The 127829-nt window shown below is 44.0% G+C and overlaps 1 protein-coding gene across 1 annotated transcript; it reads right to left on the bottom strand.

The window, feature by feature from the left end:
* Positions 1 to 10219: 10219 nt before the first annotated feature.
* On the bottom strand, positions 10220 to 110030 carry pex6 (peroxisomal biogenesis factor 6; the record flags this gene model as incomplete). The annotated part of the gene is made up of 17 exons (XM_084460246.1): positions 10220 to 10778; positions 46929 to 47068; positions 49215 to 49292; positions 49519 to 49635; positions 63749 to 63857; positions 67415 to 67476; positions 68698 to 68903; positions 71791 to 71923; positions 87333 to 87409; positions 89019 to 89205; positions 90327 to 90529; positions 101138 to 101249; positions 102237 to 102373; positions 102970 to 103078; positions 107644 to 107727; positions 107816 to 107985; positions 108813 to 110030. The coding sequence occupies 17 exons, from the start codon at positions 110028 to 110030 to the stop codon at positions 10642 to 10644; spliced, it is 3279 nt and encodes a 1092-aa protein (XP_084316372.1). The 3' UTR covers positions 10220 to 10641.
* Positions 110031 to 127829: the final 17799 nt, after the last annotated feature.

Consider the following 127829-nt stretch of genomic DNA (forward strand, 5'->3'; position numbering starts at 1 on the left):
ATCAGGAGCTCGTTGAAACCATCTGTCCCTGAAGACAGGTCTACCTCTGCCCATCCTTACATAAGAATTCAAAGTCTGTGCGATTTGTGCTTGTTGTTTAAGAAGCATGTTCCTCAACTCTTCCAGCTCAGATTTGTCTACCTCAACTGCCTCACTAGTTGCAGTGGCCTGAGCTTCACATGTCTGTGGGAGGGTCCGTACATACTTTTCCTTGGACTGGCCCTCCTCAACCCATCAAATCGCCTCTTTGCGAACGTCTAGCATGGATAGCTCCCCATTCTGCCTCACCATCCTCTTTAACTCTCAGCGCAGCATGTGGTCTTTGACATTTTCGCAGAACTGGTCTCGCAGCAAGATCTGTGGATTGGACATAGCTTGGGGGTTACACAACCTAACTTGCTCCATCAATGTCATAAGAGCATGGAAATAATCCTGCAAGGATTCTCCCCCTTTCTGTTTTCTGTCAAAGAATTTCTGTTGTAAAGACACATAGCTCTCTAAATTTAACGTGCAGCCCTTTTTAGATAATCATACACAAACAAAGCTTTGTCCAGCTCAGACATGTGTCGGGTCCTCAAACAACTCTCCACCTCCTCCACCCACTCGTCTACAGTTGAGGCCCCAGCAACGGGAGACCCATAAAATTTGGGGCACTTCCTCTCTCTAGGGAGGTAAACAGTCTGTTCTTGTTGTTGTGGAGGTGCAGCTACATCACCCGAAGGTGCAGGTGCTGGGTTTTGACAGTCCCCCATTTTCAGGTCAGGCTGACAGTCTTTCATTTTCAGTCCAGAGCTGAGCCAGCTCCTCCCGCAACTTTTGCAATTCCTCCTCCATCTGTCGATTGGGACACTGTCCTAACACAGTCCAAAAGCAGGGCCACCTAGTGGTAAGGCGGTGCAAGGCTCGAGTACTGTCAGTCCACTGGGGGTGCTTTCTTCACTGCCAACCGCTGTTCTTTATACCCACTAAAAATAAATCTGTGCTGCTAGTACAATTACAGGGTGGGAGACCCGAGGTAGTTACAGGTACGTGTTCAATTTAAATGAACAAACATGGTTTCTCAATATTACAAAATGTATCAGCGCATCGGTTGAAGAACATACAATAGCAGTTACACCTTCCCTAGTACAAGATTAAAAAGACAGTACAGGTCATCCACAATAGACAACGCTAAAACTAGGTCTCAGTTCGGAACATAAAGGAAGCTCGGATAAAGTCTACACTTACGATACTTGTCCATGAAACATTGAAACATAATCACGGCAGAAAAGCCAACTCAGGGCGTAGAGCCACTCTCACACGGCATTAGAGTAACATAAAGAAAATGTAAAAAAAAACAAAAAAAAACCCCGGGTTAATAAATAAGATGCACGCAAGCACTTCAAAACGGGCACGACAATCTAGTGAGTACAGAGCTTCAATACGAGTGAGGAGTCCCCAGTCAAGGGCCTGTGTTATGCAAAACAGTGGATGGCCTAGTACAAGCCTAGCCTACCTATAGAATTAAAATAATAAAAATGACAAAAGCATCGGCTTAAAACTACAGTGAGCAGCAATACTAGGGAGCCTAGACAAAACGTAAAAGAACAGCGGCTGGCAGCACCAATCAAGCCTGTTGTCAATCGGGAGGTAGAAGCACTGAATTGTTTGTGTACTCGTGTTGTGGCCTGCATAAAACGATCCCAGGACACAGTTCTCAATATATAGCGACCAACAACCACACCAAACATTTCCCCACAAGCTACTCTGCTAGGCAATTGTTGGAGGACCTGATTGTCCTGGCGCTATGCCTGACTTAAGGATTAAATTAAAGGGGCGGTGTCAATATGATTAACCCTATAGGTCTCACTGCCCACATATGTATTTATCCTTATCCTTTTATGTAAAGCACTTTGCTACATTAATTTGTATGAATGGTGCTAGATAAATAGTCTAAAGTCTAAAACTTGACCATAAATGCTCAGTGGCAAACTTTCAATTGGCTAGTTTCAAGTCTAGTTTCAATGAAGGACCATTAGTTAGCTTTTAAACCTCTTTTTATAACTGCAATTTTAAGAGATTTCTCATTAAGATCAAAATTATATTTCGTTATATACGAAATATATAACTGGCTCTTTGGCACTATTGGCTCTTGCCATTCTCTCAGCTCTCCAATGTGGGCTGCTTCCTCTAACCCCAGTGCAAGTAGTTACATATATAATGAACAATGCCAACTCCTATCATTTAAAGGTAAAAAGGTGAAAACACTTCACCAGATCTGCAAAATATCCATTGTCAAATACATTAAGTGGATTGCAGTCCAGATCAGGACCGAACAAAAAAATCAATACACACCGAAATGCACTGAATTTAATAATACAAACATCATGGACCAGACATTCTTTAGTGTAGCGCAGCCAGCTATAATCTGTCCCAGAACTTAGGGAGCTATAGTTCTGTCTGATCCTTATCTAAACCCCAGCCTTCATGCAGATTGTGTGTCTGACATGCTCAGCACCTAAAGTGATATGGGACTAGGACTGAATGATTCTGGCTAAAATGAGAACCTCAATTTTTCGACACCAGAATTGAGATCACGATTCTCTCACATGATTCTCATTTCTCGAAAATATTTATTGCGCTCTTATATGCGAGTAAACAGCTAGTTGGCTTTTAACAGACATTTTCTTAAAGTGCTTCACTTAAAACTCAAGTCTCTTGTAAAAAATTTAAATAAAGTTTAAAAAATAGAATGTTAACTTACAGCTTTAGAATAAATAAAATCAAACTTTGTACATGGACAGCCTACTGTGGCTTTAAACAGAGTAACAGACATCAAAGTGCTTGACTTAAAGGGGACAGAAAATGCAAAACTCCCTTTCAGTGTTTTTGCATATACATTTGAGTCTCTGATAGCCCTACCACCACACAAACGATCAGGTAAGACAACCCATTCATTTTGTTGTGGGTGGCGAAATGCAGAAAACCCAGCTCCCAGCGGGTGACTCAATTCGATCTATGTTTCTGACGTCTGAAGCAGAGACTCATAATAATCCCGCCCTCGTTTGAATATCCCCGTCTACCTGCCTCACCTGGCTATAAAGTTTTGGAGTGTTGCTGGCCTCACAAGCTAGCATAATGTCTGCGTACCTTAAATGCTCTGTTCTTGGGTGTAATAACCAGCATAAACACTACATCGTCTCCCAACCTCAGTGGACAGAAGACCTGAGTGGATAAGTCTATTTTTGATGGCAACGTAGCCGCTCAAGTTCCTAAGAGGCTGTTGGTCTGTGCTCACCATTCTTTGCCAGATTGCTTATCAATCTGGATCAGTACAACGCAGGATTTTCAAGTCATCTCAACCTGGATGATAAAGCTATACCTACTGTCCGCAGAAATCATGCAGGAAGTGTAAGTAATTGTGCTGTTTTTCTTTGTCTAGCTATAGACTAGTACCAAAGCTAGTTAGCTTCATCCCAGATGCATGCAACGTTAGTGAAGGACATTGGTAGGCTTATCGTTGATCTAGCAGTTAGTAAAATTGATCAAATGTTTAGATGTGGACATCATCGGATTCCCCCTCAGCCAACAGAATCTAGCTGATGGCTATCTGCAGTCGTTGGACTGCTGTTAGACAGCAAATGTGAAAGTAAATGTAATGATTCGATGTTGTATGATATTGTGTTTGTGCAACCCTAGTGTAACATTCGCCATGCTCTGGCAAACTATGATTGCACCGCAAAACTGTTTCAGTAACGTAGCTACACTCTCTCACGCTTTCATTCTCAATGGATTGACATCACGGAGTGGGCGTGGAGGAGGGGCAGCTCTTTTGCGTAGAAAAAAAAAAATCAATCCTGGCGGTTTAGAGCGCAGCTCAAAATAGGCATATATAACACTCAATCCGAGTGGTATTTTCTGGTAAAATACTCAAAGACATATTGGGGAACCCAAAGACTTATTTTAAATTGTTGAAAATTTGCATTTGCTGTCCCCTTTAAACTCAACTCTCTCTTGGAATAAACAGAATAACAAAAATAAATAAGTATCTTGCTGCTGAATGCTGAACAAAGGAGGAGGAGGAATGCAAGCAAGCTATAATGCCCCCTTTACTGAAAATATTTTACTTGACTTAAACAAAGTGCTTGACTCAAACTTTAAAGTATAACAAAAAATAACTCAATACTGCTGTGTTGGGTGTAAAATAAAAAACAGAATGTAAAGCTACAGCTTTAGAACGCCTAGCCAGCTGGCCCCCATTCCAAGTTCCAACTACTGTACTTAAAGGTTCTTGGCTAAGAACACCAACATGTTGACATTCTGAGACTTCAGGGAGGAACGATGGCAAGTTACAATGTTCCCCCCTGTACTGAAAGCCCTTTCTGAAGGGGTACTGGTGGCTGTAATACAAAGGTATTTCCTGGCCAGCACAGACAATCTTGGATAGTGTCCCTTGTTTTCCTTCCACCACTTTAAGGGGTCTTCCTCCTTGTCTATGTTTCTTGTGAGCAGATATGAGCTTAGCTCCAAGTCAACATCGAGCTCTACAGGTACAGCTGCAGCTGCCTCATTGCCATTTGCTGCTTTAAAAAAGCTGCCTAAGGTCTTCCTCTTGTTTCCACCAGGGGGGTCCATGGCACTGGAGGAAGTTGTGGAGGCACTCTACTTGAAAAGAGAAAATATATATATTTTAAAAAGTTAGTCTCAATATTCTACACTTGATATCTTAAGTAATATCTCTCAGCATTTAAAAACACAGTTTGATTAACTAAAGTAAACTATTTAATATATACATAATAGATATAATATAAACAAATATTGGTGTCGTCGCTGACATAGTCCAGTTTAAATCTTGGATCCAGAGTTGTGGCTATGTCGAGCAGCTCCTGTGTGTTTGCATCACTGTACTTTTCGTACTGCAGGATCCTTGTCTTAATTTGTTGTGTGAGTTTAGTGTTATCTTCCTCCACTGCCAACAGTGTTTCAAAGAGGTGGAGGGCTGGCTTCACAGAGAAGAGGCTAACATATTGCTCTCCTGAGAGGGCATCAGTGAAGTCTGCCAGTGGGGTGAGCGTCTTGTTGATCACTTGAAGGACCTCAATATCACACCATGTTAGAACACTGCGTCTAGCGCTCTGGACCTTAACTTTGGGAAGAACACGTGCAATGCACTCTTTCTGTTCAAGGACCCGGTGGACCATAGCAAGTCAGGATCCCCATCTTGTTGGGCACTCAGTTTTTAGCTGGTGTTGAGGTAGGTTGAGCTCATTCTGCTCTTTAGCAAGCTCTTGCTTCCGCCTCCAACTGTGGCTGAAGGCGCTCACAGTCTTTTTACAAACACCCATAGCTTGGTCAATTTGGTCGTCTCATTGCATTCTCTGCAAAATAAAATAAAAATGTTATCATTTTTGCTATAAATTCACTTAATTCTGTACATTTTCTTACATGAAAAACTGTAAAACATTATTTAAAAATACAATTAGAAGCATTTTAGAAGCATAACTAAATTGTGTGTGGTAATGGTTTTCAGTTCAGTTTTAAGTAATTTAAAACAGTAGTTCATTTAGATTAAAATACATAATGATGCACAGTAAAATCCTCAGTATTATTTTAAGTCAGAGAATAAAACTGTACCCAAATGGATGTGGTCTTAGAGCCTATACAATTTAAAACGGTAATTAGCCAAATTAATAAATGAATGAATAATTCAAATAGATAAACATGTTGTTCAGTACAATATTCTGAGTTAATTTACCTCTACACTCAGTTTTAAATGAACAGGGGATTTTACTGTGGGATGAAATGCAATACACACAGCTCACCTATAGCCAGATGTAGCCTGTGGCCAAAACACTGAAGCCTTGTCCAGTTGTTTAGTTAAGCTGCTTTCACAATGTTTGATCCACTGTCCGTAGTGATGCACACCATTCTTCCCTCATCCAAACCCCAGGAGTTGAGACTCTCCCTTAGACCATCTGAAAGCTCCTCTCCCGTGTGGTCCTTCGGAAAGTATGCTGTCTGTAGGCACCTACTTTTCATGGAGAAATCACTGTTGATGAAATGTACTGTGAGGCTCATATATGGCTCCATAGTTCGGCTTGAACACAGATCTGTTGTTGCCGCGAAATGATGGATATCTTGCAGCTCTGCCTCGACTGTGGTTCGAGTCTTGGTGTACAGTTCAGGCAATGTAACACGTGAGAAGTAGTTTCGAGAGGGCAACGAGTACCGCTCATCCAGTGTCTTCACCATATTCTTGAACCCTTCGTTGTTAACTGTGTAAATTGGTGCCATGTCCTTAGCTAAGAAATAAGTGACTGCTTCGGTAATCTCCTTCTGCCGTCGATCATTTTGTGGAAATGGTGATGCACTGCATAGCGTTATTGATGTCTGTGTCGTCTGGCGACTGACTGGACTTTTGCAATGTGGTTTGTTGTTGTGCCTTCTTAACTTAATCATGTTCAATTTTGTGGTTACGTTTCAGGTGGTTCATGAGATCTGTAGTATTACCTTCCGTTGCAGCAACGACAGCAAAACAAAGCTTGCAAATGTCATCTTTTTTTAATTCGTTGTCAGATTTAAACCCAAAATAGTTCCATATGCCGCTGGAATGTGGTCCTTTTCTTGATGCACAACATCCCCCTCACTCTCGCCACCGGCATTTTCTTTGTTCTCGCTAATTTCTCTTTTTCCATCTGTTAGTGTTATTATGCTCTCCTCACTCTTGGCTAAACTAATGCTAATGTGCTGGGGCTTCCTATGTCCTGCCGCCCGGCTCCTGCTCCCACGTGGAGTGTCGGGTTACCATAGCGGCGCATGACAGTACATTTATTTTTACTATTTTTTATTTTTACTAAATGCAGTTGTATGTTCACATTAATATTCAACTAATAGCGTCTTTTTGCCTTACATTGTTCAAGTATGAATGACATTGAACATTTGAATTGTTGAGAGGCAAAATACACAAATTCAACATGACGTCACAGAATCTTATAAGACCCCAAAAATCATTTTCGTGACATGAGACTGCATGACACCCTGTGAATTTATTATTTTTGTGTACTGGCAAGTCTTGGGAGGAAATCTTGTGGTGGAAACTGAAGTGACATGTTTTGCTTGTCACAATATCAGGAAGACAACGAACACTTCGCCCCGTGAAACGAAATGTACATGCACATAAAAGACCGGTGTTGACTTTCGTTGTCTTTTATTATTATTGTCCTTATTCAGCTCTGCGTTTTGATTACAATAAAAGATGGCCCCCAATCTCACAAAATACCACAGTCCAGTGTCTCCTTGTTCTGATGTATCCCAAATGAATCTCTCCAACACAGGATTTGAGCGACAAGCAAAAGCTGTTTATTCCAGAAGGTTTCACATACAAAAGACGATGCCATAAAGTCTAATGTACAGTTGACCTCTCTGTATGCTGTCTGAACTCAAAATCAAAGCATCTGAGCTCGAGCACGGTTCTTATGGTTCGGGTGTCCCCCCCCTTGTCTCTTCTCCGATAAGACTGGTCTGGTCTCTCATGTGGCTCCTGGCATTGCAAGGTTAAGATAAGCTACGCCGCCTCGGCGCTAACCACAACAATTGTGTTTGGCACAGAGTGTACCAGCCATGGAATGTTATCTCTATCTCATAAGTCTATGGAAGAGAGACACCGTTTCTTACAGAAAACTCCAGCTGACAGCCAAACTCAAAGGTCAATCATTATAATTAGGAACAGCTAACAGGATCAGATTAAACCAACATTTCTCTGAAAATCAACCAAATTCAACACCGGTATTTACCTGCATTGAAGCCATCCTTCCAGAAAGTAGCTAAATCTTCAAGTCCAGTCTGCTCCACACGCGTTTGTTATCATTTTTCCCATCGTTACAGCGAGTGAGTGGAGGATTGTGGGAAGTGTGGTTCTTAAAACGCAGTGCTGATTTTATCACAACCAGACGGTCTGCCAAAGTGGCGAGTCTTATAATGTATCTGACAATACCAATCAATATAATTTATGTTATAAATATGAAAAAAAAGCATTTTCCTTTTCTTACAGAACCTGCAATCGGATGCCACATTTCACTTGAGGCCTTAGAAAGAAGGCTCTACCTGGCCCAGTCAGACATGGAAGACCAAGACGTGGAACAACTATGTTTTCAATCTCTGCCAAAGCCACGGACTAAAAGCCAAAGCAAACAGAAGAGGGGTTCCAGGTTTCTCATGAACACCAGGGATCGACCACAGAGATCTAGACCCCCGGATTAATCAGGAACTTTTCCTACACACCCATCTGTACATCTTTCTCTTGAAATACACATTTGTTATGGTTCATTACACTACAATGAGTGTGACTTGTACATTATTGATATCTAGTGGATTAATATCTAGTGGCATTCTTACAGTAGGGTACTTGGGGTGTTTTCCAAGTCAGAGCAAATGATTTGTTTCCAAGTGGATTTGTGCTAGAATGAGTGAAAATCACTGCTGCTCTGCAAGTGAATAAACAACAGACGCATAGAAGGTTCAGAAGATTAACCACAGACGCATAGAAGGTTCAGCAGATTAACCACAGACGCATATAAGGCTCAATAGATTAAACACAGATGCATAGAACCACAGACACATAGAAGGTTCAGTAGATTAGCCACACCATAGAAGGTTCCGTAGATTAACTCCACCATAGAAGGTTCAGTAGATTAACCACAGACGCATAAAGGCTCAGTAGTTTAACCACGGATATAGGTTCAGTAGATTAACCACACATAGAAGGCTCAATAGATTAACCATACATAGAAATCCTAGTAGATTAACCACACATAGAAGGTTCAGTAGATTAACCACAGATGCATAGAAGGCTCAGTCGATTAACCACACATAAAAGGTTCAGTAGTGATGTTCCTCTGGGCCTAACCCTTTGGCTCCACTGTAGCCACTGTGTCACGTTCGATGCCAGCATCAAATTTAGAGAATCGCAGAGGTTCATTGCTTGATTTTTGGCAGTAGAATGGACGTCTGACATCTGCAGCGGAGCCGTGCTGTTAGATTAACCATCGCCATAATTCCCCCTCATTGATAAACCATAGGTCACAGAGACCAGAAAGTAAGAAGAGGTTTACCTGTAGTGGTTAAACACTTTTTGTGACCGAGGGCTTTGCTAAAATGACTAGACTTTACTCAGTGCTCCCATCATCCAGATTAGCAGCCCGTTTAACAGGATGAGGAGCAAACCGGATATGGCAATTATGAATTTACTTAATGTCATCTGGTACTAATGTAATATTTATTATTGACACATTTTATAAGAAGACCAGCACCATATATCTGATAATATATACACTCAGTTATCTGGATGCTTTGTTTATGCCAAGTCCATCCATTATGGTAAAACATGCTCTAACCATCCAACTTATTTAAAGCAAAGATATTCCTTTTAACTACTGACCGACCGTCATTTACTTAATAAAGAAGCGTATTACATTTGCACATTATGAAAGTTAATGCATTTAATCACTAATCATTTCAAGTTTTGTTTGTCCTTATTCTGTTGTCTCTGCTACCATATGACACCAAGCACAAGGACTCGCCTCACAAAATTATCTTAGCCATTGATAGCATCATACAGTAGAATATATAATACAAGTAATATCAAATGTATCAATTCAATAGGGTAACACTTTATATTAAGCTGTTCTATTTGTACGAGATTTCCAGTCATTGCACAATTGTCAGACTTACAACTTAGTCCTCTAACTTACTACGATACTTGAAACACAACATACCCATCCAAATTTATCTCGTAATGTACCATTATGGGAACCTAATCCTTGTTACCCATACATACCTGCTGTGACAAAGTATTTCATTAAAGAATAAACTGCTATCTTACTATAAAGTGTGACCAAAGACACTCAAGATGACTCATGGATATGGTAGCCGTTGGTTTGAATATTCATGGATGAACATACGGTAGCTGTTGGTTTGAATGTGTTTGTCCATCCTGTGCTGACCTAGCAATATCATTCTGCTTTAAGTGGTGAATATATTTTGTATTTTTCATGAACCATCTGTTTACGTTTCTATTACTGGATGTATGTGATGTAAACAATCTACTGGATGGAGATGGACAGAACACTTGATTTCATTCAAACCAGTAGACTGAATTGTACACAGTAGACTGAGACATTCATTCCTGAAATGGTAACATCAAGAACATGGTACGTTATTTTGTTTTAGTACATTGGCTTTATTGATAGAAAAAGGTGGTTTCTACCTTCAGTTATATGCAAGATTAGAAAAAAACTGCATTGGCTACTGGAATCAGTTTCAACCAGTGATCTCAACTCAGTTATTGGTGATCAGATTACATTCTAAATTCCTAAATTAACCTACATACATACAACAAATATACTTGCATACTGGCACATACTATGAGCTGCACAAACTTTGCTTACACCGGCAATACTTCCCATTAATCATAATTTTCGTAGTAATTTCATACCCTTGCTTAAGTGCAAAGTGACCAAAAAATAGTCCAAAAAAACTCCTTGTAGGAGTTGAGAGCCAACAGTCTAAAGGAATAAACACTTTGGTAGAAGGTTTGGCGCAGCACAGCACAGAGGTGCACATCTTAGCTGACACGGGGGACAGCGAGTGTTGGGAGTGGCTTCGTTATTTTGCAGTGAGTTTCTGCTGAATGTGTTTATATTTGAGCAGCTCTTGGTCTGAGACGGAGGGTTTGAGGCTGAGCAGAGCGCAGTCAAAGTCCTCTGCAGACAGCAGCAGAGGAGACTCCTCGGTGTCCAGACCTGAGAGCTCAAGAGAGATCCAGATAACAGACAGAAAGAGGACAGAGAAATCAGGGAAGAGTGTGAGTGAGAGAGAGAGAGAGAGAGGATGAAGAGATGCCAAGACAAAATGAGTGCCTATTACATTTGTGGCTTGGTTTGAGGTCGCTACAGGATGTTAGGAGCAGAGCCCATTACCATACTTTAAGTGGGTCCTTAAAGGACACGATGAATTGAAATCAATGAACTGTTATTTTATATATCTTCAAGGACTTTTATTCAAACTGGTTGATTTTTGAGTGGAATTAAGAATGTGTTACATAAAGTAACTGCCACAACATTTGCACTGTAGTATTATGTTTTGAAAACTATAGTAAAGTTTTGATCAGTGAATGACCTAATCTCATGATTTGTGTCCCTGTTTTAATAAGATTAATTATGGTATATGTTTTAATTCAATTAGATGAACTATGTTTTAATTTGATTATTTGTGGTATATGTTTTAATTAGATTAATTATGGTACATGCTTTAATTAGATTCATTATGGTACAGTAGTGAGCCCTTGGGGGTAGTAATCTTACCCGCGGGATCTCAACGCACTGTCAAACCAACAAACTCAAACTCTCATTAGCAGGACAACAGCAAAACGTTGCGGCATGTCAGCGTAAAGTTTACGGTCAATAATTTGTCAACAAATTTGGTGGAAGTTGAGGCGACAGTAATTCGCCAACCTAGCTTAAATGTTCATGGACATGTTGTGATTTAATTTGATTTAGTCCCTCTGTCTTGATTAATGATGGTATTAAACATTTAGTAATAGAGTGTAGTTTAAACAAGAAACACTGATGTACACAGACAAGAATGTGTTAAGTATCGGAAAATCCCGATGGAGCACTTAGCACAGAATTTTATCTAAACACCAATCACTTAGCAAAAATCCTCTCTAAGCACCAGAAAGAATGTCTAAACAAGGGATGAACAAGTTGTATTAATCCCTCCATGTGTGATTACTCAAATTGACACAGCTTATGTTAAGTGCAAAATTTCCCCACTCAATCAAGTTTTATCTGCCAAAACAGGTTTGGTTGCCAAACAGGTGTACATGACGTACATGGGTGTTTTGCATGTTTTTTTTTTTTTTTAAATAGGCCAGTTCCAGGAAAAAGCTAATGGGGTCATAAATAGATGACCCAGCTCTCCTACCACTAGGGGGAAGCACATGCAGTGCATTTTTAAGACACCATTAGAATCACACTGGGACTCTTACCACTAGGGGGAAGCACTTACAATGCATATTTCAATACACCATTAGAATCACGCCAACTTAGGGGTGTGTTTTAAAAAATGGGTTGTGATCAAGCTAAAAGGGCGGGGATCGCCCTGAAAAGATATATAAGGAGCTGCACAAGTCAGTAGGAGTGTGTGTCTTCTCGAGAACCCACCGGTCTTGTTGCCTTGTACTGCTGAATAAGCAATAAAGCCTGTTGCATCGGACTCAGTGTTTCCAGTGCCTCATTGATTTGACTTTGACTGATGATGAAGAACTTTGAAGATTGTATTTACACAACAAGTTGTTTACACAACAGACATTGTAGCTAAATCTGTCGGTGGATTTTTTCTTTTTTTTAGCAGATGTCTTAGTTATATCAAGATTAAATTAACTTTATATCAAAATTAAATAACTATAGACAGCTTCGTGCTTATCTGTGTCATATTTATTCAGTTTGAGTAATTTAGTATCGAGCTACTGTACCATTAGCTAAATTGGCCCAGTTGCTGGTTAGCGATGAGAGGCGGAGTCCCAGCGCTGTTGATAACCCTCTGCCGCGGGATGGGAGGGGGTGCAAGTCAGCTGGGATCCTGTCTCTCATAGCAGCAACTAGTCATTGGACAGTACCAAGCAGCCTGTTATGGAAAAGATAATAAAAGTAGCTTTTTGCAACGGTCACAAAAAAGAGATTACTTTAAACCAGGGAATGCACACCAGCCATGGAACGCAAACGAAGATTGAAATGTATTTGTTGGTGTTGTTGGTTACGGGAGGCTACATGGACTGCTGCGCTCAGGACAAAGTTGGATTAATGGATGGACTTAATTGGGAATCCTGGAAAATGTTAATTGCGCTCTAAAAACATAAAAGCATGAAGGTAAAAATGCAGCAACACAAAGTAGCATACTGTAGATGAGATGGTGGTTAAAATGAATGAAAACACGTAGAGGAAAGTCCTCACGCAAAAGTGTAATCAAATAAATTGAGGCTGGGGATAAATGCTGATAATCTACCTATCTGAGTTAATGGTTACAAACATTAATCTCTTACAGATAGGCCTACATAATACTTGCATAATACTTTGCAGTGTTAAATCCATCCATCTATCAAACAAACTAGCGAATTCAGCCCAACAGTTGCGGCAGACTGGCAAAAAGCCTGCTACGCACCCCCCTCCCCCACAATCCAAGTGTTGCAATAGCATAGTCCAGGTTCGTTGCTGGCGAGTGGCGAGCTAGTGTAGCAAGTCAAGCCATGGATAAGTCTAGCTATTCGCCTTACCTGCCATATTGGTCAGTCTGACGTAATTAGGGGTGCGGATGCGGAAGTGCCCGTTGACTTCAATGTTAAAAGTTCGCTGTAAAAACACCACTTCAAGAACCAAAATTGTCAAAATAACAGGCTGAATACACTATCGGGGTTACAAACTCATCATTACCAGACTCTGTTTTTCACTGCCGTTGTTTTCGCGTTTGAAAATACATGGGAGTGAATGGCTCTTCACCTCCATGTATGGCTCATTCACCTCCATGTATTTCCAAACATGAAAACAACGGCAGTGAAAAACAATCAGTCTGGTAATGATTAGTTTGTAACCCTGATAGTGTATTCAGCCTGTTATTTTGACTATTTGGGTTCTTGAAGTGGTGTTTTTACAGTGAACTTTTAACATTGAAGTCAACGGGCACTTCCGCATCCACACCCCAGGCTGACCAATATGGCTGCCAGGTGAATAAGGCAAATAGGCTATTAACATGGATGTATTAATAGAACTAGGCTATCAATCAAACTCTCTCTGACAACCTAGCCAGCCAATCAGAAGCTAGAATCCTAACCTAGAGATCCAATCAATAATTTACTACCGTCAAAATAACCCTGCAATGTCGGAGACCAATGTAATTACAAAATAAGTAATTTATTTGTTTCCATGCATGTTTTGCTTATCGAAATCATTATATTTAAGTCAAAAATCAATCCTATCAGAAAAATATAGACCCTATCTTTTCAAAATGAAAGTCATTCTGCTAACAGACACAAGTCAAAGTCCAATCCAATACATGCAAACAAGTTTTGCATTTTATCTTTAACTTCCATTTAACCAGAACTTGACGCACAAATGCCTTTCACGTCACAGAACTGTGACAAATAAATACTGTGATTACAGCAAGATGACCAATATTTCAGCTCAGCAAAGTGCGCAGATCAAGACACTACGAGAGGCAGGTTACTCTACCAACGACATCAGAATATTACTGCGTGACATTGGAGTTGTTGTCAATCTCAGAACAACACTGCCGTAAGAGCTGTTTTGTGACGAAAACGACAACCGAAGGCCTGATTAGCACAGATTTCCATGGCAACCTTTTTGAACGGGGAAAACGATCCGCGATTACACGCAAAATTAAAGATCTGTTCAAATCTCTTATCACACTAATATGCCCATCACACCACCATTAAAGAGCATATCAAAAAGGTGATTTACGAGTTTGAGCTATAGCAATCAAGGGTAGGCTATATTTTTCTTGCGCACCGGACATGTAACACAAACAGGGATGGAAATGTATTTTTTGGTGACTGTTGGTGTTGCCTGGATGGCTGGACAGCTGCATTTTAAACTCACAACTATGTTAACATGTACACTTTCATTAATACACTTATTGTATTTTATGTGTAGTGACATCATTCTCACCAGGGCTTGTTGTTGATCACTGCGTGTTAGGCTATTTCCGTAGGCTATGCCTACAGATGTGGGAAGTTAGAAATGTCCCATGCTGCAGCATTTTACCTTCACGGTATTTGGCAGGGAAATCCCGATGGAAATCTTTTGGGATTTCAGACGGGTGTTATTTTGTTTTAGTAACGCACCACCGCCAGGTGGCGTCTTTGAGCAGATTTAGCAGGCTGGGCTCAGTGTTTTTCTCCTATAGTCTACGAATGAAGCATCATTAAATTTCACACTTTAATTTAAATGCTCTGTTGTAAAGCACTTTGAGCTGAATTTATCTGTATGAAGGTGCTATACAAATAATGTTTAATTGTTATTATGACTTTGTTCTCAAACACATTTTTCTCCATCTGTATGTAATTTAATTATTACGACATATCTACAGTAGCCTATCTATCTCAGTAACTGACGTTGGGTCAAGACGTGGTGTCTGTTAAGTCAAATGCGCAAAATAATAGTATTGTTAATATATTTGTTATAGTGAAGATGTGGTTAAAGTGAGGATTTTGTGTTTTGTAGTCTCGGAGCCAGACTCTCTACGGAGGAGAGTCTGGACTTCAGCCGCTTAGAATTTGTAAAAGGAACTTCTTTAAAAAACTCATCACTTCCGGTCCGGACTGTCTACTACTCTCTACGGAAATTTGACGGGATATCCGCCCGTTTTTCCCCCAACTTCCTTCATCAAAATTTCTGCGTCTGAATACCAGACGTAGGCCCAATCCCAAACCACCCCCTACCCACTCCCACTCCGCCAACGAGTGTCCCTCCAAATGAAGTGTCGCTCGCAGCTGTGGAGGGCACTCTCAATCGAGGGGGAGGGTATATAAATGGAAAGCCAAATATGGGACGGACTCCCCACTCCACCAGAACCGACCGGGACAGGGCCGTCACCATGGCATGTTTAGGGGATTTATGGGAAAAATGTTTTTTATGCTTTATAATACAAAATATAAATCACTAGGCCTATAATTAAATCCATGTATGATGAGAAATTGTCAAAAATCCTAACGCAAATATTTTTTTGCAAATGAACTCTAAATGAATACTATAACACTGTCCTGAGACAAATACATAAATCAATTAAAAACTTACTTCCATGCCTCTTTGGCAGCATTCCTTCTTTGTGAAGAGGCATTTGCATATCGCAGCCTCATGGCACGTTCCAGATGTTTTTCCGACCTTCTACACGTGAAAATGCACTGGAATGGCAGTCAAACCCGTAACTTCCCACCCGTGAACTCGTACCAGATCGATGTACTCCCAGTTGCGCTCTCTGATATCACACAGCCGTCTAAGCAAGATGGCAGCCCCCATGGGTATGGCGACAAAGATAACTTTAGGGCATCGTAAAGTACATTTGTATGATGTAATCAAAATAATACAAACGATTATGCACTACAATCTGCTATGTGTATGTAATGATGCCCAAATATGTTGACAAGAGATAGCTAGTGCTAGCTAGCTAACATTAAGGTAAACCTGAATGTGACCATGCAAACGGCGAAAAGTCGATGATGTCAATAAATAAAATGTAATGTAGCATAGCGAAATTAGGCATACAATGTTTAGCTTGCCAGCTCTGACAATGTGCCAAATCTCAAGCTTTAACCATATCGGCTTGTTTACATTTATCCAGAATGCCCCGCATTCAGACAGTTTGACTGGAACACTATGAAGTCGTGAGTCGTGACTTGAAGTTGCAACTTAAACCGGGCTCAGACTACAGGATTTTTGGGCCGATTTATCCCCGATTCACACCTCCCGACAATCGGAGGAGAAATCTGGTCCGGAATGTTGGTCGGGGCCAATGATCGGTCCAGATTATCTTGTAATGTGAGGGGTTTACAGATCCAATCTTATACCTCCCTATCGGCTCGCAGACCCATTGGGGCGGCCCGGATAATATCAAACATGTTTGATATTTAAGATTATTACGTCCCAACTTTACAAGTGAGACGGCGAGACCAGTGGTTCGTTGCTCCCTCGGGCACGATAAGATCCTGTAGTGTGTGATGAGCTGTTATTTTCAAATCTTGTTGTGTGTGCTTGTTTGAGATGCGCAAAAAGAATATCTGTTAAGATTCTCCTTATGTGCGTGATGTAACCCGATTTCGAAATTGGTTAGGATTTTAAATATCCTGTAGTGTGAGCCCGGCATTACGGGCTCAAAATCCTATCTGGAACGCGGCATAAGAACATGACTGACAGTGTCAAAAATATGAACTAGTAAATTCTACAACTAAAGCAAATACACATAATTAAAAATAATCTCTAGAAGAAATTAGGCTATTTGAGGTTAAATAATCCTACCGGGCCAAAAGTTCATTTGTCGGAATTTCAGAAATAGTCGGACTAGTCTATAAGCAAAGAAAACAGTCTAAATTGAGCACAATTTAATCTTTAAGGTTAAAACATTTTTTATTTTATTTTTTTACAGTAGATCCGACAGGTCTAGTTCAATAGTTAGTTTGAGTAGGCTATTTTGAATATCTATTTTTATTTCGATAGGCTGCATAGCCTACACTTGTCAATGCGTGCAGCCAATGGCCTGGCGACTTGCGAAGTTGTATAAACACATTTCAAACATCAAAAACATCTTGTGTGATCTGAATTACAGTTCAAATAATTAGTTTGAACTAAATAGTACAGTGGAATCCGCTTATAGTGATCACGGTTATTTTGATCATCCGCTTATAGTGATCAAAAAGCTTGGGACAGAATCATTCCTATACAAATGCAGTTTAAATAAATCACCTATAGTAATCATGTAATCCGCTTACAGTGTTCATTTTGGGTCTTTTCTTTTACCGTCTGCTTTCAGCAAGCTACCTGGCTTGTCCTAGCTGTGTACACTATGTCGGAAAAAAGAAAAGCGCTTTCTCTCAGTGAAAAACAGTCTCCTCAAACGATATGTGACAGCGGCTGGTGATTTGGTCCGCAACTCGGCAAACCCCGAAATGCGCTAGAGGGCAAAATACATAAAAAAACGTTTTTTTTCGTTTTTTGTTTTATTTTGTATTACCAAAGTTGAAGTTGTGAAGAACCCACTTACTATAACAGACAACAGTTTTAGGTTCACGAAATACGTTTAATTAGTCTGCCAACTAAGCTAGTTTTTAGCTGATTTCGAGCCGGGCTTGGGGGCGGGCAGATCGATTAGCATGATTTGGTTTCATTGGCTATTGCTTCCGGGTTCTCCGCCCCCACCCCCCCAACACGCCAGCTTTGTTTACATTCATTCCCAAGTTTAAGCATGGATGCTACAGCTTTTGCTAAAGAGAAGACGGGGATGGCATCCAGGACATGGAAAGAGTTTTAAGAGCAGCTAAAACTCCAGCAGAGCAGGACTCGTTCGTACACGGAGTTTATTCTTGATGACCTGTGATACAGAGATGACTGTATCAGCAAAGCAAGTTGCTACCAAGCAAACGCGAACGACGTAGCAGAATCACACCACCGCCAAGCATTCTGCTTTGCTTTGGGGTAAGATGATCTTTATACTATCTGTGCTGTTTACATTAACGTTAGTCGTTTAGCAGTAGCTCCTTTCTAAACAAGTGACTAAGTCTAGCTAGCATAACAAACTAACAAAGGCTAGCTAGCTAACGTTAGCTAACATGCTAGTTAGCTGAGCTAGCCCTTTGTTCCTAAACTAGCCAGCGTGGCAGCTAATATCGAGCTAGGTAGCTATATTATAGAGAGAAACAGAATGAGAGAGCATGAGAGCTATGGTAGTCTGACACCTTTGTTTTTTGTTTTGGTTACAGGATGAGCAAAAAGGTGAGGATTTGCAGCTCTCCCTGGGCCCCTCCATACCAGCCAGCAAGAAGATCACTATGCACTACAGCTTTGATTTTGCACAACAGGTGAGAATACGTTCATCCTATCATGCATTAGCTAGTCTATTTAATCAACACATTCTGGTACTATTTTATCTATATGGAGTGCCAGTACTGTGGGCAATAGTTTAATGTACTTTCTTCCTTCTATTCTATTGCAGTTTTGATACTGAGAGACCTGGCATGGTTGTGGCCAGAGAACACCGTGATGCACCGGCAGTCGAGTTTCAGCTGCTGCGCAAGCCTGATGTCCTGCCCCCCAGAGAAGGTCTTCTTGTGCAAGCCCCACCCGGACTGGACATGGCCAGACAGACGTATCTCTTTGACAAGATCAGAGAGTTCTGTTCTGATGAGGGACGAGACGTCACATGTCCCCCGCCAAACTCCACAGCAGCTCAGAACAAGACTGTCCGCTTGTAGATTCACTGCAGATCATCAGGACGGACAGCACTGCAGGAGAAAGGCCACAGCCTTTCCTGTTTTCCTGTTTGTATACTGAAGCGTTGCTTGTTCTCTTGCACAGACTTGCCCACACTTGCACAGACTGCATTGTTAGAATATTGAATACTGAGCTGAGTACTGTTGTTATTACCTTGAGTATTGAGCTGGGGACTGTTATTACTTTGTTGTACACTTGATCACAATGAACACTATGCACCTTGTCTATAAAACAGACAACTGACTGTACACTTTAACACTTAGACAGTTGCCTTTTTTTGTACACTTAACTACTTATGCTTGTACTTTATATCATGTATGTGACAATAAAGAACGTTAAATTTGAACTTCATCTTATATTGTTCTTAACTGCATTCACAACACAAGATTAATACTGACTCAGAGAGTGGGGTCATCAGTGAGAGAGCACCTCACTTGGCAGCCACTCTCAGTTAATACCCCAAGTTGACAGCCACTCTGACAGATAATGACAGATCGTCCAGTGGGGGAGTGGCTGGGGGAGGGGTTACCAGGCCATTGTTCATGCCCATTACCTGGCAGTCAGAGGTGTGAAAATGTTGGAGAACTTTGGAGGGAGATTTCTCAGCTAAGTTGATTTGGCAGTACTAGCATTCAAATAAGCATATCTTCTTCAAATATGTTCAGATTTCAATGTATGAGACCTCATTTGAAAGTTTACAATCTGCACTTTCATAACCTGTAAAAAACTGAAAAATGAAAATGCCTAGTTGAGGACCAAATTACCAGCGGCGGTCACATATGAGAAGCCGAAAACTAGTCAGCGAGATGCTGCAGAGAAGCTTGCTGTTCCCCAGGCTACCTTATGTAGTCTCCTCAAGCAGCGAGAATCTTTATGGAGTGGTTAAGGAGTGTGATCGCAAATTGAGCTAAGAGAGGAAGAAGATTCTGCTGCTTGTTGACAACCATGATATGAAGAACACCACACTAAGAAACATCCGAGTTGAGTTCCTGCTGAAGTAAGCTAAACTCCTTACTTTCGCAAGGAGATGGCGTGCACTGTATTGTATCGGATTGTATTTATTTTTGTGTCGACCGACCGACCGAACAGGATTCAGGTGAGGTACAGTCTTTTTCAACCAAAAACAATTCGGTGATCTAGCTGTCAGGGACATTGAACAAACGTCACGATAGGGGCATCAGTGGATTTGACTCGACCCACAGAATCCAACAAGCCCAAACATGACATGTTTTTGAGTTGAATTCGGTTATAATAATCATCCACTTACAGTGATCAATTTGACCCGGCAGGACGTGATCACTATAAGTGGATTCCACTGTAATAACAAAGCATGCCTTAATTAAAAGAAATCACACTGTTGTGAATATGGGTCTTTTATTTTATACATTTTTTTCTTCTTATAATTGCTCTTGAAACGGGCCCCCAGATGGTTAAGGCCGGCTCTGAGGGATAAAGGGATTCCTATTTTTGGGTATATCTTTTGATACAACATTCTGCGATTTTGTTTGAGGCAGTGAAATCAGTGTGAGAAAAACATGTTTGAGTGCTGTAAAATAATCTAAAATAATTGACAGTGTAGGAAGACGGAACTTTATTTATATGCGGTTTCCTGCGGCATCTCTTTGCCACGTGCACTTCCTGCTTCGGCTATCGGGAGCTTGCACTGATGCAGGCTTGCTATTTAAGGGGTTGACAGCCCACTCGCACTCCAAGTGCACTCCGTGCTAATTGGTTTGGGACGGACCTTAACATGGCGAAGCTCGACGTGAACACGCAAACGATGGGGGAGTGGATAGGGCGAGGGCTTAGGGGGTGGTTTGAGATTGGGCCGTAGTTGATAGTCCGGGCCAGAAGTCGACTCGTCTGGCTTGCGAGACTATGGGTGTGTTCGAAATGGCATACTAACATACTATTCATACTATGCATGACGTCAATTTGAGTATGTAGTGCGTTTCCACTACATAGTATGTGAAATTTTTGTACACGAGAAATGCCCGGATGTATACTACATTCGCCAGAATTCCTGAGTATGGTGCGTGAAGTCACTTCTCCTACTCAACTTCCCCAAAATGCATCGCGTCTCTTCAGACCGCGCAATGGCGGACAACAGAGCAGATGGCCCTGGCACTAGCCACTAGCCAACAAATCACAAATGTGAGTAACCAAACGACTTATGGTCAAATATTATGCGAATTATTCATAATGAACGTATCTTCATTGTTGTTGGTATTGCATCTACTGCTCGACTGGCCTAAAAGCCTGTTGGTCACTAACGTTAGGCCTATAGCTAACTTAGCTAGTGGTTAGCAAGTTGGCTAATAACCCCCTTATCTTAGATCCATGGTACAGACCCCTTTGTTCTAATCAAAGTAATACAATGATTAGGCTTCCATGTACTTATTTATGTTAGGATGTATATATGTTATAGACTGTACGGCAATGTAGCTGTCACTGCTGCTGAAATCCGTAACTACGATGTAATTAAATGACGTGACAATGCTGTTACATTACAGTCCCACCCTGACTTTATTGGAAATGTACATTTGTCACAGTGGTCAGAACATTTGTAAATTACTTAGGTTTTAAAATAAATTTTGAAGTCATACAGTTACAGAATTGTAATAATGAGGAGCAATCCTGCATGTCTGTTTTGTGTGTAATTTTGCAACCTAAATGTGAGCAATGAACGCTGAGCAGTGAGCGTAAAACAAAGAATGCAAGGCATTAGGCTACTTTCTTAGGTGACACAGAATTGAAGAACTAGACAAACAAGTTACACTCCGTGTATGTAGAAGAAATTTAAAATCCAGCGCGAGCCAGTATATCCATGTAATGGCGGTGGTCGGGGCACTTAGAATGCAGTTTCTAAAAATCTATTTTCTGCCGCGAAACGGTTGTTTTCATCAATCTGTCTTGATGAATCGCTAGTTGTGCTTACATAGAGCAAAGGCCTGTTGTGGTTTTCACATGCCATGATCTTTAGAAACGTCTTTCGAAACGAAATAGCTTCCTCACTTGCTCCAGCACGCATGCGCACAGCGCGCAATCGTTGCTCCAGCACGCTGTGCGCATGCGTGCTGGAGCAAGTGAGGAAGCTATTTTCGTATTACATGCCTCCGAACTACACCAATGTGTATCTCGGTGAGTCAAACGTCTTATAATATGTCGTAAATAAGGTCCAGGTTGTCAAAAACGAGCATTGTCCTTTAAACCCAGCGAAGAAGACGACGACGCCGGGGTATCCTTCCGTTTTGTTTGAAACAGAAACGGTTGAGAAAGACACGCCTGTCTTTATCCCCGCGACAACACAGATCCTGTAAGTATCTCAATTTCAATGTATACAGCTATGTATTTTGGTATCGCCCCAGATAAATGACACCAACGTTGTGTTAATGATTCTCTATCTGCAGATTCTCTCTTTCCAATGTTAGCTAACTAGCTAGCCAGCTAACGTGATTAGGCTTTTTCTGTACATGGCTAGCCTACGTAAGTAGCCTACGTAAAATTACTCTGTAGCAATGATTGTTATAACTTTCGCTTTTGTTGTAAATTGTATCTTAAATTGTAATGTTGGCTTGGCAACTTGAGAATATTTCAGTTGTGGACACTATAACGTTTGTGAAGTGTTGTCGTGGGCCATTGTTTCCTAATTACGGGCAATGGTGCACGTTCGTTTCATCGCTTGGAATAAAATCGGATAATTAGCTTACTCATTGATTTCGCATTAACCCACAACACCGTTAGTAGGCATTCGAAGTTAACATTAACAGAATACTAGAAGCCCCAACAACTGAGCTAGGCTAGCTAGCAAGATTTGTTATAGCAGCCATCTTGGCTTTTTGGTTACAGCAGTGGTGGTTTTGGGATGTGATTTCATGTTACTCTTAACTGTTGAAATGGTTGCTCATGCCGTCAAATGGATAAAGATATGTTTTCCCTCACATACAAATCCACATTTTGCATAATAGGTACTCATGATGTGGACTACTAATATAGTGTCTTGCAAAATCTATGGTGGTAGACATGTTGCCCTGTTCCTCTAAACGTGTCAGAAATCACAAGGTCCTGTGGAGTGTGCATGTCAGCCAACGAGAGGGTCACCCACTCTCGCTCTCTCTCTCTCTCCCCCCCTCCCATGCTCTCAGTTGCCAACCTCCCAGTTCTTGTTTGAACTGAGCAAGAAGCAGGTGAGCGGGACAGGAAGAGGCGCTAGGACGGGGACAGGCCTGGCCAGGGGCAGTCCTGGGACAGCCCCACAGGCTCTGTGAGTCTTGTTCAGTTAAATGCCCTCATGAGTATTAACAGAAGAGCACCATATACATATGCACATATACACTATATATACACTCTAACATGTCACTCTCTCCTCAGCTCAGCCCAATGGTCTCTGATGGTTCTGTCTGGCCAGCCCTGAGGTGGAGAAACACCTGATCATCAATATAGGCACACGTAAGTACAAATGCACATACGTTTCCATGGACGGGATAAACAAATGGGAATATTGATATTGAGTTAATGTTAGCGGTAGACATGTGAGATTCATAAGACACATCACTGACGCCAGTGACGCCACAATATCAGGGAAATTGAGCAATTGCTTCCCTGTAGTGCAAACTTTCAAGATTCGCTCAGTTATTAACCCTTCTTGCCTTTTTTGTTGTTGGTTTTCTCTCCTCCTCCTTCCTCTCTGTGCACAGTTCTGCTGTGTGCTGAGCCGCTATCCCATGTATCGCCACTGCTGACTGGCCCTCTTCAGAACAGCCAAACTGGTGGAGCTCTTCCACCTGCTCAACTTCGTCCCCCCCTAGAGATTCAAGTCTGTGTGTGTGTGTGTGTGATTGTAAAGTGAATTAGACATGAATTAAAAAGTGCTGTGTATGAAATTGTCTACTGGCAGAAAGTGGATTAGATGTGAATGGAAAAAGTGTTGTGTATGAGAATGTTGTTTCAAACACAAACATATCCAACTTCATGAATGTCAACATCTAATAATGTACAAACTGAATCATTCTACCCTCTTCTGTCCAGTAACCTGGAGGGCTTCCTGGAGGAGTTTGCGGACATCACCAAAGAGGACCAGATCAGGAAGCTCCACAACACGCTTGGTCCACACATGCTCAGAAGGCTGTTGTCTTACAACACAGGCCCTCCAAGACCGAGCTCATCGTCAGGGTAGAGATCAGCCCCATGCAGAAGTGAGTGATGAGGAGAGGGAAGAGGAAGATAATTTTCCTTTTTTTTTTCCTCCAGTTTTAGAAACCGTCTCAAGAATGTGTTCCCCACTTTTATGCTTTTAAATCAGGGTTGGAGTATTCCAGGTGTGTGGTATCAGCCAAGGCCATGAACACCAGTAGAGGAGGGAACCAAGTGTCTCATTCTCTCTCCACAGTTGTGTGGTTGTTACCCCCCACTAGCTACATATTCATTCAATCTTTATTTAACTTTGTGAATCAATTGAGAGTAAGCTCTCATTTACAATGATGTATAATCACTCTATATTTGAACTTGTACTACAGGTGAGAGAATCCTTTTTAATGGTCTCTCTCGTTCGCTCTCCTAGGTGTGATCAGAGTTGTCCAAGACTTGGGTGTTCTCCTGCTCTTAGTGCCCATTCTCCTACACCTCCCAGATCTACCTCCACAAGCACATCAAGAGGAGCCATGACAACCTGTCTCTGCTGAGGAACACACAGAGCATTATGAAGTAGCCAGTGCCTTGGCGACGGTGTTTGAGCAGCAGTCGTCAATGGATTAACTCCCAAGACACAAGGAAGAGACAGCGCAACGCGCTATGACTCCAGTGACGAAGGTAATATAATAAAGTGCATTCAACAGTCCCAAAAGAGTACTACTTGAGCTGACTAATCTGAGCTTATTTACCTCTACTATATGTTCCAGTGCCCAGGCAGCCGGTCGGCAGAACTCAGACCAGACCAGCTATGCCAGGTGCCAGAGCTGGAAGGCCTGCTCTGCCAGTTATCAATGCAGGTATGCATGCATGCTTGTGTGGTGAAATGTCTATGCATATTTTCACACTGACAGTTAACTCAGGACTTTTTGAAGACTAATTTACTCATCTCACTAATTTACTCATCTCACTTTACTCAGCAGTAGATGTTCATCACCCAGGCCCTTAGAGCTAAGGCGCTGTGAGCGATGGCCCTGTGAGCCAGGTCCTTCAGCCCGTCTGACCTCCAGGCACAAGCAGCATCCATCGGAGATTAGCACCCCAGCCAGACCAGATAAGGGTCTGACATGTCTACCTGTTTCATGGCTAGTTGATTCTTTCCCTTATGCCAGAAGCCCTACGCCACCCGCACCTAGTTTCTTGCTAATCCCTTTATCCTTTTTGGTTTTCAGTTAGTCTGTGATGCCATCGCCCGTGAGACCAACAGCTCCACCAGTATTGCCCTCCAGATGTCGACCTGTGTTTACAGCCATTCCATTATGTCTTTAGACATCTGCTCCAGCCCAGCTGACCTCCCCAGCCCCAGACCAGCTCCAGCCCTGACCGTAGCCCATCTGACTACAGCGCGTCTGACCACAGCGGAGTATTCTGGTGAGGATGACCTCTTCTGCCCAGACCCTTGATTCAGATGAGGGTGACCTCCAGCCCAGCCCATCTCCCTAGACCTCCCTTCCCTGCCCGTCAGGATGGATGCCTTTTTTGTAAATAGTTTTTGTAAATTTTAACCTTTATTTTTGTGGGATACAACGGTCTGTTCCCGGTCTGCCTGCCACAGAATGCGCACTTTGTTTCATTTTTGTTTTTAGAACTTTTGCAATTGTCAGATAATGGGTTGCTAGCCAGAGCTTGTACATACTTTTTTTTTCTTTTTCTGGCTATGCGTAATGTGACAGACCGTAAACCTCATCCTTGTAAATATGTATACTTTTAATGTGTTTTGCAATGTACTTTTGTTTGCCTAATAAAATGTTCTAAACTGTTAATGGTGTTCAGTCTCATCTTAGTTTGTATCATAATGCTTACTGCCATATACCCATATAGCATTAATTCGTTTTTGTACTGCAAATGCTAAATGTAGCCAGTGGTCAGGGTAAGTAAGTGACCATATCTGCACCGTGCAAAAAAGACATGCAGACCAAGTCATATATACCTGTAGATCTAGTCTCAGCCAAGTCAGTCTACGACGGTACTTGCTGCTCACGTGTAGATCAAGTCTCAGCCAAGTACGTCTATGCGGAAGTTCCTGGCCACGTCATCGTGTGCGTCGATAGCACGCGGCCGCGACTTATCAACGACATGACGTTTTTACGTAGCGGCTACTAATCCGCAGATCTCGCGTTTCCGTAAATGGCCGCGTAATTTCCACACGTGGAGCGGATGAATCGTCACCTATAGTGGCCGTATGTAGAACGTTTGCGCAACCTGCGTGTGTTAATAGGGGTAGCCTACCAGTTGAATGCGTTCCAGAAACAAAACGCAAAACCCTCACGTTCACCACATATTTACTAACAAATATATTTACAATACTGTTATTTTGCGCATTTGACTTAACAGCCACCACGTCTTGACCCAACGTCAGTTACTGAGATAGATAGGCTACTATAGGCCTAGATATAGGTGTTCGTAATAATTAAATTACATCCATGGAGAAAACGTGTTTGAGAACAAGGTAATACTAACAATTAAACGTTATTTGTATAGCACCTTTCATACAGATAAATTCAGCTCAAAGTGCTTTACAACAGAGCATTTAAATTAAAGAATGTGAAATTGAATGATGCTTCATTCGTAGACTATAGGAGAAAAACACTGAGCCCAGCCTGCTAAATCTGCTCAAAGACGCCACCTGGTGGTGGTGCATCACTAAAATGAAATAACACCCGTCTGAAATCCCACGAATATTTCCAACGGGATTTCCCTGCCAAATACCGTAAAGGTGAAATGCTGCAGCATGTGACATTTCTAACTTCCCACATCTGTATCAATAAAATCCCACTAAAAATGAACACGAAACGAGACACCCAAACGCGATTATAATACTAATTGTGAACTGAATCCACACATCTCCCATTCTCTGTTCTGCCTACCTATTCTATGTAGGATAATGTTACGTCCCATTAATTTGCAGTGTGTTTGTAATGTGCTAAACAAATTAAATAGCATTGCTATTTACAAATTACAAATTTACCCATTACATATGAACACCAGTGACAGACCTACTGTAGTTCCCCCACAAAAGTGCCATTACACACGCAGTAGAATGTCTGAAAACATCCACTGATGCAAATAATGTCTAATAACTTGGATACAAATCTGATAAATAAGTCAACATAAAATGAAATATAACATTACATGATGCCGTGACCCCAACAAACATAATGGGTAAAATATATATGCAAAAAGAGCAGGAGTTGAAGCCATGCACACCAAATATCAACAGCTCACCTATGCACGGGACAATGCGAGACCTTGTGACAGGTAGGCTAGAAATAATAGCCCACAAAGGACACATTCAAGATGGCACAACAAACTGCATGTAGCCTATAAGCAACAAAAAGTGGGGCGTGATTGGGAGGCATGGTCACCACGATCTGAACCCGAGTGGTGTTTTGTTATTGGACTTCTGTACACCATGTTCGAACACAAGGATGCCCACAAGTACACCTGGCATCAGAACACCTTAGGCCGATGATCGATTTCGTTATCTTATGATTATTCGTTATTATCAAAGAGGGGCAGAGCTGTCCACTGATCACCATTTGGTGGTGAGCTAGTTTCGATGGCAGGGGAAGCTTCTGGACAGACCTGGAAAACCCACCAATTGCCACCTCTGGCGGAGCTTCTCAGGCATCCCTGTGGAGGTTGGGGACATCGAGCATGAGTGGTCGGTGTTCAAAGCCTCCATTGCTGAAGCTGCGGCTGGGAGCTGTGGCCTGAGGGCCATAGGTACCTCAAGGGGTGGTAACCCTCAGACACCGTGGGGGACAGCGGTGGTCAGAGAAGCCGTCCGACTGAAGAAGGAGGCCTTCCGGGATATGTTAGCCCGGGAGACCCCAGAAGCAGTTGCAGGGTATCGACTGGCCCGGAGGGCTGCGGCTTCGGCCGTGACCAAGGCAAAGCAGCGGGTGTGGGAGGAGTTCAGAGAAACCATGGAGAAGGACTTTCGGTCGGCACCAAAGTCTTTCTGGAAGACCATCAGACACCTCAGGATGGGGAAGCGGGGGACCATCCAAGCTGTATACAGCAAGGAGGGGACACTGCTGACTTCAACTGAGGAGGTTGTTGAGCATTGGAAGGAGCACTTTGAGGAACTCCTGAACCCGACTAATCCACCCTCTACGATCGAGGCAGAGCCGGAAGATGATGGGGGGTCGTCAGTTTCCTTGGAGGAGGTCACTGAGGTAGTCAAACAACTCCACAGTGGCAAAGCCCCAGGGACCGATGAGATCCATCCAGAAATGCTGAAGTTGCTGGGTGTTGAGGGGCTGTCTTGGTTGACACGCCTCTTTAACATTGCATGGAAGTCTGGGTCAGTGCCAAAGGAGTAGCAGACTGGGGTGGTGGTCCCAAAATTCAAAAAAGGGGACCAGAGGTTGTGTGCCAATTATAGAGGCATCACATTACTCAGCCTCCCAGGGAAAGTGTACTCCAAGGTGCTGGAAAAGAGGGTCCGGCCGATAGTCGAACCTCAGATCGAAGAGGAACAATGCGGATTTCGTCCTGGTCGTGGAACCAACGACCAGCTCTTCACTCTTGCGAGGATCTTGGAGGGGGCTTGGGAGTTTGCCCAACCTGTCTACATGTGTTTTGTGGACTTGGAGAAGGCTTATGATTGGGTCCTTCGAGAGGTCTTGTGAAGGGTTATGCGGGAGTATGAGGTGAGGGGGTACTTAGGGCCATCCAATCCCTGTACACCCAGAGCGAGAGCTGTGTCCGTGTGCTCGGCAGTAAGTCATCTTCCTTTCCGGTGGGGGTTGGCCTCCGCCAGGGCTGTGCTTTGTCACCAATCCTGTTTGTGATTTTCATGGACAGGATATCGAGGCGTAGCTGTGGGGAGGTGGGTTTGCAGTTCGGTGAGCTGGGGATCGCGTCACTGCTATTTGCAGATGATGCAGTCCTGATGGCATCATCTGCCTGCGACCTCCAGCACTCTCTGGATAGGTTCGCAACTGAGTGTGAAGCGGCTGGGATGAGAATCAGCACTTCTAAATCTGAGGCCATGGTTCTCAGCAGGAAAGCGGTTGCCTGTCCGCTCCGAGTAGGAAATGAGTCCTTAGCCCAAGTGAAGGAGTTCAAGTATCTGGGGGTCTTGTTCACGAGTGAGGGAACCATGGAGAGGGAGTTTGGGCGGAGAATCGGAGCAGCTGGTGCGGTTCTGCAGTCTCTTTACCGCACTGTTGTGACGAAAAGAGAGCTGAGCCAAAAGGCAAAGCTCTCGATCTACCGGTCTATCTTCGTCCCCACCCTCACCTATGGTCATGAAGGATGGGTCATGACCGAAAGAACGAGATCATGGATACAAGCGGCCAAAATGAGTTTTCTCCGGAGGGTGGCTGGGGTCTCCCTGAGAGATCGGGTGAGAAGTTGGGAGAGACTCGGAATAGAGCCCCTGCTCCTTTGAGTCGAAAGGAACCAGTTGAGGTGGTTCGGGCATCAAGTGAGGATGCCTTCTGGGTGCCTCCCTAGGGAGGTGTTCCAGGCATGTCCGGCTGGGAGGAGGCCGTGGGGTAGACCCAGGACTAGGTGGCGGGACTACATCTCCGCACTGGCCTGTGAGCGGCTAAAGATTCCCCAGGCAGAGCTGGTTGATGCTGCTAGGGAAAGGGATGTCTGGGGCCCCCTGCTGGATCCGTGACCCGACCCCGGATAAGCGGATGAAGATGGATGGATGGATGGATGGACGGACATTTCATACACAGAGGCAACACAATGCGCTTTACAGAGGGCAATGGGAGGGTGGGCATACAGTAGGTCCCACCCCTACATATACCAGAGGGAAGCAAAAAAAACAAAAAAAAAAACAGTTTCACCCGGGGGACAGAAAAGTGAGCTGTAAAAATTCTTCCCTGACCTCTCTCAACGAGACGATCGAGCAAGCTCCTGGAAAATGTTTGTCTATTGCCTAAGAACATGTACAGTGCAGTAAACATGGGCTAGATACTTCATAAGAGAGACATGACTAACAGGAGAGTGCACAAATAGTTACAGATAAGTTGCCTACATGGTAGGCCATTATGTGTTAGCTATCCCTGTAGTCTCTAATATGATATTTAAGTGAATCATATAACAAAGCACAGAAAGCACTTAGCAGAACAGGCTCATAGTTAATGCCACAAAGCAGGTTGGAAAACAGAAAGCAAAGGTAAAAAAGGGGTAGGGTTGACTGGATAGGGACAGCTGACCACACAGAGTGGGAAGCTAGTCACGAGGAGGCAGGGGGCCTTTCCAGGAGCCATAAGGTGGACTTTTGGGCGAGGATGGGGGGGGGGGGGGTATAAGAGGGAGAGACACTAGGGAGGAGGACAGGGTTAGTGGCTGTACTGGACATCCACAGCAGAAACGGGGGTATCTATCAGACTCAGGGTGGTCTGCGGGTGACAGTGGGGCATCCAATGGACCTGGTTAGAAGGTAGGAGGGAGAGAGGCACTAGGGAGGGGGGAGGCAGAAAAGGGTTAGTAGCACGCAGAGCCATAAAAGAAACACAGATAATAAAACAGAACATGCGAGTTGCAGGGCAACCAGCATCTGTATTCACATTAGGCTTGTCACGGTACCAGAAATTCAGTAGTCGGTACCGGTACCAGTTAATTTCCACGGTACTCGGTACTAGGGATTTGCACGGTGAACCGAGTACTCGAGTACCCGAGTAGGCGATCTGCTCGTCATGAAATAAACACTACTCGGTTAATCTAAAGGCTATACAATATGGCATTTTTGGCCGTGAAAGCGCGCATTTCTGAGCGCCTGTGCCATTTTTCAATTGTTACCAAAGAGGATAGAGCGTTGGTGGCTGCCTGGAGAAAAGCGCTGTATAGGGAGTCTTTTTTCGTGCACTCCGGCTTTTTGAAAACATTGTCATCTCAACTTTTCAGAAAGGTGCTGCCAAAGACTCTGCGGCTCTTTCAGGCAACCAATGATCAGATATTAGATAGGGCATAATTCGTCAGCTGTCTGGGGATCCCGGGGGACCCCCCTGCCTGGGGAACGGAATATCTGAAAGTGCACCAATCGTAAAAATAATAAATGCAGCCAGCTGTCAGGGGTAGTGATGATTGATTACTAATTGACTACTGTCTAGCCAGCTAACTGGTTACGTTTTAAAAGCTATATTTATTTACATGGACACAGTTCTTGGGTGCAATGTTACGTGGTCACGAAAACTAGCATTAATTAGCCCATGGGCTTGCTAATGCTGGCTGCTCATTTTCGGATCAAACTACACCGTGGTTTTGCATAGTGTTAAAAGCATTTTATGGATCGAGCCTCGGACTTTCAAACCTGTTACAGCCAGTGAGTATAGCCTATATATATGCCACTTAATTTGTTTTGTTTTGACAATTAAACGCTGGTACCGGGTCTCTGATTTTGTTTTATCTGCATACTGTGCATAGTAGGCAGTGTGAGTGGACTTTGTACTCTGGCTTAGTTTAATACTTAATTTTGATTAGTAAATTAGAGGTCTGGTTGCATATTGTAGGCTTAGAGTGGAAAAAGGTTGATTAAAATAATTTACATTTTCGAGTTTTCCGAGTAGCCTAACTATGAGCTGGGCAGTGCATCCACATTAAAAGGCTGCGTTTTTCGATTCCTATAGCTTCATGAAAACGTGGTTGTGGGTTATTCAATCTGATGGTAAGTAATGCATCCAACCACACATCAGCTTTTAAAGATGTTTATTTGCAAGGACATGGAAGAGACATGAAAGCTCCACCACGGTAATCGATGGCGGGAAAAAAACGTTTTCCCCTCCGAGGGGGCCGGGGTTAAATGCGCTCTGTTTGGACGGTATATTTTTTTGAGTAATCTTTTTTTGAGTAATCGGTTACTCGAGTAGGATCAGGTTAGGTTACTCGGTTTTAAAATTAGTCGAAATTCCCATCCCTACTCGGTACCAATTTCGGTACCATGGCGTACACGCGTGCGTGTGAGTAATACATGCGCACGTGTAAAGTACAATGTGCATGAGTACCGCAAGCAGCAATTCAACTGAACTGTGTAGCGTTCTTGCTCGCTCATCACACAGCTTCGACCAAATGACGCCGCGTTTATTTAGACAAACCATGTGACAAGTGTCAACAGTGCTACACGCTAGTGCTATCGCTAACTTGCTAGCAAGAGGCTAGTGCAGGTCATAAAAAGGAACAGAGATCCCCATCACGGTTCTTCCCCAAATGGCATCTCCCCAAACTTGGGTCTACTAGCACCGAAACATAAACCATAACATGCTACGCGCTGTCACAATACACAGTGCCCTACACAATGTCAATCACTTATATTTTCACATTATCATCTACATGAATTATCCTTGCCAAAAGGCTAATAGATGGCTTCTCCTACTCGCGTGCTTACCTGTTTCTAGCCGAAGTCGTCATCATCGTAGTGTTTTGTAGCGACAGTCTTAAGTAATCAACGAAACCGAACGTAACGTTATTGGGTTGAACTAGCGGTCAGTTGCGTCGGGCTCGGGCAGGATCGACAAGGCGTGGGGGGTTGTAGCCTAGATGACTGAAAAAGTCCAGTCATAATTCCACTTAATCTTATAGCACCTAAACTAGTTAGCCCCTCACACGACTGCTAACCCTAACCCTTATCCCCCCATTAGCGAAATCAGGTTCAACGTTCTGGACTGGGTTGCACCAGCTGATCGTAAGTTCAAACTTAGCCTAGTTTGAACTTAAGTTCTAACTTAGGGTGGAGTTTACGTCCTACTTAGATTTTTGGGTTGCACCAGCTGAAATAAGTCCAACGTAGGCCTAAGTTATAACTTAAATGTTACACCTAGCCCTTAGTAGGTGTAAGTATTCCTTTGGCATAATTTTAACGGTAGCCATGGCGCTTCGTCAAGATATTTTGAGGAGGACCATGAAGAAAACGAAGGTTACGCATTGTAACCCCAGTTCTACGAGTGGAGCCGAGCCCCATAGGGGGGCGCTAGCGCTCCTATTGGTAACCCATGTTGGCATGCCAACAACCAATCTGAAGATAAAAATGCACTCCTTATCGCCTTAACCAATCACAAACCCCCCACCTTATAAAGGTGGCTACACCCCAGCAATCTGTCCTCCCAAACTAAGTCAGACGAGCTAGAAAGCCAGAGGCAGGGCCCGGAAAAAAACCCTATGGGTACACAAGCACCACACTGTAGTAAAGTGCAACTCCCTCCACCCGAACCCCAACGGAGGGACGGTCAGGCAATAAGACGGGCGGACAAGGCGAAGGACCGCAAACGGAACAAAAGGGTCCCCTGTTGTCCACCAGGTGCTAAAAACCAAAGGCCGCGCACCCTGCACAGGGGGTGGAACAATGGTCAAGCTGCATAAAACATGGATGTAAAATTGGCCGGGAAGTTACCATTAGCATAGTCCCGACCAACACAGTGTGTGCCCCCAGCAGCGACACTCAAGACAGAGTCTGCCAGGGAGTCAGATGGCACATCCAGTAGATAGTAGCGGATAAAAGGCGACGGCGACGCCCAGGATGCCGCAGCACAGATATCCTCCACACACACCCCCTGAAAGAGCACCACCGAAGCGGCAACTCCTCTAGTGGAGTGAGCGCGCACCCGGCCAGGCAAAGGGCGGCCTGCCGCGGTATACGCAGCAGAGATGCCCTGACAAAGCCAGCGAGAGAGGCGCTGCTTGGAAAGGGGGGAGCCCAGCTTGCCAGCGCCGTAGCATACGAGCAGCTGAGGCGTGGTCCTGAACGAGGCTGTGCGTCTAATGTAAAGAGAGAGCGCACGGACCGGGCACAGGAGATGCAACCGCGCGCCCTCCACCGAGCAGTGAGGAGGAGGAGAAAAGGCGCGCAGCTCCAGAGGCCTAGCACTATAAGAGTGCCTAACCACCTTGGGCAGGAAAACCGGGTTGGTCCTCAGAACGGCCTTACTGCCGTCCCCAGTGATGGTGAGGCAGCCCGGCTGCGTCGACAGCGCACACAGATCACTCACTCGCTTACCCAAGGATAATGCGAGGAGCAATGCTGTTTTGTTCAGAAGGCGCAGGTCGAGGATGAGACGCATACCCCCTGTTTGCTTCGGGACGATGCATCCACTGCGCTGCAGAACCCTGGCGAGCGGTGGAAGGAGCGTGGGAAGCCTGGGCAGATCGCTGGTTCGCGGGAGGGGGACCGGGGGCAGCCCTCGTAGGGGCGAACCTCGCCTTCCCCTTCCTCCTTTACACTGGGACACGGGCGACAGCAGACGGGGTCCTCCTGACCCCCGAGATGCCTGGCCACCAGCTTGGACTGCTCCTCGACTTTGCCGAGGCATTCCAGGGTTTCCCCGGTGGCAGAGCCGAACAGCCTGGACCGGTAGATGGGAGCGTTCAGCAGAGCCGTGTGAGCTGTGTCGTTCACAGAGGAGACGCCCAGCCACAGCAGGCGATGGTGCACCACACCGCATCGCGGCAGCCTGGCAGATCTGCATGGCCGCTCCAGCCACAGCTTGGAGGTCGGGAACCCGTTCGGGCGGTGGCGAGGCGCCACTGCTCAACTCCGATGCCAAGGTGGTGAGCAGGATGGAGATGGAGGAAACAGCGGCTGTGGCCTGGGCAGCGAGGACATACATACGGTCGGAGAGGGTAGCCGCTTGTCGTTCTCGCGCCCCTGGGGCTTCTTGGTATTGCTCCACGCAGCCGCGCCAGGAGCGAAGTGGGCGGCAAAGGAGGGCTCGAGCGCCGGGATGCCACCGGAGATGTCGTGCTCGTAGCCGGACACACGCGTGGCGTCAGTCCAGGTGCGAACCAGGGCCTTAGCCTGCTCGAGAGGCGCCACCCAGGTACTTTCGACAAACCTGTCGATATGTGCCATGACAGGGAGGGGCCGCTTGGTTCTCTGCGTCGAGAGCTCAAAGCATGAAATGCCCCAGAGATTGGTGCATTTCGCCTCAGGCTCCGACGGGAGGGGGATGCCTATGGAGACCGCCACGTGCTCCAGTATACCGGGGAACACCCTCCAGAATACGAGCAGCCTGGCCCCACCGGCATCCCGGGGCTCATCGTCTGGGGGGCCGCCGGCAGGGGGCTCGGAACCAGACTCGGAAAAGCCCGTACGTGGGGAGGCGCCCTGGGAGGCGGGCAACTCCCCACTGTCCTCCGAGTCACTTCCATCCCCAGAGTCGTCATCGGCAGACTTGTCAGAGGGAAGAGGACAGGGGACGGTGCTCCGTGCGTGCCAGAAGTCGAGGCGGGCACGCCTGAATTCAGAGGGCAACAGCGTGCACTGGGAACACAGCGGGTTGGGAGAGACTCCCTCTTCAGCGTGGCTCTTCCCCAGGCACGCCACACACCGGTCGTGGCGGTCGTCCACAGCCGCAGTCTTCGACCCACGGAGGATCTTCCAGGAGAGGAGGGGCGGGAACGTCCATCGGGGATCCAGCGGCGCCGGAGTCCCTCCGAGGTAGGTCACCGCCGCCGTTCTTCTCGCTCTTATTCATTCTCTTCATCTTCAAGAAAGGTCTTCAAGTGCTTGATAGCTCGTCTGAAAACGGGAGAGGAGATTGCTGTGGTGTAGCCACCTTTATAGTAAGGTGAAGGGTTTGTGATTGGTTAAGGCAAAGGAGTACATTTTTATCTTCAGATTGGTTGTTGGCATGCCAACATGGGTTACCAATAGGAGCGCTAGCACCCCCATATGGGACGTAGCTCCACAATGTAGAACGCTATTTTGCCACGGCAGCGCGTTTTGCGTGATAGGCTACACCCCTTAGACAATTTTGATGATATTGATTTGTACTCGCGTTTTCGGTTCCCAGGAATCCTTATATTAAGGATCACTGACCTGCAATTGACATCCAGCATCCAACGGACAATACGGGGCACTCAGTCCAGCTGCAACAAATTTCAAAGGTAGGCTACTCACAGAAGCAGGGGGGTTACGTCTTCAAAAACGCATGGTTTTGAAAGTAATGTGCTGCTTATAAACATGTTCAATCTTACGCTCAAAACCAGCTCATATTTTCACAAAATGAATCACCGACAAACGCTTGTCTTCTACGCTGTTGTCATGGGTGGTGCGCTGTGGACGGCAGCACGCAGCAGCGTAGAAGAAGACAAGTGGAAAATTAAATAGAACACACGGTAACTTCGGCACCATGGTAAAACGGGTACCGTCAGTACCGCAGCAATGTAAGTACCGAACTAGTACTGAAGTACCGAGTACCGTGACAAGCCTAATTCACATCTAAATATACACATAGTGCATAACAGGATATGCACCAATGTATACAGAGGATTCACAAGCAGGCTAGGCCTACATGGCCAGCCTGTGGTGGCCTGCAACCCAATGCACCAATTTCCTGTTGCTCTTGTGTGTGATGACAAACAACAGGTGTATCCAAGTGGCAATTACATCCAATCACGCACAGCTATTGGTTAATGCAGACCATGGTGTATGATGATCTGATGATCCGGGGGTAGTTGCACACATTTGATGGGGATGAACTACTGTTTCTCATACTGTATGTATGTGCATGCAGATGTGGGATGGTTGCAGAATAATCATGGTCATGATGTTAAACTTAATTAAACTTTATTTATTTCAGACATGGACTGCAGCTCAAATTGCTTGATATATGAAGCCTGGTAAAGTAGGAGGCAGTAGGCCCTCATCAAATAGCGAGAAAAACTACAGAGCAGCATCAAAATTAAAAGTTAAGCGACCTTGGGTTCTGTAAAAGGTGCTAGGCCAGTATAATATTAATAATATAATTGTAATTTTTTATAATTTTTAATTATCCTTTTATAATAAGAATAATACATTCTTATTATAAAAGGAATCCATTCTGATTAGAGGGATACAGTAAAACACATGTAACCATATTAGGAGAGATTTTCAAGTTTTCACCAATTTTAAACACTAACGGGTGCATGAAAGAAAGGAAAAAAGGGAATACACAATAAGACGAACAGTGCGCGTTAGATAAATATCTCCTTTTGCCTGACACGGCTGGATCTGCAAGCGTTTGGTCACTAAGATGAATGTTAAGAACACCCCAGAGCCTGCTTTTAAAACCTTCTTACAAAAGAACGTCTTTGGCTAAGAAGGGTTTCGGGAAACGCGTTTGCTTCTTTCGGGAGCCGTAAGAAGACTCAAAAGAATCCCAAATCGCACACTTAGGCGAAAGTGCAGAACACTCGCGGCCTTACATGCGCGTTCCCGCTAAGTCCACAAGGGCTCAGGGTAGTCCCAAAACTGAATTGCTAGATCTACAAGTGTGCCACTGCCGCCATTTTGCGCACTTTAACAGCACTTACCGAAAGTCTGCAATTTCGCAGACTTAGGAGCAGAGAATACCCACAGTCCACCGCGTCTCATGTGACACAATGCTTGAGTGCATCCGAGTCATGATCTGAGTGCATCACCCATAAATGATGACATTTGCCAATAACACATTTATCTTGAAATCCACATGCTGCAAACATATCCCACCCAAGATAATTTTTTAGTTATTATTAAATTAAAACAGACGTCAATCGGTCAATTTGCAGAGCCGAGCGGAGAGCTGAGGAGTGCGTCAGAGCAGCCTCTGCATTGGAGGGACGCGGCAGCCAATGAAAACGAAGTGGGAGGGGCATTGAGCTAAACTGGCTTGGGAATCGTTGGCACGCCGCTGGAAGTGCTGTCCCATTTAATTCACCGCCCTGCACCCTCTGGCCCTTCCAGCTGAAGTCAATTAAGTGCTCAGGCCTCAGGCCGCAAGTGTGTGGGGCCGCAAGGGTGGTTTGCGCACTCAGATTGGGATTGAGCTTCTTAGCGCTAAGAAGGGTTTCGGGAAACGTGGCCAATATCCGTTGAAAATAATTCCCTCTAAGCACAATTTAAATTGTATTAAAATAGGCTAAAATTAAATTTCCACATATTCTGATTCCTTCTATATAAAAAACCATAATATTATTTTTTTGTGTGTAGGCTATAGGCTTCTGCGATTAATAAAACAGCCGCAATAGCCTGCTTATAGCGAGCGAGAAGGCAGTCTACCATGAAGTGTAGACTATAGCCTAACCATAATGTAATAAATCTAGACTACATGCATTGTGGTATTTATTATATAGCACAGCCTGCCTATCAAATGTTTCTCAATAAACAGTCCCGGACATCTATAGGGCATGCGAATCATGAAAGCCTAAGTTTATAGATGACAAAAAGGTATACCAAGGTAATATTGTGAGGTGCCGATCACTGGAAGAACTGGTCATAAAAAATAAGAAGAAAAGTGTTGCACACTCTGGCTCCATATGCAGTTATTTTATTTGGACGTTTCGGCCTGTTGGCTTGATTGCGATTCTGAAGAAGGCCCACATCAGGCCGAAACGTCAAAATAAAAAATATAATGACCAGAATTTCTCCCGTTTGTCCAGGACATTGAACTGTTCCCGGACACATGGACTGGCACCGATATTACGGAAATGCTGGTTGGCATGACACAGAACTGGATTGGATGCTCCATGGTGACCACAGTTAACTGTTATAGGTTTCCCTTCTGGCCTTTTCTCGCTGGTGACTTGCCTTTGATAGTTTTTTTCCCTGGCCCTACTGCCAATTATATCCGGACATTAACTATCTTGTGCATACAGATCACAAACAATGAAACAATGAAACAAATAGATTTCCTCCCTGTCTGTCTGTGGCATTCGCTACCAGCAAACACTGAAAATACAGGTCCTCAATTTATTTATATTAGGCTACCCAACTGGACCACTCCAATGAATGTTGAATGTAGCCTACTTTTATTCTTTAGGCTAGGTTTTACAGAATAGCCTACGATGCATGCGCCATCCGACTACAGCTCGCCACTTGCCAAACTGGACTACTAGACTATTACAACACCCTCCCCCTGCTACAAATTATTTTATATTCAAATAAACTGGATGGACCGGTTTCCTAGCCCTGGATCGTGGGGGGGGGGGGGTAGCCTACGTTAGCGGGTGCTTTGCCATGACCGGCCATTCCGCAGGTGTTGGGTTGAATTTGCTAGTTTGATTGATAGATGGATGGATTTAACGTCCAAAGTATTGTGCAAGTATTGTATAGGCCTATGTTAAGAGATGAATGGTTGTAACCATGAACTCAGCCAGAGGTAGGTATCCTACAGATAACGCCCTGTTACTGTCGATGCAATTAATCTATGAATGCGCTTCCTCGGCCCGCTCGTCCGAGTCTACAGCCAAAACCGTTTCGTTACTCACCAAAGTAAAAACATCGTTGGGAAGATGAAAGCCTTTTCTCCGAGGTCGCTACAGTTTGTAGTCCCCCACCTTTCAAATAAAAGGCAAATTTGTACACTTAAATGTCTAATATTATGTTGACCTGCCTGGGGACTGCAGATGAAAATTAGCTTAGGGCTAACTCTGGTACATTTACATTGATGTGGAAACTGATATGTTGATTAATGTGCATTGTCCCTTCTTTTAAATAAAATAAATAAATAAATAAACAAAATATCCACAGCGCATCGACTGTCTTCTTCTACCGGCGATTCGGCGCTCTCCGTTTTGCTTAGCCTACTCACTGCTGCCGCCCATGTTTGAGGATGATGCATTACATTATATTATTTACATGTTTTATTTAAAATTTGCCATAGTTAATAACTCAGCGTAAACATTCTCCCGCTAATCGGATTCCTCAACGCGAGTCTCTCAACACCATTTAAGATGTAATGTATGCGTAATGCGTCATGAATATCCTACGCAATGACATTCCATGTAGTGTCCCAAAACTATTAAATCATTCCCTATGTAGTTCACTATGAGTAACACTACATAGGGAATAGGGAGTAAGTGAACCATTTCAAACACATAGTCAGCTCCGTTAGCTAGCTTACTAGTCCTGATGCTATGTTCCATATGAGAACACTCAGTTAGCCTACTGTATTAAACCTCTACTTGTCCCGATACCTTGTTCCATATGAGTTAACAGATATAGACCCAACGACAGTTACAGAGATAGATACTATAGATAGATAGGCTTTGTTCGTAATAATTAAATTACAACCAGACAGAACAAGGAGTTTGAGAACAAGGTAGGCTCATCTAATGTGCGAGATGAGCTACAGCAATTGGTCAATGAGTAGCCTAGTATTACTGCGCCCTCTATGGGCATGCGAGCGGTGGTGCGAAATGCCGTAAAGCGTCTGTTAGAATAAGGCGGGTCAAGTGACCTTCTTATGTTCTCAAATCTGTATTTCTTGTCAGATGGCACATATATGTGTGGACACTGTATTCTGTAAAACTTAAAAGTACATTCAACTAGAGATCTACCGATATGCATTTTTTAAGGCCGATACTGATAGTAGCCAAGTTGAGGTGGCCGATATAGCCAATATTTAAAGCCGATATTCAATATCACCAATTCACCTTTTTTCTAACTTTTTTTTTTACAAAATGAGGAGAGATAGCTAATTTATTTTAATAGTTTTTGATATTATGTTTTTATTTTGGCCATCACCTGGGCACACCATGTTACAGCTCACACATTTATACAAATTCATTAACATAAATAGAATTCAATCAGTCCCATGTTCTTCTTTGAATCATTCAACAAAAGGACAGCTGAACAACATTATATGGCTCTTTGGCAGTGATGCAATATCGGCTTTATGAAGCAGATAGCCGATAACGCCAAAACGTGAATATCGGCCGTAATTATCGTGAATATTATAATTATCGTGAAACATGAATATCGGCCGAGCCAATTATTAGTCGATACATTCAACATTAATTGGAGTGGTCCAGTTGTATGGTTGGATAGGCTAACCTAATATAAATAAATTGAGGACTTATGTATTTTCAGTATTTGCTGGTAGCGAATGACAGAAAGACAGGGAGGAAATCTATTAAAATGTTTGTGATGATTACGCTATTGACGAGATAGCCTATTCACACACATTTACAATTAGGCCTTTGGACCAATTCATGATATTCATGAATGGATATTATAGTCCATTCATTGCAGAAGTGAATGACAAACATTAGCGAGTGGGCATGTGGGCGTTACTTCGCCACACTAGAGCCCTGTCCGGACGGGATTAGTTTTACCTGGGGACCTCAGGTAATGTAATTTTTACCAGGGTAATTGAGTAATTATATTTCCGTCTGGATTGACCATGTCAGTGGTTTTCACCGGGGACGCGAGTAATTATTCCGGCTGAAATTACCTACTGTTTTTCAGCGAAGTCCGAGGTCCTCTGGTAATTTTATTACCGTCCGGATAGACATATCAGCTATTTGATAGAAAATGCATTGTTTACATTATTTTGGGCGGGATATTACACTGCATTTCCGGCTTTTTGTAGCCTACTTTATACTGCTAAAATAAGTGAAATGGATGAAATCCTTGTGTTTCACGAACCCTTTGCGCGGTCTACGACCCTCTCATGGACACCAATCCGGAGAAACTATATCAGGTCCAGCAGAAGAGCCAGGTCTCGCAAGTTGCTGTGATGGGCCGTATTCATGGATGTAGTAGGTAAGCTAAATAGCTAACGTTACTAGCTAGTGCTTGCTAGCGGCTAGTAAACGGTGGCACTTTTCTGACATGATTATGATCATGACCGATTGCTCTGGACAAACCCCGTTGGCCGACTGTGACAGTAGCCTATCAGACAACAAGACATGGCTGTGTAGGTTACTCGCCAGAACTTTGTGATATAAGATAGGAAGTTAGAAATAAAGTTATTTTCATCCATGTAAGCCTGCATGACAAATTGCCCATTGGGACAAAATGAAGATATCCATCTATCTATCTGTCTGTCTGTCATTTGTGTGGCCACCAAACCACCAGTTCAATACTGCATGTAGGTGCAGTGTCAGCGCCACCTTTAGTGTAATGTTGAAAAGACACTGTTTTAAGGAAAACCAGATAGACAGACATGCACACTCTGTAATTTGTCGGAGTAATAAAGATAATTCTTATTCCATCCGGATCGGTACTTAAAATGCTGGGGTCCTCAGGTAAAAATGATATTACCAACGTCCCCAGGTAAAACTAATCCCGTCCGGACAGGGTTTAGGAATATGGTTGATCAGATGAGATGGAAAATTTTGATTTTCAAAGCAGCAAGGTAGTATAGATAGATACAACAAGGAACAAGACATCACAGTATACTGAAATACTGCTCTATACTAGGCCTAGGCTAGAGTTCATGAACTTTGCATGTTGTTTGTGCACATTGCAGCACTCATGCAAATATGCAACATACAGTAGCCTACACAAGGCATCAGTGTTCCAAGAATACTAAAATACAATACTAATACTAAAATAGGCCAGGGTTTTTCCGGCATAGAGGATTTTTGGCGCCTCCCAAAGATATTTTAGCCAGAGCCAAAGGAAAATCACCAGTGCCATATTGCTAAAAATTCAGAATAAAAATAGCAAAATCCTCTCCAAATGTGTTTGATAGCTTGTTTCAAGTGCAGCTCTTTCTTGCATTGTCCATAGTTTGGACCACTAGTAATTGAGATCATTAATAGACGATAAAGGAGGTTATCAGTATCTTAAACAATTTGGCTTCATATCCATTTTGTGTCATGTCGGGATATTCCCCGCGACTCTGAAAAGTGAGCTCAGTCAGACAGCGACAAATATAAAAAATTGTGTGCGCATCATCCCCCAAAGACCCATTCTGAGCCAGGAAAAACCCTGATAGGCCCACTAAATACAACACTCACCATAGAAGTGACAGCAAAAGAAGGAAGTGATTTGATAACTCTGTATCTTGTCGAAATCTCATGAGAATTTTGCTCATAGACTGTCAATGTACACGATATACAATATGATATACAAATATGACGATGGGTCCGCACTGATCCTTCTTGGCGACTTCAACATCCAGAGTGAGAAATTGGAACCTCTTCTCTCTTTCCTCTCCTCCTTCGATCTTTACCTCTCTTCTTCTTCTCCTACTCACAAAGCCGGCAACCAGCTGGATCTAATCTTCACTAGACACTGTTCCACCCCTAACCTGTCCGTCACTCCCCTCCATCTCTCTGACCACTTTTTCATGTCCTACTCCCTCTCCATCCCCTCTTCCCCTGTAACTCCTCCTCCTACCCACATGGTTACCACCCGTAGCCATCTCCACTCGCTCAACCCTACTGACCTTTTCACTGCCATTACCTCAGCCCTCCCCGCCCCTGAATCCTTCTCTCTCCTACCCTCTGATACTGCCACTGATCTTCTCCTCTCTACTCTTTCCTCTTCTCTGGACAATCTCTGTCCCCTCACCTCCAGGCCTGCACGCCCAACTCCACCTGCCCCATGGCTGTCGGACTCAGTGCATACTGACAGACGGAGCCTGAGAATAGCTGAGCGTAAATGGAGGAAAGGCAAGCTCCCAGAGGACCTTCTTAATTTCCAATCTCTTCTTTCCACATTCTCCTCCTCTCTGTCTGCTGCTAAAGCTGCTTTCTTCCTCTCCTCCTCTTCCTCTCCTCTCCACGCCCCACCTTATCCCACTTTTCTCCCCTCTCCCCCAACGAGGCCCTCAACCTTGTAACATCTAACCGCCCCACCACGTGCTCCCTAGACCCTGTTCCCTCGACTCTCCTTCAGTCTGTTGCACCCGAACTCCTTCCCTTCCTAACCCACCTCATCAACGCATCTCTTGTATCAGGATGCTTTCCCTCCGCTTTCAAGACTGCCAGAGTCACCCCTTTCCTAAAGAAACCATCTCGACAGAGACCGCTCTCCTTGCAGTGACAAAGTCACTCCATGCCGCAAGAGTGAACTGTCTCTCCTCTGTCCTGATACTCCTAGACCTGTCAGCAGCATTTGATACGGTAGACCACCAGATCCTCCTCTCCACCCTCGAGGAGAAAGGCGTCGCTGGCTCTGCACACTCCCTGTTTGCATCCTACCTGACGGGCCGCTCCTACCAGGTGACATGGAGAGGGTCGATGTTGGAACCGCGTAGTCTGACTACGGGGGTTCCACAAGGGTCTGTCCTGGGTCCTCTCCTGTTTTCCCTCTACACTACATCTCTGGGCTCTGTCATTCGCTCGCATGGCTTCTCCTATCACTGCTATGCCGATGACACCCAACTGGTCCTGTCATTTCCCCCTTCTGATACACAAGTGGAGACATGCATAGCTGGGTGCTTGGCTGACATCTCGGAGTGGATGACGACACATCACCTCAAGCTCAATCTGGACAAGACTGAGCTGCTGTTCCTCCCGGGGAAGGGCTGCCCGCACCGGGACCAGGCCATCACCATTGAAGACACAGTGGTGACCCCGACTTGGACTGCGAGGAATCTGTGTGTGACCCTGGATGACCAACTGTCGTTTTCCGCACCTGTCACATCCGTCACACGCTCCTGCAGATTCAGGCTCTACAACATCAGGAGGATTTGCCCTTTCCTCACTGATGAAACGGCGCAGGCCCTGGTCATCTCCCGCCTGGACTACTGCAACTCCCTCCTCGCTGGGGCCCCAGCATCAGCCATTAAACCTCTGGAACTTGTCCAGAAAGCCGCTGCTCTCCTGGTGTTCAACCACCCCAAGTTCTCCCACACAACTTCCCTCCTCAGTTCCCTACCCTGGCTCCCTGTAGCGCCTCGCATCCAGTTTAAAACTCTGGCGCTAACCTACCGCTACGCTCTGCTACCTCGGGGCGACTGGTTGCCCCGTCACTCCGAGGCTCCTGCGGTCGATCGACACGGTCACGGCTCTTCTCTGTCCTGGCCCCGCAGTGGTGGAATGAACTGCCCACTGATGTCAGGACAGCGGAGTCGCTGCCCATCTTTTGTCGCAGGCTCAAAACTCATCTCTTCAAGATGTACTACAACAATCCTCCCTCCTAAGCACTTATTGTATTGTATTGTATTGTATTGCACTGTACTTTAGATTGCTATTCTTGCACTTTGCCTTCAGCACTAGATTATGCTCTTAGTCACTTGTTTTAGAAAGAAGATGCACTTGTGAGTTCTGGCAAGTAGTAGTACATTGGCTTTTCCTACGTTAAATGCAATTATTGTTAGTCGCTTTGGATAAAAGCGTCTGCTAAATGACTGTAATGTAAAATGTAATGATATATGACAATATAAACAATATAATATAAATAATATACTAGTTTAAACGATAGGCAGTTATAGCCTAGACTACAGCTATAGTCTAGAGATAGATAGCCTACTATAGATAGATATCTTCATAATACTTAAATTACATACAGATGGAGAAAAAAGATGTGTTAGTTAATGTCCGGATATAATTGGCAATAACGAGTGATCTTTACTCATGGCGTCTGTCAATTTTGTATGGATCCACATCTCTGATCAAACTTATTTTTTCTTCGTATCGTGATGAAGCCATACTGCGCTCAGCGAAACTAGCTGGTTCCCCGTCTTCAAAGCTACTTCCGAGGTTTACGAATAAGGTCTAATGCTACGTTCCATTTGTATCGGAGCTCAGGATTTGTTGCCCGGAACGACATCCCATCCCAGTTGAATGCGTTCCAGAAACAAAATGCAAAAACCCCACTTTCGCCCCATCCTTGTAGTTCTAGGCAAGTTAGCTACTGGTAGCCACTGTTAGCAATACCAGTTGATAACAACGAACTATGCTATTTTGCACATATGACTTAACAGACATCACGTCTTGACCGGACGTCACTTACTGAGATACTGTAGATAGATGTTTGTAATAATTAAATCACACCCAGATGGAGAAAAAATAATAATTTGAAAACAAGGTAATAATCCGTTATTTGTATAGCACCTTTCATACAGATAGATGCAGCTCACAGGGCTTTACAACAGAGAATTTACATGCAGTGCTTCATATAAAAATAGACATAAGGTACTCATCTAATGTCGTGCTGTGTATCTGTACTGTGCATAGCCTGCAGTGCTTCATATAAAAATAGACATAAGGTACTCATCTAATGTCGTGCTGTGTATCTGTACTGTGCATAGCCTTCATAGAATGTGTGAAATTTAATAATGCAATGATCAGGTTTGTCTTAATTTGTAGACTATAGGAGAAATACACTGTGAGCCAAGCCTGCTAAATCTGCTCAATGGTACATGTTTTAATTAGATTAATCATGGTACATGTTTTAATTAGATTGGATTAATTGTGGTACATCTTTTAGTTACATTAGATTAATGATGGTAGTACGTTTTAATTAGATGATCACATTTTTGTCTCCTGCTTATGGATATGCATGTTTTACCAAATATTTCACTTCACTTGTTTATATAAAATTTCATATTAGAGTTCAGAGTTCCAAAGTTAAAGTCAAAGTCCCAATGATTGTCACACACCCGACCTGAGGGTGGTGAAATTAGTTCTCCGCATTTGACCCATCCCCTGGGGGAGCGGTGAGCAGCAGCAGTGCCGCGCTCGGGAATCATTTGGTGATTTAGCCCCCCCCTTGATGCTGAGTGCCAAGCAGGGAGCCAATGGGTACCATTTTTTTTAAATAGTCTTTGGTATGACTCAGCCGGGGATCGAAATCACGACCTCCCAGTCTCAGGGCGGACACTCTAACCACAAGGCCCCTGAGCTGGTTCTAACTGCATTTATATGCATTGCAATGCAACGAAATGGGACTGTAAAAAATGGTTTCAAAATATTGTTAAACAGAATGTTTTCATTGTCATCCTTTAGCAGAGATAGAGCCACTAACATTTAGATTTAAATGTGCGCAGTAAGTACAGATGTTTTTAAAAAATTGTCACATGCAAGGTAAATGTGTTACTGAATCCCAAAACATACTGTCAGTAATGCGAGATATCTTCCTCTTGATGGCTGACATCATGGCGTCGGAGCAAAGGGCGTACATGTCCGCTCCGCTGAGCTGGGGAGGACAACGCTCCACTACATCCTGGAGACTGACACTGGGGTCCATCTTAAACCTGAACACACACCCACAATGTACTCTACTGACTCAATCTAAAACCTGAATAAAGACCCACAATGTACACTACTGGGGTCCATCTAAAACCTGAACACATACCCACAATGTATTCTAGCCTGGACATACCTTACACACAGTAACAAAATGTTAAAGTTGAGTTGATCACTCTCACAGAAATTAAGGCTGCTTAAAGGAATAGTAAAGGGAAAATGATTGTTTATCCCTGTTTTAGGGTTACTTGTGATCATATACAATGATTGAGATCAAAACGTTGACAAAACTAGCATTTTCGAGAAAGTTGATAATTGCTCTACCACCGTTTTGGTCATACCATGGATGTGGATGGGCATCTTGAAAAATCATTCAAAAACATGTTAAACTCAAGATTTCAAAGACAAGAAACTCACCTAGGTGTTAGTTGGTGTTCTGGCATATAATTCGCCATAAAGTAAGATTCTAGTTCATCTGGAAAGGCTTTTAAAAAATATTTAGCATCGAAATATTTAGTCGCAGCACATACGTGTGTAAACTTCCGCTTTAACTGATTCCAATATTGCGCAATGCCTTGATCTCGCGGTAGGCAATGTCCGTAGCTTCCTTATTTGAAAAGCTAGCCGCAACAACAAGACAGGCTCGTGCGAAGTATTTGTTTGGGATCTCTACAATGACACGCTATTGTGCCGTTGCCAATTGTGGCAAAATCCGTTCATCTGTAACTTGTCATAGACTTCCCTACAACGATCCCGCAAGATTGAAGTGGTGGCTAGAATGTCTTTACTTGGACGTAAACACACCCGTGGATATTCTTCGGGTCTTAGATCACCGTGTGTGCGCTTTGCATTTTGAGGACAAATGTTATAAGCCTAGGCTTTTCTCGAAGAAATCTCCCAAAAGGGTCTTCCTCAAACGTGATGCTGTTCCGACTTTACATAGAGGAACAACAGAAGACGAACGAGTGGAAGAACTTGAGGTAAGTTCTTATTGCCAGCTGTGTGTGTGTGTGCGCGCCCGTGTGTGTGTGTGTTGAAGCATAATAATAATAATCCCTTTGCTAAGACTAACTTTAGAAAAATAGAATTGTAAGAAGTGGTCTTACAGCATGAAATTATCAAAACTAGATTTATTCGCTCTGACATAAATACTAGTGGTAAAAGCAGGACTCACTTTCAACAGGCAAGGAGTCAGACTCATGGACCGAAAGGTTTGCCATGTCAGCTGTTAGCAACAGGTCCCACTCGGTACAGCACAAACTTTCCTCTTCGGTGGGCATCTGTCAGCAATGTTTGCAAGCACACCACCAAACACCCGTGGTTCGTGGAATAGCGACAGCTTCATCGACCGTCTCTGGCTCTGCGGTTCGGCGAGCCTCCATCTCTTCCATTTGCTGTAGTTCCTCCTCACTATATTCAGGCTCGAAACGATAAGTGCTGCCGTCAAAGTCTAATTCCTTGTGATCAAATTCATACTCTTCTAGATCAACCATTTTGATAAGCGTTTTCTGAACTGTAGCCTAGGGCTTCCTTGTCTGTGAGCTAAAGAGTAGCGTGAGCAGTGAGCAAACTAGCTAGCCTAGCTAACATAAACAATAGCTACCATAAGTAGAATCACCTCTGCGGATTGATCTACACATCTACAACGGTCGCATCAATACAAGTCAATGGATTTCATAAAATGATCAATAAAACCCTACAGGATTTATACTTTGCGGCGAATTTGATGTCAGAACGCCAACGGACACCAATTACACCCTCGGTGAGCTTCTTGTCTTTGAAATCGAGGGTTTAACATGTTTTTGAATGATTTTTCAAGATGTCCATCCACATCCATTGTATGACCAAAAGGGTGGTAGAGCAATTATCAACTTTCTCAAAAATGATAGTTTTGTCAACGTTTTGATCTGAATCATTGTATATGATCACAAGTAACCCTAAAATGGGGCTAAACATGCATTTTCCCTTTACTATTCCTTTAACGTCTAACACAAACCACCACGAATGACCATAAGAACTACAGCAACTTAAAACACATAATACACACTCTCACATGCAGACACACACTCTTATCACAGGTTTTAAAGTCTAATTAAATCACTGAAATCATTTGCTACAAAAGAATAGCACGGTATACCTGGCCGGTCAACTTACTTTCTGACGATGGCTTTCAGGACCTGTAGCTGAGAGTCTCTGTCCTCGTTGATTCCAACATAAACCATTTTATCAAACCTGGAATCAGAGCAGTAAGCATAACAGTAAACAACACAGTAGAACGGACATGAGAAGATTAGGAACAATAATAATCAGTGTTAGATACATGCTTGGAGACAAACCTAGACATGAATAAATGTATCTTTGTATCTTTAAATGTATCATGAATATCTTTCTCTGCACCCCCCCCCCCCCCCCACCTCTCCATCTATCTATGTAGACCTATAATAGTTTAGTTTCTCACCTGCCAGGCCTCAGCAGTGATTGGTCAAGCAGGTCTGGGCGGTTGGTTGCTCCAATCACAAACACGTCCCTGGACGAGTGGAGCCCATCAAGCTCAGCAAGGAGCTGAGACACAACCCTGGAGAGACAAGCCTGCAGTTTAATATGAGACACAACCCTGGAGAGACAACCCTGGAGAGACAAACCTGCAGTTAAATATGAGATAGATATATGAGAGAGATTATGATTGTTCCTAATCTTCTCATGTCCGTTCTACTGTGTTGTTTACTGTCATGCTTACTGCTCTGATTCCATGTTTGATAAGCTGGTCTATCTTACTGCTCTGATGGAGAGACAACCCCGGAGACAAGCTTGCAATTTAATATGAGACACAAACCAGTAGAGACAAGCCTACAGTTGAATATGAGAGACAACCCTGGAGAGACAACCCTGGAGACAAGCTTGCAGTTTAATATGAGACACAACCCTGGAGAGACAAGCCTGCAGTTTAATATGAGACACAACCCCGGAGAGACAAGCCTGCAGTTTAATATGAGACACAAGCCTAGAGAGACAAGCCTGTAGAGACAAGCCTGCAGTTTAATATGAGACACAACCCTGGAGAGACAAGCCTGCAGTTTAATATAAGACAAGCCTGTAGAGACAAGCCTGCAGTTTAATATGAGACACAACCCTGGAGAGACAAGCCTGCTGTTTAATATGAGAAACAACCCTGGAGACAAGCCGGTTCACTTTATCTGGCCAGCAGCAATTCAAAACAAAGTACACATTTAAATAAAAATGTACAGCATTTATTTTTATCTACTGTAACACTGCATTTAAATGTACAGTTGGTTAATTTGTATCTAATGTAACTGTATTTCAATGTACAGTAGGTTAATTGTATCTATTGTAACACTGCATTTTAATGTGTAGTTAAAGAATGAACATGGTGATTCAATATAACACTTTCCAGATATCTTTAGGCAACAACAAAACAAATGTTTAACTATTTCAGAATTCATCCATACAAATTATTTTTAAACATGTTTTTATAGATCTGAATCTGCCACTCAAAAAGTTCACTCACTCAAAACTGAGCGTTATTCATAACTGATTGACAGTTCTCTGAGCAAATGACCAACTGGAGTCATTATAATTGACAGGCGTGTGCCCCGTAACCATAGCTACCACTGCTCCAAGCTAGACAGCACAAGAGCTAGATCGCTGCTATCTATCTAGTCTACCTGCTAACCAGAAGACAGATCATTTGCACTGTGAAACCGACATAAAATCCGCATTGTTCACCAGTCTAACGTTATTTATCTTAGTACAGATGTGAGAACAAAAGAATGTAACTTGACCCGCGGTATTCTTACAGGCGCTTTACGGCATTCCGCACCACCGCTCGCACGCCCATAGGGGCGCAGTAATACCACTCATTGACCCATTGCTGTAGCTCATCTCGCACATTAGATGAGCCTACCGTTCTCAAACTCCTTGTTCTCTGTCTGGTTGTAATTTAATTATTACGAACAAAGCCTATCTATTTATAGTTTCTATCTCTGTAACTGTCGCCGGGTCTATATCTGTTAACTGTCGGGACAAGTAGAAGTTTAATACAGTAGGCTAACTGAGTGTTCTCATATGGAACATGGCATCAGGACGAGTAAGATGGCTAACGGAGATGACCAGAGATGTGTTTGAAATGGTTCACTCACTCCCTATTCCCTATGTAGTGCTACCATGGATGTATTGAGTGCGACTCATAACGAACTACATGGGGAATGATTTAACAGTTTTGGGACACTACATGGAATGTCACTGCATGAGATATTCATGACTCAAACAAGCAGACGCGCCGATCACTGATGGCAGCAGGTTGAAATATCAGGTAGTATTCAGGTTCCATGTTTAGTTGAATGATAAATCCCATAAAAATGGTTGGAATTCTAATGATGTGCAAGTGTGATTTTGTCAACTTTAGTGCTGTCTGCTAATAGCAGGCTGTGAAGCTGCACGATAAGACCGTGATAGCAAGTTAGCTCACGACAGCAGATTCCATAATATTAACGGTAGCTGTCAGTGGCTAAAAGAAGATAGCTAACTTTACAACGATGATTCCTGTAGCTATTTTGATTTTGATGCTATTAGTTCAACTTCTGTTTCTCGGGCAGGAATGGAGACAAACTCGCATTAGCAGCAAAGCAGCTACAGGAATCTTAAATTAGCTAACTGCTTTAGCCACTGATAGCTACCGTCTTCTTCACTTCTCCTTCGGTAAAACATGACACCGTTGTATTGTGCTATTGTGGAGGGCTTAGGCAGAAGCAGGAAGAGAAACCCGTCCTTAAATCAAAAAAAATATGGAATGGTAGTGAATGGCGTGAGAAGCTATTGTAAGCTAGACTGCAACGTAAACAACTGTACCAGTTAGCTAACAACTATGTGAACTCAAACTCCTTGTTCTCTGTCTGGTTGTAATTTTAATTATTACGAACAAAGCCTTTCTATCTATAGTATCTATCTCTGTAACTGTCGTCGGGTCTGTATCTGTAAACTCATATGGAACAAGGTATCGGGACAAGTAGAGGTTTAATACAGTAGGCTAACTAGCTAGCTAGCAGAGTGTTCTCATATGGAACATGGCATCAGGACGAGTAAGCTAGCTAACGGGGCTGACTAGAGATGTGTTTGAAATGGTTCACTCACTCCCTATTCCCTATGTAGTGTTACCCATAGTGAACTACATAGGGAATAATTGCTTCGGATATTCAAGGAATGTACACACCACTTAGCTAGCAACTACGTGGACACAGGTTGATCTACTATACGGAATTGGACCGAGGAGTGTTCTCATATGGAACTAGGCTAACACAGTTGTTTCAAGACCAGTAGTAACGTTTGTGGTTTCATTTTTGTCCTTCTCTTGGCTATTCTTGTTGGGGTGAATTGACCAGCTGTTTCAAATCGCCGGACGAGATGCCCGCTTCTATGACTGGATCTACACAGCAAACAAGCATAACAGTGCGTCATGAAGTCCGACGACTTGCTACATTAAGGCTGTTTCAGACGAGGAGCGATATCCGCGGATTGCAATTCATTTTCAATGAGAGAGGCGAGCGGACAATTTGGGAGCCGCGGACAATCTGGGGCGGAGTGGCTGAATCTGAAATTGTCGCGCGCGTGCTCGTTTCGTGCACACGCCCCCCGGCGATAAGAGCTGAATTGTAGTCAGCTTTCCCCGCTGCTCGCAGGACGCGTGCGTCCCCCGCTGATCCGAGCGAGAACACAGGCGGAATATCGCTCCCCGTCTGAAACGGCCTTTAGGCTACCTCCTGGAATACCCCACTTAAGGTCTTTCATATTGAAATTCTCTTGATGGTCTGGGGAGTTGCGAGACGTGTTAAGGGAGTGCATCAGTCATGATCCTTGACAGTAGGCTACCAGCCTGTGCTTCGCTCAGCACAAAGTTGGATGAATGGATGGACTTACTGGAATCCTTGAAAAATTTTATTGCGCTCTAAAATCATAAAAGCATAAATGTAAGAATGCAGCAACAGAAGTAGTCTAGATGAGATGGTGGTTTAAATGAATGGCAACACGTAGCCTAGAGGAAAACATAAATTGAGACAATTGGTGATAATGCTGATAATCTACAGTAGCTAGGGCCTACCTCTGGCTGAGTTCATGGTTACAACCATTCATCTCTTACACATGGGCCTATACAATACTTGCACAATCTACTTTGGACGTTAAATCCATCCATCTATCAATCAAACTAGCGAATTCAATCCAACACCTGTGGAATAGCCGGTCATGGCAAAGCACCCGCTAACGTAGGCTACCCTCCTCCCTCACGATCCAGGGCTAGGAAACCGGTCCATCCAGTTTATTTGAATATAAAAGAATTTGGGGGGGGGGGGGGGTTCGCTGGCGAGTGGCGAGCTAGTCAGATGGCGCATGCATGTGTGGACATTGTAGGCCTGTTCTCTAAAACCTAAAGAATAAAAGTAGGCTACGTTCAACATTCATTGGAGTGGTCCAGTTGGATAGGCTAGTCTAATCTAAATAAATTGAGGACCTGTATTTTCAGTGTTTGCTGGTAGCGAAAGCCACAGACAGACAGGGAGGAAATCTATTCGTTTCATTGTTTCATTGTTTGTGCTCTGTATGCACAAGATAGTTAATGTAGATGATGTAATTGGTCATTTTAAATGGGCCTACTTTATCTTTTGATGCCTTTTTGAACGGACTGCATCGATCAATGCAATGACTCTTAACATGTTTTTCAGTTTTACCCTTTTCATCGATAAAACATCACTTTTACAACCATGTCTCATTGATTGGGAAGGCATTTAGAGCTGCGGTCTATTAGCCTGCTTATTCGGACTCAGAGGATGGCATAACTGTTTATTGAGAAACAATTGATAGGCAGGCTGGGCTATATAAAGAAATACCACAATGCATGTACAGATATATTACATTATGGTTAGGCTATAGCCTACACTTTATGGTAGACTGCCCTCTCGCTCGCTAAGCAGGCTTCATTGTGGCTGTTTTGTTCATCGCAGAAGCCTATAGCCTAAAGACCTTTTTTATATAGGCCTAGAAGGAATCAGAATATGTGGAAATTTAATTTTAGCCTATTTTAATACAATTCAAATTCTGCTTAGAGGGAATTATTTTCAACGGACATTATGACCTGAGCATAATTAATAATTATCTAAGTTAATATAGGCCTATGAGAACGCAACGCTTTTTACGGTAGGCTAGGCCTATGCGTCTTGTGATTGTACTGTAGCCTAGGCTACAACTTAAGGCTTATTAGGCCCTATTGAATTCCTTTTATAGTCTACTAGGCTACTCATTATTATCGAATTATCTAGTTGATATATGAATAAAACAATAAGCCGTTTTAATGGCTATGGGCTACTAGTTGTAGCTATACACGAGTTGATGCGCTCTGCTCTTACGCACGGTTGAGGCGGCAGCTCAAATACACTTCGCACATATCCTCTGCACCTTGGCAGTGCAACTGCCACAGCTATGGTGCACTTCATGCATTGGTAGACAGTTCTGTTCTTGCTGCAGCTTGTCTTCACCATGCAGGTATTTTGGTGGGGGTATTCTTCTGTGGACACTGCGAGGGGCGCCGCTGGTGGCTGTTTGGACGCCAGAGCGCGCAGCTCTTCAGCCAACCGGAGGATGTCGCGTCTGGGGAGGCTCTGCGTCTCTCCACCAGTCTCCAGCGAGTCCAAGCTCCCCCAATGAATAATACTTATTTATAATAGCCTACATAGCGCGAAACTGTGCATATAATAGGCTGTAGCCAGCGCGAAACTGCGCATTCCCTATAGCCGTTCATTGAACGGCTGGCGGCCGCTATAAATAAATAAAAACATACACGATATTTTCTTATTTGAATGATCTTGAATATATATATATTCAAGATCATTCAAATAACAAAATAGTGTGTATATTGTGCATGTGAACGCACTCACTGTCAAACCTGCCGCTATCTATGCACAAGATAGTTAATGTCCGGATATGATTGGCAATGAGTGATCTTTACTCATGGCGACTATGTAAATTTTGTATGGATCCACAAGTCGATCAAGCTTATTTTTTCTTTGTATCGTGCTGAAGCCATATAGCCTACTGCGCTCAGACTTGGCTACATTAGCTGGTGCCCCGTCTTCAAATTTACTTCCGGGGTTTACGAGTAGCCTACCAGTTGAATGCGTTCCAGAAACAAAACGCAAAACCCCCACGTTCACCACATCTTTACTAACAAATATATTTACAATACTGTTATTTTATTTAACGCATTTGACCTAACAGCCACCACGTCTTGCCCCGACGTCAGTTACCGAGATAGATAGGCTACTGTAGGCCTAGATATAGGTGTTCGTAATAATTAAATTACATCCAGATGGAGAAAACATGTGTTTGAGAACAAGGTAATAATAACAATTAAACGTTATTTGTATAGCACCTTTCATACAGATAAATTCAGCTCAAAGTGCTTTACAACAGAGCATTTAAATTAAAGAATGTGACATTTAATGATGCTTCATTCGTAGACTATAGGAGAAAAACACTGAGCCCAGCCTGCTAAATCTACTCAAAGACACCACCTGGCGGTGGTGCATCACTAAAACGAAATAACGCCTGTCTGAAATCCCACGAGATTTCCAATGGGATTTCCCTGCCAAATACCCCGAAGGTGAAATGCTGCAGCATGTGACATTTCTAACTTCCCACATCTGTAGGTGTCCAACAAAGCCAGTTGAACACTGAAACGTTACTGTTCTGGGTTCAACATCTGTCAGTTGTGGTGACATAAAGGAATCGAGCGGAATACCAATGCAATAACTGATTATTAGTTCGATCAATAAATCAGTATAGCTGATTTCATATAGCCTACAAAGGCAACACAATACGTTTTACAGAAAGGGTCAGGAGATGTAGCCTACTGATCCTACTAATACAGTATGTGGCAGACTGCATGTGTAGCGCAGCGATTCAACATAATCGATGAGTTTGGAGAGACAGAGGGCTGTGCACCAAGACTCCGTGAGCGCACAAGAGGTCAAGGGGTAGGCTATAGCCTACTCCGGAGTCCGGAGACGTAACAGGTCATGCAGTCAATAGATCTTGTTTTGAATGTTATTGTATTGCCCTCTGGTTATAACAGAATATCGCTACTGGAGCTGTTTAATCCAAAAATGTGCAATGCTTCCTGCAGTTGGGTCGGATTGAGGTGCTGGGATGATCAACATTCCGTGGAGCAGATGTCACTGCAGTGATGATTGCGCCAGTAATGATGGACGACATCAATGAATCACAAATACGTTATGGAATGCGGCAGCAGCCATTTAGTGAATGAATGAGAATATACCCAAAACACAGGCAGGAACAGGAACCCACGGCTACCTAGGTAACTAACAATAACATTCCTGCCGTTAGGCTTACACAACTTTCAGAATGTTTTACAGAATTACAATTCTTTGGTGTTGTAAATTATTAAAGGAAAATAATAACTTGACTTAATATCTTCACCTCCACCAACAACAAAATGTCATAATTTTAGCACAATAGCCTCTATAGCCTATGCGTAGCACAACGCTGCAATACAAGACCTTAGGACAAACGATTCAGTACACAGGTGTGTTTGATCAAGTTAAGATCCTATTGTGAGAATAGGCTATGTTTTCTAGAATAAATACATGACAAAAAAAGCATGGGTACTGTAGGCCTACGTCTTTATTTTCCGAGGTAATTGTTGCATACAACATGACATAAAATGAAGACATAGGCTAGGCTACTTTCTCATAAAACAGGGGGGTGTTGTAACATATCTATAATAATATCATTAGGTGACATTGGCTGCAACCTGCCCTCCAAGACCTGCACACCTCCAGAGCCCTGAAGCGCGGGACCTGGACCTCCAGAGTCCCAGTATTGGAAATGTAGTGATCGGGCTACAAGAAAAGGGGTCAAATTATAAAAGTGATTAGTAATAGCATAAATTAGAACAATAAGCTAATTAGCAGTAAGTCTACATTATATCGAATGAAGTTTGAGCAAGAGATAACAATCGGGAGATTCTTGGGGAGACAAACTGACTTCTAACCAAATTTGACTTTGTAACATTGCCTATTGGCCTAAGGTTATACAACACAGCACACTCACTACAGTTCTGGTAGGCTATCGCTTCAGAAACCTACAGCACAGTCTGCACCTGATTAATTCTGTTTAATGCCAGGGAAGGGTACAGTGAGTATGGTGCGCTGTGTTTCTGCCATTGCACAGGCTACGTTACCAGAAGGAAATGCATTAAGAACTAGCATGCTAGGATAACTAACACAGCTAGCTAACGTACCAAACATTAGGCTAGCTAACGTCAACATGCTGGATAAAGACAGATAGCTAGCTGGATCAGACAGCTTTTTTAAAGCCTCTGGAAACTCAAATCCACAAAAGTCTTCTAAGTATGTAATTTAGTGTATTATGTACATAATAAACAACATGTAAAAGTATTAGCAATTACTTTCTATCAAAATTCAAAATATTCTCATTTAAGTTTTTGTAACATTCCTGACAGTGGGTTTGAAATGGGCGTTGTTTAATTCGTTTAATGTGACGTCATTATATCCGAGATCCAATCATTAAAAAATGCACGTTAGTAAGTCCTACCTCCCCGCTAAATCTGCCTCGTCGACAGCAAATTTGCAGTTAGCTAACATATTTGATCCAGCGTAGTATCTTTGTCTATTTTTATCTATCCATCTACCGGTATCTATTTTTATCTATCCTCTGTCCCCCCACCCTGTGCACCATCATGATTGTTTGTGCTGTCCCTGGGTGGTCATCGGTGAGATTGACAAGTCATTCTTTAGTTTTCCAACTGTGTTGGATTTAGAGAAATAGTGGACCGCATTTTTGGAGAGCCGTGGTGGAGCAGTCCGGAAACATACCTTCATATGCTGCGCTCATTCATTAAATTCTGCCAGAAAGCCATGGGTTTTCCAACGGCTATGTCTTGTAGCTGGAGCAGTAGCCTCTCTCCCTCAACTTCAGCCTCTCCCCGATGCCCAGAGCCTAGAGATCGATCATGTAAGTTACTTGCTAATGATAAAGTTTAAGTAAATGTTCCACGTTTATTGTTAACCTCACCTTTTTCTAAAGAAATCTAACATTGTTAGCTTGCCAACTCAGTGCTTTGTAGCTGCTTAGCAGCCTAATAATGTTAGCGCTAGCTAGTATGGTTAGAACTAGCTGTGGCTAACTAATTCTACTAATGGATAGAAAAGCATTTTGGAACTCACCATTTAGTGATCGATTAAAATGAATTATTTGGAGATGGCAGGGCTTCTACTGTATTTCTGCATCCTCTGAGAATTGAGTATCTGACGGCTCAAACATACGGCTGGACATTTAGTTGCTGTGCATAGTGCTTTGCTAGTTTTTATGAGATTGTTTGTCATTGGTGGATCAAAATGTCAATCAAATCCTGATCTGACACGCCCACACATTCCTGAGAAATGGTCTAGAGAGCAAAATGAGCCGTTTTTGAACACTTTTTTCGAAGGGTTCTGAACGTTTATTTTAACTCAGATTTTTGTGGATGCTTAAAGAGACACTAACATTTGATATCATATATGCATTTTTACTATTTCAAGCCAAGTTTCCAGAGGCTTTAAAACTGTTGCCAATTACAGCTAACATTATTTTATCTAACACGTTCATTTATCTAACACGTTCATTAAACGTTCATTTATCTAACATTAGCTTGGTTGGCTAGGCTACTAATCAGACATGGAGATCCTGGTAAAAACTTCCCAATTTGTATGACGACCACAAATACAGTTATAAAACATATGTAGGCTACAAATTATATTAAAATTAGAGGTGGGCACCATTGAGACTGCAACTATTCAATTATTCTCAAGATGAGGAGAAAGGGTTCAGAGCTGCCTTACCGTGTTGGATAGATGGTGAAACGGCGCATAGACGGCAGGTGCGCGAGCCAGACAGATTTCTGTTGGGGGCGGGTGCAGGGGAGTGGAGGCTGGTTTTTCAAACTTTAGGGTGATGTAATGGGTGATGTCAACAATGTGAAAAACGTCACGGATTTGGAGCATTTTCAACCCGAGTGAAATTGGACTGAAAATGTTAAGCTTCCAGTTTCTCCAAAACAACAAAACTGATATATTTAATGTTTTATTGTGTTTCTTCAATGTCCTCTTGTGAAAATAGCACTTACAAACTCAAAAAAGTGAACATGACCATGTTATACCTTTAAGCCTTTAATGTTCCTCTTGTATACTGCTGCATGGGGACAATAAAGCACTGCCTCCCTATCTACAGATGTGGGAACATAAGAATGTAACTTGACCCGCGGTATTCTAACAGGCGCTTTACGTCATTCCGCACCACCGCTCGCCTGCCCATAGGGGCGCAGTAATACCACTCATTGACCCATTGCTGTAGCTCATCTCGCACATTAGATGAGCCTACCGTTCTCAAACTCCTTGTTCTCTGTCTGGTTGTAATTTAATTATTACGAACAAAGCCTATCTATTTATAGTTTCTATCTCTGTAACTGTCGCCGGGTCTATATCTGTTAACTGTCGGGACAAGTAGAAGTTTAATACATTAGGCTGAGTGTTCTCATATGGAACATGGCATCAGGACGAGTAAGATGGCTAACGGAGATGACCAGAGATGTGTTTGAAATGGTTCACTCACTCCCTCCCTATTACCATGGATGTATTGAGTGCGACTAATAGTGAACTACATGGGGAATTATTTAACAGTTTTGGGACACTGCATGGAATATAACTGCGTAAGATATTCATGACTCAAACAAGCAGACGCGCCGATCACTGATGGCAGCAGGTTGAAATATCAGGTAGTATTCAGGTTCCATGTTTAGTTGAATGATAAATCCCATATAAATGGTTGGAATTCTAATGATGTGCAAGTGTGATTTTGTCAACTTTAGTGCTGTCTGCTAGCTACCGTCTTCTTCACTTCTCCTTCGGTAAAACATGACACCGTTGTGTTGTGGTATTGTGGAGGGCTTAGGCAGAAGCAGGAAGAGAAACTACTTTTGCCCCATATAACTAAAATAATGGTCTCATAAGCATTTTTTGATTGTAAAATTGTGTTCACTTGTTTTAGTTTGCAAACATATGCAATTTTCTTAGCATATCTACTGGCTACATGATAACATAGGTTTCAAGTTTCGTGCGAGCAAGTCGTCAGGGAGAAATGACAGGAGACCGTGGCGGGGCTTAGAACCAGAGGGGTGCGCGAGTGACATTTGGGCAGAATGAACAGGTGAAATGAAAGCTCTTGAAGAGATCTTTCTAATGCTATTGGTCAGCTTTGTATGTAGTTTTAATGTGAAAGATACATCTTGAATGCAGTCAAGACAAATTATTTTGCCTCTTAACTTTTGTCAAACCCCCTGGTTCCAGTCAATTGGATTATAGGCTATAGGTAGCCTACAATGACGTTACCTTATGAACACAAATAGCTTAACCTATAGGCCTACATAAAAACAATAGCCTAAAACCATGTTTATTTAGAATGTATTTTCTTTCATTGATAGCATGCCAATAGTTAGGGTGAGGAACGACGCGCGGTCTCTTTAGCCCTGAGACCATCAGGCAGGCAGCTAAGGAGGTCGTTGGCTATATATATTATTATGATATTATGTCTAATAATACATTCGTTGAAAGTACACAGGCTGATCTACTATACGGAATTGGACCGAGGAGTGTTCTCATATGGAACTAGGCTGCACACGCCCGCCCGCGACAAGAGCTGAATTGTAGTCAGCTTTCCCCGCTGCTCGCTGATCCGAGCGAGAACGCAGGCGGAATGTCGCTCCCCGTCTGAAACGGCCTTGACTCCTGGAATCCCAAGGTCTTTCATATTGAAATTCTCTTGATGGTCTGGGAAGTTGCGAGAGGTGTTAAGGGAGTGCATCAGTCGTGATCATTGACAGTAGGCTACCAGCCTGCGCTGCGCTCAGCACAAAGTTGGATGAATGGATGGACTTATTGGAATCGTGGAAAATGTTTATTGCGCTCTAAAATCATGAAAGCATAAATGTAAAAATGCAGCAACAGAAGTAGTCTAGATGAGATGGTGGTTTAAATGAATGGCAACACATAAATTGAGACATAAATTGAGACTGGTGATAATGCTGATAATCTACAGTAGGGCCTACCTCTGGCTGAGTTCATGGTTACAGCCATTCATCTCTTACACATGGGCCTATACAATACTTGCACAATCTACTTTGGACGTTAAATCCATCTATCAATCAAACTAGCGAATTCAATGGCCGGTCATGGCAAAGCACCCGCTAACGCAGGCTACCCCCCTCCCCACGATCCAGGGCTAGGAAACCGGTTCATCCAGTTTATTTGAATATAAAAGAATTTGGGGGGGTGGGGGGGGGGTTACAATAGTCTAGTCCAGGTTCGCTGGCGAGTGACGAGCTAGTCAGATGGCGCATGCATGTGTGGACATTGTAGGCCGATTCTGTGAAACCTAAAGAATAAAAGTAGGCTACGTTCAACATTCATTGGAGTGGTCCAGTTGGATAGGCTGAAGATTTAAAGATGTAATTGGTCATTTTAAATGGGCCTACTTTATCTTTTGATGCCTATTTGAACGGACTGCATCGATCAATGCAATGACTCTCCATGTTTTTAAGTTTTACCCTTTTCATCAATAAAACATCATTTTTACAACCATGTCTCATTGATTGGGAAGGCATTTAGAGCTGCCGGTCTATTAGCCTACATTCGGACTCAGAGGATGACATAACTGTTTATTGAGAAACAATTGCAGGATGGCCTATATAAAGAAATACCACAATGCATGTAGTCTAGATATATTACATGGCTATAGCCTACACTTTATGGTAGACTGCCCTCTCGCTCGCTAAGCAGGCTACATTGTGGCTGTTTTGTTCATCGCAGAAGCCTATAGCCTAGGCTACACATTAACAAAATGTTTTTTTTTATATAGACCTAGAAGGAATCAGAATATGTGGAAATTTAATTTTAGCCTATTTTAATACAATTCAAATTCTGCTTAGAGGGAATTATTTTCGACGGACATTATGACCTGAGCATAATTAATAATTATCTAAGTTAATATAGGCCTATGAGAACGCTTTTTACGATAGACTAGGCCTATGCGTCTTGTGATTGTTCTGTAGCCTAGGCTACAACTTAAGGCTTATTTGGCCCTATTGAATTAATTTATGCCTACTAGGCTACTCATTATTATCGAATTATCTAGTTGATATATGAATAAAACAATAAGCCGTTTTATTGGCTATGGGCTACTAGTTGTAGCTATACACGAGTTGATGCGCTCTGCTCTTACGCACGGTGGAGGCGGCAGCTCAAATACACTTCGCACATATCCTCTGCTATAGCCTCTCACAGACAGCTAGGTGCACTTCATGCATTGGTAGACAGTTCGGCAGCTTGTCTTCACCATGCAGGTATTTTGGTGGGGGTATTCTTCTGTGGACACTGCGAGGGGCGCAGCCGGAGCCAGAGCGCGCAGCTCTTCAGCCAACTGGAGATGTCGCGTCTGGGGAGGCTCTGCGTCTCTCCACCAGTCCCCAGCGAGTCCAAGCTCCCCCAATGAATAATACTTATTTATAATAGCCTACGTAGCGCGAAACTGTGCATATAATAGGCTGTAGCCAGCGCGAAACTGCGCATTCCCTATAGCCGTTCATGGAACGACTGGCGGCCGGTATAAATAAATAAAAACATACACAATATTTTCTTATTTGAATGATCTTGAATATATATATATTCAAGATCATTCAAATAACAAAATATTGTGTATATTGTGCATGTGAAGGCACTCACTGTCAAACCTGCCGCTATCTATGCACAAGATAGTTAATGTCCGGATATGATTGGCAATGAGTGATCTTTACTCATGGCGACTATGTCAATTTTGTATGGATCCACAAGTCGATCAAGCTTATTTTTTCTTTGTATCGTGCTGAAGCCATATAGCCTACTGCGCTCAGACTTGGCTACATTAGCTGGTGCCCCGTCTTCAAATTTACTTCCGGGGTTTACGAGTAGCCTACCAGTTGAATGCGTTCCAGAAACAAAACGCAAAACCCCCACGTTCACCACATCTTTACTAACAAATATATTTACAATACTGTTATTTTATGCATTTGACCTAACAGCCACCACGTCTTGACCCGACGTCAGTTACCGAGATAGATAGGCTACTGTAGGCCTAGATATATTATAGGTGTTCGTAATAATTAAATTACATCCAGATGGAGAAAACATGTGTTTGAGAACAAGGTAATAATAACAATTAAACGTTATTTGTATAGCACCTTTCATACAGATACATGCAGCTCAAAGTGCTTTACAACAGAGCATTTAAATTAAAGAATGTGAAACTTAATGATGCTTCATTCGTAGACTATAGGAGAAAAACAGAGCCCAGCCTGCTAAATCTACTCAAAGACGCCACCTGGCGATGGTGCATCACTAAAACGAAATAACACCCGTCTGAAATCCCACGAGATTTCCAACGGGATTTCCCTGCCAAATACCGCGACGTGAAATGCTGCAGCATGTGACATTTCTAACTTCCCACATCTGTACCTATAAAGAAACCACCCAGCTCACCTGTCTACCTGTATAAAAAAAAAAAAAACACCAGCTCACCTGTCCATGACCCCTCCCGAGTCTCCGCTGCGCCCTCTGCTGGGGGCTAGAGAGTCCAGCTCATCGAAGAAGATGACGCAGGGGGCTGCAGAGCGAGCTCTGGAAAACACTGAGACAGAGGATTACAGATTATTACATAATAATAATAATAATAATAATAATACAGAGGATTAGATATTATTACATAATAATATGGATATGGATTCGCCCTTTCCTCACTGATGAAACGGCGTAGATACTCATCCAGGCCCTGGTCATCTCCCGCCTGGACTACTGCAACTCCCTCCTCGCTGGGGCCCCGGCGTCAGCCATTAAACCGCTGGAACTTGTCCAGAAAGCTGCTGCTCGCCTGTTTTCAACCACCCCAAGTTCTCCCACAAAACTTCCCTTCTCCGTTCCCTACACTGGCTCCCTGTTATTCACATCCAGTTTAAAACTCTGGCGCTAGCCTACAGGGCACAGGGCCTACAGGGCCTCCGAGGCCCCTGCAGTCGATCGACACGGTCACGGCTCTTCTCTGTCCTGGCCCCGCAGTGGTGGAATGAACTGCCCACTGATGTCAGGACAGCAGAGTCGCTGCCCATCTTTTGTCGCAGGCTCAAAACTCATCTCTTCAAGAAGTACTACAACAATCCTTCTTCTTCCGGCTTTCGTTCAGAGCAGACGCTTTTGTTGCTTGCTCCTGCTCTTGTATTTTTCTATCTCCTCTTACTTTGTAGTTCTTCTTTTTTCTGTGTATTTTCGAATCTAAACATGGAATTGATAAGCTGGTCTCTCAACGCAATCGACAAAATCTTTTCAACACGAAACTCAGGAGCGGGGAACCTATGTGCCCAGACGGGACATTTGCCGCGGGCTACACCAAGGACGCGTGGGACAAGTGGCAGGTTCTGTGCCTTGCGCTCCTTTCCATAGAGGACATTGAAGACATTTACCTATTTGCCTTAATGATAACAGGACATCTGCTCCTCGGACTGAGCATTGCCCTGGTCTATCGAAGAATTGGAAAGACGGCAGCCACTCTAGCCCAAAGGGTGCACGTCATGCTAACGGAGCTGGGCAGAGCAGTGAGTAATCTACCTGTGGTGATTTCTGAACTGAACCGTAAGATTGATACCGTGTTGGAGAAACTCATGGCTATGCAAGGCGACGTGGCAGAGCTGAGGACCAGGCTCGTTAAAGAGAAGCGTTACAGAGAGGAATGACCATTGGAATCTGTTGTTCTTCTCCCTAACCCAAACATCTAATCAACTTTTTGGCTCCCTGACGGCCGTCAAGGCCGTTTCGCCCAAACTCCCCTGAAGATTCACAGGCTAAAGAGGCGCTGCACCCCCCCCCCCCTCCTCCCTTCCCTCCTCATGGACTCCTGTTGACTTTTGGTCTTGAGGCTGATCGAGGACGTCTCCATAGCAACCTGCTGTTATCGCTAAGACATTCCGTCCGAGTCTCCTCAGCCAGAGGCCTTCAGTCATACACACAGACTGAACTCACGGAATCAGAAACACACACAAACACGCACATCCCCCCCCCCCTTTCCCTCCCATTGTAATTGCCTTGTACTGTATTTTGTATGTCGTAATTGTCGTATTGCATTTTGTATGTCGCTCTTTCTTCCTTTTTATCTGTTATTTGTATTGTGAAGCGCTTTGTTAGGAAGCATGATGGCGGCGCTACGCCCGACAGCAGCCAGCCACTCTCCAATTCCTGGCGTTTATTGTTAATCTGTTCGTTTGCAGTCCTTTGTTTTTGTTTGTCTCCCTTTGTACCTAGGCTGCGCCCCGGGCTGATGTAACAGTTGGTTGGGGGGCGCATTATAAATAAAAATAACATAACATAACATAACAATCCTCCCTCCTAAGCACTTATTGTATAGTATTGTATTGCACTGTACTTTAGATTGCTATTCTTGCACTTTGCCTTCAGCACTAGATTATGCTCTTAGTCACTTGTTTTAGAGGAAAGATGCACTTATGAGTTCTGGCAAGTAGTAGTACATTGGCTTTCCCTACGTTAAATGCAATTATTGTTTGGATAAAAGCATCTGCTAAATGACTAATGTAATGTAATAATAATAACAATACAGAGGATTAGCGATGATTACATACTAGTAATAATAATCATCATCATCATCATAATACAGGGGATTAGGGATTATTACATAATACATAATACTACAGAGGATTAGAGATTATTACATAATAATACAGAGGATCAGAGATTTTAATGTGGGAGCTCAGGAGAACATTGAGACAGAGGATTAGAGATTTTAATGTGGGTTAGATGTAGGGTTGCAAAATTCCAGGAATATTCACAAACTTCCCATGGGAATTGACAGGAATTTATGGGAAGTTAAGGGAATAAAGTGGAAATGTATGGGAATTAACGGGAATAAATTCTGTTTTAAGATACGATACAATATGGTTTATCCCCCCTTATTGTCCCCTTAGAGAAATTTATCATGGACTCAATGCTGCACATAGATCGCCTCTATCACAGAAACAGAAAACACATCACACATACCACATATTGCACATACTATATTGCACATAACCCATATTGCACATGCCAAGTGAAAAAAAGCACACAAAAACACATTGCACAACCCCTACAACCGCACCTAACATTCCGAATGAGGTCAGCATAAATGAAAATTTGAAATGGTTGAGACGCTTTATTAAGATCAAATTCAGCATGGGGAATATCAGATGGGTCAGACAGTATTCCCTGTGCCTGCCTGGAAACAGACTGCTCGTATATGGACTGGAGGAACTATTTTTCAGGTAATTCCCATTAATTGCCTCCGGCCGGCTACAGCGTCGCAGGGCGAGGGATATGTTTTCAGTCACGGGTGTTGATTGGTTAGTTGGTTCTTTAGAGGGATTACGCAAAAACTACCAGACCGACTTTCAAGAAACTCGGAGGAGGGGTGTACCATAGGCCAACTTAGATCCACAAATTAAAACAAAACTTGCCCATTCACTTTCACTTTTGGATTTAGGCTCAGGTCTTTGTCAATGCCACTTCCATTGATTGGATACTCACAGTGCCTTTGGTGGTGTAGTGGGAAAGCATAGGACTTTGAATACTGGGGTCCAGGTTTCGAATACAGACCTGAACATTTTAATTTTTTATTTAGAATGAGTAGTTTATAGTGTAGTAATGTACTCTATGTAGTAAGTGTAGTGTTGATGCAGAAGAAATAGTGATTAGTCTGTAGTAGACTAGACTCAAATCCATTAAAATTAAATTTTGTATTTAATTATGTTTTATGTACTTTCTTGTTATAGTGACAGTGTTTTTTGTGTTGTGTTCTGTCTGATTATTTTATCCACTTACACATTCAACAACTGCCGTGCTGATCTAACAGGTGTCAGTGAATCATTCATCAGTATCACTTCCCCCTGCCACTTGTCCACACTGGCATCATACCCAGGTCCTCTGATTTGCATTCACACATGACCACCTGTCATAAACACCACTACCAGTTACACCACCAAAAAGCTTACTCTTTGATGGTGTTAGTGGGCGATATTTATGCTGAGGAGTGAGTTTAACCATTTCACCTCAGTTACACCAACAAAATACATTAATTCATGGAATATTCATGGAATTTTGTGACCCTAGTTGGATGTGTGACTAACATGATCGGTGCTCAGCATCACTTACCCTCCCGGATGTTCTCTTCACTCTGACCCACGTACATGTTGATGAGCTCCGGGCCTTTGACGCTACACCACAACAACAAGGGCATGGAATGGTTAACCTTCTCACACTGTCCCTTCAGCAATGGACACCGATAAAGCCTTAGAGCGTGAGCAGACTCTAATACTGCATTCACTTATAACTCGAAGGTCGCAATTTGCGACTAGGAAAAATCAAATACAACGGTGCACTCAAGAGTTCCTAGTTGCAAACTCGGGTATGATTTCTCAACTGCCAGTCATTTGACGTAATTTCGACATGGACCAACCATCAACCATCCTCATCTCAACGTTGGCTAAAAAGAAGTGTCTCACTTGTTAACTGTTGGATTGCAACAGTTTACTTTGTTTGACACTGACCAAACAGTTGTTGTAGCTCTTAATAGGTAGAATAGCTAACAAGTAATGTAACTGACTGGCTAGCGTTAGCTAGCTCCCATCTCTGGCTTTGTAGCTTGAACGCACATACACTATATTGACAAAAGTATTCGCTCATCTGCCTTTACACGCATATGAACATAAGTGACATCCCATTCTTAATCCATACGGTTTAATATGACCGTTGGCCCACCTTTTGCAGCTATAACAGCTTCAACTCTTCTGGGAAGGCTTTCCACAAGGTTTAGGAGTGTGTTTATGGGAATTTTTGACCATTCTTCCAGAAGCGCATTTGTGAGGTCAGACACTGATGTTGGAGCCTGGCTCACAGTCTCCGCTCTAATTCATCCCAAAGGTGTTCTATCGGGTTGAGGTCAGGACTCTGTGCAGGCCAGTCAAGTTCTTCCACACCAAACTCGCTCATCCATGTCTTTATGGACCTTGCTTTGTGCACTGGTGCGTAGTCATGTTGGAACAGGAAGGGGGCATTTTTCAGGAGCTGGGCTTGGCCCCTTAGTTCCAGTGAAAGGAACTCTGAATGCTTCAGCATACCAAGTGATTCTGGACAATTCAATGCTCCCAACTTTGTGGGAACAGTTTGGGGATGGCCCCTTCCTGTTCCAACATGACTGCGCAGGCAGATGAGCGAGTATTTTTGGCAATATAGTGTTAGTGATGATGTATTTGCCACTTGCATCGTGTCACCTCCGACCATAAACGAATGCAGTATATGAATACGTAGGATGAGTGAAAGGGTGGGGTGCGAGGGGATGGGGGGGGTCTCTACCTGAGGAAGGACATGGAGTGGGGGGGGGGGGGGGTCTCTACCTGAGGAAGGTCATGGAGTGAGGGGGGTGGGGGTGTCTCTACCTGAGGAAGGTCATGGAGCACTGGGTGGCCACAGCCTTGGCCAGCAGGGTCTTGCCGGTGCCCGGGGGTCCGTACAGCATAAGGCCGGTGCGGTGGAGCCCCAGGGACAGCAGCTCCGGACGCTCCGCAGGCAGCTGCACCGTGTCCAGGACCTCCCTCTTCACCTGCTGGAGACCGCCCACGTCCTGCCAGCGCACGCTGGGGATCTGGACACACACACATACGCACGCACATGCACACATACACACACATGCACACACCAATGCAGCATCACACTGTTAGCCTTTGATTAAGGGTACATAGTAGGAGCCCTACTGTAATTCTTCGAGTTATTCAAGATTGCTTTATTAAAGGACCATACCGGTATAAATATGATTTGATCTCCTTAAACTAGTCACCCAACATATATAACATTACCACAATCAATTTTCCGAAGCAAAGCTTACGTTAAAAGATATTTGCATGTTTACGTTTTACTTACAAAATGTTTAAAGTGATGGCTTTCAAACATATTTTTAAATTGTTCCCTCGTTGCGCTGACAAACTTGCCCCAGTGCGTTTCGAAAAAATTTTCAGTAGATTCTCTAATCCACCTACGCTAGATTCTCTATCCAGCATTCCTAGCAACGGCTACCATGTAAACAGGAAGAACAGACCGTTGGCCTAGGCTGCATAAAGAGCAACGTTTCCGCTGGTAAGGTCTTGCCGCGGCACACCGCCACGGCAAGATCCTTGCCGCCACACCAAACATTTGATACAAAAAACAATAATACAAATTAGGCTATATATATAAAAGTCTTAAATTAAAAATCTTAAACTTTTTAAATATTTCTGCCTAAATGCGCTTTCAAAACCACTGTCGTGCCAACATTAGGACTATTTATTTTCAATAAGACTAGCCTATAGGCCGCTCCATGCTGCTCCTTTCTGAGGTGATCGGAAGACTCGTGTGGGTGACGCGTGAAGGGATTTTTTCTTCAGTGAGCGGCATGAGGTTACAACGAAACATAGGTAGGCTATTGACGCTCAAATATTACCATAGTGTTAACCAGTGTTTGAATTGGGCCAAACACTGGTGCTGGCACCTAGGCCTACTCCTCAAAATGCCTAGCCTACTGTCTAAAATACATTTATGTTAGTAATCTAAGTGCTGTTATAGCTACAGTGGGACGTGCCGACAGCTCCTGCCCATCTCAAGCACGTTGGTAAAGCCTTTGGTTTTATAATTCCCTGATGACAACTAGCGGATCCTATAACCTAATATATCAATACAATTTTCCAGATGGGCATACGACAGTTTTTGAAGAGGAAGAGAGAGGAGAATGATGAGACCAGTCAGGTAGGCTAGGTTATTGAAGAGGAAGAGAGAGGAGAATGATGAGACCAGTCAGGTAGGCTAGGTTATTGAAGAGGAAGAGAGAGGAGAATGATGAGACCAGTCAGGTAGGCTAGGTTATTGCCGGCTAGCCATGATTCACATCAGGGGGATTCAGGAACAAGGCAAGCTACCTGTAGGCTAACAGTTTTGCCCGCTTCCTAGGGACCAGTAAACTCTGTTCGGGCAAGAGGAATGCCTCATGCAGGTGTCTGATCGGACAAGTAAAAAAATGAATATGGTAAATTGGCCTTGTGTTGCTAACGTTACGTAACGTTATCTGAAAATACATTTTGAGCCGAAGCGGAGCCTGCTCCATTTGAGCTACGCGCTGCTGTCTGTCTGTCCGTCAGTCAGCCCTTCAAGCGAGCGTTGTCAAGGAGACATAAACCACAAGCGCGAGTAGGTTCTGCAACTTTCAGTCAGGCGCAGCGCTGCCTGATGGATTGTGCGACCGTCTTTTTGGCTGGCAGAACTAACACTAGCTTGCGTTAATCTTCCTCCAGCCACCTAAAATATGGCTATCAAAATAACAGAAAAAGCAACAAATTATTTAGGCATGTTTAAAGACTAGCTTACCTTTTTATTTATTTATCTACAGCTGCTGTTATAATGGTAACCTACAATACATTTGATTAAAATATGTCTATAAACCATATGATTTATTAAGTGCTTGTGTGGGTTTACTGTTTTATCCCGTCCAGTTACATGTAATTAATTACATTTTAAGCTCTAGGACTTTACCAGCCTTACGAGATAAGTTAAGCCATCTTTAAAGAACTACTCTTCTGTTGATTTGTTTTTTTTAGGCAGAGGCAGGGATTGTGGTAGGAAAGGACAGGACTGGCACAGGCACAGAGTGGAGGCACAGGTGAGAGAGAAGAGGAGAGAGAGGTTGTTGAGAGGAGCGCAAGAGAGGATAAAGGAGAAGGAAGGGGACAGGAGAGAGGAACAAGGGAGGAAGAAGGGTGGTCTCCGATCCCCCGATTTTTCCGTTTCGAAATCAGACTCTTTTTTTCACACACCACCACACCAAGATCAGTTCCACAGGAAACACTGAAGAGGGTTAAAACGAAAATAACTACTAACATTATTTGAAACTAACCAGGGCGAGTTTGTCAGCACAACGAGAGAACAATTTAATAATAGGGCTTTGAATTACAGAATCTGAACATGTACAGTAAAGTACCATTGATTAGTAGCAGATTATTAGCTATAGCACCAGGAGCAGGTATGAAAAACATTAGTTCTGCCCAATTTAGTTCTACCTAAGTTAATTGATTAACGGGAGAAACTAACAGACAACATGTGCATGGATGGAGCCCGTGTGACATATGACATCTCTCTAGATCATCCTTGAACGAGCCCTCCATCTGCGCTTCCAGTCATCCCGATACTCCATGCATCTAAACACCTGTTATATAGCACTTTGAGATTTTCTTCTAAATGTAAAGTGCAAAACGAATAACATTTATTATTATTATTATTATCTAGCTAGCTCACCAGTACTTTCCGCTCTCTCATCTTTCTTAAGTACATCCACGACGCCCTCGTGATTGAACCGTGTGTTGGTGTGCTGGTTGGTGTCTCTGGCAGTGACCTGCCAGCCTCATTCTCCTGGCTGCTATTTTCTCACTCTCCCTTGGTGACCCCTTCATACAGATGCTTGTTGGTAACATGCTTGTTCTTGTTGATGTTAAGTACTGCATCATCATTACCTTAGGAGCTCCGATGGCTAGAGAGTGGGCCTCCTGGAGGGTGTCCAGGGCCAGGGTGAAGTCCTGGGCCAAGATGGTCACTCCGCATGCACACAGGTCCTCCTCCTGCTGCACACTGGCCCCTGCTGGGAAACTGACCAGACAGGAGAGCACATCAACAAAACTGACCACAGACGGGAGAGCACGTCAACAGTGGAGAACTTACAACAACACTGTGGCTGTAGTGACCACAGCAGGAAATGCAGATACCGAGAACTACGGTTGCAAAGGGGTGGAAAATGTCCGCTAAATTTCTGGAAACTTTAAGGAAATTTACCATAATACAATAAATGCGTTCACATTATAACAATCAAACAGGTGATTTGCGAGTTTGAGCTATACCAATCTAGGGTATCTTTGTGGATATTATAGTTAATGTTGGTCTGGAAATAAAAATAATAACTAGAAAGTACATTTCCTGGAGAAAATGTGAGGTGGGCTAGCTGCCGCAGCTGTATGTAACAGCTACTGCTAGTATTACTATGGACCGGGCAATCTCCATGCACCCATCGGCGAAGACCGTGTTTCTCTAGCCCATTCAGGGGCTGAATTGTTGGGTGTTTGGCATGGATAGTGGCGTGGTGGCAAAACTCCGCCCCCTCAGGTCAGAGCCGGTCAGGGACAGTGAACCTGCCTACCTGCCTCCACTGGTGAAGACCGTGTGTCTCTAGTCCACTCGGGGTCTGAGTTGTGGGGCCCGTGGCGTGAACAGTGGCGTTGTGGCGAGAATCCGCCCCCTCAGATCACATCGGGTCGGGGGCAGGGCATTGACCTCCGGGCAATCTCCATGTACCCAACGGCGAAGACCATTTGTCTCTAGCCCACTCAGGGGCTGAGTTGTGGGTTCCATGGTGTTGATAGTGGCGAAACTCCGCCCCCTCAGGTCAGAGCCGGTCAGGGACAGTTTAGCCCCTACTGGTGAAGACTGTGTGTTTCTAGCCCACGTAGGGGCTGAGTTGTGGGGCCCGTGGCATGGACATCCGGGCAATCTCTGTGCACCCACCTTCCCCGACCGGTGAAGACCATGTGTCTCTAGCTCATCAGAGGCTGAGTTGTGGGGTCTGTGGCGTGGACAGTGGCAAGGTGGTGAGACTCCACCTCAGGTCAGAGCTGGTCGAGGACAGTGTACCCCTCTCCGGGCCACCTACCCGCCTGCACCGGTGAAGACCATGTGTCTCCAGCCCACTCAGGGGCTGAGTTGTGGGGCCGTGGCGTGGATAGTGGCGTGCTGGTTAGGCCCCGCCCCCTTGGGTCACAGCTAGTCGGAGACAGTACAGTGACCGCTGGGCAATCTCCATGCATCCACCAATGAAGACTGTGCGTCTCTAGCCCATTCAGGGGTTGAGTTGTGGGGCCTGTGGCGTGAATAGTGGTGAGGTGGCGACGCTCCGCCCCTTTTGGTCATAGCCAGTCAGGGACGGTGTACTCCTCTCCGGGCTACCCACCGGCCCCCACCAGTGAAGATCATGGGTCTCTATTCCACTTTGGCGGTGTTCTGTGCTACCACATTAGTTATAAAAGGGTGCCTGTACCTTTAAGAGAGGCTGCACATGCACACAAATTCAAAAAAAGCAACAGCTGCCACCACTCTAATCCCAAATGACACTCTGATCCTAGACATGGTCCACTTCAGACAGCTCTATCGCGAAAACCATAAATGTCACAGCTTATATATTGACACCATAGGAATCCTGAGAACTTGCAGAACATTTCTCTGTATAATATGTCCGTATAGCTTAAACACTGTAGGCATGGCGACAAGTTAGAAAAAGGGTAAAAATGCTAAATTAGTAGCTCAAAAGTTGGTGCAGCACCATGTTTCAATGGGGAGCGCAGTTGCCGAACAAATCGCCATACTTAAAAAACGGTAAGTCATGTACAGATGTGAGAACATAAGAATGTAACTTGACCCGCGTTATTCTAACAGACGCTTTACGGCATTCCGCACCACCGCTCGCACGCCCATAGAGGGCGCAGTAATACTAGGCTACTCATTGACCCATTGCTGTAGCTCATCCCGCACATTAGATGAGCCTACCTTGTTCTCAAACTCCTTGTTCTCTGTCTGGTTGTAATTGAATTTCTATGAACAAAGCCTATCTATCTATAGTATCTATCTCTAACTGCCGTCAAGTCTATATCTGTTAACTCAAGTGTCGGGACAAGTAGAGGTTTAATACAGTAGGCTAACTGAGTGTTCTCATATGGAACATGGCATCAGGACGAGTAAGATGGCTAACGGAGCTGACCAGAGATGTGTTTGAAATGGTTCACTCACTCCCTAATCCCTATGTAGTGTTACTCAGTGAACTACATAGGGAATGATTTAACAGTTTTGGGACACTACATGGAATCAGTGATGCCAACTTAGCTACTTTGTCGCTAGATTTAGCGACTTACCAGACCCCCCTGGCGACTTATTTCATGTAAAGCAACTAGCGACAAATCTAGCAACTTTTTCTGGTCATTTGTAGAATTATTGTGTTGATAAGGAAGTGAGCTCAGCTCACGAGTCACGACGAGAGAAAACCTTTTTTGCTGCCTTCACATCCTCTCTCCCTTGCTCGCCCACACACACACCACACGCGCTGGGATCCCTCCCGCAACAACCAATATTGTCAAAAACGGCTAGTTTACCTAGATACTGGTGACATTAGGTTAAGTTTTAATTAAGCCATGTAGGCTATATTTTTCCCGTTTTTCTTTAGGTTTACAGACCTACGTTGTTTAAAAGAAAAAAGCTAATGTTATACAGCAACAAAAAAACAAGTTTGTAAATAAGTCAATAGTTTGATTCTTTGTTCCATGCCCATCATCATCACTTGGCTCATGTAGGCTACTAGGGTTGTACTCTTAAAAAAAAAAAAGAAAAAAGAAAAAGCTAATGTTATACAGCAACAACAAAAAACAAGTTTGTAAATACCCCCGCCATCTAGCTACTTCTAGCGACTTCTGGGACAGCCAATAGCTACTTCCCTTACCGAAGAGTTGGCAACACTGCATAGAATGTCATTGCGTAGATTATTCATGATGCAAACAAGCAGACGCGCTGATCACTGATGGCAGCAGGTTGAAATATCAGGTAGTATTCAGGTTCCATGTTTAGTTGAATGATAAATCCCATATAAATGGTTGGAATTCTAATGATGTGCAAGTGTGATTGTCAACTTTTGTGCTGTCTGCTAATAGCAGCCTGTGAAGCTGCACGATAAGACTGTGATAGCAAGTTAGCTCACGACAGCAGCTTCCATAATATTAACGGTAGCTGTCGGTGGCTAAAAAGCAGATAGCTAACTTTACAACGATGATTCCTGTAGCTATTTTGACTATTTCAACTTCTGTTTCTCGGGCAGGAACGGAGACGAACTCGCATTAGCATCAAAACAGCTAACTACTGGAATGATCTTAACATTAGCTAACTGCTTTAGCCACTGATAGCTACCGTCTTCTTCACTTCTCCTTCAGTAAAACATGACACCGTTGTATTGTGGTATTGTGGAGGGCTTAGGCAGAAGCAGGAAGAGAAAACCGTCATGGGACCTTAAATCAGAAAAAATATTGAATGGTAGTGAACGGCGTGAGAAGCTATTGTAAGCTAGACATGCAACGTAAACAAACACCATCCACAACTATGTGAACTCAAACTCCTTGTTTTCTGTCTGGTTGTAATTGAATTATTACTAACAAAGCCTATCTATCTATAGTATCTATCTCTGTAACTGTTGTCGGGTCTATATCTGTTGACTCATATGGAACAAGGTATCGGGACAAGAAGAGGTTTAATACAGTAGGCTAACTAGCTGGCTAGCAGAGTATTCATATGCAACGTAAACAAACACCATCCACGTGACACAGGGGTCAGACGTCAGGGGTCAGCTAGCTAGCTAACTACTGTACCAGTTAACTAACAACTACGTGGACACAGGCTGATCTACTGTACGAAATTGGACCCAGGAGTGTTCTCATATGGAACTATGCTAATAGTTGTTTCAAGACCAGCAGTAACATTAGTGGTTCAATTTATATCCTTTGCTTGGCTATTCTTGTTGGGGTGAACTGACCAGCTGCTTCAAATCGCCGGTATAAACAGGAAGAGATGCCCGCTTCTGGATCTACACAGCAAACTAGCATAGCAGTGCATCATGAAGACCGACGACTTGCTACAGTAGGCAACCTCCTGGAACATCCCACTTAAAGGTCTTTCATATTGAAATGATCTTCGTCTTACAGCGAAAACTGTGCACACTGTCACACAGCTTAGATACTTACATTGTATGAATGTTGTGTGAACGTTTTAATGTATAATATGTGTATGAGCTCTTAAAACTGTAGGCGCGACAGCAGTTTACAAAACGTGTAGATGTTTTCAAAAAACAGGCTGCCACACTAAAAACTGAATATTCCACACATCCACTTCAATGTTAAAAAAGGTCCAAAACAAACTTAAATTACATAAAAACTATAAGGAATTTAAAAAATCTGAGTAAGGATTTTACTCAGCTAAAGGTCCTGAACATTTTAAAGTTTGAATGAGGTTTCTAGCCCAAAAAATGAAGAAGATAGGTTTCAAAGCTGAAGAAGATTTCAAGGTCCGCCCATAGACTTCCATTGTAAAAAGAATGTTGAAAAAAGCTGAATATTTAAAAAAGTATAAAAGGTATAAAAAATCTGAAAGGATTCCGATAATGTCCTTAACAAGCTGAACATTTTCATACTTGAATGGTTCAAGTAGCTCAAAGTATGAAGGAGCTACAGAGAGCCAAAAAACGTACGGAAGAAGAAGTAAGAATAATAAGCTATAAAGAACTGGATAACGATAGTGTGAATGCTCCAAAGCATTCACACTAATAAAGAAACAAATAAATAGTGGGAATATCACTTCTGCAAGCTAGCCCACCTAATAAAAATAAAGAAAGAAAAAGTGGGAATATCACAAGTTGGGCTGGCTTCTACAAGCTAGCCCACCTAATAATAATAACAGTAGTCACATAAAAAACAACAACAGCCAAGCAGACTTAACTTAGGCTAGGATGAACTGTAGGCTATAGGCCTACAATGTTTACAGGTTTCAAAACAAAAACACTTAAAATCATAACCCAAACAAGAGTAGACACTTCCAATAATAATATTCTCTATTCAGTTATGTAATTCAGTCCAAATGTTCCATTTTATAGTCCTATTTTCGGTCCTTCTGGCTGCCAGCCGACCCTGCAGATTTAGGCCCATGTGCAACCCAAATTTATTTTATGAGCTTGTTGGGAAACAAGACATGCAGTAAAACTGCAGTGCTATCCGTCATTGCCTGAAGTTGCCTGACATTGCGTGATAAGGAGGAAAACGCACTCGCCACTTGCGAAGGAATGCAATTCAAGTCGCGCATCAGAAGATAATAATAATGGAAATTGGAATTGCCATCATATCTCTGAAGTTGTTAGCCTATAGGCATAAGCACTTGTATATTTGCCGCTGTTGATATATAAACGCTTTTACCTTTTTATCCTGTGTTCTATATTGATTACTATACTGTGGTTACTATAGGCCAAATCTGTTTTGAAATAGCCTACTGCCCCTCTCAAGCAGGGGCGTTAATGACTGGAGCATATCCAGTTTTGTGTCATGCTGATGAAGACGTGGTATTAAATTTTGCATGATTTATGATTGTTTTTAATGTTCCTGAAGGCAACGTCAGATGATTTGTATGTGCCTGTATGAGGTAAGCCTTTCTCATAATTTTGAGAATGTCTAGGCCAACACTGTGCGCACGGTCAGTGCACCCCAAATGAGATCCTGTTTAAAAAACAAAACAAAGGCATTGATACCTACTGCAAAAGGGATTAGAATAACATAGTAATAGGCTATATAATAATCATCATCATCATAATCATAATAATAATAAGGCTAGCTAGGATGAACTTGAACTATAGGCTACCCAATGTTTACAGGTTCCCAAACAAAACCGCTTAAAATCATAACCCAAACAAGAGTAGACACTTAAAATAAGAATATTCTCTACTGAATAATCAGTCCAAATGTTCCATTATGTAGTCCTATCAGTTCATTTTAAGTCCTTGATTAATGTTTGTTTATGGTTGCCAGCCGACCCTGCCAATGTAGACTTGTGTGACCAGGATTTATTTTATGAGCTTGTGGGAGGAAAAAGACATGCAGTGCTATCCGTCATTGTCTGAAGTTGTATGACATTGCGTGATGAATTGGAAGGTAATGGAAATTTGAATTTATCGTCATCATATCTCCTATGTTGTTGCAAGTAGCCTATACGCACTTGTATGTTTGTCATTTATTCTATACTGTTGATAACGTTAAACTACTGTTGATACTGTGCAGGCCAAATCTGTTTTGATATAGGCTACTTCCCTCTCAAGCGGGGGGCGTTAATGATCGGAGCATATCTAATTTTGTGTCACATGCCGATCTAATTGATGAAGACGTGGCCTTAAATTTTGCATGATTTATGATTGTTTTTAATGTTCCTGAAGGCAAGATCCGATTATTTTTATGTGCTTGTATGGACAAAGACATATTATGGAACGGGCCTACCGGGCCCAGGCCCAGGGGCCCAAGAGCTCAGGGGGCCCTTTGCATTTCTTCTCCCAGGGACACCGATAGAAATTTAGGATGAGATTCTTTACACAAACAAAAAAAGAATAATATTTTGAACAGTTTATAGGGTTCCACATCTTAAAAAAGAAAAAGAGAAGCTTGTGTGGGCTACATATTTTCTATAGCCTACTCGTTAATCTAATGGGTGGGAATGTAGGCTACCTTTCCATAGATCAATGAGAAGGCTATAGAAACTACTCAAAAGATGGCGCTATTAAAGTTTGTGAACTCAAGACAGATCACACAGGTGCAGGTCACAAGGTCAATTGGTTCAATCTGTTAGATCTTGACAAAAAAACGTACATGTAAAATGGAGCACCGTCACATATAAGGAGAATGCTCGTTTTTGACAACCTGGACCTTATTTACAGCATATTATAAGACGTTTGACTCACCGAGATAACTTTGGTGTAATTCGGAGGCCTGTAGAAGAAATTTTAAATCCAGCGCGAGCCAAGTATATCCATGTAATGGCGGCGGACGTGGCACTGAGAATGCAGCTTCTGAAAAATCTATTTTCTGCCGCGAAACGGTTGTTTTCATCAATCTGTCTTTATGAATCACTAGTTGTGCGTACATAGAGTGAGGGCTTGTTGTGGTTTTTCACATGCATCTGTAATATGATCTTTAGAAACGAAATAGCTTCCCCACTTGCTCCAGCACGCATGCGCGCAGACTGGCTATTCTCCGTTACGTCTGTAGGCTACACTCACGGCTCACATTCTCTACTCTACGATTGGCTTGTTGGTGCCTGGAATATTGTTTGCAATATGCCTGAATATTTATCAGATTTTGAGGATATAGAAGATGACTTGGATGACGATGGACGCCGATTGTCGTGTAGAGAATGTGAGCAGCAAGTCTAGCCTACAGACGGAGAATAGCCAGTTTGCGCGCTGTGCGCATGCGTGCTGGAGCAAGTGGAGAAGCTATTTCGTTTCTAAAGACGTTTCTAAAGATCATATTACAGAGGCATGTGAAAAATCACAACAAGCCCTCGCTCTATGAAAGCACAACTAGCGATTCATAAAGACAGCTTGATGAAAACAACTTTCGATGAGGTCATTCAAGATCTCTCAACGGACCAACACTATGGCTACAAAATAGTCTGTGCAGTCAGTGAAGGAGTTTTTCCACAAGGATGACTGGACCAGTGAACCACAGCCGCTGGCTCACCACAGTGAACAGACTTCTCAGGCTCTGGGTGTCAAAGCACGGACTTAAAGGAAAGAACCTGAAGAATCTGCAGTTCATCGTGGAATTCATCATTGGGGTGTTCTATCCATGCTGGTTCAATGCCAAGATCAAGCACTGCTGGATCTAAGGGCCTAGGCACATCCTATTTCAGCTGGACTGCCTCAAGTCCCAGAGGAAAGAGGTGCTCGATCGTGTGATGCCAACTGTGAGAAGATCTGCTTGGTATGCCCACAGTGAAATCATCATCCAAACACTGCTGTGCTCTGAGGACCAGAAGGAGAGGATCAATGGGGTGGAGAGAATCCTGGCGATCAGGGGAGAGAGGGACAGAGATACCCAGCTGGGGGACTCCTCTGTCAGGATCAGGGGAGAGAGGGACAGAGATACCCAGCTGGGGGACTCCTCTGTCAGGATCAGAAAGACACCTGACATCAACAGTGAGGCACCAGCATTAGTGAGCTGGTCAGAAGGAGTATCAGAGCCACCTCTCATCTGCTCCCTAAGCACTTTGCAGGTGAAGAGCTTCATCAACACTCCCATGGAGGTGCTCAACTGGCCTTGCCACACACAAAGCATTGAGAGGGTTGTTAAAATGGTGACAGAGGCTTCAGCCAAGTACTTCTCTCAGGAAAAGAGGGATGGAGCGATCAGGGCTCAGGAGACCAGCAGGAGGCTGATGTCCAAGAATGACTCAAATCAGGACTTGTACAACCTGGTAAAGTTCAAGAAGTCAGGAGATTGAGCTTTGTAATAAGTATCCAGTTATAAACGGACTTGTACAACCTGGCAAGGTTCAAGAAGTCAGGAGATTGAGCTTTGTAATAAGTATCCAGTTATAAACGGACTTGTACAACCTGGCAAGGTTCAAGAAGTCAGGAGATTGAGCTTTGTAATTGTATCAAATCATATATATGCAATTAATAAATATGTATGTTCACCTGTTAATAAATATGTAAATGTGATATGGCTTTGTCAATAAGAAAAATCTCCTGCACTATGGCACTACAATACCAAATTGCCGTAATAGAACAGAAAATGGATGGATAAGGAGAGCAAATCTCTCAGAATCATGATGACCTCCAGCAACAAAGATGGCCACAACTGAAGCAAATATGGTCACAACTGATGTCCCATCAGTAAGTAAAAAATAAAAGTATCCAATATAAGTTAGATTATTCCAGAAAAATAGCAAAATAATCGCCAATTTACCAATTTTCCATTTAAAATTTTACCTAGCTTAGAGTTATCCTATCATTTTTTTCATATTTGGATTCCCCACTAAAAACACAGGAAATAGACCCCTTTTTTATTTTCAAAAAAATACAAGTATGACCCGCCCTAGTGCATACTCACTGGGTGGGGATTAGAGATGTGAATATTGCGGATATCCGCATCCGCGGGTAGGTGGGCCAATATAAATCAACATTGTGATTAATTTCAGGGGGATTTGTCAGTTATATTCATATTTAATAACTACTATAATTATATATTTTATATAATAACAACTGGGAGAAAGCGCGAAGACCTGCCAGCAGCTCACTCAAATACCCTCGACCACTTCGTCAACCGAGATCCTGCGAAAGCGAGCCTATAATCTTAGTCATAAATTGTTTAGAAAAAAAGTCAAGAAAATGCACCTATATGAAAAGCGAATGAGCACGAACGGCTGGACATAATTTAAATGTAAATACAATAACTTCATGTTTGGCGGGTTGGGTGCGGGTCTCTAAATTTTAGAAGATAATTACGTCGGGTGGGTGGCGGGTGGATGATTGATGAGTGCACATGGATTCGGGTGCATTTATCATTGAGGTACGCCTTCTTTTACACGGTCTTTTCCGCGATTTCAGGCGTACGCCATTTCCCCCCCCCCACAGCGCGATCTATCAAGCCGAAAGGGCGAAAATTTAGTCGCCTTTCTACACGCTTTTGTAGGACACCTCTCAAGTAGCCGTACCGATTTACACGGTTTTCTACACCCTTTTTGAACACAGGGGGAACTGGCGACGCAGGTGGTGCGTCGGTGAATTACAATGTTTGATGGAGAGAATAAGAGCGACAGTTCATGAACGCACAATCATGTAGGCTAATAGCCCAATTCAGCACCAACATATATCGCAATGCAAGATTAGACGTGTCCTCTAACCGGCTCATTAATGGTCCGATATGGATTTGTTCCCCAAACTGAACCTATGCGCTGTCCCAAACCTTTCCGCGCTATATGTCACACACCTAATGCAGGCACTCCATCAAACGGCAATAATTGACCAATTAGATTGTCATTAATATGTGATCATGTGGACCTGTTTGCTGTTTGGTAAGCATATAAATGACAGTCCTCCTGTGCGTAATGCGAGCCTAAATGAATCCGGCGCTACTCGGCCTACTGGCCGAGATAGAACTCCAAAGAGGTGACGGCGATGGCGACTGCACCCACATAAGGGCACCATCAGTGAATGAATACGTCTATGTGAATCGCAAAAATGTGCACACTATAAATACCCAAATCATATGTGACGCCGTCATGCTCATCAAAGGTGTAGTGGCACGGTGGCCTGGCTCCACGCATGACTCATTCATCCTGGCGCATAGCAGGGTAGGGGCTAGACTGGAGGCAGGCGCTGCGCGTGACGGCTGGCTTGTTGGCGTGTGCATAGCCAAGATACATATTTTTTGTCTTTTTTACTTTAATCTTTATTAGCATTTTCCATCCATACATCAACAATACAATAAAACATAAAAACTTACAATAACAGCTTATGGGTACTTCCATCCATGCAGCTTTTTTTTCTTACTCAAATATGACAATTTTAATATTAGTGGTATCATCACACTTCCTTCTATAATCCATCCATTTTTCCCATTTCCCTTCAAACTTTCCTTCCTGCATCCTCAATGCATAAATAAATCTCATAAATCTCCTCCACAACACCCACCACTGCTCCTTGGTTGGGGGTTCCACCTTATACCAAGCCCTCATTATTGTCTTTTTACTAGCAACCAATAGTATTCACTAGGTATCTGTCCCCTCCTTGTACATCATTCTGTTATGTTTGCCAAGATGTATATTCAAAGCTGATAAGAATGAGAATCAGTCAAGACCCCACCACAAAATGAGGACCCAAGCCCTCAGCCCCCTCCCCGTCATGAGGTTTACCAGCGGGGCCAAAGGGCCCACACTGAGGTCATGCGCCAGCTATGAAGACACAAACAAGTAAGGTTCACATTTCTACCATTTTATTGTCTGTTGGTGGGTGACTGTGTGAGTGGGTTTGTGAGTGAATGTGTGAGGTCCGTGAGTGTGGTAGTGAGTGACTGTGTGAGGTCCTTGAGTGTGGTAGTGAGTGACTGTGTGAGGTCCGTGAGTGTGGTAGTGAGTGACAGTGTGAGGTCCGTGACAGCATGTGTGAGGGAATGAAGTGCAGTGAGCACAACAACTAGAAATAAACCTCTATTTCAACAACACAGGATTTACAGCACTGGGGCCTCATTTATCAAAGAGCGTGTAAATTCAGGTGTAAAAGAGGGCGTACGACGAAAACGAGGAAAAGGCGAAATGTCGCGTACAACGAGAATATTAAGGACATATTATATGTCCTGTTGGCTCTGGTGGTGTAGTGTGGTGACCTCCACCAACTGCTGCACAACTGCCCCACAACTGCCCCAATCCCTTCTGCCATGTCCCTCTGGGCCTCTAGGGTCATGAGCCTCCAGCACAGCGTCTGAGAGGAAGCCCAGCCCTCAGGGACCCTTGAGGCAGGGACGCTGGCAGCCGGAGGTGGAGGCGTGGGCGGTGGAGAAGGAGACGGAGGCGCTGGAGATGGCACTGGAGGTGGAGGCCGGTGCGCTGGAGGTGGAGGCACTGGAGGTCGTGGCGCTGGATGTAGAGGCTGCAACCGGCGGAAGCACGACCGTCAGGTCAAGGACCACTGCAGACTCCCCCTCCTCTGAGTCCCACGTCAGAGTCTGGAGAAACAATTTCAGTCATTTTCTTTGAGTTTGTCTGTTAACTTGATTATGCATTAAACATTTTATTGTGTAGCCATATTCAATTGATATGTTTTTCTGTTGGCAGCCAAATAAATGCTTAAGTGTGATTTACCGGGTGATTTAGATGAGAGTCTTAATTTCCTAGAGGGGAAAATGTTTAATGTGGTCTAACATTATGAAGTGGTCATCTGTGTTATCGTTCCCTGTTTTTGGTCCTAAATCAATCATAGCCTACCACAGAATGTGTGGAATGTTTGCTTTCCTCACAGCCACATAATACAGAATGTCCGTGTAGCCGACGCCACATACAGGATGCACGAAACGTACAGTAGGCTACCTAAACTGTAGGAGCAATCAGACAAATGTAGGCTCGTACAAATAGCTTACCTTCTGAAGATGATTTTCTTTCCTCGCGTGGACCTCACCAACAAGCACATGCACCTCCGTCTCCGAAAAGTTTCTCTTCTTTCCGCGTTTTTCCATAAACGTATTTGTCTTTCCTATGCTCCACGCTATATTATGTCGGTTCCTTCCGGGGTATCCACGTTGTGCGCTGTCATAGTTTTGACCATATATGGTTGAATTTGGGCGTGGAGAGGGCGGAACACGAGGCGCGTGCACGTCCGCTCATTTCTACGACACCGTCGGATTCTTCATTGAGGAATCGGCGCAGCAGCGTGTACGCCATGTTTGATAGATCCGAAAAGCGTGTAAATATTCTCGTCGTACGCGACATTTCGCCTTTTCCTCGTTTTCGTCGTACGCCCTCTTTTACACCTGAATTTACACGCTCTTTGATAAATGAGGCCCCAGTGCTGTAAATCCTGTGTTGTTGAAATAGAGGTTTATTTCTAGTTGTTGTGCTGTTGGCTTTGAGGGTCCCTGTGCTGTAAATCCTGTTGAGATGCAGGTGAATGTAGGAGGGTGGTGGTGGGGGGGGGGGGGGTTGGTAGGGGGGGGGGGGGGGGCTCTACATGTCCAGGCCCAGCGGCCCATTTTTTCATGATCCATCTGTGTGTATGGAGTAGTCCTATTTCTCATCATTTTGAGAAGGCCTAGGCCAACACTGTGCTTCACGCATGGTAACACAGCCCAAAAGAGACGTTTAAGTCAGACAACTTCCGACAACTGCTGTTCAACGATTGCGAACAGCGAATATGCTGCTTGCTGTTGATGTTACATTCGATTTCGGACTTGTGCTTTCCATAATCGCTTCTATGTTTGGACACTTTTAGGAGTTAATGCCATGGAAGCCAGTGCGCAGGTCCATCCGAGATCAACAGGGATATTTTCACACAGTCACAACTATTTTGGAACGACAAATAGTCTGCTTGTTGTTGATGCCACATTCAATTTTGGACTTCTGTTCCACTCCTTTGATTTATATATATACATAGCACACAGTAGTAAGCTTTTTGATGGTGTAACTGATAGTGGTTTTTATTAGAGGTGGTCATGTATGAACACAACTGAACATACTGTATACAGAAATTAAGACCAGTGTTCATTCCTCTGGGGGGTAAAAAGGACAGGCACTAGCCCAGTGTCCATGACTCTGGGAGGGGTAGAAGGGCACTAGCCCAGTGTCCATGTCTCTGGGAGGGGTAGAAGGGCACTAGCCCAGTGTCCATGACTCTGGGAGGGGTAGAAGGGCACTAGCCCAGTGTCCATGTCTCTGGGAGGGGTAGAAGGGCACTAGTCCTGTGTCCATGTCTCTTGGATGGGTTCTAAGTTGGCTTATGCTACATCCCTCCATTGAGTTTTGTTGTTCTGGTAGTTTTTGTATAATCCTGCTATGTGACGGATAATACAGTTTTTTTCATTTGCTTCAACACTCAAATTAAAAAGAACACATAGTTGGTGAAACCTGACACTCAAGGGGCAAAACCTCAACCCAGATGTGCAGGTAGCTTATGATTTATATATAGGCTAATACCACAGGATCCAGGCTAAGAAAATGTAACTTTTCCTAATACAGTGCTTATCTGATTTGTTTTTCATGAATCAGATATGATTTTGTATTACAATATTGTCTTATGTTTATAGAAACATAAGACAATATTGGGTGTAAACAGCACCAAAAAAAAAGTTGATATCAAAAGACGCATTGCTAGACTGATACATTACCGCGCAGCCACCAGCGGTATAGTGAAACCCAGCAGGAGAAGTAGAAATAAAGGGAAGGAAGCCGGTCCAAGTATGGCAAATGTTTTCTTTTAATTTGTGTATCCGCCCAGTGATTATTGTGGAAAAAATGTTTCAGTCGTGTGCAGGGCTGAAAATTAACTTTTTGGCTCACCTGCCAATGGGACTGGTAGATGAAAAAATCCACCGGCCAAGTATATTTTTTACCGGCCAAAATAATAAATTGCCTTTTTTGTCACATTATAGGCCTACATCTGTTTCAATTCGATGCCTAGAAACATTGCAATTCATAGAAATTCTATTATTAATTTGAATTCACTTCCACGGTGTAGAATTATCCATAACTACCTAACCCTACACAAATATGAGATATAAATGATCCAAGCCTTAACCTCATGGTCTTTATGTGTTTATGAACAAAATACATATACTGTAACATATTCACAGCCTGTCATCATGTAAAGTAGTAGTTGACTGTAGTAGTTGACTGTAGTAGTGCGCGTCCTCTGAGGTAAATGGGAAAGATTTTCTGTGCGCGAGTAGCCTCGCGTGACCAGTCTCTCCTAGTGCGTGAGGCTCCGCAACAGTCATGTGACTGAAAACTTTATTTGGTGCAGTGGGGGAACTATTTAAGTGCAACACACAACAAACAGAACGCCGGTCTATGGCATGTATGTGGCGACATCGCACGCATAATTTATTACATGACTCTATTGGTACAAACATTTACCCGCCAGAGTGGCGGATAGGCTCCGAAATGTAGTCGCCAAATGGAAATTTTACCCGCCATTGGCAGGTGGCGGGTGTTAATTTTCAGCCCTGGTCGTGTGACCTTCGTCAGGTATATGCGACCGAAACGTTTTTTTCTACAAACACTCTGCCTATGCACCTGTCACTGAGAAGTTTATTCAGGTGTGCAAGAGACTCTTTTCCTGTAAAAACTTAATTTTTAAAATGTATATTAGAAATGTTTGCCTGCATGTCTGCTTATGACAAAACAAAATGTTCATATTTATGTCTGTATATGACAAGGTAAATACAGTTGGTATCAATAACCCCCAAATTCCCAGTTTATTCCTGTTAATTCCCATTAATTCCCATAAATTCCTGTTAATTCCCATGGAAAGTTTCCAACTTTGAATATTCCCGGAATTTTGCAACCCTACCTAGAACACATATTAGTAACAGCAAGGAACAGCTGAAGGCAGTTACAGAGAACCAAATTAGTGTGTACCTAACAGGTTTTGTCTGTAGTAAATTGTGCAAACATATCATCAGAGCAATGCTAGCCTATTTGGTGTGCAGATGGAGGGAGGGAGAGAGAGGGAAGGAGAGAAGGAGGGAGAAAGGGAGGGAGGGATAGAGAGAGAGAGGGAGGGAGGGAGGGAGGGAGGGAGGGAGGGAGGGAGGGAGGGAGGGAGAGGGAGACGGAGACGGAGACGGAGACGGAGACGGAGACGGAGGGAGGGAGACGGAGACAGAGGGAGGGAGGGAGGGAGGGAGGGAGAGAGAGGAAGAGAGGGTGGAAGAGAAGGAGGGAGGGAGCTTACCAGGATGTAAGGAGCCTTGTGAGGGCAGCTTTCCCAGCCTGGTGTAGCAGTGCACTAAGGTCCCCCAGAACGAAGCCCTGCCAGGAGGAACAGAAGAGCGCTTTCCTTTATCAAAGTGCTGAAGAATGCAGACAAGATGCACCTATTTCCATCAACATGGACATTAACAACTACACAGCAAAAAGCTACTTAACTACTATCTAGAGCAGGGGTCTGCAACCTGCGGCTCTTTAGCCCCTCTACAGTGGCTCACTGACTTTGACAAACATTATATGGAAATGAATAACTTTATTACTAATACTAAATATATTACTATTAAATAAATGTATTTATTACTCAAATAAATGGTCATGTTGGCATTCAAGTTAGCTATCTAGCTAGATAGCAGCTAGCCTTGCGTGACCATCCTGATTTTGTGAGCTCACATTCTGTTCCTTTGGCAAATCAGTCTGGATACTCTCCATAAAGATCTGTTTGTGCCAGATCAGAAAATGATGTCGCCAATCAGCGTTGGTTGTGAGGAATTTGAAATACAAACAGGCAGGGTGGGTTTAAGTGCGACGACAGTGGGGAGTGGTTGAAGTTAGCGCGTGATAGATGGTGATACACAGATGGTTCATCCAATCACCTGCCAAGTAATTTTGAAAGTGTCTGCCCTTTTCCAAACAATACCAAAGGAGATTTCCCAGATGATTATGCGAAGCAAACCATCTGGCGCGTCAGGTTAGATAGCAGCAGACTGCATAGAAATTCACCAGAATGCAGGAAATGTAGTGTTTGATGCTCAAAATTTCCCCCTTGGACCCCCAGACACCCCTGCCCACCTTTATGTGTCCCCCCTAGGTGCATATACCACCACGCCTGAAAATACATCTAAGGGGAAGCATGACCTTAATTTTAAGCTCAAATATGTTTTGCGGCTCCAGACAGATTTTGTATTCATTTTTTGGCCAAAAATGGCTCTTTTGATAGAAAAGGTTGCCGACCCCTGATCTAGAGTTTAGTGCAATGCGCTCGAACACTGGTGTGTGGTGGTCCTTTTTTCTTAAGGGGACAACATGACATACTACAAGACACAATAGGCAACAACACAAGAAAAAGTATGGTCGATCGGTAGGTCAGTAGGTGGGTAGGTGGGTGGTTAGGTGGGTGGGTAGGTAGGAGATAGGTAGACACATACACTGTAAAGACAGTACAGTTGTAGATCTTCCTTAGGATGTGTGTTAAGGAATGACCCAACCTTGGTCCATATTCCCTCCTCCCCCCTATCAGCATGTGTGACAGCCGCTGGTCATTTGGTCCCCAAGTAGGGCAAGGTCATTTTTCAGTTTTTACAGATTATGAAAGTGTAAACTGTTAGCTTTCAAATTATGTCTCATACATTGATATTTGAAAATATTTGAAGATATGCTTTGGTGAATGTCGGTACACCTGAAATCACTAAGCAGAGAAAAAGGGCTTCAGAGATTCAGAGCTGTTCACAGTTATTTGACAAGAAAATAGGACTATTTCGTGATCTAAAACTGTTGTCCAATTTTCATAATATGAAAAAAGGAAAACAATTTAAAATAAAAAAATAAAAAAAAGAGTATTTTGCTCTCTAGTGCATTTTGAGGACTGCAGACATAAGGACCAAACCAGCAGCGTCTGTGGTCCCTAGTGTGGTGGTGTGCGGTGGTGTCTCACAGCAGTGTGCCTAGCTAGGCGGGCCAGGCTGAAGTCCTTCCCCAGGGGCAGGTCCTGGCTGAGGCTGGCCAGCATGGCCCTACGCTGATCCTCCCCAGGGCTCTCTATCACCACCTGGTGGACGAACGCAGCCATCACATCCGCTGGCAGCTGCTGGGGTTTGCTGACCGCAGCCACCACTGCCACGCTGGGCGTGTGTGGGAGAGACGTGGAGGGCAAAGGTCATGACATACAACTCTCCATTCACGGATCAAGTATCATGGTTTGGACTCTTTCTTTCTTTGCTACTTTGAAGACTTGCAAGCTGCAGTTTAAAGTAACACCACAGACTGGGGTTCAAACGCAAGCTTCTAACTTGGTCCTAAACTCACATCTCGGGGGAGAGCCTGGTTTGGATGATATATTTTGGATGTAGTCCCGCTAGTACAACCTAATTTAACGTTAAGTAGAAGAAAGGGCAGCTTTATTTTTCCAGCATCTATTTTTGTTCACTGCAAACTACATTCCCAGACCGTTCGTAGCAAACACAGAGCTAACTGAAAAAAGTTTAAAATAGTTTGCAAAAATTTGCTATATTCACTGAATGTGAACGCACCCCAGGTATGCTGCTCTGTTAGCCTGGAACCAGCTGCAAAACAACCTGAGCCCTCAAGAGCTGGTCTCTCTGGATGCCTTTAAAATGCTTTTAAATTATATAGAATCAAGCACATCTGGCTGCAGATGATTCAAAGCAGAGATTCAAGATCTGTTTATTCGCCATGTACATGGTTTACACATACTAGGAATTTGACTAGGGTAATGGCATACACTGATGATGATGAAGGATAGGACAGGGTGCAGCACAGGAAAGTGCAAAGACATGATTCTGTAAACTGTCCTCCATTTTCTGTTGATTTAATTGTCATTGTTTTACGTTTGAAACCATGTGAAGACTTGGTTATACTCCAAAATAGACACGTAACATTACATGGACAGCGTGGACGTGTAGGGGTTCTGTTTATACTACTTCTGTAGTCCACTTGGAAGGCACGGCAGTTGGTGCTCTCATAGCATAGAGGGCTACTAGTGGTACTAGTCTGCGCGGTAGCAAAAAATGGGAGGCACGTGGATGTCCACACGGAGCCTCTGATGACAACATTTACATCACGTGGACCCTCGCATACGAGGAAAGTATAACCAGGGCTTAACTGTGTTGCTGCTCGTCTTGGCCAGGACTGTAAAATAGACCTTTAATCTAAATGAGACACCCTTTTTCCTGGTTAAATAAAAGGTTAATTAAAGGTTAAATAAATAAAAGGCAGTAACCACCTGGTGGGGGTGCTGGTGACCAGCCGGCAGAGCACGGTCAGGACCCTGGCGTCCTCGGCGGTGCCGTCCCGGGGTTGGCCCAGCAGCTGCAGGTCCCGGAGCAGCAGGACGCAAGGCCGGTGGGCCTCGGCTCTCTGGAACACCAGCCTCATCCTGGCCTCGCACGCCGCAGCCGTGTCCGCGCACGCTGTCACACTGTCCACCTGCAGGAGAGAGAGAAACACATCACACAGGAGAGACCAGGAGAGACACATCACACAGGAGACCAGTAGAGACATCACACAGGAGAGGCACATCACACAGGAGACCAGGAGAGACATATCACACAGGAGACCAGGAGAGACACATCACACAGTCAAACAGTCCACCTGGAGGAGAGAGAGAGAGAGAGACACATCACACAGGAGAGACAAGGAGAGACACACCACACAGTCAAACAGTCCACCTAGAGGAGAGAAAGAGACACACACATCACACAGGAGAGACCAGGAGAGACGTCAAACAGTCCATCTGGGGGAGAGAGAGAGACATCACACAGGAGAGACCAGGAGAGAGACACCACACAGTCACACAGTCCACCTGGAGGAGAGAGAGAGAGAGAGAGAGAGAGAGATAGACATCACACAGGAGAGACCAGGAGAGAGACACCACACAGTCCACCTGGAGGAGAGAGAGAGAGAGAGAGAGAGAGAGAGAGAGAGACATCACACAGGAGAGACACACCACACAGTCAAACAGTCCATCTGGAGGAGAGAGAACAGGAGAGACACATCACAGAGGAGAGACCAGGAGAGAGACACCACACAGTTCACCTGGAGGAGAGAGAGAGAGACACCACAAAGTCCACCTGGAGGAGAGAGAGACACGCACACATCACACAGGAGAGACCATGAGAGACACATCACACAGTCCACCTGGAGGAAAGACAGGGAGACACCACACAGTCACACAGTCCACCTGGACAAGGAGAGACACACATTTGTATTCAGTGGCCTGGTCCAGGATAGCCCCGTCAAGGCTAATGATATCATGGGCTAGAAGGGGTCCAGAACGCTTTCTACAGAACCACATGACCTTGGTGGTGTTTAGCAGGACGCTTAGGGTGGAGAAAGCCTGTTGGAACTTAAGGAAGCTATCCTGGAGTGATGCAAGTACTACATCTGGGGAGGGACCAACAGCATAAAGAGCTGTGTCGTCAGCACAGAGGTGGATAGATGAGTCTCCAACAGAGCAAGCAATATTGTTTATATTGAAAAAAGTGTGGGGCCTAAGATCGAGCCCTGGGGGACAACCTTAGTGACAGGGAGGGGCTGAGAGAAAGAAATTGTTCTGATTTAACACATTGCACCCTATCAGTAAGGTAGTTAGAGAACCATGCTAGTGAGTGAAAAGAGACCCCAATGCTGCCCAGTCTACCAGCAAGGATAGAGTGGTCGACAGTGTCCAAGGTGTTGGCTAAATCTAAATCTAAAGCGGTAGTGATGTCACTTTGAGGATTGCAGTGACACAACATAGCCAGATCGGAAACCAGATTGAACACCAGACAGAATATGAAACATCCAGGTAATTGGTAAGTTGATTACTTACCAGTTTCTCCAACACTTTTGATAGACAAGGCAGTATAGAGATGGGCCTGTAACAGTTACTGTAGGATCAGCCTGATCTCCTCCCTTGAAAAGGGGATGCACTATAGCTGCTTTCCATGCATGTGGGATTTCAGCCGGAGGGAGGGTAGAGGTAGTTAGGTTGTGTGAAGGGAGGAGGGTAGGGGTAGTTAGGTTGGGTTAAGGGCGGGTAGGGGTAGTTAGGTTGTGTTAAGGGCGGGTAGGGGTAGTTAGGTTGTGTTAAGGGAGGAGGGTAGGGGTAGTTAGGTTGTGTTAAGGGCGGGTAGGGGTAGTTAGGTTGTGTTAAGGGAGGAGGGTAGGGGTAGTTAGGTTGTGTGAAGGGAGGAGGGTAGGGGTAGTTGGGTTGTTTGAAGGGAGGAGGGTAGAGGTAGTTAGGTTGTGTGAAGGGAGGAGGGTAGGGGTAGTGAGGTTGTTTGAAGGGAGGAGGGTAGGGGTAGTTAGGTTGTGTGAAGGTAGGAGGGTAGGGGTAGTTAGGTTGTGTGAAGGGAGGAGGGTAGGGGTAGTTAGGTTGTGTTAAGGGAGGAGGGCAGGGGTAGTTAGGTTGTGTGAAGGGAGGAGGGTAGGGGTAGTTAGGTTGTGTGAAGGGAGGAGGGTAGGGGTAGTTAGGTTGTGTTAAGGGCGGGTAGGGGTAGTTAGGTTGTGTGAAGGGAGGAGGGTAGGGGTAGTTAGGTTGTGTTAAGGGAGGGTAGAGGTAGTTAGGTTGTGTGAAGGGAGGAGGGTAGGGGTAGTTAGGTTGTGTGAAGGGAGGAGTGTAGGGGTAGTTAGGTTGTGTGAAGGGAGGAGTGTAGGGGTAGTTGGGTTGTTTGAAGGGAGGAGGGTAGGGGTAGTTAGGTTGTGTGAAGGGAGGAGGGTAGGGGTAGTTAGGTTGTGTGAAGGGAGGAGGGTAGGGGTAGTTAGGTTGTGTTAAGGGAGGAGGGTAGGGGTAGTTAGGTTGTGTGAAGGGAGGAGGGTAGGGGTAGTTGGGTCGTGTTAAGGGAGGAGGGTAGGGGTAGTTAGGTTGTGTGAAGGGAGGAGGGTAGGGGTAGTTAGGTTGTGTTAAGGGCGGGTAGGGGTAGTTAGGTTGTGTGAAGGGAGGAGTGTAGGGGTAGTTAGGTTGTGTGAAGGGAGGAGGGTAGGGGTAGTTAGGTTGTGTGAAGGGAGGTAGGGTAGCTAGGTTGTGTTAATTAAGGGATTTTTGTAGATATAGGTTGTGTTGAGGCAGTGTAGGGGTAGTTAGGTTGTGTGAAGGGAGGAAGGTAGGGGTAGTGAGGTTGTGTTAAGGGAAGATGGTAGGGGTAGATGGGGGTAGTCAGGTTGTGTTAATGGACTGTAGGGGTAATTAGGTTGTGTGAAGGGAGGAGGGTAGGGGTAGTTAGGTTGTGTGAAGGGAGGTAGGGGTAGTACGGTGTTGTTAAGGGAGGGTAAGGGTAGCTGGGTTGTGTGAAGGGAGGGTAGGGGTAGTTACTGTAGGTTGTGTTAAGGGAGGAGGGTAGGGGTAGTTAGGTTGTGTGAAGGGAGGTAGGGGTAGTTACTGTAGGTTGTGTGAAGGGAGGAGGGTAGGGGTAGTTAGGTTGTGTGAAGGGAGGTAGGGGTAGTACGGTGTTGTTAAGGGAGGGTAAGGGTAGCTGGGTTGTGTGAAGGGAGGGTAGGGGTAGTTACTGTAGGTTGTGTTAAGGGAGGAGGGTAGGGGTAGTTAGGTTGTGTGAAGGGAGGTAGGGGTAGTTACTGTAGGTTGTGTGAAGGGAGGAGGGTAGGGGTAGTTAGGTTGTGTGAAGGGAGGTAGGGGTAGTACGGTGTTGTTAAGGGAGGGTAAGGGTAGCTGGGTTGTGTGAAGGGAGGGTAGGGGTAGTTACTGTAGGTTGTGTTAAGGGAGGAGGGTAGGGGTAGTTAGGTTGTGTTAAGGGAGGAGGGTAGGGGTAGTTAGGTTGTGTGAAGGGAGTAGGGGTGTGCCGGGAGCCCACTATTTGTATTTGTATTTGACAGCTAATTATTCGTATGTGGAATTGGGCGGGGCTTAAACCGGAAGTCGGTTCAAAACGGTTTAAACTGAGGGGAAATGTCATTTCAATTAATTTCATTAATTCGCATTGCAATTGCTGTGCTTTCAACGCATCAGAATTGCTGTTTATATATATTAGTATTATTATCATTAATTAGGTGGGCTAGCTTGCAGAAGCTAGCCCAACTTGTGATATTCCCACTATTTCTTTCTTTATTATTCTCCCCGCTTTTTTGGACGTTAACTAGTTCTTCATACTTTGTGCTAGAAACTTCATTCAAACTTTAAAATGTTCATGACGTTCAGCTCTTGATCGGATCCATTCAGATTTTTGATATTTGTTATAGTTTTTAAGAAATTTAACTTTTAAAACATTTTTTTGTCCTATTGAAACTGCTTGTGGAATGTTCAGAAACCTTATGTTTTTAGAGTGGTGGCAGCAGTTGCTTTGAAAATTTCACACATTTTGTAAACTGCTGGCACTCCTACAGTTTTGAAAGCTTACACACATATTATACATCAAAACATTCACACAACTGTGCTGATTCGTACAATGTAAGTATCTAAGCAGTGTGACTTATAGTTTTCGCTGTATGACGATTTGTTCGGCAACTGCGCTCCTCATTGAAACGTATGGCAACACACTAGCTTTTGAGCTGCTAATTTTGCATTTTTACTCTTTTTCTAACTTGTCGCTATGCCTACAGTTTTAACAGCTCATACACATATTATATATCGAAACGTTCCCATAACTGTGCTGATTCGTACAATATAAGTATCTAAGCCGTGTGACTTGTAGTTTTCGCTGTATGACGATTTGTTCGGCAACTGCGCTCCCCATTGAAACGTATGGGCCCACACTCTACCTTTTGAGCTGCTAATTTTGCATTTTTACCCTTTTTCTAACACGTCGCCATGCCTACAGTTTTTAAGCTACATGGACATATCATATCCTAAAATGTTCAACATTTTCTCAGGATTCCTACGGTGTCAATATCTAGGCTGTGACATTTATACTTTTTGAGAGAGAGCTGTCTGAAGCCAACATGCCTTTCCATTGAAGTGAATGAGAGGATGCTCACAGTGTCAGTTGGGATTTGAATTTGGGGACACGTGCAGGCTCTCTGTACAGGCACCCTTTTATGACTATTGTGGTAGCATTCATATTCATTCATTCCTTCCTTCCATCCATCCATCCTTTCTTCCCTTCCTTCCTTCCATCCATCCTTCCTTCCATCCTTCCTTCCATCCTTCCTTCCTTCCTTCTTTCCTTCCTTTCTTCCTTTCCTTCCTTTCCTTCCTTTCCTTTCCTTCCTTCCTTCCTTCCTTCTTTCCTTCCTTCCTTCCTTCCTTCCTTCCTTCCTTCCTTCCTTCCATCCTTCCTTCCTTCCATCCATCCTTCTTTCCTTCCTTCCTTTCCTTCCATCCATCCTTCCATCTTTCCTTCCTTCCTTCCTTCCTTCCTTCCATCCTTCCTTCCATCCTTCCTTCCATCCTTCCTTCCATCCTTCCTTCCTTCCTTCCTTCTTTCTCTTTCTTTCTTTCTTTCATCCATCCATCCATCCATCCATCCATCCATCCATCCTTCTTTCTTTCTTTCTTTCTTTCTTTTTTTCTATCTTTCTTTCTTTCTTTCTTTCATCCATCCATCCTTCTTTCTTACTTTCTTTCTTTCTTTCATCCATCCATCCTTCTTTCTTTATTTCTTTCTTCCATCCATCCTGCTTTCTTTCATTCCTTCCTTCCTTCCTTGCATCCTTCCTTCCTTCCTTGCATCCTTCCTTCCATCCATCCTTCCATCCTTCCTTCCTTCCTTGCTTCCTTGCTTCCTTCCTTCCATCCTTCCATCCTTCCTTCCTTCCTTCCTTCCTTCCTTCCTTCCTTCCTTCCTTCCTTTCATCCTTCCATCCATCCTTCCATCCTTCCATCCTTCTTTCTTTCTTTCTTTCTTTCTTTCTCTTCGTGGTGGCGTGGTGGTCTCGCCACCACGCCACAGACCCCACAACTCAGCCCCTGATTGAGCTAGAGACACACAGTCTTCACCAGTGGGTGCAAGGAGACTGCCCGGACGTCTTCATGGTGGAGTCAGGTAGGTGGCCCGGAGAGGGGTACACTGTCCCTGACTGGCTCTGACCAGAGGGGGTGGAGTCTCATCACCACGCCACTATCCATGCCACGGGCCCCACAACTCAACCCCTGAGTGGGCTAGAGACACAGTCTTCATTGGTGGATGCATTGAAATTGCCCAGAGGTCACTGTACTGTCCCCGACTAGCTGTGACCCAAGGGGGCGGGGCCTAACCAGCACGCCACTATCCACGCCACGGGCCCCACAACTCAGCCCCTGAGTGGGCTAGAGACACACGGTCTTCACCGGTTGAGTCAGGTAGGTGGCCCGTAGAGGGCTACACTGTCCTCGACCAGCTCTGACCTGAGGGGGCGGAGTCTCACCCCCACGCCACTATCCACGCCACGGCCCTACAACTCAGCCCCTGAGTGGGCTAGAGACACATGGTCTTCACCGGTGCGGGCGGGTATGTGGCCCGGAGAGGGGTACACTGTCCTCGACCAGATCTGACCTGAAGGGGCGGAGTCTCACCACCATGCCACTGTCCATGCCAAAGACCCCACAACTCAGCCCCTGAGTGGGCTAGAGACGCACGGTCTTCGCCGGTGGGTGCATGGAGATTGCCTGGTCCGTAGTATTTCTAGCAGTAGCTGTTACATACAGCTGCAGCAGCTAGCCCACCTCACATTTTCTCCAGGAAATGTACTTTCTAGTTATGAAGTATAATTCCTCCTCATCATCATCCTGTATGTTTTTATTTTTGAAGTGTCAGAACCACACCACCACCCTTAACTGGGGGACATTCTACATTTAGTTAGAAACTGAAAAACATTTTTCTAAATCAAAATATATCAAAATCGAGAGTTTAACATGTTTTTGAATGATTTTTTAAGGTGCCCACCCACATCCATTGTATGACCTAAACGTGGTAGAGCAATTATCACTTTCTCAAAAGTGCTAGTTTTGTCTACGTTTTGATCTGAACCATTGTATATGATCATAAGTAACCTTAAAACAGGGCTAAACATGCATTTCCCCTTTACTACTCCTTTAAAGGAACACACAACTTTTGTTTTGTAGACATTTATACTTTTTGAGCTGGAGCTGTCTGAAGCTGGTCATGCTTTCCCCTTGCAAACAATTGATGGAATGTTCCAAGTGTCAGTTGGGATTTGAATTTGGGTGCATGGGCAGCCTCTCTTAAAGGTACAGACACCGTTCTATGACTACTGTAGCATTATATTCCTACCTTCAGATGAATGATACAGATTAGATGTAACTAATCTGGAGCTCAAGGCTCTCAAGACAGTGGTGATGATTGTAGACTTTAGGAAGAAACCAGCCACCGCACGCGTGCACACACACACACACACACACACACACCCCTTAGTATTCTATTACCATTTACTATTTATTCTAAACGATCTGGGGATGAGTCTCTCCACACACAGCCTTCACTGGTGAGGGCAGGTGGATAGCCCGGAGAGGGGTACACTGTCCCCCAGCTGCTATGACATGAGGGGGCAGAGTTTACAGGCCTACAGTGCTACAGGCCCCACAACTCAGCCCCTGAGTGGGCTAGAGACACATGGTCTTCACCGGTGCGGGGGGGTAGGTGGCCCGAGTGGTGTACACCGTCACCGACCGGCTCTCACCTGAGGGGGCGGAGACTCACCACCACGCCACTGTCCACGCCACAGACCCCCACAATTCAGCCCCTGAGTGGGCTAGACGCGCACGGTCTTCGCCTGTGGGTGCATGGAGATTGCCTGGTCCATAGTAGTTCTAGCAGTAGCTGTTACATACAGCTGCAGCAGCTAGCCCACCTCACATTTTCTCCAGGAAATGTACTTTCTAGTTCTTATTATTCTTATTATTTCTTAAATCTGTTTAAATAGTTTATTATTGTTATATCAGAGATAAGGACTTTGATTATAGCCTATCTTAGGCCTACACTAGACTACTCTGTTGTGCTGATAACTGGCATGGATAACGACATGGATCAAACATTTGATCAGTTGTGTTTCAGTTGTTAAAATACTTTCATAATTATTTCATATTTCAAAATATCCGGATATTATATAGGCTAGTGAGAGGCTGAGCATAGGTAACTGAAATAGCTAGCGTTAGCTAGATATAGTACACTGAGCTAACAAGCTAGCTACCGGTCCTCCTCTGCTCAAACAAATGCTACAGTTCACATAGGCTATTGCAGCAGGTAGGCTACGACAAGAAAACAAAATCCAATAACTGTCTCAATAAACCAGTTAACTAGGGACAAAAGCCCTAGGTGCTGCTTACGTTCGTTTCCTGCCTACTATCTGGCTCCAAACTTTCTCTCCCTCTCCGCGTTGTCTAGACCAGTGTTTTTCAACCTTTTTTGAGCTACGGCACATTTTTGACATAAAAAAAAATCAGACGGCACACCACCATCCCAAAACGAATAATTAACATGGAAAGATGTATATACAGTAACTGGTACACACGGTCAGATTCAGGCACTTTTATTAAATGGAGCGCATGAATATGAAACTTGTCACCATTTAGGCCTACACATAAACAAAGAGCATTTAACATTTTTAATAAACATTTTTAATTTCATTAATTTATTTACAATGGCTCTGAGTTCGATTATCCCTATAATTATGAATAGCCTACTATTATTACAAAACCTGAGTTTGATCATTATTTAGTCTTAAGTCTCTGAATTCGATTCTACTACTTATCTTATACAGGCTCGGAGCCTCGTTTCTTCTTACTCAGTGTGAAATCTGGGCCTGTTTGTTCGAGCACAACATTGATATCCTGTCAGGAATAGATGATAGGCACATGCGCAGCTCTTGTTCAACAGCTCTCAGTCTCTCTCTGTTTTTTGTTTTAATTGCAGTTAGGCTTGAGAAGCTGAGCTCGTTAAGATATGTTGTGGAAAAGGGGAGCAGAGTTGAAATGGCTTTATTTGCCACGATAGGAAACTCCTTGGCAGCAGTAAGCCAAAAACTGTCCAAAGTTAAATCCACATAGCGCAGTTTTAAACCGCGGTCCTGTCTCAGTTCAATTAGTTCTTCTTGCTCCTGCAAAGTCATGTTCTTTCCGAAAAGAACAGATGAGCTGTATGGGTTCCTCACCCAGTCCAATGAGTCAGTGGAGGCTAAGGGGAAATAAAATGACATCTTCTCCTCGAGGCTTTCCAAATGTTCCCCTATTATCTTGTACAACGCTGCATGTCCGTGACATTCCTGAGTGAGAAGGAACATGCCAAGCGATTTCTGCTTGATTGCATAGCCTAAATGACGTATGATAGGCCGACAGAAATTACAACCGTTGAAATTTGAAGACAGTTGTCATTTGGAAAAATAAAAACAGTCAAAAAAGTCAGTCATATTCTCAAAATAATAATTATTATAATTTGTATATTATTACTGACATTTCACATGACATTTGACAATTTTCCACGGCACACCTGACAATCTCTCACGGTACACTAGTGTGCCGCGGAACACCGGTTGAAAAACACTGGTCTAGACGTCTGGAAAGACAGCAGGTGCGAGACTGCAAGCGCGTGTGCCTCTGTCTCTCTCTCTCTCTCATCGTGTCATGTCAACAAGCAGACAGAACGTGCGCGTATCGCTCGCTCATACAGTATTTGACTGTTATTATTTATTCAATATTCGTACAAATGTACTACAGTATTTGGGAAAAAGCTACTATTTGTGCTCATCTGAATACCGTATTCGGGCACACCCCTAGAAGGGAGGTAGGCGTAGTTAGGTTGTGTTAAGAGAGGAGGGTAGGGGTAGTCAGGGTAGTCGGGTTGTGTTAATGGAGGTTAGGGGTAGTTAGGTTGTGTGAAGGGAGGTAGGGGTAGTTGGGTTGTGTGAAGGGAGGTAGGGGTAGTTAGGTTGTACTAAGGGAGGAGGGTGGGGGTAGTTAGGTTGTGTGAAGGGAGGAGGGTAGGGGTAGTTGGGTTGTGTTAATGGAGGGTAGGGGTAGTTAGGTTGTGTGAAGGGAGGAGGGTAGGGGTAGTGAGGTTGTTTGAAGGGAGGAGGGTAGAGTTAGTGAGGTTGTGTGAAGGGAGGAGGGTAGGGGTAGTTAGGTTGTGTGAAGGGAGGAGGGTAGGGGTAGTTAGGTTGTGTGAAGGGAGGAGTGTAGGGGTAGTTAGGTTGTGTGAAGGGAGGAGGGTAGGGGTAGTTAGGTTGTGTTAAAGGGGAACACCGCTGTCATAGCAAGTTTAGCTCAAATGTCGCTTTGTCCTCAATGAAACCGATCGGTACACACCAACATTAAACTGATCCGTGCAGTAGTAAGCTAGCTCCTTTTTCCTCTGTGCCCCCCTTTATAATGGAGGTCTATTGGCCTCTGCTAAAAACTATGATAAACATGCATTGTCAAGGCAGGAAGCGCAGAGTGTGATCTTACCAGTGTCATTATGCTGTCATGTGAAATATATCGCATTCTCAAACCGAATATTGAAACAAAAGCTCCATTTGAGCCAGAACTATTTCTCCGAACGCACTACACCATACCTTTTGCACTGTAAACTTCCACCGCGGTAAAGCTAGACGATTGTTTTCATCCTCCTAGCCGTGCCTAACACGTCAACACATGGGGATGGTGATTCATTTCACAAGACAACATTCTACTGAGACCGGTAAGGGGCTTCCTGGCACTTCCTGCCTTGAAAATGCATGTTTATCATAGTTTTTCATAGACCTCCATTATAAAGGGAGTGCGCGCACAGAGGAAAAAGGAGCTAGCTTACTACTGCACGAATGTTGGTATGTACCGATCGGTTTCATTGAGGACAAAGCGACATTTGAGCTCAACTTGCTATGACAGCGGCATTCCCCTTTAAGGGAGGAGGGTAGGGGTAGTTACGTTGTGTTAAGCGAGGAGGGTAGGGGCAGTCAGGTTGTGTTAATGGAGGATAGGGGTAGTTAGGTTGTGTGAAGGGAGGTAGGGGTAGTTAGGTTGTGTTAATGGAGGGTAGGGGTAGCTAGGTTGAGTTAAGGGAGGTAAGGGTGGTTAGGTTGTGTTAAGAGAGGAGGGTGGGGGTAGTTACATTGTGTGAAGGGAGGTAGGGGTAGTTAGGTTGTGTTAATGGAGGTAGGGGTAGTTAGGGTTGTGAAGGTAAGGGACCATACCTTAACAAGGTGTAGGTGGAGCCTCCTACACGCTGCCCTGACTGCAGAGACCTTCCCACTCCCAGTAGGTCCCTGGAGGAGGATGGAGCAGCCGCTCTCCAGACCAGCAGCACTTCAAACAACAACAGTGATGCACAACTCCATTACACCATATGAAAAAGAGGTTGGCTAACCATTATTTGGAACTAAAGTATAACTGTCCACATTCCTTGTGGAATTTGCACCAGCAGAAAACATTGCTATATATTTTTAAACACAAACTTTAAACATATCATTTTAGCCTGGATTTTATCTAGTGTGTTTTTTCAACTTTTACATTTATTGTTATTTCTTATATAGTTCATATAGTTAGTTATATTATAATTCTTTATTCATTTTCATGTTTTTTACTTGAATTCGTGTTATTTTTTTACTTATCCTATTTCTAACTTTTATGTACAGCACTTAAGAGTTGCATTTGCTGTGACTTGTGCTATATAAATAAAGTTTGATTGATTGATTGCATTGTTAAGTATTATAGTATTAAGTGTTGCTTATTAACAGAGAGTGGGTATGTCTTAGGAATCATATAAGTCCTCTATAAGTGTGTGTGTGTGTGTGTGTGTGTGTGTGTAGTCTCTCTCCAGACTCAAATATTACGTTGAATCGCTGTGCTTCGCATACTACATGAGAGTCTGTGCCACTTCGGCATCCAAGCTGGTATTCTGAGGGCGTATCAAGGGTTCAAATTTGAAAGAGTGACAGCAAATCGTAGCAGCAAATGAGAGACGCTAGCTCAGGTTATATGTGTGGGGCGTATCTATGGGTGGGAATGCCTGATCGCGAAAATCGTTACTGATTGGTGTCGCAGGGATTCTTGCGAAAGCAATGAATTGCCAGGATTTAAGCACCAGATTTTTGCATGAAGTTTCCCAGACCCATAGAGAGATCTGCAGCATGCAGTAACATAGATAGCATAGCTTACATAGTGTATCAGCGAAAGAACTCTCATGGGTCTGGTGTTGAGACTACTGTAGTGTGTGCGTGGGTGTGTTTGTGAGTGTATAATGGAGACAGGATGAGCACAGCCAACGTTGGGCAGTTGTATTTGTGTGCTGACTTGTGGTCCATGTAGGGCTGGATGATGGAGGCTAGCTGGTCCACAGTGGTGCAGAGCCCTGGGGGTGTCAGGTCTGCCCACAGGGAAGGACCCTCAGCCACCAGACACCAAGGAGCCAAGCTGTTTGTGGCGCCTCCCTAGAAAAAACATGAACAAAAATTTAGTTCACATTTTGTTCAACTCAGGAGCCTGACTATTAAAGACATTCTGCAGTGCTCTTCCCACCTAATCAATATTTCTGATATTTTCTCTACTGGTGAGTCTACAAGATGTGCACAAGTATGGATCTGGTTGGTTTAAAGTTAGGCATGTAGGCTAATGTTCAGACACACCAGGTAAAGAGATGTTGTTGGTTTAACGTTGCAGGCTACAGTTCAAACAGACCATGTACAAAGATTTGTTTGGTTTAAAGTTATAGGCTACGGTTCAGGGCTAGCAAAATGTAGCAAAACGGTGTAAAAAGACATTTTTAATCTCACTTTCGTCATATAGCCTGTTCTAATTACATCTTCTCAATTTGTTTTATTCTCATTTTTATTTTTTTTATTTTTATAGTTTCTTATTTTCTATTCTCTTTTATCATAGATGATCTGTACTGTTTTGTTTTTTTATATACCATTTACTAATAAACTATGTTTTTATTTATCTTTTCTTATTCTGTAAAGCACAGTGTGCTACATTTGCTTGCATAAACATACACTATATAAATAAACTTGGCTTTGTTCAAACAGACCATGTAGAGAGATGTGTGAACGGAGTCGGCCAGATAAGGCCCTGCGTCTTCGTCCTCTTTCTCTGAACAGCCACAAACCTTCTTGACTTTGAAGTTAACAACCGGCCACCTAGAAAAGAGTTCAGAGTTCAAAGTTGAATTGATTTGAATAAAGTCATAATAATAATAATAATAATAATAATAATAATAATAATAAATCTAATAGTAATATGTTGGGTTGTCTTATGATTGTATAGCATCGGCAACAATAAGCCTTGGGCTTCTGTCTATTCCTTTTTCGGTTGATTTTGTTAAATGTATTATGTGAATTGGATTCATGTAAGCAACATGCATGATGATTTTTGTTTGTGACATTCACACAACATAAGTGTTGTTCTTTAAAACGTGTGTGACCGAAATACACTCACCGACCACTTTATTAGGTACATTCAGGTATTCATTGACATCAATGGCTAGTGGTAGCTCAATGGTAGCTCAAATGTGGCTATGGCGTGTTTCGCTTGTTGGCTTTGATGCATAATTGCTGCTTTCAGCTATATTTTTGTATTGTTATTTTCTATTGTTTTTTTCACCTTGCTTAAGCTTAGTGTGCATGTTATAAGAGCCAGCGGAGAAACATCTCACTGCTCATTTTACTGGTATGTTGTGATGTCAAATTTGCACGTGAACTTGAACATCAATCAACTTTTTCCGCGCTGTCTGGGGATGCTGTGTGCACACGACCTTGTAGTAAGGAGCTGGCGGGGCGTTTATGTATGCAAATTCAGGTGTACGAGAACGCACATTCAACTTAAGAGGGGGAAGCACAGCTGAGATAACTTTGGCAGTTTAAGAACACATTTCCACGATTCATGAATCCGGCGGGGATCTTTCTTATGGTTGGTCTTACGAAGTTCGTAAGAAGACATTTAAGAAGACACTTAAGAAAATGTTCAGGAATGAGGTCCAATGTTTCAGGGTAGGATACTCAAGACCCTAATGCGTAACGCATCTGCGAGATTAGTTCTTTACATTAGTTATGTTTTTTTTCCATATTGTTTTTATAATGCACATGTGCATAAGTGTGGGTGCATACATACTGGGTGGGGATGCACTTGTTTGATTTAGTTAGATACATTTTGTGGGGGGAAGAGCTGCACCCCTTTTCCTGTTGCTCATGTTATGTTGCCCATATCAATAAATGGACCAAAACAATGCAAACTTGAGTTGTGTGTCGCAGCTAATAACTCCTGCTACAAAAGTTGTTTTACAGGCCTGGCTTGAAAGGGTTAATACTAATCATTTAGAATGCAATACATTTCCCATCACCCCTTGCATGAAAAAACATGAGAATGTAAATTGGATGCATTTAATTTATATATTCAGCATGCAATATCATAAGTCTCTATTTTTGTGTGATTTTAGCATTTTCGGGCATGAAGGGGTTAATATCTGAAAATGCTCAAGGGATATCACCGAGCACCCTCTTGTATTTTGAAGAGGTACCCCCAAGCTACAAGAAACAGCAAAGAAAAAATTGCACCCGACAGAACAAGGTTCAACCCCATGGCTCCCAGACTATCACTCCCATTCTCAAAAAGCCTGGTCTGGACCCTGATGATTTTAACAACTTCCAGCCGATCTCCAACCTTCCTTTCCTCAGTAAGATCCTGGAAAGAGCAGTCGCCACCCAACTCCATCAGCACATGTCCAACCATGAGCTCTATTAAACCCTACAATCCGCTTACAGAAAACATCGCAGCACTGAGACCGCCCTCATCAAGATCACAAACGACCTCCTCATCGCTGCAGACTCCGGCCATATCAGCAACCACCTCTCTGACCACCTCGGCCTCACCGGTACTGTTCTCACCTGGTTTCAGTCATATCTTGCCAACAGGACGCAGTTTGTCACCATAAACGGCTCCAGCTCTCCCCCTGCCCCAGTCAATCAAGGCGTGCCTCAAGGCTCTGTCCTTGGGCCCTCCTCTTCACCATCTAAATGCTCCCCCTCAATCAGATCATTTGCCATCATGGACTCAATTTCCACTGCTATGCTGATGACACTCAGCTCTATCTCAGCACTACACCATCCACTCAGCTTCCCCCCTGGTCCCTAGTCAACTGCCTACAGGAAATAAAATCATAGATGTCATCCAATCTACTCTAACTTAACAGCAATAAAACAGAGCTCATGGTTGTGGCACCTAAGGCGCTGCTCCGGAAGGTTGGGGATTTTCTCCTCCAGGTTGACGGCTGCTCCATCTCCCCATCCCCTGAAGTCCAAGACCTGGGCGTCATCCTGGATTCCACCCTCTCCTTCCAGTCACATATCAAATCCGTCACCAAATCTGCCTTTTTCCACCTCAAAAACATCTCCCGACTCCGGCCATCACTCTCCAACACCGCTGCCGAGACCCTCATCCATGCGTTCATCACCAGCCGTCTGGACTACTGCAATGGAGTCCTGTTCGGAGTACCCTGCAAAACCCTGGACAGACTCCAGTATGTCCAGAACTCACCCACACCAAGCCCTGGCAGCACATCACCCCCACTCTCATCCACCTTCACTGGCTCCGTGAAATTTCGCATCTTCTACAAACTCCTTCTCCTCACCTACAAATCCCTCCACTCCCTGGACCCCCAGTACCTATCGGACCTCCTCCACCAACACAGTCCATCACGAAGCCTGCGGTCCTCAAACATGGGTCTGCTCTCAACCCCCCGCACCAGCCGCCGCACCTTCGGGGACAGAGCCTTCAGTGTGGTTGCCCCCACCCTCTGGAACTCCCTCCCCTCCAAGATATGTAACGCCCCAACCCTGGACTCATTCAAATCAGCCCTCAAAACCCACCTGTTTGCCCAGGCCTTGGGCCCATAGATAGCCAGTTAACTCCTCAGTTAGCCTACCCTGTGTTGTTAGTCCTGTCTGTTATTTTGTCTGATTTGTCTTCTCTGTTCTTGTCCACATGTCGAAGTGTCCTTGAGCAAGACACCTAACCCCAAATTGCTCCCAATGAGCAGGTTAGCACCTTGCACGGCAGCTACCGCCATTGGTGTGTGAGTGTGTGTGTGAATGCGTGAATGAGAGGCCATTGTAAAGCGCTTTGAGTGCCGCTAAGGTGGAAAAGCGCTATATAAGTGCAGTCCATTTACCATTTGTAAAGCGTCCTTGGGTGTCTAGAAAGGCACTATATAAATCTCATTTATTATTATTATTATTATTATTATTATTATTGTGAGGGGTGCAGTTGGGCAGTAGGCTAAATGTGCTTCTGTAACTGGGCAGTGACAGTGAATGTGCTTCAGTAGGCATATGGGCAGTGAAACTGGGGACTGAGTGATTGTATAACTGGCCAGTGACAGTGACTACTACTCCTCACCTCCTACTCCTCCAACAAACTCCTACAAAACAATCCTGAACACGTATACTACACTTTCAACTCAATGCAACAACCAACCAACTACTACAACCTTCAAAGTAAGTCGACCATTTGGATCTCGAACCAAACCGATCACGTGACCAAGGCCGTGTTTGTCATTGGTCAAGTGCTTTTAAAAAACGAGGCGAGTCTCGATACGGGGCTTCATCAGGACCTGCCCTTCGTGCTCGACAAACGCCTCGGAACTTCGGTCTCATACGTAGTATCACTACAGAATAACATCTCTGAACGCACAACACGTCAAACCTTGAAGCAGATGGGCTACAGCAGCAGAAGACCACACCGGGTGCCAATCCTGTCAGCTAAGACAGGCTAGAATTTGCACAGGCTCACCAAAATTGGACAATAGAAGATTGGAAAAATTAGTCTCTTGAGACTGATGAGTCTCAATTTCAGCTGTGACATTCAGATGGTCAGAATTTGCCATAAACAACATGATCCATCCTGCCTTGTAACAATAGTTCAGGCTGGTGGTGGTGTAATGGTGTGGGAGATACTTTCTTGGCACACTTTGGGCCCCTTAGTACCAATTGAGCATTGTTTAAACGCCACAGCCTACCTGAGTATTGTTGCTGACCATGTACATCCCTTTATGACCACAGTGTACCCATCTTCTGATGGCTACTTCCAGCAAGATAATGCACCATGTCTCAAAGCTCAAATCATCTCAAACTGGTTTCTTGAACATGACAATGAGTTCACTGTACTCCAATGGCCTCCACAGTCACCAGATCTCAATTCAATAGAGCACCTTTGGGATGTGGTGGAACGGGAGATTCGCATCATGGATGTGCAGCTGACAAATCTGCAGCAACTGCGTGATGCTATCGTGTCAATATGGACCAAAATCTCTGAGAAATGTTTCCAACACCTTGTTGAATCTATACCAGTTCTGAAGGCAAAAGGGGGTCCAACTCGGTGTACCTAATAGAGTGACGGTGAGTGTAAATTACTCATTCATTCATTCATTCATTCATTCATTCATTCAAGTAACTAAAGTCACCAAGTCAGGATTTTCACAAGGCACTTACTTTGATACACTTAATGGAGTTTCAATTAAATGGATATGGTGTAAAACCATCAGAACATCTCTATTATTTTAAGTTGCTTTGGATAAAAGTGTCTGCTAAATGACTAATGTAATGAGATGTAATCGCCATGTTATTGCAAGTGTAAATGTCTCCATGTTATTGCAAGTATAAATGTCAACTACATGTTTATGAGATATAGTATATACATAGTAGTACAACACCTTATGATTCCCTCAGAGTTGCTCTCCAGGACCTCAGGATGGCCCTCGGAAGGGACAGACAAAACATCCCCCTGATGCACAAGTCTACAACAGAGAACCACAGGGTGGGAATCAGCAGGGTTAACCCCAGCAGACAGAAGAGCTGGTGTGTTGGCCAAGTCCCCTCTCTCACCTGGGCACGGTGAAGTGCTCACGCAGCATGCTGTCAAAGGGGCCGTGGGAGCTGTACTCTGGCGACACCACGGCTTCCACATGGAGCTCCTTGGCAAACGGCGGCGAGGCAGACCGGGAGAAGCTCTCCGAACGCAGACTTCCGGGCAGAGGATGGCTGCTGTTCCATCTCTGAGGGAAGTACAGCGGAGGTCATTGATTGGATGCAGTCTCTGTGTATGTTAGGGAGAACTGCTACCTCAAATTACAGATCTTCAGGGACTTAAGTCAAGGCTCTGTGGTACTCTGTACCCGTCACTGACCCTGAATCAGGGGTGAGTTCAGCCCTGACAAAACATTTCAAAACGTTTACTGAAAAGGAAACGGTGGTGCGTTGAACACCCTGTGTGTTATGCAAGAATTGCACCAATGGCAGCTGAGAAGATACAGCGGGGTTTATATATCAGTCTGCTGATTGAGTAACACCTCTGACACACCCACCAAACAAGAGAAACCCGACCTTAAAGCCTGTTTCACACCGTTTTGAAACCATAACAAAACGGTGCACGTTTTCAGATTTCACCCCAAGTATACTGTATTATTGTCGAAAATGCATTCCACATGCATTGAAATTGTAGATCTAGTGCTATGTAGGTATTTGTAGCGGTATTGTAAATGTACTGCTATGTAAGTATTTGTAACTGTATTGTAGATCTACTGCTGTGTAGGTATTTGTAGTGGTATTGTAGATCTACTGCTGTGTAGGTATTTGTAGTGCATAGTAGTACGTAGTGTATTTGTTATGCATAAATGTATGTAACAATTCTAATGCTACTGAAATATCCATAGCCCTACTTCTAACACCCCTTACACTAACTATGCAAGGTGTGATTATAGGATCTGTCTTGCACCAGCAGGTCTACACTATGGTGCTTTGAACACCTTGTACATAAATGAACCAGCAGGTCTATACTATGGTGCTTTGAACGTCATTGAACCAACACAGTGAAATAGTTCACCTTTATCTTCACAGATTTGCAGCCGACTGGCACTGGCTCTCCATTTGACAAGTTGAACCAATGCGTTGGGGATATGAAACCCACAGTGTCTTGCAGGTCCAACTCCAGACTCTTGCCAAACTCTGCCACGCAAACTGAGGACAAGTGGAGTCTTCTGGAGTCCCTGACAGGCCTTTGATCTTCAACCTGTCCCGGACTTGGAAGATAAGGAAGCCTGGAGGACGTCGTAGTAGAGCAGCACAGCCTCGACACCACAACCCATTCGCGGTTGAATAAACCCAGTTTGAGGAGCAGCTGTTTGCTCACAAAAACGGCGCTGTCCACGTCGATCCCACCCTCCCCGAGTTGAATTCTCCCTTGACAGGACAGACGTGAAACATCCACCACCCTGACATCGAGTCTACATTCAAGCGCTTGCAGGAAAGCCGAGAAGCTTGAATTTAGCAGCTGCCTACTGTCAAGAATAACTGAACTCCCCTTGCCGAGACTGTTCGCATAGTGCGCAAAATCCGAGACGAACATGGAGGTGAGATTTCGACCGGCGGTCACAGAATTGCCCGGTGGAGGCGGATCCAGCATTGCCAGGTCCCGGCAGTCAGCAACCACCAGGGCGGTGTCGGTGGTGATCCTCCCCTGCCTGACGGGAGAACACTCCAGCACCACGACCTCCAGCAGGCGCTGCCGCACCATGGACACGTCGTCCCCGAGCAGCGGGTGGTAGGGCGGCAGCAGCAGCGGGTCTCCTTCCCGGGCCAGCAGCGGTCCCTGGCCAGCCTGGGGGCACGACGCTAACACCAGCAGCCCGCTGGAAAACGTTTCGTCGGTCGCCCATTTGAAGCTCTGTCTGGTCCGGGCCCCAAGGACGACTTTACTCAGAGCCGGCGGAGATTGCAGCGGCCGTGCGGCCCCTCGTGTGCGGTGCTGGAGACTGTGGTGTCGGAGGAACAGCTGGCTCGTGTAAAGTATTAATACAGTCCGGTTGTTGTTGTTGACATTCACCAGCGGCGGCTCCTCCTCGGTCGTCAAGTCGTTAGCGCAGAGCAAAATACCGGATTTTCCCAGCCACTGAAGCTCCCGTGAAGAGAACAAAAGAGTCGACGTCGGCTCGGTGAGATTCGGGAAAGCATAACTGAACTGTGACTTGGAAACGAGGACGTGCAGAGGGTTCACATGGGCTGGAAACGTCTCCAAACACCACAGCTCTACCTGCGCTGCCATGTTTAGAGACGACGCATGCGTACTGAGCTTCTTCTTCTTCTTTTGGTTCATTGGCGGTTGGTAAATAACTTCTGGGTGCATTACCGCCGCCCATTGGTCTGGAGTTGGACTAAAAGCTAACCCTGTCTGTACCATGGAGGTATAATATAAACTGGAGGCGAGTTTATTTTTTCCTAGGATGGCGACGGAATGATTGAGAAGGGTCTGGCTGCGGTCTGAAGGGTCTGGCTGCGGTCTGAAGGGTCTGGGTCAGAGAAGGGTCTGGCTGCGGTCTGAAGGGTCTGGGTCAGAGAAGGGTCTGGGTCAGAGAAGGGTCTGGCTGCGGTCTGAAGGGTCTGGGTCAGAGAAGGGTCTGGCTGCGGTCTGAAGGGTCTGGCTGCGGTCTGAAGGGTCTGGGTCAGAGAAGGGTCTGGCTGCGGTCTGAAGGGTCTGGGTCAGAGAAGGGTCTGGCTGCGGTCTGAAGGGTCTGGCTGCGGTCTGAAGGGTCTGGGTCAGAGAAGGGTCTGGCTGCGGTCTGAAGGGTCTGGGTCAGAGAAGGGTCTGGCTGCGGTCTGAAGGGTCTGGGTCAGAGAAGGGTCTGGCTGCGGTCTGAAGGGTCTGGGTCAGAGAAGGGTCTGGCTGCGGTCTGAAGGGTCTGGGTCAGAGAAGGGTCTGGCTGCGGAGCTCCACTGTCAGACCCCACCTCCACTCTCTATGAAATCAAATCCCTTAATTTTTTACCGTAAAATATCATTAATTTATCCATTAATAATCAAATCGGTAATATATATTTAATGTGATTTCTAAGATGAAATTAATGGATCAATTTGATTAATGAAGGAAAAAGTGCACGTTTCACAGGACTTTTAAGGGGGGAAAACAAAGACAAAATCCATTCAAATGCAGAAACCCTTCCCTTAAATCCATACCTTAATTCTTCATTTAAGGTACTTTTAATGTATGGATTCAGGTAAAAGCAATGGGTTATTAAGGGGTATTACACCCTTAAAAACACCTTAAATGTTTAATAGGTTACTAATGGGGTTTTAAGGTAAGAAACAGGAATCCCTTAAAATATCATTAACTTGACTTTGACTTACCATTGAAAACATCACACCCATTAATTAACCCCTGGAAATCTTAATTTAACCCTTAATACATGTCTCACCCCTAATCATGGTGATCGTCATGTCTTACCTCGATTAAGTGATCCTATCGGCTACATAAAACTAAATGCAATGATTAGCACATTATGTTCAGATTTATTAAAAACAATAGTAGGCTATAGAACAAATGTCATTGAATACACATCAATACATACATTTCATTTCATTTTACTACAATAAATAACCAATTAGTAATCAATAGTAAATACATATTTTTCATTTACTGTTAAATAAATACTGAATAGTATTTCAAAGAACACATTTCATTGAATAAACATCAATAAATACATTTAATTTCATTTAATTTCATTTTACTAAAATAAATAACCAATGGTAAATAAATAGTAACCAATAGTGAATAAATATATTGAATTTGTGTTAGATACATTCTGAATAGTAATTCATTGAACTTTTTTTTTTTTTTTCATTGAATACATTTCATTGAGAGAGCAGAGAGCAGCAGAGAGAGAACAGCAGAGGAAGCAGAGTAGAGCAGAGAGAGAGAGCATAGAGAGCAAAGCAGCAGAGACACACATGATTCTACATTCACCTTATTTTCTTTTTGACAATTCTTTTGCCTGACAAGGGCTTGAATGCCTTCGCTGGGCTGTATTCTGTAACCTTAAAGTAGAGTTCCCCTTCTCTGGGCTTCTCTCTTCCTCCCTCTCTTTTCTCCTTTCATTTCTTCTCTCTTCACTCCCCATCCTCTCTTCATCTAGTCTTCGTTGCCTGTCTTCCTCTTCTTTGTTTGTCATCACTCCTCTCAAACCTATCTTCCTCTCTCGCTCTTCTTTCTCTTCCTTGTTCGGCGCCCCTCTCACACCTGTTCCACTCTTATTTTTGTGTTGTCGCTTCTCTCTTAGAGATAGATAGATTAATACTTTATTAATCCCTGTGGGGAAATGCAGGTGTCTTGCTCACCCAAACACAAGACAAGCACAATACAAACAGTACAGCAGTAGTTCCCAACCGGGGGTACGCGTATCCCTAGGGGTACGTGAGCAGATTGCAGGGGGTACATGGAAAGATTGGGGATTAGGCTACAATTTATTTAGAAAATTATATTTTGTGGGGGAAAAATGTTTGTCCCCTGTGTGATGTAGTTTGTGTATCTCATAAGCCTGTTGCTAAATTAATGCAATAAATGACACTACACTTAAGTTTGCACAGTTAAATCCTCTATCTGACACGTGAATGAACGTGACCTAAACTACCCAGCTGGCACACGACCGACCTTCAACATTGAAATATAGTTGGATTAATGTCAGTCATCGTTTCAACCTTGAAACAATATTGAATGCTCAATGGCTGAAAAAGGTTGATAAAATACTTATAAATCAACGTTGAAATTCTGTTGAAGATCTGTACGTTGATGTACATCAACATCAACATGATGTCTTCAACCTGCCTTATAGCCCTTTAACGCACAATATGGGTAAAAAGTGGCCCAACGAAGGTTTTGCTTTATATATATCTTTGCAATAAATTAATATTATTGGTCACAAATCCTTATTTTGCGCTTGCACAAAGAATGAGATTTAATTTCCTTTCATGGACATCCGAGGATGTCCTATTATGGACACCGTAGTTTCTTTGGCAATGTTGGTGCGGTGTATGTATCGTGTGTAATGTTTGTCTCCATGGATGTATTGTTTGTCTCGCACTAACTGGACGTAGCTAGTATCTACTTATATACAAGCTGAGCAATGTGCCAGTCATTCCCTTGTTGTTCAACTTTTGCCGCTACTTGTAGATGGAAAGGTTAATATATTGTTTAGCTTGTTGGTTTTGCTTTCGCGTTTTAACATAGGCTACATCCTGGGTCGTATTGTGCTGCAGATGAGGTTATGTTTAGAAAGCTAAAAGCTGTTACCAGCCGGCAGATTGACTGTGAATGCCTTTTTCTGTAGCATTGCTGTATAGAAGTATGTCACAAAATGTGTGTTTGTGTGTGTGCATGCCAGTGCCACAAACACTTATTTTTCACATTATTGTTGGATCGATGTTGTTGCTATTTGCACAGTTGTCAGTGTTGCAACCCCATTCATTGCTGTTATAGGCCTACATGTGCATCTTGATTCTAATGTAAAATAAAATTGTAAAAAGTTCACGCCTTTCTTCTCCATGGCTACATGATTGAAAAGTAAGAAGTTGAAACAAAGTTGCAGTTTCAACAGTGATGCAAAGTTGATTCAAATACCTTAATTTACCCATGTTGAAAAGTAAGCCGTTGAAACAAAGTTGGGATTTCAAAGTTGATTCACATTTCAAATTAAACACATATTCAACAGTGATTGTAAGACCTTAATTCACCCATGTTGAGGAGTAAGATGTTGTAACAACGTCGCGATATCAACGTTAATTCACCTTTCAAAATCTAAACCTAAATCCAACATTGATTCACGTCATCACATGACGTTTAATCACCTGTTAATCAACGTTGAAATGCCAGCTGGGATAGTGCTGCGCGCACGTAGAAGAAGTCACAAATTAGCTAGCTAACAAAATGGATTAAGTGGCTCAAACGTCCAACTCTCGCTCCGGATTCAGCTTCAGGGGAGCTGAGTGAAAAAATAAAAAAGAGGAGCAAACCCCAGCAGTAATTTCAGACGAAGCTCCAAACTTCAGTAGGCCCTATGTATGAGTGAGGGGGTACTATTGGCATGGCGAAACTGATCAAAAGGGGTACATACAACAATAAACCTTTGGAACCACTGCAGTACAGTACAAGCAAGCACAGTACAAACAACAGGACAATAGCCTCCAAACGGGACAAGACAAGTCAAGCCAAGTATACAGTATAAAAATCTTCACCTCCACCTTTCTGTAAATCAGAACATAATTGTTTTGTTTAGACAACAGTCTACACAGTACCCAGAGCTCAAATGCACCGGGATGACTTTCTAAAAAGTGTTGGGACTTATTGACTTTGTATATGTGCTCAAACTCCGGAGCAATCTTGGCTATTTGGAGTCGCACATTTGTTGCGTCGAAAGGAGCCAGTTGAGGTGGTGCGGGCATCTAGTGAGGATGCCTTCTGGGCGCCTCCCTAGGGAGGTGTTCCAGGCGTGTCCGGCTGGGAGGAGGCCGCGGGGTAGACCCAGGCTGCGTTCCGAATCGCATACTTCTACTTCTTACTACCAGTACCTACTACAGCTGCCCTTAGAAAGTACGTACTTTGCAAGCAGTAGGCATCCAATTGGGACATACTACCTTGTCATAACATTGCGCCTTGAAATTAGCCCACATCCGTCGCTGTCCATAACGCGACATTCGTCTACAGCTGTCACGACTCGCACATGTGACGCACATTTCCGCTGCGCACAGGATTGTGGGTCAGAATAGCCAGAAAAGCCTGCTGGCTTGCATACTGCAAAATACGACCGGATGTAGTAGGTCATCCTGGTATTTTTGCCATACTGCATGTGGCATACTATGTATTGGGACATACTACATTCTGTTTTGGCATACTATATAGTAGGGTAGTAGGCGATTCGGAACGCAGCCCCAGGACTAGGTGGCGGGACTACATCTCCGCACTGGCCTGTGAGTGGCTAAAGATTCCCCAAGCAGAGCTGGTTGATGCTGCTAGGGAAAAAGGATGTCTGGGGCCCCCTGCTGGAGCTGCTGCCTCCGCGACCAGACCCCGGATAAGCGGATGAAGATGGATGGACATTTGTTGCTGTAGCTGTGGATAAAATAAAATAAAATCTGCTAGTTATCAATGGGGCAAATTATCTGGTATCATGATAACCATATCAAACAACTGTACCAGTGTCTAAAGAATAATCTTATTATTATTACTCCTTACCTCCTATTATGTATTCATATGCAACCAACCTCCCATCTTTCTTAAGAATTCTTGCGCTGTAGAGACAAGTAGGAGAAATAAAGCAATAAGACAAAAACAAGTGCATTCGAGACAAGAGCGCTTTGGCGCCCTCTATAGGGTCCCATAGCATACCCACTAACCATCAGTGACACAATGACCTTAATTTTTCAGCTCTAGACCACAGCTAGCCCTGTTGCGCCGTGGTAAAAGCTGTGCTATATCATGGATATAAAGGTCGAGAGGCTGCTGAAAATAACTTTTCAGAGACTCACATCTCACTCTGAACTTTAATAAAACTAAGTCTCATTTTATATCACACCCATGTTGGCGAAGTCATCTTTTTGACCATTCAGGGTCTGTCCCAATTCAAGGGTTGCATCCTACCTAGGTCGCAGCCTACGCCATCTACGTAGGATGCGTCCTTCAGGCCAGGTAAGCCGGATGTAAACGTTTTGTGAAATGGGACGGTCTAGCATACGGAGGATTCCCAACCTGCCATGCCAGGGAAGCCAGGAATAGGGCTAAACATGACATTCAGTGTCCATATCCTTTAACATCAAAGCAGTTTAAAAACGTTTTAAAAAGCAATGGCGGCTGGTACAGGAATTCAACCGGACCGAAACGCATTCTGGGAGGGAGGCCGCGAAGGCAGGCCACGAAGGAACCATCAGTTGTATCCTTCAAATTCGTCAAAAGTAGGCCGCATTTGTGGGCTGCATTCAGAGGACTCTTAGTAGGCTGAATAAATTGGGACGGCACTTGTCGCACCGCTGTGACGTATACAGCCTTCAAATCCGACCTAGGTAGGATGCAACCCTTGAATTGGGACAGACCCTCAGTGTCTGCAAGGGGGTGCTTTATCAGAGAACACAATATAGGGCTACAGCAGCCAAGACACATTTTACATCACTGGCTCACAAATCAAAAACCAAAGTATACAAATTTGATGGTGGTTCTCTTTTCTTTCTTCTTTTTCTAAAATGAAGAAAATAAAAGAAACTGTCAATCTTTTTTTATTAAACCTTTATTTACCCAGGCAAGCAATTAAGAACAAATTCTTATTACAAAAGCAGTCTGAACAAAAAGCAATGGCTCTTTTGGGGGTAGGGGTGGAGGGGCTAAAAGTAAAAACAAGATTACTTAATTTACAGTAATAACAGAGTTTATATAAACAGAGTTTATATACAAATACATTACAATAATAACAGAGAGGGGAGGGTGAGAGAAGGAGGGAGAGAGAAAGGAGAGGGGGGGCACAAGAGAAAGAGGAGAGGAGGGAAAGAGAGGGGAGGGCAGAGGGGGTGGGATTGAGGACAGTGGTGTGGCGGAGGAGGCGGTGATGGTTGTAGGGTGTGTGAGAGGCAGGTATGGCGGAGGAGGCGGTGATTGTTGTAGGGTGTGTGAGTGGCAGGTATGGCGGAGGAGGCGGTGATGGTTGTAGGGTGTGTGAGAGGCAGGTACTCCGCAGGTGCAACGGTCGACTACGATATGTTGCAGGTTTTGTTTAAAAGCAGTGAGTGATGTGAGGACAGTGAGTTGGAGGGTGTTTTGTATGGTGTTCCAATCGTGCGCTGCAGCAAATCGGAAGGCACTGTGACCAAAGAGAGTGCGGGTTTTGGGGATGGTGATTCTGATTAAATGACTGGACCTTAGGTTGAGCTGGAAAGGTGCAGAAGGGAGGAAAGGTAGAGTGGTGTTTTACCAAGTATGGTTTTATAGATGAGTTGAAGCCAATGACAGACCCGTCTGGTGTGGAGAGATGTCTAGTCTACCAGGTTATACAGGTCACAGTGGTGAGTTGTGAATGGTGCGCTAGTGGCGAAATGGATGGCAATATGATGGAGTGTGTCAAGTTTCCTGAGGGCGGACTGAGATGCCATCCTGTAGATGGTGTCGATGTTAGGACCGAGAGTCCCACTGGTGCCCTCTGCCAAACAACGCCACTACTCAAGTATGCAGAGTGGGACAATGTGCAATAGTTCATCGGTCCACCTTTTTGGTTTTAAGCAAAAGGGTCTTGATGTGACCGGTGTGTACTGTCTCTGCGTTGTGTTGTGACAATGGCTCGGATTGATCACCTTTGAAGAGAGGAGGGGGCTTGGATTCTGATTGGACAACTACTTTGATCTGAGTGGGATAAGAGAGACATCCTGGCTGCTTGAGGGGCTGGGGGCTACTGAGCTGGGGGCTACTGAGCTGATTCGCAGTGTGAACTATGTTATCACTAATCTGCTTGGCTAAATCTCCATACTGCTTAGGGTTAGGGTGAGGGTTAGTGCATCTGTATGACACCACCACACCAAGAGATCAATTCCACAGGAAACACTGCTCCCAACTCAAGAAACACATCCCAGTAGACTTACCGGCTCTCCCCTCTGCAAGTAATCTCTCCGGTTTTGCAGCATCTCTTTGCACTGCTTTATTATTTCAGCTCCATTCCCCATCAGGCTGGGCAACTCTGAAGCAATCTTGGAAAAAATATATATAAATATATATATTACCAAAACACCACAATTTCAAAGTTGAAATTTGTTTCTCTACACAGATCGTGTATGACCAGGCTCAATATGAATCTATCTGTGCTCAGGAGTAGGAAACTAGCTTGAGTGTTAAAGGAGCCTGGGCCAGGATTTCGCGAAAAAAACAACAACATGTATTTTAAGTGTTGTAATGCTAATGCGTGATGAAGCATTCCAAAACAAAAAAGAATGAGCACACCCACGGATCTCTCTGTTGCCTTGAACAGGCTGTGTGTTGCTAAATGTACTGTAATTCGGGGGCGAATTTCCTGCGAATATGGTCAAACGCATAGGCTTGGCTGGTGCCTGCAGTTATCCTAATGGCCACAAGATGGCATTGTGAGTCTTATTTCTCGATCCTGTCCCACGCTCCTGTAACATGACATGGCGTTTCGGGCTACAGTCTGGTAGTAGAAGAGTATATGCAGGGAAAACAAATTAAAACAAAATTATAAAATATAAATATATTTTTAAAATGTAGATCATGTCTGATTATGGGTAGCTAATAGGATTGGTAGCTGTTATACCACGTACCATATATACCCTGGCTAGGACATTGAGATGATATGATAATTGAATACGCCCTTTATGCCTAGTGTACACCTACAGACTTTTAAAATCTTTGTAAAAGGAGAGCAGCTCACATCTAAAGACTGTCAGCTGACCATCAGGCGGCCGTCTTTAAAACATCGGCGTTGACAGAGCGCACTGATCGCACATCAAAGAATTTCCCCACAACTTTCTCTGAAGTCCTCGAGTGGTTACAACAATTAGGGCGTATCGGTATGGCAGACTCCCGACAATATCAAAGCATTTTGAAACAATCTATCTGGTCGCCGACTATTTCCAGACTGCGCCCGACAGAAAAATCCTGTCTTTGACCCTCTCAGACCACACGACTGTCAAAACCGACTGACTCGGGACTGAGCTGACCAGTGGAGGATTGAGGCAGGGGAGGACAGTCCTCCTCAGTTTTTGGAGAGAAGAGAGGGATTAAAATATAAATATATTAATTTATTTATTCATAATTAATATTATCTCAGTTTTGTTCATAAAGCAGGTTTTCCCTATGGATAAAAACCCATTATTGAAATTCTAAAGCTCCAACAGTGACATATAACATGCAGCTGGAGGACCCATAGATATCTATGGAAGGGAGGCTAGCCTCCCTTAGGGCGGGTTCTTTTCTCTTAAAGGACAATGCTCGTTTTTGACAACCTGGACCTTATTTACGACATATTATAAGACGTTTGACTCACCGAGATCACTTTGGTGTAGTTCTGAGGCATGTAGAAGTAATTTAAAATCCAGCGCGAGCCAGTATATCCATGTAATGGCGGTGGTCGGGGCACCGAGAATGCAGTTTCTAAAAATCTATTTTCTGCCGCAAAATGGTTGTTTTCATCAATCTGTCTTTATGAATCGCTAGTTGTGCTTACATAGAGCGTAGGCCTGTTGTGATTTTTCACATGCCTCTGTAATATGATCTTTAGAAACGTCTTTAGACAGAAATAGCTTCCTCATTTCCTCCACTTGCGCACATTTTTTTTTTTATTGTGACTTGCCAAGAGATTATAGATGCAGCCCCCCCCCCCCTCCCCTGCCAGTATATCAATCAATCAATCAATCAAAGCTTTATTTGTATAGCGCATTTCATACCCAGAGGCAACACAATGCGCTTTACAGAGAACAAGAGAGGTGGGCATACGACCCACTCTCTACATATTCCAGAGGGAAGCAAAAAAAACAGTAATCACCCGGGGGCCAGATAAGTGAGCTGTAAAAATTCTTCCCTGACCCCTCTCAACAAGGCGATCGAGCAAGCTCCAGGAGTATGTTTGTCTACCGGCTAAGAACATTTATAAAGCAATACATTACATTAAATTAAATTTCAGAGTAAGAGAGGCTAAAAAGCATCATAGGAGAGAGAACATTCTACGGACATGCTATGACATCCACAGCAGACACGGGGGTATCTATCGGACTCCGGGAGGTCTGCTGGGTTAGTAGCACATAGAGCCATACAGACCACACAGATATTGAAACAGGCAACCTGGGGCAAGCTCCTGGAATATATTTGTCTAATGGCTAAGAACATTTAAAGAACAATAAATTACATTAAATTAAATTTTCAGAGCAAGAAAGGCTAAGAGCAGGCTAAGAGCATCAGGTCCAGGCCTAAGCCGGATGTGGACTGATGTGTGTCTGTGTGTACGTGTGTGTGTGTACTAAATACTATGATATCCACAGCTCCACAGCTGACACTGGACCTGGTTAGAGGATAGGAGAGAGAGATAGCGGCACTAGGGGAGACAGAAAACGGTTAGTAGCACACTGAGCCATTGAAGCAACACAGCTATCAGAACAGAAAAAGCCCGTTTCAGGATAACCAGCTTCTGTACACTACTTGATATACATACAGTGCATAGCATGATAAATACCAATGTATACAGAGGATTCACAGGTAGGTTTGAGGCTGCCTTTCTGTGTCTCAAGGTCCTGGCTAGTGATTGTAGGCTAGGTCGAAAAGGTACGTCTTGAGGTCTCGCTTGAAGACCTCTGTTGTTTCGGCCCTTCTTAGGCACTCCTTTAGGGTGTTCCAGAGGTTGGGGGCATAGAAACTAAAAGCTGCCTCTCCGTGTTTCTTGGTCCTGGCTTTTGGAACTGTTAAAAGTTCAGTACCTGAGGATCTGAGTGGTCTGTTGGGCATGTAGACTAGTAATAGTATTTTAAAGTCTATTCTAGAGTTGACTGGTAACCAGTGTAGTGATTTTAAGGCTGGTGTGATGTGTGCCCTTCGTTAGGACCATAGATATCTAATACATCCATGATATGAACACGAGATGACTCGTAATGGATTGAGCGGCGCAAAATACGGCCACCATATTGGTCCAGTACCGCTGTCACGTGACAACCGCTCTACGTTTGTCAGTAAAAGTAATCCTGCATCAAGAGATAACTCTCGAAGATGAGTAGAAACAAATATTTCTGTCTTTAAACTATCCATAACAGTCAAATAACATAAATAATAAATAAATAAATAAATTACAAAGTGCAAAACAGCAGCATCCAACAGTTTTAGTTGTATCTATCAGCTAACAACTATGTATTTATCATCGTTCACTTAAAAGAGCCGGCACAGAGCCGTATCGTTCGCACCGAACATGGCACCGACCCATCACTAGTTTACTCGCAGAGATAAACAAGATGGCGGCTGCATTTTTCGTCCGGCAGCAATCAAGTCAAAGTCAATGCGGCGTCTAGTGTATATGTCTATGGTTAGGACACGGTGTTAGCTTGCTAACGTTAGTTGTCTAGCGTCTTCTTTGACCTAAGATCTTTCAAAGCCCTCCAATGAGAACATAGCTAGCAACCAACACTAAAAATAAATTGCTAAAATAATGGCATCCACAACACAAAGGTTTGGTTGGTTCTGCTAGCAAGGATCCTCTGTTGGGGACTGGGGCTGATGAAAACTGTCTGATGAAGACTGGGGCTGTCTTGTAAGATACAGCAATACATGAATAAGTAGGCTACTAGACTAGGCCTACTGACATTTTTAACCTTGGATGAATTATTAATAATACCAAAATAAAAATATTATCTTAAGCATAGTAAGCATGTACCCCCATCCGCTGAGCATCTGGTTGGCCTCCTTGCTTCTCCTAAGTTTTAAGTTGATTTAAAGTTTAGTGCAAAGGGTTAGGGTGCAACCCAGCCCTAATCGACTACTACACTGTGAAGAGGTGCGGTGGATAGGCCCATCATGGACTCCTTTTACTGTAGCTAATCAAGCTTTGTGCTTGGAAGCAGTTTTTGAGTTGATTAAAGTTTAATTTAAACAACCAGAGACCCCCAACCCCTACCATTCAGAATTTCCCTATAATAAGCCAGTCAGACCCCCCCTCCCCCATTCTGTTTGAGCTCGGATATCAACAGCAAGCAAGCCCACTTCTTCGATAGGACTGTGTGGCTTACTGTACTGTCATCTTTGTCAAAGTGTAATAGTCAGTCATTTTATTATAACGCCATTCAAAAACACAGTATATGTACACAGGCATATATGTACACAGTCATATAGTGTGTCGAGACATGTATAAAACAGACAGTGATAAAATAGATGCTATATAGCCTAGGGCTAGGCTACTACACAAACATCACACAGTGAGAAAAAAGAAAACACTGGAAAACAAAGCAAAATATGAGAGCATTGAGCACATAAAGCTGTGTGGTAAATTCAGTGTTAAAAAGTTATGTTTTAAGATCTTGCTTAAAAATTTCCATATTTTCAGGCATTCTCAAGTCCTCTGTGTGAGCCCTCCTTCTGGTCTTTGTGAGAACACATGCTGCAGAATTTTTAATTAGTTGGAGTGGACTAATCACTTTTTTGGTAGACCAGACAGGAGAGCTTTACAATTGTCCAACCTGCCAGTAAAGCATGCATTAGTCTTTCAGTATCAATGAAAAGGAATATGGGAAAAGAAAAGTTTCACCTAATTTCACCAATATTTCAGAGGTGATAAAATTAGGTCCTTGTCACATGGGCCTCAAAACTAAGTTTAAATACCAGCACGACACCTACGTTTCTTGCCTGGCATTCTGTATTAAACCAATAATGTTTTTAAGTAAATCGCCACCTGCTAATCAAATGTGTTAATTAGACCAGTTAGTTTTAAAATGTTACATTAGCAGAAGGTAGGCTTAGGAGCAAACATCAGATTGACAGTGTTGGGGTGTTAGAATGCATCGTGCAGACAACACACAATTCACATGCAAGTACACCAATCATATCCTCTGGCTCATAAAGTGCAACAGTTGTTAAGTGCTATTAAATGCACATGAGGTGGTTTCAGTGCAAGTTGAGATGCCTGATAGCTTGAGGACAGGTGCTATTCCTGAAGCAAGATGTTCTGCCTATGTATCCCCTTGAGGATAAAACATGTGAGATCAGGTTTCGTATAGATTTGTAAAAATGAACATTAGAACCTGAAGTGAACTGACTGATAACATCTGATAACAGCTGAGTATGTGAGATCAGGTTTTGTATAGATTTGTAAAAATTAACACAGGTGCCTGAAGTGAACTGATTGAAAAGAACCGATTGATATGAACAGATCGAAATGAACAGATTGACAATAGCAGGCCTATTATATACAATGGCAGTCAAAACTGTCCTTTTGAGCCCTCAGTGGGTCGTTAATATATACAAAGGGGTAGAGGGGCACCAAAATATGATGTCCTGCCTCGAAGGAACAATGAGAGAGGGGCACTGTAATCCACTGCGTCCTGCCTCTAATGGATGAGGGGCACTGTAGGGTAGCGTCCTGCCTCTAATGGATGAGGGGCACTGTAGGGTAGCGTCCTGCCTCTAATGGATGAGGGGCACTGTAGGGTAGCGTCCTGCCTCTAATGGATGAGGGGCACGTCCTGCCTCTGTAATGGATGAGGGGCAGAGTTCCTCAGTGCTTTTTGGCCAGGCTGATGTTTGAGGCCACTGAGGAACTCAAGTTGTGCTGCTTGACTGGGCAGCTCTGCTTCCTCCGTGCCACAGCTGTGGGCTGGCAGTCAATCATTGGGTCTTGGTGTTTGGCGGCCCGCCTCAAAGTGGCTGCCCGTCTGCTGGTCAGAGTACTGCACCTTCCAAAGGTGTGGACAGCTGACAATAGTGCAGCTGGGTTGTTCTTCAGCAGCTGATGCTGTTTGGCCATCTTCTCCAACCCAGCGATGAAGGGGGGATCCTCTTGGCCTCTTCTTTTCAGATCCTCCATCATGTTTTCCACGATGGAGGCACCACCAGAATCTGTGATATCCAAGAAGAAAATTGGTTTGAATTAATTTACATACAGTGAAGGAACAGTTCAAAACTAAAAATTGCCATTATCCACAATGCTATCCACAATCTCAGCAGAATCATTGAATACTACAGTGCTCTGTCTGTATGGTAGTCACACTGAAACCACATTCACCACTATTATGTTAACAAACACAATATGAGAGGATGATACTACCAGGCAGGGGAAGATGTACTTCTAGGTCTTCTCCCATTGGACCAAAAGGATCTCCCTCATCAGCAGGACCTTCACGTCTGCACACACTGCTTTTAAAAAGGTGCAGAAGTATTACTGTCAGTCCCACCCACATGATTGATTATGAACTTATCATTTATAAAAAATGTTCACAGGTCCAAAAACATTTTATTCATTTCTGAGGTGAGGGTTCAACACACATAGTGGGTTCAACACACATAGTAGGCCCAACACACACCGTTGAGCAGGTAGCGCCCCCCCCTCCCACCCCCCCACACACCGTTGAGCAGGTAGCCCCCTCCCCCCCACACACGCCGTTTAGTAAGGACACCTGTGTCCTCAAAAGCAGGGTTCCCTTGTCGAGCAGTCCCCTCTGCACCTCCTCTCTCTGGGGGAACATCCTGGTCTGGACCTCCTGCAGCTTCACACAGAATGGCAAACAAACTATGTGGTGCACTACTTAGGGAATACAGAGCGATTGCAAACACAGCTGTAGTCGAAAATGTATTCTACTTCTAGAACCTGTTGCTTCTGTGACCTAACCTGACTGTGATCACCTACCCAGGAGTGACTGACGTGGTGTTCCCTCCGGCAGACTGAACTGTCTCAGAGGTTGGAAGAAGTCCACAGATACGGTTGCTTGAAAATACAAATAATGAATGATTAAAACAATTATTTAGAGAAAATGATACTAATTATTAGCACTCTTACAAAAAGAGTGTTGAGATGAGCAAGTCTAATAGACTACGGTAGATTATACCATGGTCTTTGCTATGATAGCGCTCTGAGCATAAAAATTGTCTAATGCCTGTTGCTAGGCACGTTGTTTGGGTAACGTAAACATAGCAAAGCACAAATAATTTATATTTCACTGTAGGAATCAGAGTATTTCTTTGTCTTTGGTAGGCGACTGTGGTATTAGCGCAGTAATTAGCTAAGGTTCTTAGCCTCCACGATCGGGCATTAGTACTGTCCAATGCCTGCCTGCCTGCCTACCCGTTGACATCTTCATACAAATAATCTAGTACTAGTCCTTCCTTGTCACCCTTCTTCCTCCCTCTTTACCCTCTCCTTCACCTCTTCACTAGCTGATGTGTGGTGAGCTGTAGTGCGCACTAACTGCTGCCTAAGCATCACCCAGGTGGGTGCTACACATTGGTTGTGATGTGGTGTGCTTCTTCTCCCTCTCCCACTGCACTTTGAGCATTTTTTGATGGAAAGGCGCTCTATAAATGCAATAAAGTATTATTCTTTTTATCATTATAAGTCATAAAAACCTAAAATTACCTTCTGATGTAAGCTTCAGAAGCTCAGCTTTCTGCTCAGCAGTAGTGGGAATGTAATTGTTTGACAAGCAACAGTAGTGTTGCACCACTGCTTCTTGGTGCCTGCATGGTGCCCCTGTCTGGCCAGCTGGACAGGTGCACAGCTCAGACTCCATGTCCACCTCATATATTGCTGTCGACCCCTTGACCTTAAACAGCTTCTCCTCAATCTGTCAGACATTAAGAAAGAGAAGATTCCGTTTACACACTAACTTGGCATTTTCTTTGATCTCAGTGTTGACAGTTTCTGTGAATCTAATAGTAGTAGTAGTAGCAGTAATATTTAAAACTGTTACCTGCTGAATGTCGCTGGCTTCAATGCTGCTGTCATGAGCCAAGAAGCGGGAACGCTGGAAAGCCTCTCTGCGGCCAAGGGCAACATCAGTGATGCGGGCTACATAGTATGTCTCCAGCCGGGAGGTGAGCATATCAAAGAGCTGTGGAGGGTTGAACGCTTTGGTCCTCAGCATGATCTTATCCTTGAGGACACGCATCGCCGCCTCTACAAAGTTATTTGTGTCGTTCCCTCAAGTACGCAGCTCCACTCTGAAGCTCAGCGCCCAGTCTTCCCTCCTGTTGTACAGTCGCTCCAGGTAGACCAGGTATTAACGGTACCTGGAATGGATTACAAGACAAAAAGTGTGTTACATTAACTATAGAGGTGCATCTCTTTCTGTATGTATGTAACGTTACAGGCATTAAATGTGTGAAATTACCATTTGTCAACTAAGTATCTTCACCATTGTCAAGCTAACTGTCTCTAAACTCCACACTAACCTGACAGCAACAGGATTTTCCCTGGCCTGCCTGTACAGCCTGTCGACATCAGATACCTCCCTGCTGTACAACATGTCCCTGATGAAGGCAAAGAGGGTCTGCCTGTCTCCCTTCTCCACATCACTCTCCTTACTCCACAGCCACCTCCAGGCAGCTTGGAGGAGGTGGAAGGAGCAGAGCAGCAGAGTAGCCTCAGGAAATGCCTGCTTTAGAGCTCCCCTCTCTGCACTGGAGTCATCCGTCAGGAACACGCCAGGTCCTGCCTGCCCTCTCCCTGCAAAGCCTTCCCTTCCAATGAGCCCTTACAGCAGCTCCAGCCCTTCAATGATTGTACCTTTGTCCTCCGCTTGAGTGATGATGATCCCAAGGGGGAGGCCACCCGCACATGTGTGGGTGAGGAGGAGGAAGACCCGGCAGTTCTCTCTGTCCATGTTCCCCGAGGAGTCGATGAAGCAGAGCTCCCCACTGTGCTTGGTGGTGTGAAGGCGTTTCATCAGTGGGGAGCACATCGCGATGAGAGGAGCTCCAGCAGAGGAAGTGGTCATCCTGGCACACACTTCTCCGCACTTGGTGTTGTACTCCTCCACCTGTCGTTCCAGAGCTTCCAGCATGGAAGGGCCTTGCTGTGTCCCATACTCTCCTCTACACACTTTTTGGAACAGTCTGAACAAAAAAATGTTAGCCATTAAAGTCAGTTTCAAACTATACTGTACATCCCACTCCACTGCTCATATGTGTTCAAATGTGTGACACATGCACAACCATCATTAACATAGTATTATACAGTCTCAACCCAATCATGTGAGGGGTCTATTGACAATACACTTCATAATAACTACATTACGTTCTAAAAAAATAAAAAATAAAGGTGCACCTTTGGACAAACTGGAGGTCTGGGCAGATCTCTCGGTTGGCTGAGGCACGGACATATCTCTCCCCATACTGCATTTGCAGCTCGCGCTTCAACACACAAAGTGCTGATGTGGGAGAGTGGCCTATTTCAAAAAGCCTCGTCAGGCTCTCAATTGTTTACTTCCCCACATCTCTGTGTCCAATGGCCTCGACCACAAACAGGTTGTGGTTGTGGCTGTTCTTTATCGTGACTTCCAATGGGAAGTCAGGCATGTGTCTGTCCTTGCAGCTGTTGACAGAATCATATCAACATTATGTTAAGTTTGAGCCAGTGAATGAGGTAATCAGTGGATTGGTGAGGTTACAAGGAGGATGTGGATGAGTTTAAATACTTGGCATCAACTGTCCAAAGTAATGGAGAGTGTGGAGGAGAGTGAAGAAGATAGTGCAAGCTGGGTGGAGAAGAGTCTTAAGAGTGCTTTGTGACAGAATGCTACCAGAATGGTACCACCAATAGTGAAAGGGAAAGTTTACAAGTGGTGGCACTGTCTGACAAAAAAAAACAAGGCAGAGCTTGACGTGGCAGAGTTTAAGATGATAAGGATATAGATGGCAAGGAATGAGTATACTAAAGGGACAGCTCAGGTGAGACTCGGGACAAAGTGAGAGCGAGTTTGAGATGGTTTGGACATAGGCAGATAGGAGACACGCTGGTAGGGGTAAGGATGCTGGAGATAGAGCTGAAGGAAAAGAGGAAGGCCTGAAAGAAGGTATATGGTGTGGTGAGGGAGGACATGCAGGTGGTTGGAGTGAGAGAAGATGATACAGGACAGTTTAAAATGGAAACAAATACTCTGCTATGGTGACCCCTAATGTGAGCAGACGAAAGAAAAAGAGAATGTGAAGTTTGAGCCAAGGATAAATAGAATAACATGATTATCAGCGTACCGTACACCTGCATACATCTCTCAACTCACCAGCTAATCCTCCCACTTAGAGGCTGGCACTGTGTAGCCAACTCTATGGATGGAAGCCACAGAGGAAGAAAATACAATTAGTATGGATATACATTGGGACTTTTACCTCATAAGCCTTATCCTACAATGATGACTTATTATGATTCTCATCAGTTCTCTTCTTCCAGTTGCTAGGTTCACAAATAAACACTTTAGGGCTCAATAATCTGTCAATAACAAGCTAGTCCTCAATAGTAAGCAATCTGGTCTTCTCTGGGCATAACTATCAATCATATTTACATGCTAACAGCAGTGTCATTTGGAGGGCTTGACTTTGCAGAGTCAAGTAGCCTACATTATGTGTGGA

This window comes from Borostomias antarcticus (genome assembly GCF_949987555.1).
Source record: "Borostomias antarcticus genome assembly, chromosome: 31".
NCBI lineage: Eukaryota > Metazoa > Chordata > Actinopteri > Stomiiformes > Stomiidae > Borostomias > Borostomias antarcticus.